The sequence below is a fragment of the Ctenocephalides felis genome, unplaced genomic scaffold, assembly GCF_003426905.1.
Source record: "Ctenocephalides felis isolate EL2017-DRISC unplaced genomic scaffold, ASM342690v1 CF-g0.4_SCAFFOLD_01886, whole genome shotgun sequence".
NCBI lineage: Eukaryota > Metazoa > Arthropoda > Insecta > Siphonaptera > Pulicidae > Ctenocephalides > Ctenocephalides felis.
Window position 1 is genome coordinate 69,428,139 of NW_020538040.1, and position 144,179 is coordinate 69,572,317.

Consider the following 144,179-nt stretch of genomic DNA (forward strand, 5'->3'; position numbering starts at 1 on the left):
ATACATATATGCATATGTATATAAATATAACTCAACTGCATTCTAGTTTATAAAAGTAATTTATTTTTGCAAGACCAAGTACTGTCTTTACCAGGTTGGAAATATTGTCAAATGGAATATCTATAAGAATTGTTTTTTTATATATTATTAGAAGTGTGATCAGATCATAAGAGTCCCATAAGCTGTTGTGATGATTTGACTAACTACGTCGGTTTATAGATAACTAATGAAACCACTAATAAACACAGTTTTTCCATAAATATTTTTCAATTTATATTTATTGCAAAGATGCAGTTTTTGTTTTAGTTTATAGGTAATCGAAACTGTTGACATATCTCTATGTGATGAATTTTATTTTTACAATTTATGCAATAGCAATGAATTATTTTTATTGATGCACTAATGCCGGGCAAGAGTTATTTTTACTTGGAAATGAAATCTCTATCTATATTTTCAAGTGAAAATCTATGTTTGACATCAGACAGTCCGAGAGACCTCTGATTGAAACCCATAGCTCTAACCACTAATCTACGGGGAGTCTAAGTGTGTATGAGAATATTTGCACAAATACGCTTGTTTCGTGCTTCAATTATATTTAAGAAATTTGAATGCGATTTGTTTTTGAAGATCCATATAAGTAAGGTGACCATAGTTTTTTAAGTCAAAACCGGGACGACTATTTTACAAGAAGGAGAGGGGGGGGGTGTATACCCTTATACTATTTAAGGATATAATAAAAACAGTTTCTTCAAAAATAAATCAATTTTTTTAATTAGATTTGCGGACTTTTAGTAAGAACTTTATTTTTTGATGAACTTTTACTTATGATACTTATGATGTTAGATCTTATATTTTTTCATCCTTATCTTTTATTCGTTTTTGAGCCTTGTATAATTTTTTCTCATAATTATCTTAAAACAATTGTTCGTCCCTTTTCATAATTTTTGTTAATTTTTATGATACTGAAAATATAAGTTAGATTTTATTATAGTAAGAAGATTTCCCGCCTTTGGAATTTTGTATTCGGAAATTTTCTCATTCATTACGTATTCATTAATATAAGCATACCCGTTGTCTTGTAGCATAAAATATATTATTTTCAGATATTTGATGAGTAAATGTAAATTGTAATTTTATTATCAAGTACTTTTCGAAAATTTGGGACAATTTCGAAGAAAAGATCTAAATCCGGGATATATATTGCATTTGGAAAACTCGGGACACAAGGTGGGGACTATCCCAGCCAAAACGGGACGTATGGTCATCTTAGTATCACAAGCCCTGTTTGACCACACCACTTAATTTGTTAATTATTATCAGATTGTGAGAAAGAAACAAAGTTTACTGTTCAATCACAGATTTAGTCTGTTTAACCTTTTTGTCTAAGGTCCGATCAAAATGAGTTAATACAAAAATTCTGCCCCGGACTGACTAATCTGTGCCCGGATTGACTAACGACATCTACGAATGGCTGCAAAGAGACGTTGTTTGGTTATTTTTATGTATGACATGCATGTAAGTAGCTTCCCGACGGCATGGCGGTCGGATGACCTCGTATATTACAACAAATCAACAAAGCTCAACACAAAAACCAAATGCTTCGTGATACTACTCGGTTGTTCACGTAGAACAAACATTTGTAAAATATTACGGAAAGTCCGACACAAAAAATGTACACACTGTTTGTGGACTGTACAGTCGGCGCAGTGTGCTGGCCTCTACTTGAGCTAATATGTAGGAGGAACGTCTAGAAAGTGGCTTAGCTGACTGTACACAACGAAGTCTAAATAGAAATAGTGGCGACCTTAATTGCATGTATCAATAATACTGAAATATGAAATATGATGTAGTAACATCAAATATTAAACGCTGACTGATTTTAAACTTGCCAGCGAGATTTGTTCGCAACTAATCATTTATTATGGATCTTTTCGATGACTTTGTCAAATTTGCAGTTCCAATAGAGTGTCCGCAAGTGCAAATTTGTGGAAGCAAACGTCGTAGATTTTAGAAACGGCTGCAACAAATTGTCTATTCGAACCTATTTGTTTTGACCGGCAAAGACAAGAGATAATATATAAAGCATATTTTATTTGATATTAGAGCAGATTTTGATCAATTTGAGAAAATTATTAATGAAGTGCAAAATTAGTTTTTTTTAATTAACACTAAACCTACCGACAATTTTGAATACCTATTCCTATCGCGTTCGGCCAAATTGACCAATTAAATTAAAAAGTTATCTATATTTTTATACAGAATATCATATGCATACACATTATACTTTATTCGGCTTTCTCATATTGTGTACAAATTATTTTAGTCTGAAATATTTATTTTACAGCAAACAAATTTGGTGTTTTATAACTTTTGAAAAATTTTATTTAACAAGTATTTCGTATGCCCAAATTTTGGTGAAAACTTGGTTTCACTGAGATTTTGTATATGCATCGCCAAGCTCTTCAGAACTTTAGCTTCAGCTAACTAGAACAAAAATTCTTTTCTGTAAATAATTTGACTTGTCGTTTCTTTATACAAAATTTACACATTCATCCAGGTCCAAATTGTTGAAAAATACGTAAAACGGCCATCTACAACTTCTCGATTCCAAGTTACACTTATTTTATCATCTGGTCTGCAATATCTACATCAAATTTTGTACTAATTCAAAATCGAATAGATTCTTTGTTTGATGCTTTCTCTTATTTCTATCGAGTTATTATAATTAGAACAAGCATATTTTTCAGTTTACGATTATGAAATTTGATTTATACAATTTGCTTCAAAATCTGTGAAAAGATTCATCAGTTTTAGAACAACGAACTTCCCAAGTGGAATAGTATAATCAATTTTTTTTATCATTTTCCAAATAGGAACGTCCATTTATTATGTATTTACTATTGACTTCACACGCCAACCACAACTTTATTATAAATTTAGATGGTTTATTTAGTATACATATATTGTTAAATATATATTATACCTAGTCTTTGTTCGAAACAACGCCCCATATAACTTTATTTTCTTTCAATCATACTGACCACTTTTTTCGGAAAGTAGCAAAATAACTAGAAGCAGAGTGAAGAAAATATTATTAATATATTCTACGAAAGTTTGATAATTTACGTTTTACAAAATGTTTAAAACGGTCAATTTGATTGGCGTTGGTAGATTTAGTGTTAAAGAAGCTAGTGTATATTAGAGAAAGTAGTTAAAAATATACTAAAAATTTAGGTGACACTAATATATGTCAAAGTATGTTAACATTTTTTTGAAGAAAATATTAATGCTAAAAAAATACTGCAATTGCCACTAATGAAAACAGTTACTCCATAAATATTTTTCAATTTATATTCATTGCAAAGATGCAGTTTTTGTGGTAGCGAGCCAAAACAGCCATTCGTATGATATTGTTTGCTATGTCGATAATTAAATAGAAGTACTAAGCTGTTTTATTTGATCATCTCGTGCAATTAACGTTTTTATTCGCAATTCTTTACGAATTCATGAAATAGTTTGAATAGTTGCTCAGCTTTTTAAATGAAATTATTTTTCATTATTAACCGGAAGGATTGCAGTTCTAAAATGAAAACGAAATTTAAGAAAATATTCAGTAGTTTATTTATAGCATTTACAAAATAAATGTTTTTCGTGTATGCTGTATATACATGAAAATATTACATTTTTAGTAATATAATTCCTTAAGTTACCTAAATATTGAACTTCGATTCAACAAATATGTTTGTACCGATATTATAGACAAAAGCGATTCAACGACAAAAGCGTTAATTGATGTAAGGCTTCTATATTATTTCTGTTGACTTGTACATTGTGTTCAGTTTTTCTCTGCTCAAAATTATTGTTTTGGAGTTAACTCAACAAGTTTGAGGCATTATGAATTGTAAAGAAAATACAGAATTATAGATTTTTAGATGAACTTCATAAATCGTTTAACGGAAAGACATTTAAGTAATATGTCATGAACATGCTACACTCTGTTTTCCGCTAAATTTACAAACGTTTCGAGAATATGATTTGTATCATTGTCTGCAAGTTGAACTTAATAATTTTAGTTTATAGATATGGCAATGAAGTCTATGCATATGTAGATATACAAATATGCACACATATACATAGGCATTTAATAATAATACATATAATAAGAATTTTTAATAAATATTTATTTAATATTTGAGTGCATGTCTTAGCGAGACACTAATTTATTATAAAGATCAATAATCTTTGGCGGTTATTTTTAAAAACGAGTATTTTAGTTTATTATACGTCAATATTATAATCTAACATAAGGTAATTTTAATTTTCAGTAAAATCATTCTACATGCGTGCGCCGGCTATGGCAGCGTCGCACATTCTGCCAGCGACGGAACCAACCACCAACCTGAATCAAACGCAGACGCCAAGCAATCTTGCGAATTCCATGAGCCTTGCGTCCGCTGACTGCAGTGTGTCGGCATCAGAGACAAATTACACAATAAATAGTCCGACACATACATCGCCGTCATCTTCAAAGCATGGTCGCAATCAGTCGACGATAAAAAGGACGACCGATTCGCAAAATTATAATCATTCATACCTGCCTGATAGCCACACAGAATTTTCTAGTCAACAAGCGCAAAAGTCTTCACCTGAACGCCAAACACCTTCAGTGCTCTGTTCTACATCTACATATTATTCATCAAATTGTTATAAAAATTCTGTTCAAATAACAAATTCAAATTGTGATACGGCACCTCAATATCAAACATTATCATCGAATTCTCCAAAATACCGTTCAAGTCCTGCAGATTATCTGGTGTCTTCAAATTACCCCCACACGCCGCCAGATACCTCACCCAAGACAGAGGATTGTAATGAGATTTTGTCCGGATATCAGGCACAATCAGGCGAATGTCACAATTATATTAGCAATGATCGTTTGCGTTATTGTTCTGACTATCAGAATTTAGCAAGTAGCAATAATTACTCAGAGAGGACATCGTCTGAATCTTCTCCAACGTCGCCGGATTACAAAAGAAATTCACATTTACAAGTCGGTACGTCGAACTGCTTGCCATCGAAGTCGGCCAATACGGCATCAAGTAATTGTCAAAAGGTTCCCGTGGTGTGTTGCTCCACGACGTCCGACAGCGCGGCCACGCTGACCGCGATGGGCTGCCCGGTCATTGCCCAACATGGAGTCAGCTCGAGCGAGGCGCTTCAGAGCGATTCCAACAGAAAAGTCACCATCTCGCTGGACGAGAGGGATCTGTGGATCCGCTTTCAAGCGCTCACCAATGAGATGATAGTCACAAAAAATGGCAGGTATGTTATATACAATTCAATATTTTTATTTTATTAGTTAATTTACAAATAGGCTCAATCTTAATTTTGAGTAAGGTCGATACTGATATAATATTACTTACTGGCTTAGAACACAATGGGCTTCTATTAATTTTTATAGTAATGAGAATTCTCTGTATTAACATTTGGTTATATTAGAAGAGTTTTAGCCAAAATTCTAGAAGCTATTACTTATACTTGGATAAATGTATTTCAGTTTAACTTATATGTATTCTGTTTATAAAAATGTTTCAAAAACGAAATTTGTTAGAGTTACATTTTATCTAAATTTATTTACTGTTATCAGAAACTCTAAAAAATGCTAGTTCGATAATTTACTTTGTTTATTTTACTTATTTATTGATCTTTCATTTTATGGATTAATATATTATAACATTAGTTGACTTTTGAAATTACAAAATGGATGTTTTTTATGTTTTGATAGTTAAATCAATTCTATAGAAGATGCTTCATTAATTACACAGTTGCAATATATATCATGCATCTAGAACACATGTTTCAAATTTATTGTTTTTTTTCTATTAAATCAAACCAATTATTTTAAACAGAATTAGGATTTTATGACAACAATAATTTGTGTTTAACTCTCGAAAACTTTTTCATGTTTGCACAAAAACTTAAGTTTGTTGTACATGAAAAAAATTTAAATTTCATTCCATGGCGTATAATTTGAAAAAAAAAAACAAATTAATAGCTGAACCATGTAATGTGTGTTTTTTAATAAGCTGTAATATAAGCTATTTAATTTATTCTTTCTATATCTTTATGTTTATAGACGAATCTTTTTATTTTGATCATTCTGAAATCCCGTAGTAAAAATAAATGTATGTGTGTTAGTTATTGATGTATGTAGAACTATTTTTATTTATTATGTATTTGCACTATTTTTATTTTTTGCAAGAAAGCAATCCTTGAATTGAACCAAAATCGTAGATTTTTTTCAAATGGCAACGATAATTCTTTAAAATTATAAAATTATTATCAAATTATTGTCCATTATTGTAGCATAATATTTAACCGTAATATTATTTGAAACCTGATAAAAAAGTTGTCACCTTTAAAAATATATAAAAAATTAAATATCTATAATAATTTTAGAGCTTTTACTTACTTATTTTTTTCTAATATTGTAACTGTTTAATATTATAAAATTAGTTTTTGAAACGAGAAGTTCTAGCAATATGATCTTATACAAGACTACTTTGGTTTTTCTTTGCGAAATAGTTCTATATGAAACACGCTTAGCAAATAGTTAATAAACAATGATTATAGATGTGAATTGTGATGTTCTTTTGACCGTCGCATTAATTTCAGTCGTACAACATCTAGCAGTTTATAATCACAGGCTACTATAATAATTAAACAAACTTTATTATCTAGTGATAATAGAACCTAATGTTCTTTTTAATGAAGAAGTATATTGTCTTAATATATGGTGCGAATAATTATTTTAATTTTAATTTTATTTTCATAAAAAAAATGCTTAATAATATTAAAAATATAATATGTCTTGATTTTGGGATATAACCGTCATAATAACATAAAGTTAATAAACTATCCTGCAGGTTTTCTATTATTTTTTGCAAACTAAATAAATACTGTAGTGAATCCAGCAATAACTTTACTTTTAGCTGCATTTGTAATTCATAATCAGGTTTTCCTTTTCGAGCGTACGTACATAAATTTGTTTTTTTTTTTTTGTTTAGGTGCTTCTTTTTGTATTCTGCTTTATTTAAATGGTAATAAACGATTTTTTATGCAATCATAAGGTCCTGAGCAATCAAAATCGACTTGACATGATGATTTTGTCGACATTTTTGACAATTGTCCTTTCAGTACGGTTGCGTTTCTGACATCGAAATTACCGAAATGGAATCGACGAAACTCAAATTGCGCGTAATTGGCTGTTACAGTATCATGACCATAAATACTATCACATTTTCACTGGGTTGAATTGCGTTTTCGTCTTTATCAAACAAGAATTGCAAAATATAGCGTATTTTTTCTTTGCTAGTGTTTATTTTTGACGTGCGCTTAAACAATCAATTACAAAACTGCCAAAAAAGTTTTTTTAGTACGTAATCTCATCTTTCTAACGCCGTCTAGTAGAATTGACTCATACAACTATCGGACTTATACAATTCGAGATAGAGATAATTAATTAGCCAACTAATGCAAATATAATGGAATTATCTTTAATTCGCCTAGTATATAACTTAATAATGATGATACAATTTGCTATTGCGCCACAGAAAAGTTACATGCATTCTTACCAAACTCTTTCCTTGTTCACAGGCGAATGTTTCCGGTTGTGAAGGTTTCAGCATTTGGTTTGGATCCTGCGGCGATGTATACAGTGCTTTTAGAATTTGTACAAGTAGACCAACATCGGTGGAAATATGTCAATGGTGAATGGGTAAGTAATGAAATTACAGATAACTTCCGCATAACACGGTACTTCTATAACACGTATTCGCTCTAACACGGTTTAAGAATCGATACCAGCCCCCTCATAACACGGTACTTTTAAAGCCCGGGTTTGCTATAACACAGCTTGGTAATTGAGCAAAACTCTAATAAAATAAAAAAATATAGTAAAACCTATGAAAATCAAAATTTATCTAATCTAAAAGTAGTAAAAGCACCGTGAAATAGCCCAATAAATGTGATGAAACTAGTGCAGTAGATAACTAATTTGATATTTATTATTCGAGCGCGTACGTTCTATCGAAAAAAATCTAGGGTTATCCGAACAATGTATTTCATATTTCTTAAACAAAGATCCTTTAAATAAAACAAGCATAATTTAATAAAGATAACTTTGCACGTCCTAAATATATACATACCATTTTGCTAAAAGCAATTAATAGCAAATATTTTTTTTTTGCAAAAAATAATACACGAATCTGAAGGTAGTACAAAAAATTGAGTACAAAAAACGATTGGGTTGGATAGCACTTACTTGTTAGTTATGACAAAAAAATTTTAATTCATGTAATGTATATTAAAAAATTAATAAATATAACAATATGTATTATAAAATCATGATATGTAGCACGTTTTTATTTTAATTCTTGTAACGTAACCCCCCTTTTTGTAGTAGTTCTTGGTCCCGTATGAAACGGATTCGCATAACACGCTTTACCTGTTGGTTACCTATATATTATATCTACATATTGAAACTCTTCCCTTAACAATCATTTCACTACAAAAATTTAGTGGTTACTTATGATCTTTATGAGTAAAAAATTAATTTTTAGTGTTTTTTAGTAATGTAATATTACTTTCATTTTTTTTGTTTTTAGTAAAATATTTTTTTAAGTTTTTCGAGGAAATATTTGCGATAAAATTAAAAATATATAAATTGGCAACGTGTAAGAGTTTTCATACAGTTTTCTTGAGAATTTTTCTTCATTTCGAAAGAACTGTAAGTTTTACGCGCCCGCATCGTAGTCATTGGTCTAAAGAGTATTAAAAGCTTCCACACCAAGCGAATCGAATAATATATTACTTTTAATTATTAATAAGCATATGCAATTCGATAAATAGAAACAGATAAATTGAAAACTCGTGTTTTAAAAAATAGCTATTTAGGAATAAATAACGAATGATAAGAGATATCTAGTAGTTGCCCTTTACAGATTTATGAAATTTATATTTAAATACGAATCTTTTCCTATATAAATCATTTAAGCAGCACACCTTTTTTATATTCTTTTCGACATAATTTTTGCTGCAGTAATAGCGTAATTCCAGTAGCTCTTATAACGGCAATTTGCAAAAATGGCAAGACATCAATAAGAAAACTCTATCTGTGTATATAATTATTTTTAATAGCGTATAGTCGTCTTACAAGTTCTTAATCTAATTATGCTAGTGAAGCGAGGTTTCATAGTCATTTAGTTGAACAAGATGTGCATTTTTATTAGTTATGCGAGTTTGTGTACTTTTATTATTTATTTTAGCTTTTTCTTGGCTAGAGCGTTTCAAATTTCCCAGAACCATTTAATCTTTCACGTTCAAATATTTTTATCAATCAGCCCATGTAATAACTTACTTTGTATAATCATTAATTGACGACGTATTTAATATAAGAATTTTGAATATATTTCATTATTTCTATTTGCGCTTACTACTGCTTCTAGGTCTACATGTCCTAGCGGGGCCCTTAAATGTAAATTTTAGGAAATTTTGCAGAATAAACTCAAATCTTAAATATTGTATAAAAAGATCAATAATTTAGGAATAAATATTGTTGTACTACCTTTATATTTATGAATACTACTTCAATACTTTTTAGTGCTATGTACTGATATTACTAAAATAGTTCGTAGTATAATTTTGATACAATTTGTCTAGTCTATGAGTTTAATTTCGTGTTTGATTTTTTTATTTGAAAAGCTTATTCACAAATAGTGTTCATTAATCTTCTGTAGTGTATAATATTATACAATGAAGAAATTTTTTAACAAATGTGTAAAGTCATTGTAAATTTTGCATGCCAAAAGGTATTGCGTAACCCAAATGATGTCTTTTTGTTACGCATCTGCTTCCCTCTCCATCAGTCATAGCTGTATCATTGGATCTACCGCATTTTTTATTTATTTTTTACATTATACAAAAAGAATATATATATGTATATATATATATATATATGTATATATTATAATAGATTGGCAATATGTAGTAACATACCATACTGCTTACAAATAGTTTAATGACATTAAATCAGATTTTTTGTCAAATATAACAAATATAATACTATGTATAATACAGTTTATAGAGTATATTCGGAAATTATTTTTTTTTGATCCGTCATATTTTTGAATACCGTAACACAGTGGATTACAACTGTGGATTTTTTGCACTGCGATTCCTGTTGTAATAAAAAAAAATGTTGCGCTTCCCCTTAGTTTTTTCAACAATTTAATTTTATAAATACTCAACTGATATTATCAGACTACAAATCAATATATTGCATGTTGATATTATGCAAAAATTTGCATAAAAACTAAGTTTGATGATACGAATTATTTTGAACATAATGATATATGGCCAGAGGAAACAAGTTTTGATCACGTCTAAATTAAAATTTCTTAAATTAGTAAAAAAATAGTAATTGAGTGATGTTGTTGGTAATCGACAGAAAGATTGCATTTTGAGTTAGAAATTATGAGATGTCTTTGTTCCTTTATTCAAGATATATACTAGTATACTATACTAGTCATTTATAATTCAAGCAATCTATAATTTAAGAATCTTATTTGAATAGATATGAATAAATTAGTAAGTATGTAATTCGTAAATTCAGAGTGTGGTCTGATGATTGATAAACGCATATAGGACAATCAACTGGCCAAATGTGAATATCGTTTTAACTCTCTGATTTATGAAATATATACCAAAACTGCACTTTTAATTTTTCTTATGTGTTTTTCGATTTTTCTACTATATTACGAAGTTTTCATCTGCCGCCTTTTTGCTCTTCATATTTGTGTATGACTAAGTGTATTAAATAAAGTGCAGTAGGGTGTATGGCATCGTGCCTTAATGCAAATTGCTGGAACTTCCCGTACTGTAACGAAATGTTTTCAAATAGATTATTATAAATATTGTAACGAAATTGTTCAGAAACCTTCAAAACGTCGAGAAATGTAATAATTTTCAATTTCGATTTTCAGCCCATTACAATAACTTACCCTACGGGAAGTTAATAATAGTACTAAAACCACGATAATAAGAGTATTAACTAGTAAAAGCGTGATTTAAAACATTATTATTTTTGTTATGAAGCATTCGTTAATTTTTTTATTGATTTTTTTATATATTTGGCGAATTTCTATAATAAACTAATGATGTGTGATAATGATATTAATAGATGTAATAATTGTCTGAAAAAGAAATGAGATGATGATGATCACCAACGTAGTTCAGTGGTTACTCGTATAATAAGTTTAACATTGAATTATTACAATTAATATGTTACATATAATTTTTTATTTTTATTCATAAGATCTGTTCATCTAACGCAGGGCGTGAGTTTGAATATTTCATCCATTCTAAGAATAATCAATATTATTCCTAATTCATTCAACACGATTCTTTTAATAACGGACAGATTAACTTGTGTAAGATAGTACACGTTTATATTTGAGCACTTTATCTTTACGATATGAAATCTGTCTCAACTTTAAATGTATCATATAGTATGCGTATTGAAAGCATATAAATTCATTATTGCCAAAAAAGTTTACTGTATTTCACTACTGTATAAATTATATGTGCAATTCAAAGAAAAATTAATTGATGCCTTTAATTCTCGGCACCGACAAAGCTGGACTGTGTTTCACTCTGCTTTTTGCGAATCATGGCCGCCTATTAGTTTTTGTTAAATTTATTCTTGCTGCTTTATGATTACAATATAATAAATGTATTTTTATTATATCAATTTTATTGAGGGGTGTTGTAAAACTCAAATGATTATCTGCGCCAACAAGTAGGAAAGGGTCATGTGAATATGTCGAACTTTGCGAGTTAATTGCATATTGCTATTATTTAATTGCAATGCAATAACACATCTATTGCATTAATATTTCCAAATAGACATTGATAGGTTTAGGTTTGCTTTAAGAAATGTACTTTGTATAATATTTACGTCCGGTATGTTGAATGCGCGAAAAGCGATGAATGGATATAAATAATGATGATATATTCTTAGATGGATTGATTATTGACGTCGTATTTACATATTGAAAATTAGTTATACTAAATGCTTCCTGATAATTTGCACAAATCGGGAGCATTTCTACATTTGCGACGAACATTAAGAAATCTTTGGATCGTTTGATTTATTAACTTCTCGTAGGGTTTTATTATATTTTTTAACTTCCCGTAGGGTAAGTTATAGTAATCGCAAAAAAATCGAAAATGAAAATTTCAATATATCTTTGCGTTTCAAAGGTTTTTGAACATTTTGGCATACCTTAGAAATGATGGATGTGTGTGTGGATGTGGGTGTGTGTGTGGATGCAAATTTTCGTCGACGATTTCGGGAACACCGATGAACCGATTTGAATAATTCAAAAAACACTCGATTTGTATTGATAAGGAGACGTGCTGATTAGTGTTTGCAAAGACAAGTCTAGCCGTTTCGAATATTCAGGGCAAAAAAAGTAAAAAATGGAAATTCAGTTTTTGAGAGAACTGAGCGTTCGATTTGAATAATTCAAAAAACACTTTATTGGTATTGAGAAATTAAAGTACCGTTTAATTTTTTTTAAAAGGCATGTCTAGCGGTTTCAAAGATCGGGTGAAAAAAGTAAAAAATGCTATTTGGCGGTAAAAAATGATCATTAGGCATATGCATGTCAAATTATCAGAGGTTTTATAGAGATTTTAATAATAAGTACGAATTTTGCTTACACTTCTATGGGCTCCGTACCAATGTTTATCCGTTAGACTGCGATGCGGCTCTTACCCGCTTGAATATTTCTTCGAAAAATAGTTAAAATTTTACAGATTTTTTTTTGTCTTTAGGCACGATGCCATGCACCTCTAGTTATATTTATTTATTCATTAGATTTTATATTTACCTATACCAAAAAAACTACCATATTCATAATTCAGTCATAATAAATAGCCTGCTTATTGTTAACAAAGATGGTTGCAATATATTCTGAAATGATCTTTATGTATTATAAATCAAATCTATTTACCTGAGTTTGCAACATTGCCAAAAAGTATTTACGTTGGTCAAATTATATTTTTCACGTTAAAGTCTCAGAAAGCTATATTTATTAGTTGAGAAAGATAGGTGCAAATGTTCAAACTAATCGACAGGGAAAAAACTTTTAGTGGCACGGATTTCTATCATTTATTCTTCCGCTATGAATCAGAATTATAGAGATAGGTTGTTCTTGGAATTTTTGTAGAAACTGAAATTTACATTTTTATTATTGATTGACATTGAATATTTTGTAAATTCACTTTATTAAATTAACTTTATTATGTTTTGTGTATTACTTATATGACTGTATATTTATGGTATACCTAATATAATATTGATATTGCTTGAATGCTGATATATTTTCGTATTTATTTAAATAGATGTATTGACACTGTGTGCTATGTTAAATATTATTGTACATACATATATATATATATACACATATATATATATACCAAGAGTATTGAATGTATCTGAAATGAAACTCTGAACATAACGATTTGATATTTATTAATTATTTGAATAAAACTTATAAATGAAAGAATATTTATTATTATTCAAATAATATTTATAAACGAAGGTACAGTCAATTTTTTAACTTTTAACATTAATATGTAGGTACCAGGTGGTAAGGCAGAAGCGCCGCCGGCAAATCCAATCTACATTCATCCTGAGTCTCCAAATTTTGGAGCGCATTGGACAAAAGAACCAATAAGTTTTGCGAAAGTTAAACTTACAAATAAATCTTCGAATAGTAATGGTCAAATAATGCTAAATTCACTTCACAAGTACGAGCCTCGGGTGCATCTGGTTCGAGTCGGGGCGGATCCCCGTACGGTGGAGACAAGGCCGTTTCCAGAGACGCGATTCATCGCCGTCACCGCCTATCAAAACGAAGAGGTCACGGGACTGAAAATCAAATATAATCCATTTGCCAAAGCTTTTCTGGATGCTAAAGAACGTCCAGATGGAGGTGAATATGAATCAAATTAATAATATTAATTGGCATTATGTTTTTCATAAAATAGATTTTTTATATTGTTGTGTTCGAATTTAACTGATTGAATTTTGCATTTTAAATGGTTTTTATGTAAAATACACTAAAGTTCTTAATATGGTTTTTCTGTTAAATACACTAAAGTTCTTAATATGAACATTTTCAAATTTACTTACTCCCAAGGGTTCAAATGGTTCCAAATTGATAAAAAACAATTCTCTGAAATTATTATTTTTCATAAAATAGATTTTTTATATGGTATGTTCGAATTTAACTGATTGAATTTTGCATTTTAAATGGTTTTTCTGTAAAATACACTAAAGTTTTGAAAAAATTAATTGCTTGCATTAGTTTTTCAAAAATGCTAAAAACAAATTAAACTGATTTTTTCCATCAAAAAATTATTCTCCATATTCCATTAATGACATAATGTAATAGGAAAAAAATTTCAAACTGAAAAGATCGTATTTATTTCTGTTTAAAATTTGGGACGACACGATTCAAGTGTCGAAATGTATAAATGAAGAATTGCTAATATTAATTATTTTTTTAATTCTACGAGTAGTCTTATATATATATATTATATATATATATATATATATATATATTAGGGTGGTTCTTAATATGAACATTTTCAAATTTACTTACTCCCAAGAGCTCAAATGGTTCCAAATTGATAAAAAACAATTCTCTGAAAGTTTTAGCTCTTAATATTAACTTTTAGATAGTGCGCAATTCAATCAAACTTCGTATGGAAATAGCATGGAAAAAAATTGAAAATTCAAAAAAAAAATTTTTAGGTATAACTTAGCGACAAATGAATTAAAGGTAAAAATTTGTGTCATTTTTTATTGAAAATTCGACGCCTTGCAGACTTTTTGAAATTTTTTCATGCTATTTCCATACAAAACTTTGATTGAATTGCGCTCTATCTAAAAGACAATATTAAGAGCTAAAACTTGGAACCATTTGAGCCCTTGGGAGCAAGGAAATTCGAAAATTCCCATATTAAGGACCACCCTAATATATATATATATATATATATATATATATATATATATATATATATATATATATCTGTGTATGTATTAAATATGGACGCATTTATTTATTTATTTTTAGATACATTTTTGTCATATTTTTTACAGAACTAATCAAATTACTTATTCATAAATATTAAAGTACTGACGTTATAGGAGTACATTTTTTACACGAATCGTTTCGCATAAACTGAGAAAACATTATAGAGAATTTAACAATAAGCAATAATTTGTTTATTCAATTTTGTAAATTTCTAAATTTACTAAATTACTTTAATTGAGGTTTCTTTCCAATATAAATTACATATAACATACACAATAAACGATTTTACTTATCGCATAAAACATAGTTTACAAGTTTAAAACATAGTTTACAATAACATTTTTGTATACACTTAAGGTTCCGCCCCGTTATAAAATAGTTTTTAAATTTAGAATATTGTTTATTCTTTTCGTAAAATTATGAAACGTTTTTTATTATTTTCTTAACGTTATTTGAAACTTGATAAACAAAATTGAAGTAGAAATAATTGAAGATTATAAACTTTAAAATACATATTTCAATTTTTTTAAGCAATTTTTAAAATTTTATGACAGATACAAACAATCATTCTTTAAATAATGTTTGTTATAGCACTTTGCTATAAGGTAGGGTAGGGCGGGGCTAGTTGAGCATAGAGGCAAGTTGAGCAATCGAAATATCTCGAAAACTATTCACCGTTCGTTTAGGCATTATATGGCGAAAAGATAGAAGTTTGGGAGAAATAAACATCCCGCGATCGCTAGTGGCCGCTTGACAAATGAGTGAGGCTTACGGCCGTTTTGTTTATTTTGAGACCAAAAAGTAAAAAAGTCATTCATCGCGAGTTTTTGTCTAGTTTAGTCAAATGTTATTTATTTTTAATCAGGTAAATTTTATTTTTCCATATAATTATAGTACTTTTAATATGCACAGAGATTCTGGGTATAATTCTCACGGTTTTTTTATAAACTCACTTTTATTTTAAAATTCCGAGTTGGGGTTAGTTGAGTTCTGTCACTAAGACAATTACCATTGACTTCCAGAAATTAATTATTATTTTTAAGATTTAAGCTAAGTCTATGAGAAATAATATAAAGAAATAATGATTTTAAACTAAAATACTGAATATAATGGTAAAATAATTCCTAAGATACGATATTGTTTTGTTGATTCTACTTTTGGTTAATTATTCAAAGAAAATTAAGTTTTGTTTTCTCTGTCAATATAGAATATAAATATAGAACTGGTTATTAAAAACTTATTTTATTTCATCACTAACCGACATTGAACCTATGATTTCATTATACTTTCTTAGTGCTCAACTTGCCCCACCTATGGGGTACATTGAGCATACTTGACTTTTTGCATTTAAATAGCTGTAGCTTTTAAATTTTAAATTTTAAATTTAAAAAATAGTATTAACACTTTTGTTAAGCGATAAACAACAAAACAACAAATCCATTAACAATTTATTGAGGAGCTACATCCGTTTAAGTAAAAATTTGCTCAACTAGCCCCGCCCTACCCTGCAATGCCACACTTAAGCGTTTACGATTCGCTAATATTCTCTATAAACAGTTTGTATGTATGTTTAATACAAAAATTCCAGTCCCAAGCATGTATCATCATCAACGTGATATATCTTCATCAGCGTCCTCGTCGGCTGGCTACGGCTGGTTCTTGCCGCCCACGTCCACGCAGCAGTTGTCTCCTGGTAGTCCCAGGTCGATAAGCAGCGTCGGCATGATCGGCCCTGACAGGTACCAGAGTCACAGCTCCGGGAGGAGTTCGTCGCGCAGCCTACCTTATTCTACGACTTCGGCGGCTCATGGACGATCGTGCAAAAATCTTTCGCCGCAGTCTTCGCGTGAGTCACAATTATCTAATTATGAACTTTAAGGGCACAAATCATAAGTAGATTTTGTCACTAAAATGTAATTATATATTTTAACTGTATTTGAGAGAATGTTCAATATTGGTATCTCGTTGTAATGACGGACTTTTTGTTCGTAAGGCCGACTCACATTCAACTTACAGCTATATAACAGGCTATTGCAAATTTATCCTGATTACTTTTTTATACTATATATATATATATAGGGTTCGCCGTAGCCAAGATCGTTAACGCGTTGACTTTGTATGGACAGGGTTCGATTCCCCGCTCTGGCAACCTGACATCGGGCAGCGCGATGTCCATTTTCAATTGAAAATATAGATCAAAATATGTTTCCAATTGAAAATAACCCGTCTCGGGCACTGCGGTGTGAAATGGAAATGGGAAAAACTCTTACACTACTTCTTCCCTGAATCGAGTTGGAGTTTAACTCAGCTCACGGACCTGCCCTAGGGCAGCACTACCCTTTATTATATATATATATATATATATATATATAATTTAATTCATAATAAATTAATTTAAGTCATAAGGAACAAAGTAATATATTAGGTTGTCAAATATCTCCCTTCCGCTTTTTTGCTCTTGGTTTATAATACAAAAAGGCGGAAGGGAGATATTTGACAACCTTATATAAAGAGCAATGCAACAATTTATTTATTTATGACATTTATTTTTCGTATTTTTGCGAAAGCTATTTAGTTAAATTATTTACTGAAATATAATTATTGTCCCTAATAGGTCACTAGCTTTTTCGTAGCTGGCCTAGGTAAATATGCAAAATCTCTTTTCATAAAAAATGAGTTATTATTTTAACCACTTTCAAGATTTTCCTACCAATTATGCCCATCGAAAATATTATATTTTTTTTAATAAAGATTGGTTTGATCGTTGTCACGTCCCAGGTGACTTACGACCCTATCGCCGAAGTCCGACCGATAAGGGTTAAATACAATTTATATTTCAACGCGATCAAAATAACCGTACTTTTGTGGGTTTACTTCCAAATTATATAAGATATTATCTTATTAATTGCATTCTAAGAAGCAATTAGATTTAACTGCATTTTTGATATTTTGAGAATGACTTTCGAAAAATGGTCTTTAGCTAAGATTAAATTACAACAACATTAAAATAGGCGGTGGGCTAGCACCAACTAGGGGGCGTCCATTAATCACATGAGGTTTTTATTGGGAGGGGGGGTTTGACAAACAATCACGAAATATCACGTGGGGGAGGCAGGGGTATAGTAAGATATTACGTGTATATATTTTTAACTGTTTTTTTTAAATCAAACATTTTCAAAAAAAAATTACTTCATCGAAAATTTTACAGTTTTTTCACATAACTAAAAATACACGTGATGTTTGGTGGGGGAGGGGGGTTAATTTTGAATATCACCATGTATCACCAAGGGGGAGGGGGGGTCCAAAAATCCTTAAAAACTCGCTCACGTGATTAATGGACGCCCCCCTAGTCCTGGTTTTGTTGATCGTTCTCGCCACCGCCAAAGCCCTACATCAGGCTATGATGTCAAATTTCCACCCGATTTTATATATCTCAATATGATATGGAATATCATTATAAGTGGAAATTGACTTTCGTGAACATTGCTAAAACATTCAATCATATGATAACTATTAGCCGTAAAGCTAATATAAAACCTTCACATAGGAGAATGGTAAATCGATGGGTTGCCTGTCAAGAAATATTAGGTTTTAACAAAACAGCTTATGGGACATGTTAAATTAAGTAGTGTTGATTGCTGTTGAAACAATAAAAACTTGACATTTTTGCATGATATGCAAATTTCACTTTTTTGAGAGAAATATGTATATTTGAAGTTATTGCTAAATTAAAAGAACCTTTCAATGAATGACTTACAATTAGCTTTATTTCAAATATATTTCAACTTATCTATTTTTATTTACTTTTGCGGCTTATGGACAATCACGGAAGTTCTTGCCGATTTTTTGTAAGTAGCAATGATTTTTGTAGTTTGTATATTGTCATATACGTATATGATCATTCAAGTGGAGGTACTAAACTAATCAATTAATTAGTTGAAATTTATGCAGATATTAGTTTTTTTGTGTATTTCAAAAGTGAGTAATGAACCCAATGTAAGATAATATATAATTGTCCAAGTTATGAAGCTTTTGCTTTGTTATAAATTATTATTATTTAAGGGGCTCAAAGGTCCAATTTGACTTTGAGCAATTATATCGTGAAAACCAACGAAAATTTATTTAATAATATGAAATATTTATGGTGCTAATCATTAAGTTAAAAGTAGGATGCTATAAGTTAATAATGATACTTTTCATTATTTGGAGTAAATATAGTTTTGTTAGTATTTTAATTCTATGAAAATGATTGAGGTAAATTTTAATTATGAAATACTTATATTATAATTATAATTAGAAATATGATTATAATTATTGAGAATAAAAAGCGGAGTTATGTTATAATTTTGCGAAAATAATGAGTTAAAAAATACTGTTAAGTCTAGTTAAAATTATTTAAGGCATTGCCTATTTGACCAAAGAGTACATGATAAACGAAATAGTAAAAACTTATTAACCCCTTATTATTGTATTATTTTATTCAATGTTTGATTTTAACATGAATGTATCTAATTCTAGCATATTTGGCGGCTGATACAATTTTTACATACCCGTCATGGACCGTGTCACCAGCTTCTCCCAGCACAAGTGTTCATCACGTGGCTGCTCAGTCTTCATCCGGGTTAGGAGCAAGTTCGTTAGTGGCGCCTCAATATTGGACGCCGGTAACCAGCACGCCCCCTCCACAAGGCTCAGCAGGAACATCTTCCAGCAGTGGCGCAGGATTAAACTGCTCAGCTGATACTACTAATCTGGGCAGTAGATCAGTTACGCCCTGCGATGGAAGACATAGTCCTGGAACAGCTGGATATCAGGTAAATTTGATAATATGGAGATTAAATTGTATAATATGATTTTGTCATATTTTAAAATGAATAATTAAATATATTGTATCAATGCTTGGTTGTTCTGCATAAATGTTTATTGCACATACGACGTATATGATCATTCAGATAAAGGTACTAAACTAATCAATTAATTAGTTGAAATTTATGCAGATATTAGTTTTTTTTGTGTATTTCAAAAGTGAGTAATGAACCCAATGTAAGATAATATATATTTGTCGAAGTTATATCTTTTGCTTTGTTATAGGTTATTATTATTTAATAGGGTAGGGCGGGGATCAAAGGTCCAATTTGACATTGAGCAATTATATCGTGAAAACCAAACCAATTATATCACCACAAATAACTATCTAACCATCTTCAGTAATAGTACGAGCTACTTCATCATCATAGAAATGTGTTTTTTTGCTATTTTTCCAAAATTTATCTGGAAATTTTTACCCCATGGGCAATAGTTATTCCAACTTTGCTAGGCAGAATGGGACGGACAAGGACGAAGAAAACACAGTATATGACCTTGATCTAGTATTTTGTCAGAAATATTAATCAGCAAAGTTGAAATAACTATTAATTTAAATTATATTCTGTAAAATTACTTTTTTAAACCTAAATTACTTTTTTATTAACTTCCCGTAGGGTAAGTTATTGTAATGGGCCGAAAATCGAAATTAAAAATTTCTACATTTCTCGACGTTTTGAAGGTTTCTGAACGTTTTGGCATACTTCAGAAAAAATGGATGTGTGTGTGTGTGTGTATGTATGTATGGATACAAATTTCCAGTCACATTTTCGGGCGCACGGATCAACCGATTTGAATGGTTCAAAAAACATTCGATTCCTATTGATAGGGAAAAGAGCTGATTAGTTTTTAGCGAAAGCAGGTCCAGCCGTTTCGGAGATACGGAGCAAAGAGTGCAGAAAATAGAAATCGACTTTTTGAGAGAACGGAGTATCCGATTTGAATGATCTAAAAAACATTCAATTAGTAATGATTGGGAGAAGTGTTTATTAGTTTTTGGCAAAGGCAGGCCCAGCCATTTCGAAGATATGGAGCTAAATATGTAAAAAATGGCAGTTTTTGAGAGAACTAAGCGTATTTTTAATTCTGACTAAAGTTCTAATATACTTTAAACAAATAATTTTAACTTTGCACTTCAGTTTATATAATTCTTATAAATATTAGACAATGTTACAATATTTATAATGATCTATTTGAAAACATTCAGTATTCCTCGAACATTTCGTTACGGTACGGGACGTTTCAGCAATTTGCTTTAAGGCACGATGCCATACACCCCACTAGTTTACTATTTTTATTGTTTACACCTTGGCCAGGGTAAAGGTTTAGCTGGTCCTTTTTACCCCACCAATGTGTAAGCTTTTATAGGAGTTATATAAAAAAATGGTTAAATCTAATGTAAAATTAACAATACATCTTATAAAACAATTAAGTGGCGAATACTTAATAATTATATTAAGGTTTCGTAAACTAAACAACAGTGCGCACAACCGAAAAACCTAACAACGAAACAAAATACTTTTGTTATGGATTTTCAAACATTGCCGTTTATCTCCCGATAGAAACTTTGTAAAAATCAAGGTGATGGCTGGTTATACATTTTGTTTCCTCTACTTTCAAATATTATTGTTAAAAAATTCTAAACTTTACTTGTTTTCGAAATATCGGTTGTGGACCTTTTTACCCACGGTCCTTTGAGCCCTGCTCTGCCCTGTGTAATATATTTGTATTAATAATATTTAAAAATTATATATAATAATTATTAATACTATATTGCATTATAATGGAGTTCATTATAATATAACATACAACATAAATTTCGAATTGAATACAGGATAGCTTACATTACACTGTTTTTTTTTTGTTTTTTTCGTGGGATGAAAAATTTGAAAGTAGAACAAGATACTTGAGAACCATTTATAATGAATTTTTACAAAAATCTTGCAATAAATTAATTCTTGCAATTGGCATCGTATACTCAATTAATAACTTTTCATGGGTGAAAGTTGTAATTTATAGTCAATCTACAGTTATAAAGAATTTGTAAATCTTTGATATTATAAAAAAATCAATTTCTTTTAAATGTATGAAGAAGTCTGATACAGTTTAATTTTTCAGTAGTTTCAAAGTTAATTGACTACTAATTAGAAGAATGTCTTTCCTACTTAGAGTATATTTAAAAACTGTACCATAATTTTATATTTCAGCTCGGATATCAGCATTCGGGAATTGATCCTTACCACTTGCAAACGGCCTCTCCAGTCGATGTCCATGGCCAACACAGTCACCAGCAAGCGGCCGCTATAAGCAGCTATCAAGCGCTCGCTGGCGGATATGCTGGTTGGCAGACGGTCAATGATTACACGCTCATTCAAAACGGATATCATTACCAGGTTATATGAACATTACAATATTTTGTTAATAGAACTCAGAACTTCCTATGTCGTTAATATAAAGATTTAAAAGAGCGGCATCTTTGGGCTATACAGTATTGATGAAAATTTTTAATTTTTATTAAAATTTAACATTTGATTGAAAAGTTTTCTGCAGATTTATTAGTATTCTATGTAAATATATTTACATGCTAAATTATTTAATACTTTATTGATATATGTGTAACAAAAAGTTCAAGTGTTTGAAGTGTTACACATGCACAGTCATGAAACGTTGATAAGTTAATGCTGATAGATCATGAAAGGTGTAAAACTTGAAGTAGGTACTACCAGGACATCCAAATCACTATTTAAATGAACTAAGCCAAAAATTGCCGACATGTAGACTGAAAAAAATAGCTATATGATTTTAAGTAAAAATGTTAAGAAGTATTTCATTGGAGATAGACTCCTCAAAGCCATAAAGACTAGCACATAGTTTAAAGGTGTAATGTTTATTCTGATTGACTATAAAAATATATGTATATCGCAAAAAAACTCAATGATGAAATATCTTCCAACGGATGTGATATACTTTTAAAAATAGGTGTAAAGGATTTTTTTATGAATGAATTTAAAACAAATCGCTCACCTACATTACATTAGTCAATTCAATGTTCGAGCTGAATCGACTATACTTTTTGATTTTATAGAAGTTTTTTTACATCCTTCTTCAGAAATGTGTTCTGATTTTACAATCAGAATACTTAAACTAACTTTCTATTCAAATATTATATATATTAATGCCTAAATATTACAGAACTCTCCACCTACTACTAATAATCACTGATCTACTTAGGGGGCGTCTATTAATCACGTGAGCCATTTCTAAGGATTTTTGAAACTCCTTTTTTCTTAGTGATACTTGGTGATATTTAAATATTCCACCCTTCCTTATCAAACATTACGTGTATTTTTAGTAAGGTGCGGTGGACACGTTTTTATTTTTGGTTGTAAAATGGTTACTGTAAGTGGCCCTTCTTGTAAACTTTTGCTGGTACTTGCGATTTTTGACGCTGTGCTGCTTCTCTTGCGATCTCTGTTTTTAGGGGATGCAATGATGCATTGAAAAGACTATTTGTTAACATTGGTAACAGCAGAAGCAACACGCACCGATATTTTATTTATTTTTACTTCATCCATAGCAATAATCAATTTTTCATAATTCACCACTTTTTTGGGAGTTTCCTGTTTTATAGGACGAACAATGACTGAAGTGATAAAATAAGTAAATTAGACGAGGCCCACTTCTGTCTACAAACGCCTTTTTGCATATGCATCCCACAAAAACACAATGTAAACAATTGGCAAAAATCATTTTTTATTTCAAAGATTATATGTCTATATAATATATTGCATATTTACTTGAATTTTTTTCGTGAAAATTTGATGAGAAATCACGTAAGAGCGTACGAGGGTAAAAACTCGACGAAATTCTTATAGCCCAGTCATTTGGTGCAAAAAAATGCTGTTGCCTAAAGAGTTTTCCGGATGTTTTGAAAATTGGTGATTTTATAGATTTTGATGTGATCTTTACGAATTTCAACTTTGCCACCTCGAATTTTTGCCGCTGCCGCCGCAATATTGGAAAATTGGCGTCAAAAATCAGTTTTTCAACGATATCTCTTTTCTGACTCATGTTACATTAAAATAACTAAATACAAAATTAAACTAGACAAAATTTTCTATAATTTATTCAATAACGTTTTTTTCTGTAACATCAATAGTTTTAGCGTACGTGAGCCGCAAAGTTTCTGCTGCTCGCGCCACCATCGGATATTTGGCCGCTCTTTGCACTTGAACGCATTCTCTCTAATAAATAAATAATTTCAATAATGAATTAAGCTTTTCTGCTCAGATCTGGTCCAAAAATAACATAAATTAATTATTTTTGTTTTTCATTTTTATTTTTGATGATGATTGAACATTTTAAACCATTAAATGTGTAATTTAATGCAAATATGAAATTGTTTGTAAGAATAGTTTTGACTATTGATTTGATTGATTCATTTGACTATTGACCTCAGTCCTTCTAAAAGTTTACCTTTATTTTCCTTTCTTTGAGCACTTGATCTACGAAAAGTCTCCAATCTTCTTTCTTTCACTTCAATCACTTCAGTTTCTCGCAATGGAGTTTCACAAATAAAACAAATCACGTTATTAGTAATCATGGCTTCAAAAATGCAAATAACACTATAACACGATAAAAATATACTGACGTCTAGAAAAAATACTTCTATTGATTCTGAACTAGGGTTTGTCGGTTTTCAAAAACCGTTTTTTTTAGTGAAAAAGTCGGTTTTTACTGAATAAATGGAAAATGACAAATATAGCCAAATATAAGAGATAGATGAAAGCATTTTGATTCTTGAAATCATATCATTTCTATAGCATTTGATATCTTATCAGTCTGCAATGGTTCCCAGAAATGGTATATATTAATTTCGATTTTTATACCAGTGTATATATTAATTTAAATCAGTGTGACTTCTTCTTGAAGAAGTAACTTCCTCTACTCAAACTTAAAAAAAGAGTTTTAAACCCTAGAAGCCACAAATTAAAGAACAAAAAACTTGGAATTATCATATCAGGCTTTAAAAACAATTAAGCATAATTTGGTCGCAAGTATGATAGTATTTTCTATTTCAGGAAATTTTGATTCGTAAACAAAGGACACGTCTATGTAGAAAATCGATAGATGTTTGTTTGAAATTGTATTTTATTAAACAAAAAAAAACAATTAGAATGTTTAAAATTAGTTAATTAAAATTCCTCGCAACAGACAATACCCGAGTTTAGCTTAATTATTTTTAAAACTAAAACTGATATTAATAAGTAGGAATCTAATATTTTTTTATTTTTTTTTTTTTTAATTTAATGATTAAATTAAATTGAATTAAATTTTTATTTATTCGAAAACTTTCCTTTCATAAAAATCCACTATCATAAAAATATTTTCATTCTTATATGTGAAAATGGTGAATACGATTAATTATTTTCAAATTTATTTAATCAAGATAAACTATAATTTTTTAGTTCTACTAATTAAAATTAAAATAATTTTGTTTACTATCTATAAAATTGAACAATAAATAAATTCAGTCAAATACTATTCTAAATTACACTAAATTCGCGGTTAAATTACAGAATGTTTGATCAAAAATTTATTTTTTATATAAAATTATCGAACGATTATCGCCAAAGATTATTCCTATATACAGTTCCAATTTGAGTTCATTAAATATTTCATAGTTTTATAACCCCAAATTTACATAAATATTGCCAAAAAAAAAGAAAAAAATGCATTAAATTGTATGATTTAAAATGTTCAATCATCATCAAAAATAAGAATGAAAAACAAAAATAATTAATTTATGTTATTTCTGGACCAGATCTGAGTAGAAAAGCTTAATTCATTATTGAAATTATTTATTTATTAGAGAGAATGCGTTCAAGTGCAAAGAGCGGCCAAATATCCGATGGTGGCGCGAGCAGCAGAAACTTTGCGGCTCACGTACGCTAAAACTATTGATGTTACAGAAAAAAACGTTATTGAATAAATTATAGAAAATTTTGTCTAGTTTAATTTTGTATTTAGTTATTTTAATGTAACATGAGTCAGAAAAGAGATATCGTTGAAAAACTGATTTTTGACGCCAATTTTCCAATATTGCGGCGGCAGCGGCAAAAATTCGAGGTGGCAAAGTTGAAATTCGTAAAGATCACATCAAAATCTATAAAATCACTAATTTTCAAAACATCCGGAAAACTCTTAAGGTAAAACTACTAAATGACTGAACTATTAGCGCATTACGCTGTACAGTGCGAGAGTACCTCCAAAATATGAACCTCCAAAATATGATAAATATGTGCGCGGTTCAACATATATGTCACTAGTCTTATAGTTATTCTGGTGGCCCACTTCAACCTGTGGCCAACGTCTGTCCACCGCACCCTACCTAGAAAAAAATCGTGAAATGTTTGTTTGTTTTCTTAATTTTGGATTTTTTTAATTGAGGTAAAAAATAAAGACACGTGATATCTTTCTAGACTCTCCCCTTTCTCACTTGATATTTTGTAATTATTGGCAAACTCTCCCTTTAAGGCCCACTTATTGATTAATGAACGCTCCTTACTACGTCAATTAACTTTTTAGAATTGACAAAATATGTAAAGGGTTTTTTTTAAATATAATATTGCTTTGCTGACACTTTATAAAAAGATAAATGTTCACTGATACATAACAAGCTACTACAATTTTTGAAACTGGAAATGTAGACGAAGAGTTAAATTGGATCATTCCATGGCCTTAAAAAATCACATAGGTCTCAAATATTCCATTTTTGCCTTAAAATAATTTGTATTTTGATGTACTTACAGACTGGCGACTATTTACCATCTCTTGCAACCAGTGGTGAACACTACGCTTCGCCTGGCGAGGGCGTAGGAAACGACTCGGCACGGATTGCTGCTTCTCTATATCATTCATCGGCTTTGTGCAGTTCTGCAGGAGCAGTGTCTCAAGAACATGTCCAACCTCAGCAGGAACAGCACGTCGCCGAAAATTCTCCTACTCAATCTGCCAAGCAAGAGCAAACGGATTGGTCGCCTCTCACACCACCCCAAACGCAATTATAATCATAAAGGCTGTGTTGGCATTAAGCTGTTTTGGAGAAGTGGCCATTAACGGTCATGTAGAGCTGTTGAGATTAATACATTGTGAGATTTTGTTGAGGTATTTTGAAATTTATTTTTAAACACATCAACGTAAAGATTAAATATCAACAATATGTGTTGGTGTTAATTTTTCGTTCCAAAGTGCAAGTTCCAAAGGTGCCATTTTTTATTATTAAATGATAATTTCACACACTACATTCTCGGTGAAAAGTTGAAAGACCTTCAAATTACGTTGTATTACGTTTATTTATTATATATTTTAGTAATAATAGTTCTAATTCACTTTTACATTATATATTTATATACTGTAATATTTTTAGAACTTGCTATTTAATGTAAGAAAATATTTTTTTGTGTTGGTTATTCATGGTTTTCAAAGTGCATTCCCATCTTCTGATTTATGTTTGAATTTATTAATTGCTTTGTGGCAGCGTAATTAGTCTACACAAAATCATCGAAGTTTGAAGTTGCGAATAATTTAACATTTTTCTTTTAGTGTATTTCATAAATCCTGGTACTCGTAGTAATTCATGGAAATAAGTCAGTATATGTTGTTCAAATTTGTGTGTTATTATTTTACTACATTTTACTCGTTTAAATTAAGACTTTCAAATTCAAATCCAGGAAATTTTCTTGGTACAAGTTACGACACTCTCCTTATTTGTGATTTGGATTTTTAATCATCATCAAATATACTTTTTTTGAAATCAATTATTTTAAATCCTAATATTGTGAAGCAATTCACAATTAAAATAGGTAATAAGCATGTGTACAGAAAGTATTATTTAAAGTTATGCATATTTACCATACATAATTTAATATGTAATTATATCGATAATATTTTATATCAATTGACGAATTTTCTGTTATTAGCAATAAACAATTTTTTTAGGTTTAATATGAGCTTGTTAACGACGTCTGATGTTTTGTAGTAAATTATTAGATTGAAAAAGAATTTCCTATAGAATAATTTAAATTTACTTCATGTTAGCATTAATAACTTCTAGATTATGGGTATGGTAGTTTCGAGGTGTAAATTCGATAGCTCAATTTTACTAATTTGTAACATTACTCGAAAATACACAATATTATTGATAATTTAATAATGATGTTGAAGTCTAATTATAATTTTAATAAATTTATTAGTAATTTTATTATAATAGATAGTAGATTATGCTATTGCTATGTAACGTTTTTCTATTGTACATAGATAAGTGATTGTAATACTTATTAATTGAAGCAAAAGTGCTTTATAAATAGAATAAATGCTAATGACAGTATATTTCTTAATATAATATGACTTTTTATATAAAATATTATTGAACATACAGGCACAGGTATATATGTACATACTATATGAGTATATTATGTGTATAATATATTATACACATAGTTCTTGTTAACAAAACTGATAACTGATTCATAAAAATTTTCATATTTTAGGTACAAAATTATACATATGTATATTATTATTATTTTGAATTCAACATTTATTCTGCGAATATTTTTATGTTCTATATTTTTATATAAACTTGTAGAACAGTTTATATGAGAAAGGACTACGACAGACATCTTTCGAAACATGATTATGAAACCGAAAAAAAACTCGATTGTAGGTACTCATAATTTGAAAACAATTGATGCATGAATCATCAACAAAAAAATTAATGAATAGATTCGAACAAGGAACAATGAACTGGAAACCGAAACAAGTCTATTTTCAGACGGAGCATTTATTAATTTTTAAATGAGCATTTACAGGAATATTCACTAATTATTTAGATTCTTATTTATTCCTTTATGATTTTATCAGTTTAAATCAAATTAAAATTAAAAATCTACATAAATCTAAATCTTACATCAAATAAGCTAAAGCAAACCATACTAATAGTGTTCGGGCGGTCACCATATATGCTGCAAATGGAACTACATATTTCAAAATAGAGATGTTTGCCATAAGTGATTACTTTCAGGCGCAATATCGTCTATTAAATACAATTACCTCTCTCTTTCAACACCTTTATTTTATAGCTATTAAAAAAATATTTGGCAATTGTATATTATTTATAGTAAAAAAATTTGTGCACATAGTATTAGAAATGTTTACAAAGTTTAGCTCAACAAACCAGTTTTCATGTTTAGTTCAGAAAGCAAGATTTTCCACTTTTTCAATCCCAACTGTTTTTATTATAAATTCATTTTTTTTTGCAAATTATTGCATATATATTGCCATTTTTACAGAAAGAGAATTAAATCGGTATCTATATCAATCAAAAATGGAATAATGTTTTCAGACAAATTTCGCTTACTTTTGAAATATAGCTTCAATATCATAAATTTCCGTATTACATATTTTGTACTGTTTCCTTAATAGGCTGAAATTATCATTCTCCGAGATGATTATTCAGTCAGAGTTATCTATTTATTCCTCACCAAATTTGCACATTTTGCGCATTCCAATATTTGTTTATAAGGCATAATAACAACTTTATATTTTGGTCAGAAAGTATTAGCTAATTTCATGTTTGATTTTCAGTAAGTGTCTTTCACAATTGTATTATATTAAAATTGAAAAAAAAAGTATGTTTGGTTATGTAAACCAAAATTTCTCTTTTTGTCGACGTTTTCTTCAAAATTATAAAAGCCCTTCGATGGAACTCGATGAAGACTGAGGTATTTTGTTTGCAAAAAGTTGCCGAGCAGTTCTTTTACTTTCTTTAAGTGTGTGTACCAAAAATCCTGAACCGAATTTAAGAACTCAATCACAGTTCCAAAATATTAGGAATTGTCCTGATAAGATCGGCCAGATCATTGTCTCGAAATTATTTGACGTGGATAATTTTTACGATATTATAAAACTTATTTTTATCATCATTTTATTTCTATTGATATCATGATGGTATTCATAGCGGTTAACGAACAATATTATGACCAATAAGGCTGGGTCGAAATTTCACAATTCTATCGTGCAAATTTGAAAAGTTGCAACATGCAAATTTTTATTCATTATGCCAATTATTTACACATGTCGAGAATTTTTTTTTATTTTCCGTAGGTTAAGTTATAGTAATCGCAAAAAAATAGAAAATGAAATTTCTTGCACATCTTTACGTTTCAGAGGTTTCTGAACATTTTGACATACCTTAGAAAAAATTTGTGTGTGTGCGGGTACAAATTCGACGACGACTTGAACATGGATCAACCGATTTCAATAATTCAAAAAGCATTCAATTTGTATTATTGGGGAGACGTGCTGATTAATTTCCGGCAAAGGCAAGTGAAAGTTCCAAAAATGGTAATTCAATTTTTGAGAGAACGGAGCGTCCGATTTTAATGATTCAAAATTTGCATTGATAAACGAAGAACTGATTAAATTTTTGGAAAGGCAGGTTCATCGGTTTCGGAGATCTAATAAAAAAATGATAAAAAATGCCATTTGGCGGTCAAAAATGATCATTAGACATATGCACATCAAATTATCAGATAATAGTATAAATTGCATTTATAGTAAATAGTGTAAATTTACATTTCTATGAGTTTTGTACTAATGTTTATTCGATAGACTGCGACGCGGCGCTTACGCGCTTTGATATTTTTTCACTAAAACACCTACGCAGCATGATTGCTTTGAAACAAGAGTTTAACATTCTTGAAATATAAAAAAATCAAATTTTGCAAATAAGCCATTTGTTTGAATTTAAAAATTATTAAAAATCTCATTTTTTCAGTTGTCAAAAAATTTTAAGGTTTTTTTTAGAAATTTTAATTTTCTGTACGGAAAGTTCCAGCAATTTGCCTTAAGGCACGATGTCACAAGTTGCAATTGTTTGGGCGAAATGATACTTATAACTAGTTTATTTGATTGCGGAAATATGTTATATTAGTCGCATAGGTATTTTTCAATATTTTAGATTTTTGCACTTCGATGACTACTATGAATTTATTGTAAATAGTTTATGCAAAATCGGCGAAGTTAGTACGGAACTTACGATATAGACGTTTAAATTGTTCTTAACTGTACTATTGTATGCATTTAATATTGCTATCTATAACGTTATCTGTCTGTGGATATGTTTCATGTTTACGGACTGATAAAATTATAGGTGGAACACGATTTAGTAGTTTATGGATTTCAAAAGATATACCCAGTTCTGATTCAGGTGATCATTGACAAATGTGTCGCGAAAATGTATAAACTACTATTTATATTTATTTTATATTGGAATAATAATGGTGCAATCGGTGAGTTAAAGACTTATTTAAAATGTTGGAATTTCTTTTTTGTACTGTTAATAAAACATGTTTTGTAAATTAATGAAATGATTATAAAGGATAAAGGTAAAGAGAATAATGTACCGTAATATGTTTTGCAATGAAACAATATTTAATACTACTATCAAATGCATAAAATTACTAGTACCTAGTATTGTAGATACTATGTTGCTTTAGATGTTCAATTCAATTTTGTTTATATACAAGCATATCTGTATATACTATATATAAGTATATAGTATACAATACAAAGCTTATAGCTAACCTGGATACAATTTATATATATATATAAATATGGTGTGTTTGTATATACATGAAAGTTTCCCGATTCGATACCCACTTAGGACAGTTGAAGTCGAGCAGTAGCGTTATCAGAATTTCCTGAAAATATTGATATAATTTGTTTCCAAGTATTTTGCATCAAATAATAAATCATCAATATTAGAAAAAATCTGATAAAATATATCAAATAGAGATATGTCAACCGTTGGGTTGCTTTTTTAAAAGCCACGTTGTTAAGAAGTGTCATCACATTAGCACAAAAAACTCTTAAATTTTTATTTGTGTTCAGAAATTTAAAATATATATGCAAAAAATGATTATGGTCAAAACGGCTTTCAACTGAATCTCGACTCAAGGAAGAAACTGATAAAAGACAAAATTTGCATGACCGTATAAGGATTCAAACCAAGACTTTAAGGAAGACCAAAAATATAGCTGGACAATACGAAATAGAGACATTGATTGACTTCACAATCCATTATCACCGCGATTTATCAATATTTACATGAATGAAATAAATAAACCTACAGATGTGGTGCTGGAAATGGATGATTCCGCAAGATATCAAATAATCAACTGCTACAGAAAGTGCAAGAAAAAAGAAATTTACTGGACAGGGACAAAAGAAATTTACTGGACACTTATATTGGGAAAAAGTGACTTCTGCACGTCGTCAGCAGAGGTAAAATAGTAGGGAAGTGAGAAAAGAATTGCTATGAGGATGATTGCAGTTGATCAAGTTGTTGGAGAGAAAGTTCACAGAATTGAATTTCAAAACGCAGGAGTTTGAGATGTGTTTTATAGTGCATTAATAATAATAAAAATAATGATAATAATAATTATTGTATATGAGGTAGGGCGGTGCACAAAGGTCTAATTTGAGCAATTGTATTGTGAAAACCAAACTAATTATATCACAGTAAACAAGACATATGAAACAAAATTTTAAAAATATGTTATTTCTGCTGTTTTGACTAATTGTTCAAACAACGCAAAATATAAATTCCACGGCCACATTTTTTTCAGAGATAATACTATATATTAACCTTGATGTGGTATTTTAAAAATGATTTTTAACTTAATTTACTTTTTTGTTTACTATTTTTTATTATTTACACCTTTGCCAGGATTAAGGTTCAATTGCGCTTTCCTTCCCTACCCACGTATAAGTTTTCATAAAGGCTGTGTAAAAAACTGTTGAATCTAACTTAAATTTAACAATGCCTTCTATAAAACAAGAATAACGTATATTTAAAAATTATATTAAGATCTCGTACTAAACAACAGGGATCACAACCAAAAAAACTAACAACGAAAGAAAATACTTTTGTTATGGATTTTCAAACATTGCCGATAACACCATCGTTAAAATTAACATGATGGCTGGTTACACATTAAAAAATTCCTAACTTTACTTATTCTTGAGATATTGGTGGTGGACCTTCTTATCCGCGGACCTTCAAGCCCCATTACCCTTTTGGAATTTTGTATTTAGTAGAATATTTTTGAAATTTCGAAAGAAATTAATATTATGTTATGAAACAAATATAAAGCAATGAATAATCAAAAATCAATGCATTTAAAATATTATTTAAAGAATTGTGTTAATAAATACGCAAATTGTACGCGTAATTTTTTTCAACATTTTTATATGCATGCATAATTCTTATTTAAAATATTTTTTGTCAAATGCAAGTTATTTTATTTCAGGTTCGTGCATTTACTATTCAAAATGTTCGGAATGTGTAGAATCTGGACCAGAATGCGCATGGTGTGCAGATGAGGTAAATTCGTCAAAAGTGAATTGGTTTTCACTTAATTGTTTTGCTAAATGCGAAATTGCCAATTAAATGTTATGCTAATGCGATGATACCTAGTGTAGAATAAAATCTACTAAGAAGTACTATTATGATTACAAGTACCAATTTACACGCATATTAATAACCAACTATTAAAGAAATTTACAATTTACGAGAAAACCGTGCCATTTTTGTAAAACCTATTGTGAAAAATAATATAAATTGGAACATGCCATGAAATTATTTGAATTACGTTAAATGTTAATGCAAAATATTTACGAATAACGTTGAATAAGTTATCTATGGAAAACTGCAAAAGATAAAATTGAAAGTTTGTTTATTTTCCAAAAGTAGATTTAATTTCTACATGTTTCATTTAACTTAAAAAAAAACTAGTATAGCTATGATATTATTATTTTGACTATTATTACATAATGGTTTTCTATTCAACAGCCATTTATAAATGAAGTAGGAATTGTATATGCAAGATGCAATACTTTGGAAGGTTTGAAACAAGCAAATTGCTCCAACATCAATCAGTATGAACCAAAACAAAGTATTAATTAAATATACTTTTCTGGAACACCATATTGTAAATATATTTAATTTTCTAGATTAGCATCGAGTACAGTAACTATTCTAAAGAATGATGATTTCAAAGATGTTGTGGAACATGATAATATTTTTGAAGCAGTGCAGATTAAACCACAAAGATTAGAACTGAAATTACGACCAAGTAAGCCCATTTTTCACAAAGTACTAGTAATACACACATTATATGAAAACATAAAAATTGGCAAAGAATGCTCATATATATATATATATATATATATATATATATATATATATATATATATATATATATATATATATATTAGGGTGGTCCTTAAAATGGTCATTTTTGAATGTCCTTGCTCCCAGGGGCTCAAATGGTTTCAAATTGATAAAAAAACAAATCTCTGAAAGTTTTAGCTCTTAATATTAACGTTTAGATAGAGCGCAATTTAATCAAACTTCGTATGGAAAGAGCATGGAAAAAATTTTGAAAATTTAAAAAAAATGTTTTATATGTATATATATATATATATATATATATATATATATATATTAGGGCGGATAGATTTAAAGGTCACGTAGGCACATATAATTTTCGGATTCTAGGGATCAAAATAAGATACAACCATACCTCTAAAACGAATTCTGAAGTCCCGTGCATTGACCCAAAAATGAGGGTTAAATTTTGAAAAACCTCTCAGGGGGGTCCCAAGGGTTAAACCAGGGGTCTCGTGAAAAAATTTTTGAATTTTTTTTGTGTTTTACAGATAATTTTCTAATAGATCAAATAATCATTTAATATACCTTGATAAATCGAGAAAGTCTAGCATCATTTTTCTGCGTTAAGGCACAATACTCTACACAACTAGCTTAAATTCATATTTAAAAAATGGTTTCAGATGAAAAGACAAGTTTTAAATGATATATAGACCAGCAAAAAATTATCCACTAGATTTATATTATCTTATGGATTTATCATATTCTATGAGAGATGACAAGGAAATTAGCTAATTTGAAAGATAGTCTTCCAAAAACACTGAAACAACTAACTGAACATCCAAGGTATGCAATATTTTTGATTTTTGGTTAAATCAAAGTTGATCATTTATATATTTATATGTATTGTGTGTGCTACCATATACAGATATTTCGTTACGAAACTTTTACATGATCAGGTTTATTTATTAACTTCCCGTAGGGCAAGTTATAGTAATCGCAAAAAAATCGAAAATGAAAATTTTTATATATCTTTACGTTTCAGAGGTTCTGAACATTTTGGCATACCTTAAAAAAATGGATGTATGTGTGTGTGTGTGTGTGTGTATGTGTGGTGTGTGTGTGTATGTATGTATGTATGTGTGTGTATGTATGTGCGGATACAAATTTTCGTCGACGATTTCGGGAACACGGATCAACCGATTTGAATAATTCAAAACGCGGCGCTTACGCGCTTTATATTTTGTCCCTATGTAGTTAAAGCAGTACGATTGCTTTGAAAAAAAAGTTCAGATCATCCACAATATGTCAAAATAAAGAAAAAAAAAATTTTTTTCAAAAAAAATTTAAAAAAAAAAATTTTTTTTTTTCAAAAAAACTAATTTTTTGTCCAATTTATAGTTTCTCAAAAATCTTATTTTTTCAAAGTAATTTTTTTTCAAAAATGTTAATCGTTTTAAAAAAAAATAATAATTTTTGGTACGGGAAGTTCCAGCAATTTGCCTTAAGGCACGATGCCCTAATTGCCTTAAGACAGAATTCCACTTACAGCTAGTTTACTCTTTAATGCACAGGATTGCTTTTGGCAGTTTTGCCGACAAGACAGTGTTGCCGTATACTTCAATTGCAAAAGTACCACTGCAAAATCCTTGCATAAAAATTGGCAAAGAATGCTCACCTTCATATGAATTCAAGCACCATTTGAAATTAACGACAAATTTTACAGAATTTTCAGACAAGGTAATTAATCATTTTTACTCTTTTTTATATATTTATAATGGCCATATATGGGTCATTCTTTTACAAACCGAACACCAATTAACCTTGACACTTTAGAATTAAAAGTTTTAAATTATATATTCATATTTTTTTCTGGTTTTAATTTTCAAAATGTTTTTTTTTTTAATTTGGTTTTATGTAAATTATATAGTATAACACCTTCTTGGAAACCTCTTTCCACCTCGTGGAAAATCTTCAATTATGTCATAAAATTTGTTATTATTTACCATCCAAATTTAAGTATGAAATTAAATAATCATTTTATTATTATAAAAAGGTGATGTTAATCTTTTGCTACGGTCTGACACTGCTTTACAGGCCTGCAAGCCGTCCAAATATTTGTAACATACCATATTATACAATTTTTTGATCAATATTTGTTTTAATGATATACGTATTATTAAAATGTATTTAAAAATTAAAAATTAAACTACTAACAATTACAGTAACAAATTAGAATTTACAATCTTAACTTATAATTAGACTAATAAATTTAGAGGTCAGAGCAATGTTCGACACAATGAATGTCGTCTAAAGGCAAAACTGGTAGCGAATAGGGTTAAGTACATAATTTTCCCTGTTTATATCTAATTATTTACGACTTAGGTGAAAGATGCTGAAGTGACAGGAAATCTTGATGACCTCGAAGGCGGTCTATCGGCACTAACTCAAGCGATTGTCTGTAAGGGCAATGTCGGCTGGCGAGAAAACTCGACGAAAATCGTCATTTACGCTTCCAATGGATTAATGCACATTGCAGGCGAAGGACTGCTGGGTAAAATTGTAATCATTTTCTAAATGTCTAAAATGAGGAAATTTGTGAAATTGTATTATATTTTCAATGATAGGGTGTTTGCGCTTTGCGACACCGTGGTAAAACCTTGATTTTGCAATTTGCAAGTAGTATAAGGTTTTGAGTTCAAATTCCGCGTTGCTTGCAATGTTATGTTAAGCAGTATTGATATCAATATTCACTTGAAAATATAGATAATAAAAATGATTTCATGTGAAAATGGATCTTGCGGGAATGTAAAAAACTTCAGTCAAAAAAACTGAGTTGATTTAAAAATTATAATCACAGAAATCAAGGACATCAATTAGATTGCTTTCTAAGAGCCCTCTGTCAGAATCTAACCAAACAATTACGAAATCAATAAAAGTTTTCAAGAAATAGACAAATTGTAATTTATATCTATAAAATATTTCTAAAAAATCTGTTTATGCTACCTAAAATTGTGTTTAACTTTCCGAAGGAGAAGTTCATGTATTCATCAAAAAATCCGATTCGCTAATTTTATGTTTTCTCGACGTTTCAGGTCATTCTGAATCGAATGAGACCAAATTTGGAAAAAAGTATGTGTGTGTACGTGTGTGCGTGTATGTGAACAGATTTTTTGCCGTAGATCGACGTTTTCTGAAAAACGGCTGGACCGATTTCAAAAATTTAAAAGCCATTCGATGTATCTCGATGAGGACTATCCTTTGTCAGTGTTGCGCGACGATCGGCCAAGCCGTCTCTTTGTAAATCGCAGAAAATTGAAAAATATTTCGTCCACATTTTAGCCGAAATTCTGAATCGATTTTGAAAATGAATGAATCAAAAACTGTTCGAAAGATATTGGTTGGGAATCGTGCTGATTAGTTTTTGTAAAGATCGGCCGGGCCGTTTTCTTGTAATAAAGTGTTAATTTTTTTTGACGATTTTTATTATTTTTTTGGCAGTAGATACCATAGTCTTATAGATCATATTAAAATATTATGGCCCTACGGCAAGTCGTTCGTCTAAGTTTGCAAAAATTAGTATCGTTTTTTGGCATTTGTCAAAATTAGAACTTTCATTGACGTTTGCTCAAAAATGCCTGAACCGATATCAAAAATTTAAAAGCCAATCGATGCATTTTGAGGTGGATTATCTGTTCTCAGGTTTGTGCAGCGATCGACCATGTCGTTTCTTTGTAATTTGGAAAAAGTGTTAAACGTTTCGTCTACATTTAAGCTCATACTATCGAATCGATTTTAAAAAATCAAAACCTCTTCGAAAAATATTAGTTAGGAATGATACTGATTAGTTTTAGGTGAAAATCTACCGAGCTGTTTTCTTGTAATTAACTGTTGAAAAAAAATAGAAGCCGATTTTTATGAAAATTTTTGGCGATATATATCATGGTCTTATAGAACTTACTGAAGTATTACGACGTATTATTTAGTTTAATTTTAAAAATTCATCAAAATTTGAAAAAATGAGTAGTTTTTTTGACGTTTGTTAAAATTAAAATTAGACGATTCACTTGGTATAACGATAGAGTATTCGTTCGTTTTCAATTAGGTGTAATAAATCCACTCGGAGTACATTTAATCAATCATAAATTAATTTATATTTTATTGATTAAGTTGATTATTTACATATATCGGGAAGTTCATGTAACTTGCCTCAAAGCAAAATACGAATACCAACTAGTTTTATATATTTTTCTTATATATATTTTAATAAAAAGTTCAGTTTTTCTGTACCATCTCCAGAATCAATTTCAGAGTTTATATAATTATTATAAAACTAAATTTGCCAGAAGCAATAAAAGCATTTAAGTTAATAAAACCATGTGTCTCATATAACTATTTCTATTCTCAGGTGGAGCAGTACGTAAAAACGATTGCGCATCTTGTTATTTGGATAAAGGGACATATCACAAAGTGGACACAGATTATCCATCCTTGGCATGCGTTCACCGGGCTCTAATTAAAGACAAGGTTTTTGTCATTTTTGCTGTAACCGCACACATATATGATACTTATTTGATGCCTCATAAACTGATGCCTCAACATACGTCTGTGGCACTTCTAAAAAATGATAGTTCAAACATTTTGGATCTGGTCGAGGATGGTAAATATTTTTTTGCATGGATAGTGATAGTTATAGGTAGATTCTCAAACAATATACGCCATGACAATAATTAATTTTTCTAGTTTGTTAAACTATGTATTTATATGCGAATGGGCAGCGAGGTTTTATCATTTGAACTTATGTTTTTTCTTCCAAATATTAACTTTACTTAATACAGCATAAAAATTAATAATACGATACTATATAATTCTTTTCTATAGGTACATTAATTCAAAAGCTATTAATATTTTAAAGACAAATTATAAATATGGGGTGTTGTGGAGCAAGGTTTCGAGTTGTGCAACCTGACATCAAGAAGTAGTAATATCCATTTTTATTTGAAAATATATATCAAATTTATGTTTCCATAAAGTAAAAGTAACATTTCTGGCGAAAAAAGTTAATTGAATGATACTAATCTGCAGAATGTGAAAATATAATCACAACTTCAAAAGATAACCATTAAGTTGCCTTCTACTAGTTATTTAGTAACTAAAAACTACTAGCATAGTAACTAAAAAGTGAAACAAGATCTTGAAAACTAAAAATGTTCTGCCCCTTGATAATTTATCTTCATTTATGTTATAGGTTATAAAAAGGCTATCTCTTCGGCTACATTTATTGATGATGCCAACTCTTTCTTGAGTGTCAGATATTTTACAAATTGCGGAGACGATAGTGCGCCTATGCGAGAAATAAATAGCTGTCAAGGAACAGAAGTTGGAAAAAATTACGCATTTTCAGTGGAAGTTACTTTATTAAAATGTCCCAGCGAAAAAAAACAATGGGTGGGTATATACACACATTAATTTATATATTATTATATATATATATATATATATATATACTAGCAAACCCGACAAATTCCGTTTCGCCACCAGATGGTTCCGTGAGAAATATGAAGTAATTTTTTGTTTGTTTTATATTTGAAAAGGTAAAATTTGATTTTATTACACAACAGTACTGAATTTATTTCGATTACAAAATTTAAGTGTTCTTTAGTTGAACTTTTCTAAGTAAATGAAAGTGAATCCGCAAATTATCCGTTTCATTGAAGTGCTCTTTAGTAAACCACATTTTTTGTTTTTTGGTCTGACGTTAAAACAAATAAAGCGGATGGTTTTCCAACTTGTGAACAGGCAACGTATAACTGCCCATGTAAAAAACAATGATTTTCTAAATAATCTATTTGAAATTTATCCCGCAAACACTAAGAGATTGGTCTTGCGACTTGTTATTGCAGACGCAAGGCAAACTGGAAATTGCAATCGTTTGAAGTCAAAGGGATGACCATTCGGAATCATTGGTATGTCACCAAATCGCCAGCAATTTCTGATTGAATGGTGAAATTCAGTGCGTGTACATCATTATTCTTTGCGGCAAGAATTGCTCGTTGACTTAACCAAACATAATTCTGATAATTCTCACTAATGTTATTACTCGAATTTTTAATTACGGTGCGTGAAGTTCCAGCAATTTGCATTAAGGCACGGTGCCATGCACCACTAATTATATATTATATATATATATATATATATATATATTTATATATATATATATATATATATATATATATAATAATATATATATATATATATATATATAATAAAATCTATTTATGCATATATAATTCAAATTTTACAGAAAAATAGCTTAAAAATTGAAGAGCAACTGACAAACACAAAGCTTAGAATAGATCTGGAATTTATGTGTGGATGTCAGTGTGAAGATTCAGTTCAAGAAAATCAACCTTCAGCTAACTGTAATTCCCAGGGAAATTTAACATGCGGTCAATGCGAATGCAACCCTGGATGGTATAATGTTTTTTATATTACTTTTGAATATTTTTTGCAGCATTAGAATTTTAAGTAATTTGTGAATATATATAATATTGGCCGATTGATTGATTTTTTGCGTATAGTATTGCAGAAAAAAAATGGTTACAGGATTTCTACTTAAATGTTATAGATGATCTCGTTGAAGGAGTTATTTATTAGAAACTTCTTTTTCTGTTGCTATTTTTACATGTGCAATTTTACATGGAACTTTGGCGCAAAATTAGAAAAATTGTCTAATTTTATTTTAATAATATAGGTGATCATTTATTTTGCACATAAATAACATCGACAGAAATAACTATTTTTTACTAATATTTTTAATATCATTTTCTAAGAACGACAAACTAATTATGTTCATATCTGAACTAAACTATAAATAGAAAATCATTAGTTTGCGAAATATTAACATACAAGCTTATCGTATAAGGATTTGACCATGTAGTCCCAAAATTGTATTTTAAATTTGAAGATTTTATTTATGTACAATTATTATCGAAATTATTTATTTATCATGATATACTTCGTTTCATTCATTAACGTATAAAAATGTGAAATCTGAAATGCCGTTTGCATTTTATTTCCACAGGGCAGGCAAATCTTGCAGCTGCGATCTGAAGGATGCTGAAAGCACGATTAAGCTAAATGACCAATGTTTACCGCCAACTAAAATACCTTCGAAAGAAGATGTAGAAGATTCAGATTGGGCAATTGTGGATTATTACAGCCTGGACAAACACACTGTATCTGCCGATGGTAAATTATTTATATATTAGTTATGTGATAATGGGATATGTTTATAGTGATTCTTATTTGGGAAATAGCATCTTAATACGTGAATTTTATCAGGAATGATGTATCGTCTGCTGTTTTTTTTTTTGAAATTTTAATTCATTTCGAACATTTAATTTTTCTCGTAATTCGCGTAGCAACAAACGCAGTTCAATTTTTTAAATATTGCTTGACCATAGCATTCAAATCAATAGTTCCAGGTTCGATATCCTCGGACAACATGTTGTCGAGTTTATAGTTTGTAGTTAATTATACAATTTCATTAGTCATAACAATATTTTAGGTTCCAAGAATATTTTGAGAAATTAATTATTGGCGTGGAAAGTTAATTATTTTTTTGAATGATAAACACTATTCATTTTCTAATAAACTCTATTTAATGTTTTTTCAGTTTTTTTCATCTCATTTGTATAATGAACTATTTTTATCTCCGACAATCTGCAATGCTTTCTCACTTAGATCGTTTTAAGAATATTATACGTATCATGATCTTGTATGTGCTCAAATTTGTTTTTCCCGAAGAAACGTAGTTTAATGCCTATGTTGATTTTTCACTTAGTTGGAATTAAATTAAGTTAATCTAAAATTATACAATTACACATGTTTCTGCTTCCAAATTTGATTCTATGAATTAAATTAATTTATTTTGTTTGGATTTTATATAGATGAGAAAACACTTATAGTTGGGCCAAAATTGTGTTCTGGTAAAGGCGATTGTGAGTGTGGCGAATGTAAGTGTATTCCAGGATTTATTGGACGTTACTGCGAATGTGCAGAATGTCAGAGGTGGGTTAATCCGCAAATCTAATTTTAATCTATTGAATGGATGATTTTAATTTTGAAAATAATAAAGATAAAGTAAAATAAATTATGAGTGATGCAATTATGAGTATTAATAACTCAATACAAATTAATTTATGCGCTAACAAATCACAATAACAAATTAATCTATATGTGACAATAATATTTTTGTTAATTTATTTTTTTGAGAAAATTGACATGGTTGCTAAATAATTATTTTCATAAATCAACGTAAACTATAATTAATACACATAAAAATTTGGTAATACTAAAGCAAAGTGAACTGCAATTAATACAAATAAAAAATATAGTGTCTCCTGTAACATAATTTACATGTGCTCATAGCCTACAAACTATGCATTTCACCGAATTATCTTCACTTGAATCTGTATATAATTCTTGTGTGTTTCAATTAACCCAGGTGGGATTTTTTACTTTTGAAAATCACAAAAATTATTGCACTTTCTCAATGATAGATAAATTTGAAGCAAATTCAGATATATAAAATTTAAAATTGGTCGATAATAATAACGCAAACGAAAATTTCATGATAGTACAATTTTATATTAACTGTCAAAATAGACGGACCTGCATAGTTCTGTATATTGCGTCAGCCTGCGGGACAGTAGCTATGACAATATTATGCAGGACGGTTTACATGTCCAATGGAGACTAAAAACTATTTTAATATCGTTAAAGAACCTATTGAAAAACACTTATTACTAGTTGCCCCTGTTACAGATAGCCCCTGGTTCCCCTAGAAGAATAGCGGGGGCACTCTTACGACATAGACAATGTTATTAAAATATTAGGCAATGTGGTTCAAATATGCGTGCATTAAATATTTGAATAGTCTTATTTCGGTCGACTTTATATTTTTAGGAGATTCATTTATATTTGAAAAATATTAGTGTATTTAATAATATTATATTTCTTGAAACACTATCATTAGAAGGCCAAATTCCGAACCATGCGGCGGTCCGACGCGCGGCACTTGCGACTGCGGCACTTGCAAGTGTTTGCCCAATTGGAGCGGCGACGACTGCAGCTGCTGGACTGATACCGATAGGTGCAGGGCACGCGACTCGGAAAATGTGTGCTCTGGAAATGGAGAATGCAAATGCGGTAAGTGATTATGATTTCCCGATTTATAAACAAATGTTAAAACACGTCAAGCTCATTAATGGATCGTTCACTAAATAGAACTATTGTAACAACGTTGTTGTGCGTTGGGTACGGTTGTGACATATGGTTGTGGGTCTTGTTTTTTTCGGGTGAAGATTGCACAGATAAAGAAACATCTAACTTAACTAAAACCTGGTGCACACGACGTCAGTATTTCTTGTAACATATTTTCAGTCACGTTCGCCTTACGATAAAAGTAAAATTTGACTGTAGCATTTTATTTTTTTTATTATTATTATTTTATTTAATTCCGATAAATTTAAGATAACATAATCACATGGATTTATCCTATTACATACATATTTGTTTTATGTTTACATTCTAATAAAATAGTTACTTTGTACATGCTCACTTTACGATAAAAACTTAACAGAAAATATGTCACAAGAAATACTAGCGTCGTGTGCACCGGGCTTAAGACATAATACAAAAGAGATAGGGAATGGAAAATTTAATACAAGAAAAAAAAGATTTCACATAGATTTCTTGTTAACTTTGATTATAAAATATGTTTTGTTATATTATATTCATAAGCTTTATTTAAATGAATATGTTATGTTGTGGCAGTAAAAGTCATTATAAACTATTTTGGTGTTTATACCTATTCCTTTTTTAAACTATTTCTATGCCTGTCACAACCGTCCTGGGGTGTGGATGGTTGAGCCACTCGCCCTTTTCTCTATGATTTGAAGTTATGACTAATTCATAGCATTTCACGTATTACTGACTATTTCAGTATTTTCACGAAGACAGATGTTCAAATTGCTATTTAATTTATTTTTCTTCCAGCTGACTGGTAGATTAACATAAATATTGCTAATCAAGAAAACGTGGTACAATCTCGCACAGTCTTCCCTACTTATGCCGTCAATGTTTAAAGTTTTCAAAATTCAAAATATTGGTCGAACACACATACATTTTTCTATCAAAATCAAAATTGATTTGGAAGTCATGATCTGGAGATTTCCCAATTTTTATTATTATGAGTTTCAAACAGACAAACTTTATGAAATATTTTTAGTTTAATTTAAGAGTTGATTTGGAAGTCATGATCCTAAGATTTCACAATTTTTATAACTATGAGCTTCAAACAGGCAAACTTTATGAAATATTTTTAGTTTAATTTAAGAGTTTATTTTATTTTAATTGACCACGAAATTAGATGAAACAGCAGTGCTGATTATAAAATAATAAATATTTTAATTCTTGGCGTGAAACAATGTGCGGTAGTGTTTATCCCAAAATTGTGCACCAGAATACGAAGACAGAAAAAATTCCGTTCAATTACTATATTTAGGTCATATACATATATTACCATATCTAAAAGAAATTATGAAAATACACTATATTACGTTCACTTTTTATGGAAACGTTTACAGATTATTCTATTATACTTTAGTACACTTTAATAAGTTAGTAATTATATTTAAGAAAAAGACAAATATTCTCAATGTTTGTAAATTGTTATAACATTTGTACAATGTTTTTTTTTTAAAAAAAATCTAATAATATGATCTGCGTGATAAACTTTTGCCCATGTATTTATCTATTCGCCTGTTACAGTTAAAAATTATAAAGTAAGAAATATATAGTCCTAAAATTTAAATATTTTAAATATAAATTAATCACGAGTAAAGTATCAATATGAATCATATTGAATCCTTTATATATGATTTTAGGTAAGTGCAAATGCCATGCAAATGCGGAAGGAAACGTGTGCCGTGGTGAATTTTGCGAGATTTGTGGTTTGACAAATTCTTTTTGCAATGTATTTACATCCTGCGCCCAGTGTTACGTGGAGTCGACCAGAAAACGACGCCGAGACGACGATAACTGTGATAAGTTCTGCGGTAAAGGATTGAGCAATGAGACTGAAGCCAAAATAGTCGATACACTTGGAGGTAATTAAATAGACGTCTTAAAAAGTTGGCTTAAAAAAAAACTAATATTATTTTTTCCAGCAATACAATAATTAATCATAATCCATATTAAGCCTATTAAATAATATAGTTAACTAGTTCTTAATTATTGCTAATAAATTTTCTATTCTATATCGAACATAAATGCATGTAAATAATATAGTTAACTAGTTCTTAATTATTGCTAATAAATTTTCTATTCTATATCGAACATAAATGCATGTAAATGAATAATCAATTCTTATTTTGTTCTATGCATACATTTCAAATGCACAAATAATAAGTACAAGTTCAAACTAGTGGTGCATGGCATCGTGCCTTAAGGCAAATTGCTGGAGCTTTTCGTACCGTAACAAAACATTTGAGAAATGAAAATAATCAATTATCAATGAAAATTATTCAATAATTAATAACAATTGTTTTAAATATTTTCAAATAGACTATTTATTGTAAATACTATAAATTTATAAGTGTGTAAATTTATAAATTGGGCGACGAGCGTATTCTACAAATAACTTATGTGTATGGTTACAAGAAATATTGATTTTTTGAAAATTCTGAAAAGTTTCAAAAATTATATTTTTTTATCATTTAGTTTTTTTTTAATTTTGACAATGTTTTAAATGTTTAAAATTTTTGAAAAAAAACTATTTTTTTACTGTTGTGAGAACAATTTTAAAAATGTCAAAATATTATGAAATTTTGTAAACAATCAATTTTTTAAAAAAAGTTTGATATTTTTTGAAAATTTTGATTTTTTTTTTAATTTTTAAAATTACGAAATTTTTTGTACAAGCATTTTTCACACCGTCTACACTACACAAACAAAATGTTTCTTGAGCTATTCTAATCGAATAATTTGTTCTCTGAAAAACTGCATGACCACTTTTACACTCTTTGCAATCCATATCTCCAAAATATCTAGACGTGCCTTTCACAAAAAGATCTGGCGGTCAGTACGAACTGAATGTTTTATTAATCATTCAAATCGGAAAATGTTTCGAAAGTCATTTTTTTTTATTTAAAAATTCTCAAAAATTATAAAGTTTCTTTAAAAAGTCTAGTTTTCAGTAGGGGAAGTTTCAGCAATTTGCCTTAAGGGACGATGTCATGCAGCTGTATTTTAATTAGAAATATGCATGAGTTTGGTATGCAAAATTTATAAAAAGTCATTGAGTCATTGAGAAAATTTAAAAGAAATCATTGAGATTATAAGTTCTGTTACTCTATTTTTGTTTGTCTTTTTACATATGTATGTTATTCAATTCTATAAAATATGAAACAAATTCATATTTTTTCAGATGTTGAACCAGGACAAATATGCTCATTTCAAACGGAACATAGAGGCAAAGCATGTCACCATCAGTATATCTATAAGACAGTAGACGACGATAAAATCAAATTTCAAGTATTATTAACATCCGTTTGCCGAGATACAATTAGTGCAATCGCTCTTTCTGGTTACATCATGCTGGGAACATTTTTGGCTGGGCTCGCAGTAATGCTTCTGGTTTGGTATAATATTAAGAGGAAGTGAGTATAAAATTCTTATTGACAGAATAAGTAGAAATGATCTGAGGGTAAATCTCTGAATGCATTTGAATCCAAGGCTTTGAGGTTTTAAAAACAATATCCGTTCAGGGTTATAAGGTCGACAAAAATCTTTTATATACGACTAGGATGAAAAATCATCATAAACATTATTTTTATTTAATTTTAAATGTGTTTTTTTAATATATTTTAAGGGGGAGGTATGGAATATCACGTCTTCAGAAACTGTTTAAAATAAACAATAGTATAACAAAAAGGAACGTTAATCGTCTGTATCTGTATCTGTATGTAAACGTTGATATTTTTCTTTGATAATCTACAAGCTTTGTAAATTTATCGAACAAGATTTACTTTTACACACAGATAAAGACATGCTCCTATACCCTGGCAAAAGCGTAAACAATATAAAATAGCAAATAAAAATGTAAATTCGATTTAAAGAAGCTATATTACGAGAAATAAATTAAATAAATAGTTATTACAATACAGTGTCATCTTTGTGAAATGTGATCAAACATATTTATTTTATTAATAAATTATATTAACTTTAATTATATGAACACAATAGGGATGCAATAGAAGCAAAACTTTTTGCCGTCGAAGAAGAAAAGAATAAACTACTTCTTTCAAACACCATGCAGAACCCCTTATACAATTCGCCAATTACCCGTGTCGATCTGGATGAATTTAAGAAGGATAAACCTTGTGCAAAATGTAGAACATCCAGATCATCATTTAGGTAACAATTTTGAATGTAACTTTAACTTTAATGTGAGGCCGCTGTAGCGTAAATGTTTCTAGAAAAGTAAAAAAATTTAAATAAAAAAAAGAAAGAAAAAACAAAAAAAATAATAAAAATAGAAAATAAAAAAATAAAAAATAAGAAAAAAAAATAATAAAAAATAAAAAAAAACAACATATAAATAAAAAAAATATAGAAAAAATAAAAAAATATAAAAGAAATAAATAAAAAAAGAAAAAAAAACGTATGGCCTATTTTGTAAAATTATGAGTTTTTAATTAAAGATTTACTTAATCATTTTAAAAAACTGGACTGAAAATTATAACTTTGCACTAAATAGAATTTGTAGAATATCAAAAAATCTCTGAGTTGATATTTTAATTTGAAATAACTAAATTAGAAATAGAAATATAAATAAATTATGCAAATGCAAAGTTGCACAATTGATCATCATTATTTATAAAATAAATAGTTAAAGAATTCAGATGTCAGCAAATTACATTTACTGATATTCAAAAAAATATAAAATAGTACATCTAATATTAAGTAATATTTTATTAACTAATATCGTTCTGTAACATGTTTTTCTCATTCCAGATCATCTAGAAGTAGCTTTGAAATAAGTGCACCATCTACTCCTATGATTCCGAAACCCGATCACGATGAATATTAATTTATGCATTAGTTTTGTATATAGTAATAATTTATATTATATAATAATTGATTTTGTACTTTTTTGAAAAGAACCAGAGGTAATAATACAACAATATGTTTTGTTTGCCAAAATATATTATTCACATTTATAAATTTATTCCCAAAAAACTAAATAACAATAATATTGTTATAATGAACTTTATTCAAAAAGTAACAGACTTTGATACATTTTTTTTCCTATGTACCCATACCCAAGAACTCCACCTGTCTGGTTCGGTATTTATCACGAATGAAAGAATTTCTTTGGCTTAATTTAAACAATTAGTCAATTATTGTCAAAAGTAAGTATTGGTGTTGTGTCATGAGTAAAAAAAAAAATATATATGAAAAGATATATGTATAGGGAAAAGCGGCGCTTAAAGATCCACGGGTAATAGGTTCACTACCGCTATCTCCAAAACAAGTAAAGTTGAGAATTTTTAACAACAATATTTGAAAGGAGAAGAAACATGTAGATGTATAACCAGCCATCACCCTGATTCCTATGTCGCTATCAGGAAATAAACGGCAATGTTGAAAATCCATAACAAAAGTATTTTTTTTCATTGTTAGTTTTTTTGGTTGTAGCCCCGTTGCTTAGTTTAAGTTTAGTAAATAAAAAAGTAAATTGAGTTAACAAACGCAATTTTACAAGAGTTAAGTTAAATAACTAGTTATTCCAACTACGCTATGATTATTTCCGAAGAAATACCAGATTAAAGTTCCATATGTTCAGGGTTATCCACAAAATATATCCATTAAATATATATTTCATGGGTATATTTCTAGGTTAAATAATGTAGCTTGTTTGATATGTGTTATTTGTTGTGATATAATTGCTCAAAGTGAAATTGGACCTTTGTGCTCCGCCCTACCCTGTATATATAATATATAAGGAACGAGAAAAAATGACCAGGGAGAAGGAGGTTTTATCAAGATATCACGTGCATTTATTTTTTATCTGTATTAAAAAAATCCATTTTTTTTCAAAACCAATATAATTTTTTTCTAGAAAATTAACGATTTTTTGTAGATGTTAATGTTTAGTAGGGTAGGAGAGGTTAATTTAAATAATACCACGTATTATGAAGAGAGAAGGGAGTTTAAAAGTGCTTAAAAATAAAAAAGATCACGTGATTAATGTAATGCCCTTAATCTGTTGAGTTTATTCCGATTTTGCAAAGACCTAAGTAGTGTGTACTGAGAGAGGGAGTATTACGGAATGAGCAAAAGTCGAAAATTCTTCTGGTGCTAGTGAACGTGAAGCTTAATGGACGACCATTAATCACGAAAACCTTTAAGGTGGGGGGGGGGGGTATTAGACAAAAAATAACAAAATATCATGTGGGGGTAAGGAGGATCTAGAGAGATATCACGTGCATTTATTAACTTCCCGTAGGGTAAGTTATAGTAATCGCAAAAAAATCGAAAATGAAAACTTTTATATATCTTTACGTTTCAAAGGTTTCTGAACATTTTGGCATACCTTAGAAAAAATCGGAGATCTAATGAAAAAAGTAAAAAAAAGGGCGGTCAAAAATGATCATTAGACATATGCACATCAAATTATCAGATATTTTATGGAGATTTTAACAATAAGTATAAATTTTGTTTGCATTCCTATGGGTTCCGTACCAATGTTTATCCGTTAGACGGCGACGCGGCGCTTACGCCCTTTGACATTTCGTCTCTATGCAGTTAAAGCAGTACGATTGATTTGAAAAAAAATTCAGAATTTCCAAAATATGTCAAAATAAAAAAATATTATAGTTTTTCAAAAATTTAATGTTTTTGAAGTAATTTTTTTTCAAAAATGTGAATCGTTTTTAAAAAAATAATAATTTTTGGTACGGAAAGTTCCAGCAATTTGCCTTAAGGCATGATGCCATGCATCCCACTAGTTTTTTACCACAATTTAAAAAAAAAACAAAATTATTAAAAAAAAAAAATGCTATTATTTTTTCGAGATACTAAAAATACACGTGATGTTTGGTGAAAGAGGTGGTCGAAAAATCCTCAGATATCGTTCACGTGATTATTGGACGTCCCCTTAGCATCACATTCAGGAGAATTTATCAAAAGCTAGTGTTTGTCGAAACCAGAATATATCGTTAGCCCGACTCTTGTCCAGGTGCTCTAGCTGGTAATTGTACCGAGTCGATAAAGCAGCCGCTGCCGTGAATGAAGAGTTCCTGTCGGAAACTACGATGGCGCTGCTCTCTGGGCGCTAGAAGAGTTAGAAGTCATTCACTCGACGCCGATGGTGCGGTGCCGGTGCAACGATTCAACTACTTTGCTTTGCTTTTAGTAGAAGAGCCAGTGAACTATTTGATTAACCTGTTTTCACAAAGCCAGAAATTTTTTTAATGATATTTTATTATCGGCCCATTAAGAAAGTACCATTCTGGCAGTCATTCCGCGGTTGCGTCATCATCCCTTCAATTTGTGAAAATGTGAAAAAAAAATTTTTATAACTTGCTCGCACAAGGCTCAAATTTTGAGGGTGTCTTCTTTTAGCTGTTCAGAAAGCATATGTAAAAAGCCAGCCCATTCTGACGGTTGCAAGGGTCTGCCAGACGAGTACATAATAGTTACGACGCGCAAGGGTGTGGGCGCATTGCCATACATAATTGACTAATACCCTTGTATTTGAATAATTTGTACGCCATTTTGAAGGTCATTTTGAAAACATCCGTTATACCAAACTTCAACTTTGTATCTCATCTTATGGTCGAAATATCATTGAAAATATACCAAAGTGGCCCCTTTTTCAAACTCAATTTTTGGCGTAACCATAAAAGATATCGAAAAAAAATTACGTGATTCTACTCATATTGACTTAAACCACATAATGTATAGTAATATATGCTAAATAATCCTTTATTATTAGCTAAAAAGGATAAAATAATTTTTCAATTAATGTTTTCGGATAGTGCGTTTTGTTTAATTACTGTATTATTAGCGTTATTTAAAAGCTTATTGTTTTCTCTTTTAGTACTGCAAATATGGTTTAAATCAAATTTGTGGAACACATTGAAAAACTGAAGAAACCAGAAACAGTACACCCGCGCGTAACGCATCGCACATCCGACCGAACGAATTCTATGCGGGCTACGATTAGCGTTACGCGCGGTGTACTGGTTCTGGTTTCTTCAATTTTCAATGTGTTCCACAAATTTGATTTAAATCATATTTGCAGTACTAAAAAGAAAACAATAAGCTTTTAAATAACGCTAATAATACAGTAATTAAACAAAACGCACTATCCGAAAACATTAATTGAAAAATTATTTTATCCTTTTTAGCTAATAATAAAGGATATTTAGCATATATTACTATACATTATGTGGTTTAAGTCAATATGAGTAGAATCATTTTTTTTTCGATATCTTTTATGGTTACGCCAAAAATTGAGTTTGAAAAAGGGGCCACTTTGGTATATTTTCAATGATATCTCGACCATAAGATGAGATACAAAGTTGAAGTTTGGTATAACGGATGTTTTCAAAATGACCTTCAAAATGGCGTATAAATTATTCAAATACAAGGGTATAATATTCAAATATTAGTCAATTATGTATGGAAATGCGCCCACACCCTTGCGCGTCGTGACTATTATATACTCGTCTGGCAGACCCTTGCAACCGTCAGAATGGGCTGGCTTTTTACATATGCTTTCTGAACAGTTAAAAGAAGACACCCTCAAAATTTGAGCCTTGTGCGAGCAAGTTATAAAAAATTTTTTTTTTACATTTTCACAAATTGAAGGGATGATGACGCAACCGCGGAATGGCTGCCAGAATGGTACTTTCTTAATGGGCCGATAATAAAATATCATTAAAAAATTTCTGGCTTTGTGAAAACAGGTTAGTCAAATAGTTCACTGGCCCTTAGACTATTTGCTTTGCTAGCAGAATAGAACTCTTAACTCGGAAGACGTCTAGTTCGGTTGAGTCGGTTCGCCAGTTGTGGATTAGTGACCGCGGCGCGCGTTAGGCCGTTCGTTCTCTCGGCGATAATGCTGGAACGGTCAGAGCCGGTGAATTCGCATTCGGCATGTGTGTGTAGAAATATATAATATATAACAACATATACGATAGTGCCTGTGAGAACCACGACCGTGACTGAAACTGGAAACAAACGGTATTTAAGATCTTTGTGGTTATTATATTTTCGACCAAGTGCTAATTAATTGTTGACAATATATATGATGATGAGCTTTTCTCTCTGCTGGTTTAGTGCATCTTCACAATAATATGCCCTAAATAGTTTAATTTAATTAATATCACATTTTATACACGTTTTTATACTGAATTTTAACTTGCATAATATTATATCTAATTTATCATATATTGTTACTTTTATTTATTAAATTTTGAAATATAACGGTATCAATACTAGATATACTGAGATGCTATTATCGTTAATTAATTTGTTTCTATTTATAAAGGTAGAATAAAAACAATGATACTAAATATTATTACATTACATTACAATAATAAATATTAATTAAATATCCTTAAATTATTTTAAATTTATTTAAAAACCAAAAATAGTTTTGCATACGTTCATTTTATAGTGATTTTATGTAAATATAAATAATTATAAATGAAATGAATAAATATAAATGGAAAAATTAGAAATATTTTATGCACACAATTCAAATGCTATTGCAAAAAAGGGTTGATAATTTTTACTTTCTAAAAAGCTAAATTTATTAATCTATTACCTTTTTTTGCAATAGCATTTGAATTGTGTGCATAAAATATTTCTAATTTTTTCAATTGAGTTATTATATAAACTTGCAAAATTCATTTACAAATTTACTATTACTGTAAGCGTATTTTGGATACACATATACGACGAGCAAATTATTGAAATGCATTAAGAATTATGATGCTTATTATATGCATGAATTAAAATGTTATGGTTTGGATGTCTATAATGTATAAATATAGTTAATATCTTATTATTGCTTCAAGTAATTTTCAAACATAGACGTGCACACACACAAATACATATATATATATATATATATATATATATATATATATATATATATATATATATATATATATATAACCTCGCTCTGGACAACCTGACATCGTGCAGCAGCGATATATATATATATATATATATATATATATATATATATATAACCCCTCTCTGGACAACCTGACATCGTGCGGTAGCGATGTCCATTTTCACTTGAAAATATAAATTAAAACAAACATTTCCAATTGAAAATAGCCCGGGCGGTGCAGTATGAAATGGCAATGCAAAATCCCTCACACTATTCTTCCCTGAATCGAGTTCGAGTTTAACTCGGCTCAAGGGCTTGCCCTAGAGTAGTACTGACCATTATATAAATTATTTTCATATGTATAAGAATATATTGAAAAATTTATAAAAATTTATGTATGTATGTATTTATTTGTCAGTTGGTTTATATGTTTTTTAGCTTTTTGTATATTTACACATAATATGGACACATTAGATGTAGATTTAATTTATATGTAAGAAATATATTTATATATATATATATATATATATATATATATATATATATATATATTTAACAATTCATGACCATGTGCATTCTTTGTATATATTTTCAAATTATGTATATATGTTTATGTATATATATATATATATATATATATATATATATTATAATCAACGTATTCTCATTATATTCAACTTATTTCGATTTTCCGTTCCCTGTAGAAAATGAAAATGATCTTTGTGAGAAATATCACAACGTGGTATTTAAACTATGTTACGTAAACTAACTACATAATTTTTATTGTATTGCATATCGCAATATTTCGATTAGTGCGTTACCGATAATTATGACAGTGGTTTTCAATCTCTGTTGAAAAATCTTAATTTTTTTTAAATTATTTGTGTTTAAAATTACACCATTGCCTTGAGGAATGTGGAGATTTTTAGGAATTGCAATATTTTCATATAAGTTGAGTGAAGTAATTTAATTGCTATGTTCGAAGTATTCACAATGAAATGCATGACAGTGTATTTCGCTGACAATTGTTAATACGTTTTATGAATGCATGTACTGTTTTTGTCGGATGTTGCCATAGCTTCCTTCCTGCAAAGGTGCGCGTATCCATGTTTGAAAATCGCTGGGTTACTGTACAGTTACATGTGAGCATTGGACTATGAACACAGAGTAATGTAAGTCTTCAAGTCTTAGACCTTTATTGCAACTAAAGTAGCAATGAAAAGTTTAATTTTTAAATTATCTGATTATATTTTTTTTTAACTTTATTCTGCTTTTATTCAAAACATTGAGCAGAGACTGCTAACAATATATATGAGAAAATAAAATTCATTAGAAATTAGTAGATACACCCAGTTTCTGAAGAATCTGGTGATACTTGGTCTAATTATCTAATTAGTCAAATTTATCAGAATTGAACGTATACAAACTATTTATGTTTGTAACTATTGATCCCAGTTTCAATCATCAGATTCAAATTTTACATTGCACTGCTGCATCGTCAACAAAGGGTCAAATTGTAACTTTTTTCAAAGTCATGGTACCATGGTACCAAAAACTATGAAATATTACTTTTGTTTTTTATCCGTATTCATTGTGTTATTATCAGTAATTGCCGAAAATATTGACGCCGGACCATTTTTCATCCAATATTATTTTTAATTTCCATCAATAATGTTAAATCTAACTACAGTTATTTGATGTAATATAGAATAGCGTTGTACGTTTCGCCATCGTGCTGCGCGCGAGATTTGCAAAGGGTATTGCACCTAAAGTTAGGTCTTACTATAAATATACTATTTTTGTTGCAAAATTCATTGTGTACAATTTGCATTATCAATGTAAAAATTTAAAAAAAATATTTTGTTACAATGTAATTATAGTAATAATTAACAAAAAAAACTGTTACCCCAAATGGGGTAAAAATGGACATTTTGGGCGTAAACAGTATGTATTTTCAATTGCTATTTACTGTATTTGCTACGCAGTTGTTCGTATGGGGGAAAATCTATCTTTGGGGGTAATATCAACTTTGACAAAAATATTTTGGTGTAATGATTCAAAACATTATTTTGACCCCAGGTATATAGTATTGATCACTTTCATGGAGATCATAGTATTTTAAGTTTCACAATCGGTTTTTCTTTAAAATTGAACACACGCAATTTTAGTTTAGTGTTGTCATCAAGTTCAAACTTCTATATTATCTTGTTTTTATTACTAACTCTTCTTCATATTTTTAATTTTATTACTATAGTTTTTTGATTCGAGAAATCGTTTCAGTTGTTATTTCTCTTTGATTTTGTATGACTAGAACCAATTTTTTATTCTACTTATTTTTATCTATTATATTGCATTAAATTAAAAATATATCATCTATATTAAAACATATATAATGTAAAATATAGCATTTAAATAGGGCAATTTTCAAAAATAGGTAGTTGCCTTTTAAAAAGTCTCATATTTAAGGAGTAGTATCTGCATAACTGCTCAAAGGAACCTCAAGCTTTGATTGCTGTTCAAAAACAATATTATGTACATATAATAATAATAATAGGTATTGCTGGTAACTGCTCTAGAGCAGAATCGGTGAGCTGAGTTAAAATTTAACTCCAACTCGGTTCAGGAAAGAATAGTGTGAAAGATTTTCCATTGCCATTTCACACCGCCCGACGTGGGCTATTTTTATTTGGAAACATATTTTTGATCTATATTTTTTAATGAAAATAGACACCACTGCTGCACGATATCAGGTTGCCAGAGCGGGGGCTTGAACTCGCGGCTCCGTCCACGCGGGGTTATGGAAAACCCTAATTATATATATGTATATATAAAAAAAAATGTTTTTAAATTTTTATAATTAATTAAAAAGAATGAAGTATGAATTATATGATGAAGTATGATTTATACTTCATCCATTGGGGCATGATGATCAAATTCATTATTTTCGTTTATTATTTCATTGAAGTAGATATTTCATTTCGTTCAATAATCAGTTTGTTACGAATAATCGTCCTATTGCATCGAGAGAATAATACTTTTTGTCTCACATAACAAACTCAAAAAAGACATAATTTAAAAAAAATTTAAATTCCGAAATTTGTTTCTTCGTCTGAAAAAAAATGTATAAAATCATTTTTTTGATAAATTTTTTTTAGTGAAAAAATGTTACTATATAATCATATATGTATTTAATTCTGTTTTCTCAGTAACCTTTTCTTAAAACTTTTTAAAATTTTCTAATTTTTCACCATTTTTTATATTTTGTTATATAATCCACTCATTTATTATATATGATTTTGTTCATCTTCTGCTTTTCTTAAACATATTATTTGCCTAAATCTTATCAAGATCATGTTGACAGATGTCTTGAAGATGGAACGTACCTAGTTCCGAAACGTCGACAGTAAATAAAGAAATGGTTTATTAAAAAACTTTTTTGTTTTTTATTACTTTTTGAATTCTTTGTTCGAAGCTCTATAAAATATTTACAAATCCAAGACTCTACCATCTACCATAATATAGGAGATGTTTTAGACATAACATTTACATAATAACGTAATATTTATTATTATTGATCGTGGCTCGCTTATTTTCAATATATATATATATATATATATATATATATAATATATATGCGGATATATTGCATTTAAAAATATGGCATGACCAAATGTTAATTGCAAATTCAGAATTAATTTTCATATATTAAGTTTCATATTCATTGTCATTTGTACATGGAAGATTCTCTACATATAAATGTTGTACATGTGTGTGTGTGCATTTATTTGTGTATGTATGTATGTATATTCTGTGCTGCTGCTAATTGCATAATACATTATATGTACCTCTACTTGCGCACGTATAGATGAGTCTTGCGGATGTACTTAAGTATCAGTGCGATTGTGTATGGCTGGACATGGACATAGTCGTACGTGCATTATACATCCGTCCTAGGAGGATGCAGAGATGAATTTACTTAAAAAGGATTAATGTTTATGTCAGATGAATTAAGAAACTAGTGGTGCATGGCATCGTGCCTTAACGATAATTGTTGGATAAGAATTGAAAATTTTAAAAAAGTTTTAAATTTTTTCGAGAACTTTGAAAGTCATTTTTGGCCATTTTGGAATTTTTGAAAAAATTGATTTTATTTAAAAATTGGAAATATTTTTTTAAAATTTAACTTATTTCAAAATTTTCAGAGAAATATCGAAACGCGTAAGCGCCGCTTCACAGTATAACAGTGTATTGGTACCCATAGAAATGTAAACAAAATTTGTACTTATTATTAAAATCTCTATAAAACATCTGGAAATTTGATATGCATTTTTTGTTACTTTTTTCATTGGATCATTGAAAGTGAATACAAACTAAATATTTTTTTGAATCATTTAAACCGATCGCTCGTTATCTCAAAAGGTGAATTACAATTTTTGGCACTTTTTGCCCCGTATCTTTGAAACGGCTATACTTACCTTTGCCAAAAACTAATCAGCATATTTTTAATAGAAATCGAAAGCTTTTTGAATAGTTCAAATTCGGGTTGATCCATGTTTACAAAATCATAGACAAAAATTTGTATCCGCACACACACACATACATCAATTTTTTAAAGGTATGCCAATATCGTCAGAAACCTTTGAAACGTGAAGATATATAAAAAAATATTTTCGATTGTTTTGCGATTACTTTAACTTACTCTACGGGAAGTTAATTAAATTTGATAGGCCCTAAACCAAATTTCTTCTTTTTTCAGAAATGCCATTTTTTTTATTTGTCCATATATAATAATTTTAATTGTCAATGTATATTAACTATTTTTTAACACAATATCCGGGTTCGATGCCAGTACCGTTTATATGCGACTTTAGCATTTAATCCTCGCTGCAAAAATGCTTTATTTTTTAAAATTTTGAACAGTACTCAGAAATTAGAATTATCTTGTTATGAATACTTTTTCTATTAACTATTTCTTAATTACCTACTAAGTTATTCCAATTTCAAGACATATTGTAGCTACGTATATAAAATTGTTCCAAACGCGGATTTGTGGTTCAAAAAATGCTCTACCACTTGCGCTATTCATTCCTCATGCTTGAAAAATATTAAATTACAAACTTTATTTAAAATATTTAATACAAAACTTTTATTTTGAAGTAATAATTAAAAGTTCAAAAATTAAAGAAAAAATCTAAGGAACAATTTCAAATAAAGTTACAAATCTAGTGCAAAAATATTATTAACCTATACTTATATTGTTTAACAAGTCAAATCCACGCTATTGAACTAGTCGTTGACAAATTATAATCTTTAATCATAAAACCATGCAGTTGTTGTTCTCGGTTTTCAAACTCTTAACTACATATTCCGTAACTATATTTTTTTTTCAATTTTAGCCCTTCAACGTTCAGATCTTTGCAGTTCATGCATCACATCAGTAATGTCAGTAGCTGTAGAATCTATGTCAATATAATGAAACATTTACATTCAAAACTTTATTTCTAAAATTAGCATAAACTTGTTAATTGTAGAAATATTAGTGCATGACTTCTTGATATATACTGTACAGAATTTTTGCTTAAAATATTGGTGCATGACCTCACTCTGAAATTGTACAATATCTTAATACTAACGGGCTCGTTTTATATATTTATTAATCAAGTTACTCACTTAATAAGAATATTTTTGACTTTTTAATAACAATATTTGAAAGTAATGGGAAAAGGATGGAAAAAGTAGCTATCGCCTTGATTCTTACGACGCCGCTATCGGGAGATAAACGGTAATGTTTGAAAATCCACAACAAAAGAATTTTCTTTCGTGGTTTGTGTTCTTTGTTGTGAGCACTGTTATTTAGTTTACGAAACCTTAATATATATTTTAAGTATACGTTACTTAATTGTTTTATAAGATGTATTATTAATTTCAAGTTAGATTCAACCGTTTTTTGTATAACCTCTATAAAGGCTTACACCTGGGCGGGGTAAAATGGACCAAGTAAACATTTACCTTGGCTAAGGTGTAAAAATTAAAAAAAAACAAATATAAAAGTAAATTAAGTTAAATAATTTTACAGGAGATAAATTAAATATTTGATGAAATACCAGATCGAGGTTATTTACAGTGTTATCTCTGTAAAAAATGCATCCTATTTAACTTTCCGTAGGGTAAGTTATAGTAATTACAAAAAAATCGAAAATGAAATTTTTTATATATTTTTACATTTCAAAGGTTTCTGAATATTTTGGCATACCTAAGAAAAAATGGATGTGTGTGTGTGTGTGCGGATACAAATTTTTGTCTAGCCGTTCCGAAGATACGGGGCAAAAAGTGCCAAAAACGGTAACTCAGTTTTTAAGAGAATGGAGCGTCCGATTTTAGTAATTCAAAAAAACATTTTACTTGTATTGACAAGATAAAGAACTGATTAAAATTTTGGGAAGGCAGGTTCAGCGGTTATAGACTCTCAATAAAAATAAGTTTAAAAAAATGACATTTGGCAGTCAAAAATGTTTATTAGACATATGTACATCAAATTATCAGATATTTTATAGAGATTTTAATAATGTGTACATATTTTATGTCAATTTTTTTGGAATTCGTACTAAGATTTTTAGTTACGGTACGACGGGAAGTTCCAGCAATTTGCCTTAAGGCACGATGTCATGCACTCCACTAGTTTAAGGTTTAAATTGACCGGGCTATGTAGTCAAAATAAATAATTTAGAAACACTACAAAAAATTCTTTATAAACAGCTGTTGCTAACTATTCTTATTTGTATTACTTTCATGAGCGTAACATAACTGCACTGAATCTCATCGACGTCGTAAACATCGTTTTAAAGATTTTATAACAATTCCGGCTGTAGTGCGTTCAACTCGTTCTTATTAAATGCATAATATTTCAATTGTCTAAATTTCTATGTTAAAATGTTCATATGTTGGTGTTGTTTTAGGTGTGGAACTACACAATGTTGCATGTTGGAGTTTGTTGATAATCGGCGATTTGACCGGATCTTGTTATGTTATTTCTTCGCAACTACAAGCAGCTAAAGCACAAGGTGAAATGTCGCAAATTCACCACTACAACGGATATGCAAGTAAGCTGACATATTACATTATTATTCAAGGCTGATTTAAATAAAATTATACTTATGAGAAGAACTCAATTTATTGTACTTGAAATAGTATTTTTATATTGTTTCATTTCAAGTGAACTCATTATATTAACATTACAGTTTTACTTTTTGTAATATTTAAAAAAAATTTTTTTTTACTCTAAGTAGCTAATGCAATACTCTAATTCAGACTAATCTATATTACTTGATTGATTTTGCTTTTTATCTGTTGATTTGGATTAGGATTTCGAATCCTAGTTTCTTCTGGAAACTGGTTTCAAATTTTGTATATAAAAAAATTTTTGCTCGAATATTCTGCAAGTTTGTGGTAGGATTAGCTCATGAGTAGCTAATGTTAAAAATAGTTTGAAAAGTTATTAAAAATAGTTTAATCGTGTTTAAAAGATTTGGGATTTAGAATTAAAATGAAGCGAAGTAAGAATAGAAGAAATGAAGACGTAAGAAGAAGGTAGAAGATACAATAGAAAGAAGAATAGGATTTATATAAGGGAAATAGTACGAACCTGAAGATTGTATTGAAATTGAAATTTTGTATTGAAATTGAAATATTTTGTAGGTGGCTAAATGCTCGAGTAAGCGAGGCCAATAAAAATAAATAAAAAATAAAATAAAATTCTGCAAGTCGAACAAAAAAATTAACAAAAAATTTAGAACGATTAAAGCAGTTTTTGACAGAAATTATTTACTGTTCAATTTTATTGGTAATTTTTTTATTCAAATTATTAGAACAGAAAAATAATAATCGATCAGGATTTAAGAAAAATTAAACATTTATTTGTTTGAATGCATAATTTTCACAAATAAGGATGTAAATCATCTTAATATTGAAACGAGTTATTTAGCAGAAAGTTTAAACAAAAAATAATAAAACTTCAAAGTAAAAAATAAAAGTAATAATAAAATAAAAAAATGCATTTATTAGATACCCATAGATACATACTTATTGAAGTCAATTTTAGTATTAAAAACAATTAATTTAATACACGTATAAATTCATATAAATATTTTAAAACACGTTTATTTATAGTCAATTTACTTTTATGTCTAATGACATATGATTTTTCATATTTATAATGAACATATAAACTAAACATTGAAATTTGTTAATTTATACAATACCCAATGCAAAACGTTTATTGAAATCGGAATCGGAAACTTATATGATTCCGAGAACCAAAGCGCTTGTATCCATCTGGAACCATTTGGCTCGTCTTGATCCTATTCTTATACATATTAAAAACCGATTTTTCTGATAAAAAGCCAGCATTTTTTGGTAAAGCTCTTAAACTAAGTCGGAAGAAAATAGAACTGAACTCAAATAACACTACGGATGCATAGCTTTTTTCAATTTTTGTCTTTTTAAGCTATAGTAATTCTGGTTTGTTATTATTATTATTTTCCAAAATAAAAGTTTAGAAGCCAAAAAACAGACCAGAAAATACCTATACCCGAAAGATAGTGTTCAAGCCTCACAAATTTTATTTATCCATCTCCCTCTACCTATATACTGAACTCCCTCTAATCTGTAATAAAATAATTTTCTACCCTACTCTAGGTACTAAGATAGTTATAAGAAATTATCCATTCTGTACGCATAACTTGAACCGTGAACATCGAACAAATAAATACTATTAATAACTAACTAACTTATTTAACTTACATATTTTTAAAAGTCTGATATAGCCATTCTAATGATAAATTATATTTGGTCCTTCGAGGTAATAAAGTGTCTTTTAATTGACTTTTTTTAATAAACATTGCGCCGGGCGCTTACAGATAGTTTCCATAAAAAACCCTAGTAACTCGAAAAATTCACTTTTATATGGAAAAACCGTGCTTAACGAAAATCTCTATAAAAACTGTGTCACCTTTTGGCAGTTTTTATTATGATGAATAATGAACAAATTGAACGAAAATAAATATTAATATATTTAATACCAAACGCTAAAAAAATTTACGCTATCAATTACGTATAAACACTAATTAAAAACAAAGATTAAAAACAATGAAGCGTTTTGTTTTGGTATTTTAAACAAACTAGCTTATACGTACATTCAATTTAGTTTTGATCATAAAACGGGAAGTTCCCATCCTATTCACATATTTCCATCATAGACTTGGGCTAATACGAATTCGTAACTGTAACATACATTTTGTAATATTGTATTCTGATAGTAAATTATTTTGACAGTAAAACAATGGAAATGTTATTGTATTTTATATTAAACAAAATTAAAGTTTAGTGTTTATAATTTTGTGTAGTTACAAAATTAAAGAATCTTAGTAAAAAAATTTTTTTTCGAAAACCGTATAAAACGAGCACAACGGGAGATAGGTGTATGAATCTACAAAATTAATTTTAAGCTTATGTATACAAATCACCTATATTTATATAAAACCTCTATTTATTTTTTGCGAAAGAGTTTAGAATTTAAAAATTATTATTAAAATTTCTTGTAGATGAATGCTACATTTACTTACCAAATTTTGGTTATCAGCAGCTTCACTAAAATTTTCGTTATTTCATATACAAGGAAAAAGTATAGGCTAATTAAAAATTAATCCAACATCCACTGTTACAGTGAATACAAAAAAAAATCATTTTACATTTTTCATGACAAATAATTATCATTGTAGTAAATAGTTTATAAACCACCGTAAAAACAACTATGTTTTTTTATGACAAAAAGTGATTTTGACAAAAGGAAACAAATTAAATTATTAGTTATTCTTACTATTATGATGAACTTTTGGCAAAGTTCCATCTACATGTTGTATACAGTGTACTATTTGCAAAAAATGTGCTTATCAAATATGTAATTCAAACAGCAGCTGTATTTATTCTATTTGTAATAATTGTATTTCAAGAAACGTTGAATCTCATTATGATAAATTGAACATATTCAGGATTTATACAAATAGTAATAGTTGTTTATTATATTTAACAATATTTAGATTGTAATTTTTAATTTTGTTGTTCACATTCGTCCAAATCATAAGTTATGTAATTGAATATTTGTATTTCGTTTTTTTTCCTAAAAATACTTTCAAAATGGAATATAATTTTTTTCCTGGGCCCTGGGTTCGATCCAGGCTTCGAGTAGCCTGATGTCAAGCAAAGTGACATTGGTTTTTACTTCAAAATGTAGATAGCAATATATATCAAGATAGCAAAAAATTATAATTAAAGAAATGTAATAATAAAAATTTATCACATATACAATGAACAGCTGTTTGGATTGCCATCTATAAGAAACAAACTTAGTTTGTAATAATAATAATTTGGAAATCATGACAACAGCTCATAGGACCCTTAACTTCTGATCGCTATTTAAATCAATAATAAACTAGTGGTGCATGGCATCGTTGCTTAAGGTAAATTGCTGGAACTTTACGTACCAAAAATTATTTTTTTTTTAAATCTTTAAAATTTTTTGAGAATTTTGAAACATTAGAATTTTTGGTACGTAAAGATATAACAAAAATCACTCTCTATTTTTTGCGATTACTATAGCTTACCCTTCGGGAAGTTATAAAAAAAATATCAGAGCGGGGTCAATTTTGTATGGAAAGGACCCATACTTACCCTTTATAATCTTACATGATACAGTAATAAATCAAAGAAAAGAAAATATAAGTATAAATTTTACAAATCTTAGCTACTTTCAAAATAACTATTGTTTATCATTTATTTATTAATATAATGATGCTTGCTTGAATGAAATCATAGATGAAAATGAATTTCATTTCAAGATCAAGTCGGTTGGAAGTGAATTGGAAAACAAATAGATTAATTCACTGAACTCGTCCACTTATTAAAGTTATTCATTCATTAAAAAACGCAATGCCGTGACACGTATGAGAAATAAGCCGTGATGAGTCTCTATGATTTGCTTTTATTTTCTTTAAGTTCCCTTTCCGTCTTACTCGATCTCGCTTAACCGATTACGATGAATTTTTCTTAACTTAACTAGATATTCCTTATGAATAGCCGGTGCTACGACTTAAATAATCCATTGTAAAATAAATAAGATTATTAAAATTAATGAATGAATTAATTAAATTGAATTCTAAAATTTTGAAAATAAAAAAATATGAAATAATTACATTTTTTTTTACCATATAATTTTCAAATATACTTAGTGGACATCTAGCAAATATAATATAGAAAATATATTAAATCGACAACATTAAGTAGATTCTACTTTAGATGTAAAAATACATTTGAGTGAAATTAAGAGTATAATATGCTTGTAGAGTAAACAAAGTTGTTTGTTCAGAACCCACAACTTAAAAATAGTAGTAATGATTTTAAATTTTTGCTTTAGAGTTCAATCCTTCTGTAAAGTAGAAATGTAACATAGCATGGTTATGGCAATGGCCATGGCTCTAAGGCAAATTGCTGGAATTTCCTATACTCTAATTAAACATTCAAGAAATAAAAATAATTAATAATCAACAACAAATGACCAAAGATTAAAAACAATTTTCAAAATATTTTCAAATAGATCATTATAAATACTGTAAGTCAAAGAGCATATTCTACGAACAACTTATGTGTATACTTACAAGAAGTGTAAACCAAACCAAGATAAAATGAAGGCATTTGAGGAACTTATCCCATGAAAAAGATCGTGATGACATTTTATTTCACTGAAAACAAAAATGTTTTTAAAATTTAAAGAAATTCGAGAAAAATTCTGAATTTGATTTTAAAAAACCATTGTTTTTTTGCAATTATTTGAGTTGGAAGTTTAAAATTTTGAGATTTTTTAAAATGTTTGAAAATATCTATTTTTTGAAAACTCTTTTTATTTTTTCAAAATTTTGTAATTTTGATACTTTTTTTAAGTGTTAAAACCGTCGAAACTGACTTGCTAAAAAATTAATCAAGACAGACGGTTGTTAATGGAATCGTTCTTATCGGATAATCGGTTCTCTCAAAAACTGCAGGATCTTTTTTGAATCCTTTACGCTCAGTACGAAACGAATGGTTTTTCTTTTTTATTCATGTAGAAGACATTTGTTTGAACCATATAAATAAACAAGCATTCGATAAAGTATGGCACGATGGGTTGATAACCAAAATTAAAAGATGCTTGCCAGATCAATTATACAAAATACTGAAGTCATTCCTGACCGATACATACTTCAGGACTAGAATAAAAAATGCTGTATCAGATTTTTACTCAATAAAATCGGGAGTACCACAGGGTAGCGTACTCGGGTCAGTTTTATACGCAATATGTACGTACGACCTGCCAACAAATATCAACACAATCACGGGTACATTCGCGGATGATACAATGATTATGGCTATACATCAAGATCCAGTAGTCGCATTTTTAAACTTACAAGAACATTTATTCGTACTCGAAGAATGGCTAAAAGAATGGAAAATTAATATTAACGAAAAAAAAACAAAACATATCACGTTTACAACTAGAACTCAAAATTGAGCTGCTGTATTTATAAATGACATCGAAATTTTCACTAGTGTCAGCATTAATTTTTTAGGACTACATCTGGACCGTAGGCTCACGTGGAATCTCCATATCAAACAAAAGAGCAAACAAACGATGAAAAGCAACTGTACTGGCTCATTACAGGAAATCAAAAATCTGTTTAGAATATGCGATAATTTGATATGGATATGTTCAAATGGCATTTTTTTAGCTTTTTTTCTGGATCTCCGAAAACGCTAGACCTTCCAAAAAATAATGCTTTCCCAAAAATATAGTAAATTATCCATTCGGTCCATGCAAGTGAAATGTTTTTCGAATCATTCAAATGGACGCTTCGTTCTCTCAAAAACTGAATTACCATTTTTGGCCCGTATCTTTGGAACAGCTGGATTTGCCATAAACAAAAACTAATTAGCACGTCTCCCCATCAATAGGAATCGCATGTATTTTAAATCACTCAAATTGGTTGATCCGCTTTTTCGAAATCGGCGACAAAAATTGTATCCGCACAAATACATCAATTTTTTATTCAGAGGGCTTTGGGACGTTAAATTATACAAAACTTTTATTTTCGATTTTATGCGATTACTATAACTTACCTAAATAAAACTTACCGAAAAATACATTAATTTTCATCAACTAATATTATTTTTGAGTGAAGGAATACAACATCCATTTTTATTTATATTAATTTAGTAATATGTATTTTGATGAAAAGTGAGTGGAGTTTTTATCAGTGTGATGAATAATTCATCACCTGCTTCGTTTTCTGTTACTTCTCAGTAGAACGTAATGTAGTTTCGAGTTAGACAAAGAAGTATAAATATTGTAAGAGCACCGGATGTCTATTGTAACCTTGTATGTAACTAACTAGTACTATCATTAACCCAGATCTGCGTATGGTGAATTTTCTTGCATTTTATAAAATGTTCGGTGATCCAACCCAACTCTACATATTATTATTCTTATTTTATTTCTTCAACAGCAAGATACTGCTGTTGTCCCAATCTCGGCCAGCTCCATATCAAGCAACATAACAACGAATTTTCACTTGAGGTTATAGATCTCAAATATTATCTCAAGTGAAAATGGCCTTTAGTGGGCATTGTTGCATATGAAAAGTATGTACGTCGTCAAAATGAGTGGTTGATCGCTGGGCCCTCTCAAGGAAATATTTAGGTTGAGATGTACGTCATCGAATAGCACATTATTGAACACGTAGTTTTGATCGCTGTTAAAAAATAATTACTACTAAAAACAACTTGTCTTATAATTATCATGCTATTCAGTGTAACACTTCTTCAAAACGGATAGACCGATTTTTATAAAATTTTGTAATCGCGTACAGTATGAGGATCGGACAACATCTATTTTTCATACCCTTAAGCGGTATGTGTTTTACTTCAAAAACAATTAATTACCATCAAGGGTAGTCCAATTCTAACACTTTTTTTCAAAATTTTGGGTCAATTTTCTTCAATTTAAAATTTGGCGTGAACTTTTTAATACGGAATTGAATAATACATACAATTCTTTTTAATTCAAAATACTATATTTTCATAAAAAGTGTTAGAGGCCGACAACCCCAACATAATTTTAAAATTTTGGGACTAATTTTCTTCATTTCAATTTTCTATAATTTGATAATGAAAATCTATAAAATACATAGAAGACTTTTTACTTCAAAAAACGATTTATTTCTATCAAGGATTGCCTACCCCTATTTTTTAAAAAATTTTGGAACTATTTTTTCTAATTTTAATTTTTATAACGCGAAATTAAAAAATGTACACAACTCCAACTTTTGACCCTACATCCTAAAATCTCTATTTTATAATAATCATTTTAATAATCGAATAATTTTTTACCACGCTTTTAGTCAGTACGTGTTTTTTACTGAATTTTAATTCATATTTTCCTGAGCTTATAGAAAAACATAAATTTTACTTATATATATATATATATATATATATATATATATATATTTTTTCGAATTTCTTTGCTCCCAAGGGCCCAAATGCTTTCAAATTATTAAAGAAAAAATCTCTGAAAGTTTTAGCTCTTAATATTGTCTTTTAGATAGTGCGCAATCCAATCAAAGTTTTGTATGGAAATAGCATGGGGAAACTTTCAAAAATTTTAAAAGTGTTTTGTAGATATAACTTAGCGATCAAATGAATGAGTTTTATTCAAAATTCGACGCTCTACAAAGCAAATTATAAAAAAAAACTGTCTTGCAGAGCGTCTAATTTTCAATAAAAGATGACACAAATTGTCACTTTTAATTTATTTATTGCTAAGTTGTACCCAAAAAACTGTTTTAAAATTTTCGAAATTTTCTTCATGCAATTTCCGTACGAAGCTTTGATTGAATTGCGCACTATCTAAATGTTAATTTTAAGAGCTAAAACTTTTGAAGAATTTTTGTTATCAACTTGGAAGCATTTAAGCCCCTAGGAGGAATAAAATTCAAAAATGTCCATATTAAGGATCACCCTAATATATATTATTGGAGAAAATAATATGATATATATCGTATTAATTTCTCTCAACATATTTTCAGGCATTGATTACAGCTTGATTACACATGTTATATATTCCATGTTCTTACTTCATAATTTTTCCGCACTTTGCACGTCTATGGCGCCACTGGTAGCCCTCTCTGTCTCACTCTTTCAACCAATGACAAAACAGCTTCACAATTTTTCAACTATGCGTACTCACTCATTTTACTAGTTAAACAAACTCTAAATGGAAAACATCTCGCGATGAGAAGAGCTTTGTAAAGCTTTTTATTTATTTTGTTTTTATTAATTTAATATTTATTAGACAAGTTGTGATATTAATTGATGTGACATATTTTTTGTGTTTTTTTGTGTTTTTTAAAATTATTTGTATGGTAAGTTATTCCATATTAATTATTTATTTTTAGTTTTGTAGTCTGCCTTTATATATGTTAACAATATATTTATGTTATATAATAAATTTATTATCAAATTGTTTAGATTTACGCTACTTCACATGTTTATAATTATATTTTTATAAATATGTAACTTCTTTATACATATTTCTATCTCCTAACCGTTTGACAGTAAAGGCATTTATCTTCACTAAAATTGTTTTAATTATTGGATGGATGCTTAAGAACAACTTTATCATATATATATATAATAGATTTTTTTTGCCTTTGAGACAAAAGACATATACATGTATATATATATATATATATATCTATATATATATATATATATATATATATATATATATATATATCGTATATATATATATATATATATATATATATATATATATATATTAGATAAAATAAAAACTTCTTTTGTATCTGGTGTACATATGTATTTATATCGTAATTTATAATATAAATAATGCTTCTTAAATAAGCTTAAAAATGTCACCAATTATCTTCTTTTCAATCTGGTGCACACATTTATTTATATCGTAATTCATAATATTAAAAATATTTCTTAAATAAGCTTGAAAATGTCACAAATTATCTTCTTTTTTATTTGGTGCACACATGTATTTATATCATAATTTTTAATATAAATAATGCTTCTTAAATAAGCATAGAAATGTCACCAATTATCTTCTTTTCTATCTGGTGCACACAAGCATTTATATCGTATTTATAATATAAACATATAAGCTTCTTAAATAATCTTAAAAATGTCACCAATTATCTTCTTTTCTACCTGGTGCACACTTGTATTTATATCGTAATTCATAATTATCTTAAAAAAGCTTAAAAATGTTACCAATTATCTCATAGTGCACATCGGTTTAGTCATCAAAGTCAAAAGTTAGTTCTACACACATCTTGACCTGTTTGTTATACTCCTCACGATCTTCTTTGTAAATCTTTGCCGCCACTGTATTTGCAGGTGAATTGGGGTTAGGTTCACTTAGTAAAAATCGAATGGATGTTAAGACTGCGAATACATCATATGTTTCATTCCACTTATGAAACAAAATGTCGAGACACACAAGACCATCCCCGTATATATTCGGATGGAACATTTTGGATTCGAATTTTACTAGTGGTGGCCGCTTAGGGTAGAATTCACAAAACATTAATTTCAACTTGAATATTCCGTCTTCAAAAGGTGTGTCGAGAGGCCCAAATATAACGGCGTTCCATATCAACATATTGTCATCTGTAGGAGCTCCCGACACTCCAGTTGGTGGTTCATCAAGCAATCTTTTAAAATCATTCATTAGCCGTTGTCTTGCTGGAGTTGACATTTTTCGAATTAACTTTAACGTTCGTCGTAAAACAACAATAGTCACTTAATTTTACAAATGAATACCTGAATCTCATTAACAAAGTGATCCAGAACTATTTAATGCACTTGATTTAGCTAACAGAAACGAAACTAGTAGCCAGTAGCATACTAGTAGGCCATAGATAAAAGAAGAGTATAAGCAGGGATCTATCCAAACATAGAGAACAAATTTACATATACGTTTGCCTCAGTGGCGCTGTTAGCGTTTATCGCTTGGCAACCCCACGCTCATCAATGCAATCAAACCTGAACCCAAATTCCAAAAATATACAAAATAATAATCTATTATAATAGATACACAATTAAATCGTAATATATAAACAAACACACTGCCGGTTTGAATATAAATCACACATAATCTACTGAAAAAACTTCTAATCTATTTTAACTTATTACTACAAATATTTAATGAAATTCTGTGTACTATACAATAAAGTGTTAGATTATTACATAGTTTGGTGTCATTTTTAACTCTTATTAATGAATAATCATCTCGTGCAAAATTTGGCATTTTTATGCAAATTATTTTCTTCCAAATATATTCAAAACCTTTAAAAGTGGTAAGAATCAACTTGGGCGGTTGGCAATACTAAAAATCTCAATTTAGAGCCGACATAATACATTATTGGTAATTTCAATAATTTTTGACTGTTATGAATTTGGGAAATCGTTTTGAATTGAACAATTTGAATGCAAGAGTTTTCAATGCTTTGAAGACGGTTGGTAACAGTTAAAGATTATGGACTATTATTTATTAAAAAAATAACTAAATAAATATTATGTATTTTTAAGTTGCCAATTGTGAAATGATGTGCAGATAAATTTTGTTATATTATTAATGGTAGAAAGTGTAGTTAGAAATGTTTTTGTAACAATATTAAATTTATTTTATTAATAGTATAGTTTATGAAAATAAATATATTTGATTGAAGATCATCCTGATAGATATGTTCATATATTGATACACGTTATATTACATGATATAAATTTATAACAAAATTTTTTAAAATGAACATATTTCGAATAAACAAAATGCAAAAATATATTTAAGAAATTAATATTAAGGTATAGAAATATAAAAATACAGTTATTTGTGATAATAGTTAATTAAGTTCATTACGTTGATTGTGCTTGAGTACAATTTAAAAATAAATCATGTAAGTATCATGACACAGTACTATTAGTAAATTCACTAAGCATCAAATATCATTGAATGGGAGATGTTAATAATACAATTTTAGAGTTAGTAGTTACAGTAAAATGCCACAAAAAATCAAATATCAATAACAAGCAGATCAGATATTCAAAACGTAAATGTCGAGCGTTAGTAATCAGTTGCCAGAACAAATCGCATCTCGAAAGCTCATCGTCGGGAAAACGGAAGTTTCTGCAAATAAATCTAAAAAAGTTACAGTTAATTAATATTAGAAATGGAAAAATATGACTGCAACTAAATACAGGATGCATAAAACTGCCAAAAAACTTTGCACTGTCTTGCAGAAAAAAATAAATTGATCAATAGTATTTTTCCGAATATACGAAGAAATTAATGATCATAACTGGCTTATTGTTAGTGGGCGGGCTAAATTAGCAGATAAGAACATGGACGTTGACAAAATTAATTTTAAGATGCAACAGTTATTACCAGGCAATACGATGTTTTTTAAAGTAAAAGATACTGTTCTTAATAAAAAATAATTTGTGAGTTATCCAACAGAGTTTTTAGATATATCTCGAATGCCACCACAAAATCTGCATTTGAAGATTGGTTTACCAATTATTCTTATGCGTAATTTGAATCCTCCGAAATTATGCAATGGTATCCCTTAGGTCAACTGGATGATAACAGGAAATTAATTGAAGCAACGATTTTAACTGGGAGTTTTAAAGAAGTGGTTCTTCTCCCGCGGATTCCAATGACACCGTCAGATTATACTACACCATTTAAGAAAAATACATATCTCAGGGTCATACAATATCTATTTGTGGGGACTGGGTTAAGAAAATCAAGTGGCGAGCATAACTCATTTGGTAGCGTGTTCGATTCACACGATAGGGATCTTTGGATCGAATCCTGTCATTGACTAGAATTTATAAAAAAAGTAGTTAATTTGAAATTAAATGAAAATTGTATTTATTAAGTAGAAATTGAATAAAAATTAAGAAAAATAGGAATTACAGAATTCGAAAAGCTGAATTGTATTAGGAGTAAAAAGAAAAAATATCAGAATTTGCTGAGATTAAAAAGAAGAATAAAGAAGAAAATTTGAATGAAATTGAAATGAAGATAGAAGCAAAAATTGAAGAAATTAAGAAGAAGAAGAATATAGAATAGGATATATATACATATATAGATTGAATATGATATAAAAATTGGTATAGAATGTAAATAAATAAAAATGTTGTAGGTGGCTAAATGCTCAGAATAAGCGAGGTCTTGTATCAGTGTATTTGCACACTTACTGTGCCAGAGTAAATGTGTGTATGTGTGGACACAATTTTTTCTGGACGGTTCGGGCGTACGGAACAACCGATTTGAATGATTCAATATTCGATTTCATTGATAGGAGTTGTGCTGATTAGTTTTTGGCAAAAGTTGGTCCATCATTGAAATGATAATAATATTTTAAAACTAGGAATAAACAATAATATATAACTTTTAAATATTTACAGTTTTGCGCACGTTACCAATTTTTGAAAAACTACACCACATTTCCTGCATTTTTATTCTGTTATTATATGCATAGTTAGTTGAAAAATGAAAATTGACGACTTGACCGCGAACCATAAAGATGTTTTCGATTTAATAGTTGCAGTTATGGTATGAAATGAAAATGTTTAAAAAAAAGTTTCAAGTTTAAACCACTACAAACCGCTATTCCTAACCTAACGCTATTCGATTTTACAGTAAATTCTCTGAGATTGTTAACTTCAACAAAGAAGTAACAAGTACCATCCGCAAACGAAATAAAGTCACGTAGTTTTGTACAATAGGCACTACAATGCTCAACAATTACATCTTGAGAAACATCACTCATATTTATGTTTGATTTGAAATATTTGTGAAATAAAACAAAGTTTATTGGACACATCTATGCATTATACATTTCGGTGCATTCGAATTACAAATCCGATCTAAATGTTGTCTAAATTTTGGAACGCCATGAAAATTGATGGAAACATCTGGTATGTATCTGGTCGTCAATACTGTATTTGGGAAATTAATTATGCTCATTCTATTTCATAATCTCGAATATTTTTGTTGTTTATTCAGAACAAATTGCTTGCAATATTTTTTGAAAATGTAGCAATTAGTAAAGAAAATTGATTGAAAATATTGGAAAAGATGTTACTTATTTAAAAGGCTTTGCCTTTTTATATTGACTAATTTTGCTCGGAATGATTAAGTTTCTAAGAATTATTGAAAACTCTAGAAACACATTATTCAATGTAATTTAACCAACTGTGGGGCTAATTTACCTGTGGGGCACTCATTGAAGAGCACACAGTTTTGTGTCGTCCCATGATGAGTAAAATTTACATATTGAAAAATGTTATTACTACATTTTGCTTCTTTGTTAACGTAAGCATATTTCACATATGTATTAAAACTAGGCTTGCACCGAATATACGGTGACTATTCGGTATTCGGCATATTCGGCTCTTTTTTTAATATTCGGCCGAATACTGAATAATTAAAATAAAAGGCGCCGCCGCCGCTCAGCCACAGCATTGTTGGTGTTTTATCTTTTATGGGATAAAAAGCTTGGGATGAATCTGTATTTGGAAGTGTTTAGTTTACATAATATGATATGAAGAAATGCTTTCGTTATTGTATATATAATAATTTATTCTTTATTTACTTTTGGCATTATCAACGGACACGCAAAGAACTTTTTTCTGAATATTCATAAGCCACTTTATTATCACATTTATATTATTTAATATGAATCATTCAATGGTTTCTCGCATGTGTTGTATAAATACAATAAAGTCATTCATTATTTCAATCTAAGTATTTCCAGATAAAGAATTATTATTGGTTCTTTATCGCAAAATATACAAACAATATTTTTGATCATTTTTAATTATTTTTGATCATTTAATAACAAAGAGTAGCTGAATAGCAGTTGCAAGTCAAGTCATAAAACTTGAATAAACATGCATTGTGTTAGTAATATAACAATTACTGATAGTAATTACATTAATACAAACGAGCTTAGGCGCTAAAAACCTGCCGAATAGTTGGCGAATATTTGGTATTTGGTATTTTGCCGAATGTACTCTTTGTTGCAAGCTTAATTAAATTAAAAACGAGTTTAATTCAATGAAATATTATACATGTAAATGTAAGAAAGTAGGAATACCTTTAGATGAAAAGCAAAAACTATTCTTAAAATAAGCAGTATAGAATGCTTCACGCATTTTGGGATAAGTTTCCATAAAATGTGAATATTAGTTGTGAGTGGCATTGTCCATAAAATGGTAAAATGCCACTTACAACTATTGTTAACTTCCCGAAGAAGAAGTTTGTTTTCGCAAGAAAATCTGATTTGCTAATTTTATGTTTTCTCTATTCTGAATCGAATGAAATCAAATTTGGAAAAAGTATGTGCATGTGTGTGTATGTGAGTCGATTTTTGAAGTTTTCTCAAAAATGGCTGAACCAATTAAAAAAAAAGCAAAAATAAAATTCAAAATACATGATAGTCATATGTCAAAAATCAAATTTGTGATGTAAGTCAAAATTTGAATTTTGTCAACGTTTTCTCATAAACGGCTGAACCGATTTCTTAAATTTAAAATTTTAATTTAAAAACTTAAAAATAAAAAAGTACCGGGATTTGGTTTGCAAGACGATCGGCCAAGCAAATTCTCGGAATGCAATAAGCAATATAGTGCTTTTTGTTAACAATTTTCACAAAGACCTTGCTATATGAAGTTTGTGGAATTTGTGCATTGTTTACATAAATTAATAATTACATCAATTGATTATTTATATCCGTGTCACCTATTGAGCAGCCTAAAAAATTTCTCTATTTATGTTAAAAATGTTACCATTATTTTAAGCAATTCAATAATATCTAGGATTACGTGCATGACATACGTAATCATGCCAGTATTTTTATAGCAAATGCTTAATATTTCACAAAATAATTTATTATGTTTTTTTTTAAAAAATGTTTCGACGTTCTTAATGAAACTTAACAGTCATACGAAAATTGGTTAAATTATACAAATTAATTAAAATATTAAATAATATACGCTGCAATTTTAAGACATACAAGCACACGTATGTCAATTATTAAATCTATTTTAAAGTTTTTCCAACTTGCCTGAAGGCATAATGCCATTTGCAACTAGTTAAATATTTGATTGTAATTTGAAGGGGGAGCCTGATTTAGAGGCTTAAATAATCGTATATTTTTTGCAAAATTTTCTTCCAAAATTAGCCAAAAATATTTCTATAATGTCAGAAACAAATCTCTTCTAGTTGAACCTAAATTCTTAAATAAGTTATAATTAACCCACTTTTTAAAGGGAAATTTTATATAAAAAAACATGATTTTTTTAAGTTGTGAAAAATTAATGAGTTTCTCACTTTTTTCAGAATTTTTTCAGGTTTAACTAGAATATATACTATTGAACATATATATTTTTGTTTTTTTGTGTTTTGGATGAAAATTGTGACCTGCATCTTTTCCCCCAAATGACACCTGCACGCTCGTGGCGCATCGGCAAATTGCTTGTACCCGTCATAAATTTTAATGAAAATTTTTGAGAAGAATGTTGAAATATATAGCAATAAAACGTGCAAAAAAATTTTTTTTTCTCCAAAAATGCCTCAAAAAGGCGATTTTTTGAAGTCTCTAAAGCAGGCACCTTCCATAAGCATCTTTAATACTATTAGTTTGTGTCCTGTAGCAATACTTAAAATTTGCTTGTAAATTTGTTTATTTGTATCTGATTATAAATGTTATAAAAATATATTCAATCAATTCTTCCACAGAGTACAAAAATGCTAGATTTATAGAAAAGCTACGCAACTATAGCTAATCCAAATTCTTTATTACCAGTTATATCATTTTTACTAATTTTGAAATATATGCATATTTATTTTGTATTTCGTAAATAAATTGAGATTACATATATGTGGTAATATACACATTTTTCATAAATAATTAACAATTAAATAGCTTTGTAATGTGAGTTATGTGGTGTTAAGATATCACATATTGTTAGTACTGTGGGAAAAAATATTAACAACAAATGAACATCATTTACCCAAACAACAAATATACACAAACTATTTACAATAACAAGTTGAAAATATTTACATAATACGCGAACATTCTCACACAAAGTATTCTTGTTCTATATTATAATTGCTAATTTGTTACTTAAAAATTATTTTACATTGTACTATTCCTAAACATGTAAATTTTCAACTTAGTTTTGAAAATAAGTTTACAAAGTTTCAAGTGATTAATAGGTAATTAAATATTGTTTGTACGTTTAAGAATGAATAAACCTTTTTTGATTATTATTGTTTTTCTCTTAAAATTGTATCTACTAGATTTTTTTATTATACTTGTATTCAGTAGAAACTTATACTTGGTCTCACCATCTTCTAGCACCAATTATGAATTAAAAGCAAATTCGGAAACATCCATATTTACATACATAATTTAATATTATTATTGTATTTTAATTTATTTGAACAGCGATCTGAACTTTACGGTCCTATGAGCTGCTGTTATAAATTGCCTACAAAATACGTCGGTGTTTTTATAAAATCCACATAGCTGTGATAAATTTTATTTTATATTATTACAATTTCTATAATAGGGTTTTTTTTATTGACGCGGCAATGCCAGCTATTTTCACTTTTCATCACTGCTTGACATCAAGCTGCTCGGAATCTCTCATTCAGTAACCGTCGCTTTAAGCTTTACCTACGAGTGAACTCAATTTATTAATAATTTTGATTTTTATCGATTATTTAAATAAATTTACATAAAGCTAACATTAAAAAAACTGGAAATTATAATTTACAAGACTAACGATAATACGTGTAACGAAACTTTTAGAAAAAAATCGAATTTACAATTTTATTTATATAATGTGATTATAACTTTTTTTTATATATAATATTACATATAATTTAAAATTTTAGTTTTTGTATTCAGCTAACTGCACTTACATATTTTTCAAATTTCGTTAATTCATTCATCAATTCAATTGTCTAATTATTATGATTAATAATTATTTATTATCATGGCATTAGAGCTTATGTATGTTATTTAGTGCAAATCTCCCATGGCAAATACTAATTTTCATTATGTACATTGCTTTTTATTTCATTAAAAATTTAAATTAATTAGATAAAAAATTGTTGTTTGTAAATGTGTCGGTCAGTCTGAATGTCTGTTCGATGTAGACCAGAACGTATGGATCAATAAAATTTTAATCACAAGTTTATTACATGGAGTTATGTAAAATTATATATAGAGCTGGGTTTAAAGGTCCGCGGGTAAACATATTCATCACAGATATCACAAACCAGTGAACCTAAGAATTTTTCTTTTTTTTATTTGATTTATTGTTCATAGCAAACTATATACAGTACATTCAGCAAGAATTTTTTCTCAACCATATTTGAGAGTAGAGGGAAAAGTTGTATAATCAGCCATCACTTCGATGCTTAAGCCATCGGTATTGGGAGATAAATGGCTATGTTCAAAAAGCCCTAATAAATGTATTTTCTTTAAATGTTAGTACTATTGTTTAGTTTACGAGACCTTGATATAACTTTTAAGTATACGTTATTTATTTGTTTTATAAAATGCATTGTAATTTTTAAGTTAGATTCAACAGTTTTTTTCATGTAGTCTCTATAAGAGCTTACATCTGGATGGGGTAAAAAGGACGAACTGAATCATTACCCTGGCAAAGGTTTAAACAATAATAAAAATAAAAAAATAGTAAAAAATACTTTAAAAAATAATATGCTCGGACGTATTTTCGTTTTATTATATTGGCCATAAAGGTGACAATCTTCATGGCATTAATCTTTTACACGGAATGGTTGCTACCTCTCGTAGAGGGGGTAGCGGAGAGTTTTTGGGACTAATTGTTCACTTCCAAAAGAAAAGTCCGCTTAGCAACATGTTCAATAAATAATAAATTAATATATTTTCTTTCTATATATCTTAGTGACAAATTAGTGAAATACATACAAATACATACAAATACAAAACAAATCAGTGTTTAATACAGTCCACAGCTACAAGGGTTAAATTATAATCCAACAACCTGAGTTATCGAAGGAGAGTTTTAATAAAAAACATAGCTACGTGGTAGAGACAAGCAAATAAAACAGTAAATTAAGCTAAAAAAATTATAAAAAACAAGTAAAATAATTACTTATTTTTCTTATGCTAATGATTATTTCTGATAAACCAGATCAAGGTTGTATACAATGTTAACTCTGTACAAAATGTACTAATGAATTATTTGGTAAAATCTTTTCAAAATTAAACAATGCATCTTTATTTATGTATTGATAATATTACGGAATTTATGATTTTTGAAAAAGAATAGGGTCATTTCGTTCGTCCAGATGACTCCAACATTTTTTTCTATGATATTGCGAAAGAGCAAATACTCCCGCAAAACCTTCATCAATGAAACGCAGACGAATTATATTACATAACAATAGCAACTTGAACTAAACATATATGAACTCTTGAAAACAAAAGTGGCATGTGCTCGGTGTGTATAATTTATTATGAATCATACTTATTTATTGTCAATCACGTTCTGTCATTGCCATTTATGCAGGTGCAATATTGTAAACAAGCGATAAAAATACTGTATGTATATAATGTATACACATCATACATACCTATATTATTACCTATGGTATAGAATTTGCGATTATCTTAATTTCTTGATTTAAATTCTTCAAAAGATTAAAATTTGATAGTAATATAGTAAATAATTTTAATAATAATAAACATAATAAAATTCTAATAATACTGTCTATCTGTTTTAAGAGCATGATAATTATTTTTTCTTATTCAACGCGTTTTTTTATTCAATAGGTATGATGAGATGCTTTGCAATTTTTATTTGTCATTGTCTATTTTACATATATATAAATTTACATAAAAGTTCGAAATACGTAAATAAATTTCAATTAATATATACAATTTTTAGATGATCGATTTTGAGGGAGGAGAAATGTTTCAGATTTTGTTACTGTGATTGACAAAGATATGGTAAATTAATGGCGAAAAAAGTTAAGGAAAGTTGAGAGTTGGTGAGTTTTTATCGAGTTAGGCTCTTAATACTCGATAATATTCGAAAGCTTATTTAGAATGGTTCATATATAATTAAATACAGATTTTTTATGCCAATTATGTAGTAATTTTGTGTATTAATAGAATTTAATTAAATATAAATATTTGCTCGACTAAAAAATAATATGGGTCAGCGGTGACGATATCGGTTAGAACGTGGGATAGCACCAACTCGTTCCGGGTTTGCTGGTTCGATTCCCGCTACCACTGTAGCCCAACATCAGGCAACTTTGATGTCAAATTTCCACTTGGGGTTATAGATCACAACATAATTTCAAGTGGAAATCGTCCTTCGTGAACATAGCTGCATCATTCAATCATATGATAACTATTAGACGTAAGAACTAATGTAAACCGATGGGTTGCCTCTCATAAAAATACGTTAGGTCATAAGTCTTCACCAAACAGTTTATAGAACATGTAGTATAAGAGTTCTGATTGCTGTTGATACAATTAAAAAAAATGATAAAAATTAGTATGATTATTTAATTTTTGTTCGATTTACAGATGGCGGAGTCAGACTTCAAAATCACTCGGAAAGAGACTTGTCAACATTATCCATGTAAGTAAAAAGCTACATTATTTGCAAAGTATCTTCTGTAAATATAACTCATCCTTACTAGTTTATATCAGCTCATAGGGACATAAATTTTTAGATAAATGCTAAAATTATATCATCTCGTGCTAAATGGCATAATACACTAGAATAAAAGTCTGTGTTATTTTTACTATCGCCGCGGTAATTTTAAGATTAAGCAATACTGATAATATAATATATTTTGGAGTGGAAAAAGCTTTTCTGGTATTGCTGCAGTAAGTTGTCAATTATCACTATAATAATAATAAGAAATAATAAATGGTAGTCAGCCCGAAGGCAGATCCATGGTGTAATAGCCATCACAAATAAATGATTTCCTTACCATTCATCCCATTACCACTACACCCGCTCCCCATTTTTTTATTTTATGATTTTCCTTTCCAAACTTCTGCTTCCATGCTTCTTGATTCTGTTCTCCGGCTTTCAGTTCTCTGTATTTTTTCTTCTTGCGTAAGTCATCAATCGTCTGCATTCTTCTTCTTCTCATTCTTTGTGTTTCTCAAATTTTACCCCCGACGACGTCGTGCAGGAGGCACTTTTTTGCAAAGGAGGTCTGATCTAGTTTCCTTTTTTTAGAATTGTGCTCGGTAGAGTGCTTTCTTCACCCACTCTTTTCAGGACTTCTTCATTTGTAATTTTGTCTGTCCACTTTATCTTCTCCATTCGCCTCCAGCACCACATTTATATTGCTTATTATATACCTTTTATATCACTACATGAAAAAAAACTATTGGGTGGTTGCTTTCTAAAAAAATAGACAGAAAAATCATAAGATTGCTAGGTCAAGATTCAACATGACAACTCATACAACTCCTAGTTTTAAGTACTGTTTAAAAGCAATGTAATATAGGAAGTCTTACCTCGCCATTCGGATTTGTCCATTTTTACTTGAAAATATAGATCCCAATATATTTCTGATTATGAGTAAAAATATTTCTTCCTGGTATAGCTGCAGTATCTTAACAAATATCATAACTATTAGAAAAAGAATAATTATTGGGTTGCTTGGAAATGACTCCACATGACAACTCATACCACTCCTAGTTCCAATTACAGTTCAAAAGCCATATAATATAGGAAGTCTAAGACCCTCCATTCGGACTAGTCTATTTGTACTTAAAAATATCATATGATATTTTTGAATACAACTTTTTGGTATTGCTGTAGTAAGTTAACAAATGTCATCACTATTAGAAAAATGACAACCACTAGGAAGCTTTCTAAAATCAGACAGGAAAATCATTCGGTTGCTTGGAGAAGACTCAACATGACAACTCATACCACTTCTAGTTCTAAGTACTGTTCAAAATTAATATGATATAGGAAGTCTTAGACTTGTCGACCGGAATTATCCATTTTCACTTAAAAATATAAATTTTAATATATTTCCGAATGAAAATAGCTCTTTCTGTTATAGTTGCAGTAAGTTAACAAACATAATCATCATTATAAGAAAGAGGATAACCAGTGGGCTTTCTAAAAGAATCAGGCAGGAAAATCATTGAACTGCTCGGAGAAGACTCAAAATGACAACTCATACAACTCCTTCTTCTAATTACTTTTTCGGCCTTAGAAACAGAACTTGATTTCATTTTTATTGTATCACTTTTAATGCATTGAATTACTGAAATATAAATATCAATAATATATAAATATGAGAAATGCATGACGATCATAAAGGTTGTCATGATACATATGTACGAAAAGTTGGTACTTAATATTAAACCATATGAATTTTTGTCTAACTAAGATGAAAGAGTGTGAAAATAATCTGCTCTTTCAGGTATAGATTTTGTCAGAGTCGGCTATTTTATATGGAACATTTGCATGAGGGGATAGACACTATTAAATCACTCAACCGCTCTAATGTACCTATATATATCTTATAGCTTATGCATGGCTATACGTGATTATTTTATAATTCACAAGCGAACATTCCTATACCGCGTACGCAAACAAATACCGCTTTATATGTAGAAGACAGGGGATGGCAACTAATCCCATCCTGAGCTCTCTGGAAATAAGAGCACAACGTTAAAATCTGGCTAGTATTGCTGGAACTTTCCATACGGTGAAATTTTGAATTTTGAAACTTTTGACCGCCAAATGCCATTTGTTTTTAACTTTTTTTATTGGATGTCCAAAACCGCTGGATCTGCTTTCCTTAAAATTTGATCAGTTTTTAATCCCATGAATACTGATAAAATCTTTTCTGAATCATTTAAATCGGACCTTCCGTTCTCTCAAAAGCTGAATTACCATTTTTTGCATTTTTTGCACCGTATCTTCGAAACTCCTGGGGCTGCTTCTGCTAAAAACTAATCGGCATCTTTCCATCAATAGGAATCGAATGCCTTTTGAATGATTCACATCGGTTAATCGTTGCTTCCAAAACGTCGAGAAAAAATTGTATACATTCACACATACTACACACACACACATGCACACAGATGAACACACACACACACATACATATATCCATTTTTTCTAAGGTATGTCAAAATGTTCAGAAACCTTTGAAACGTAAAGATAAATAAAAATTTTCATTTAGATTTTTTTGCGGTTACTAAAACTTTCCCTATGGAAAGTTCTAGGCGATCTTATTTATATAATGTGTAATATTACAAAATCTGCCTTATACATCACAAATTTTTTGGACAGTGTTATATTTAGTTAAAACAGTTGTCTATTTTAGTTCTATAAAAATAATAGAGTACTTCAAGAAAATAGTATGTTGGGAAATGATGAAAGGCGACTTACAATAGAGAGTGTATTTATGAACGCAACTTTAAGTTGAGTAATGTTGTGATTCTATTGATTTTCTGAAAAACAGTTGATATTTGATCTATATGAATTGCATATAAGAATTGAGAGAAGACCTTGACATATGAGACTAGTATCTAAGGCGCTTGATTTTATGCAGTAATATTATAAATGAATTTCAATGCAAATGATAATTATTCAATATAATGTGTTTTTTATCAATGCTTACAATTTCAAATTGTTCTCTACTCTTTTAATAAAATTTTATTATTAAAAGTAAATATTAAACTGAAAAGTTTCAAAGAATAATTGAATCCTCAAATACAGATTTTTTTTTTGAAATTACTTTTCATTCATTTTTAATGCAAATTTATATTTGTTTATTAATTATGGCATATTTTCTTTGTAACATATGCTTAGCGGGAAGTTCTAATAAACTGGTTGCAGGCATGCTACCACACATATTATTAATACTAATAGATTAAATTAAAAGAAAACATAATTATCGATCATGAAACAAATAAATAATTAATTACAAAATGGCAACGCAACCAATCTTTATAAAAAATTAATCAACACGATTTTGAAATGATATCTTTCCAACGGTTTTTAAATTCTCCAAAACGTGTATTTTGAAGTTTTTGCGAAAACATCTCGCAAAACGAACATCGAGAGTCCTTAACGAATTTTATCAAACACACTTTGGTTTGAGTAGGATTTGAAACGTCAAGAAAATAAAAATAGCAGATACTGGAAGTTCTTCATAAAACATGATAAAATATTTGAAATGAAAATACGATACTGATTAGAAACCAGAGTAACCAAGTCGAAAATGATCAGATCGTGTATGTATTTAATATTAATTATTTGAATTCAATTTAATGTATATAAATTTATAATAGTTTCATTATAAGTTTTAGTTTAGAATAGTTTCCAAAGTCTGGATTATGTTTTGATATTAAGCCGAGCACGCCTCGAGCGATGTTGAGGTATTACATATTTTGTTGTACTCCTTTATGAATGTCAGGTATTAGTCTCAACAGATAGATCTCATCAAAATAGTGGCGATATTATTCAGCTTGACATTAAAATTACTATTTTTATTATTATTGGTTAATATATTTTTACAAAGGTTCATTATTACCTTTAGTAATTACTCGTATACTGTGAAAACCAAACCAACTATATCACAAAAAAAAACATATCAAACGAATAACTATCGAATTTTCTTCAGTAAAATGGTCAGAATCATTGTAGAAATATATTATGCTATTTTTATAAAATTTATCATCTGATACTTTTTTCTCCTATTGGCGTCGGGGTAAAAAGATACAGCCAGAAGCCAAAAAAAATCACTATTAACTTCCAGTAGGATAGTTATAGTAATGGGCCGAAAATCGAAAATGAAAATTTTTGCATTTCTCGACGTTTCTGAATATTTTGGCATACCCAGAAAAAATGGATGTGTGTCCACGTTTTCGGGCGTACGGATCAACCGATTTGAATCGTTCAACCGATTTGAATGATTTCTATTGATAGGGAGATGTGCTGATAAGTTTTTGGCAAAGGCAGGTTCTAGACAAACAAATGGCAGTTTTTGAGAGAACTAAGCGTCCGATTTGAATTATTCAAAGAACTTTCTGATTGTTTCAAGAAAATAATTGCTTCAAATATTTCTTCAAAGTTTCAAATATTTTAAAATTTTTTTTTCAAAAAAATTTTTTTTGTATATTGAAAATAATTCATATTTTAGTTTTAATGCTGTTCTAATATACTTTAAACAAATAATTTCAACTTTGCAATTCAGTTTATATAATTCTTATAAATAATAAACAATGTTACAATATTTATAAAAATCTATTTGAAAACACTTAATATTTCTCGATCATTTCGTTGCGGTACGGTAAGTTCCAGCAATTTGCCTTGAGGCGCGATGCCATATACCACTAGTTTTAATTTTAGTTTCAAATAGGTTTTACGGAATAATATCTATATTATTCAATCAACATGATGCAGTTTATTAGGTCGAATAATAAATAAAATTTATCGGTTTTTACTACTATCATAAAAGCTTTGGTTTGGATTGGTTTCTTGAAATAAAATCATTACATATAGAGCAAACATATTTACTGTTTGAAATACATAACACATCGGCTGTAAAGTCTCGAGGCTAACTAATCAACATAACACATTTTCTTGTCATTTTTTTTATTCAATATAGTTTTCTTTGAGGACGATATATATATATATATATATATATATATATATATATATATATTATATCGATTATATTGAACTTCGAACTTTTCGAAACCATTTTTGTAGTACGATTTGTACTTTGGCACAAAATTCGGCATTTTGCAAAACTTTTTTTACAGCGAGCATTCTTTTGAGATCTGAGAACATGATATTGTCGCTAGGGAACAGATTTAGAGTACTCTAATTAATGTTTTTTGCCACTGTTTTCATGGATTTGTGACTTGATGAATGGTTTGGAAAGATAATTCTTTGAGAATCCCAAAAAACTGACGCTATAATCTTGCCAGCTGATCGTTTGCATTTTTTTCCTCATCGTTTATAGTCTCCTCGGCTGATTGTCTATTCGACTCCGGCTGTAATGGTGAATCCAAGTCACATCCATGGTAACATTGATGCAAAAACTCATAATCGTGTTATTTCGATATCCTTACTAATCATCCTTAACACTCCAAATTTCCTTACTAATCATCAACTCGTTATGCTTTTGGTCAAATGTGAGTTCGCGGCACAGAGCTTTTTCCTATTCAAATATTCGCGGAACGATATGTTCACTACATTGTATTGATATCTTTAGGCTGTTAGCTAAAAGCCATTTTACTTTTCGGTTTTCGAAAATGAATGGCAGGACTATTTCGATGTTTACCGGTATAACCACCACAATAGACCTTCCAGAGCGTTCAGCATCGCCAGTGTCTGTATGGCACGATTAAAATGGGCGAACCACTTCTCCACCGTTTGCCTTCATTTGGCAGAGTCCAGATAACTGAACTTTAATAATAAGTGAACACACACAATTGCTTTGAACGCATAGTTTTTAAAATCCCAAAAGTAGCGTCACTTAAACCTCAGTAACTTGTAAACTAATATTCGGATTGTTATGAAAATTTGACAGGTATCGTTTGAAGCTTGGTACGTCCTAAAAATCATATGGATTTTTGTTAGTAGAGCCAAATAGCAGTTGTTGAAGCGGGGGTCACCAAAATTGGTAGCGACCATGTCCACGTTTGCTACTCTCTTAGTAATCAAAATGAATAAAGAATATTAATCTTAAAAAAAAAACTTTAAATGATGTCGCGATATTAGTATTATCCCCAAATTTTAATTTTTACTGTTTTTGGAAAATTTGAGAAGCTCAAAAAAGTAGTTACAAAATGGTCTTTTTAACTTAATCCTAGTGGTAATTCTTAATCCATTTTTTCTAAGGTATGCCAAAATAATCATAAATCTTTGAAACGTAAAAATATGTAAAAAAAAATTATTTTCGAGTTTTTTAAAAGTTATTTAAAAAAGCAAGTATTTTTTTAAATTTCTACACTAGAATACCTTCTTAAGCAAAAATGTAGTTTTGTGACTTCAGCTTTAATTTATATAAAAATTGTTAAAAAAAAGTTATTTTAACAGATCGCCTCTAAGAAGTTTTAGTTATTCAGATTCAGATATTTGGTTTTTGTGTCATCATTCTAATAAGTTAAAAATGTCGTTTTTTAAATAGATTCTATTATATCTGATATATTCCGCAGGACTCGCTCAAGTACCTTGTATCGAAACAGCAATGGGCTTGCTGCGCTTGCGACACCTGTCTCATTGCACGAAGACGCCCAGTTCCAAATATCAGGCAACAATCGGGCGACGCTGGCGATGAGAAAGGCCACTGTGTGGATGCGCCCTCATGTGAGTTGTACAATATTATAAGTTATTAATTACATCTTTTAAATTTACCTTCAATATTGACCATTTATCGTTTATTCAAAAATGTGTATGTATGTTTAAATTGTTTGTAGCCAAGATCGTTAACGCGTTGACTTTGTATGGACAGGGTCGCGCGTTCGATCCCCGCTCTGGCAACCTGACATCGGGCAGAGCGATGTCCATTTTCAATTGAAAATATAGATCAAAATATGTTTCCAATTGAAAATAAGCCCATCTCGGGCACTGTGGTGTGAAATGGAAATGGGAAAAACTCTCACACTACTTCTTCCCTGAATCGAGTTGGAGTTTAACTCAGCTCACGGACCTGCCCTAGGGCAGAGCACTCATTATTATTATTATGTTTAAATTAATTTTTTGGTTTCGGATAGAATGAATTGACTTCGGTTCCAATAATTTGCAAAGCGTTCTATTCATTCCATATGGAGATGTGGAGAATAATAGCAAAATACATTAGTGGAGACTGGGTACAGCTGTGCCACTTTTTTATCAACAATAATTTTGTTAAATTACCAGTTAGCTGGGAGAAAGTAAATTAAATGGTATTTTTTAACATTTGTCTACATGAAAATACTGAAATACTGTCCTTAATTAAATACGATCGATTCATTAGAAAATCAGATCATACAAGAAAAGGGTGAGTGTCACAACAGTCCCATGGATTAAAAATAAGTTTAAAAACAATAGCTATAAACACCGAAATGGTTTATTGTGAACCGAACAGTTCAAATATTATAGGTCTATGAAAATCGCTTTAATTATAAAAATTAATTAAAATTTATTTCATTCAATACGAGAACTATTTTTCAGAACTTTGATTAAATTTTATTATTAAACTGCTTTTTATATGTGTATGAGATTTTAAACTGTTTGATGTGACCAACAACTCTATTTCCTTACGAAGTTTGACTAAAATCCTAGAAGAGTAAACCTGAGATTTTCCTCGTTAGTTTCTCTAACATATAGGTAACTGAACTCCGTAATAATCTAAAATATTATAGTTTTAAAATGCAAAAAAATTAATAAATTAATTACAAGTTATCTTGTTACAAGTTGAAAGATTTTTATTATTATAATTTATAGTATCAAGCATTATGAGAAAATCTAACTTATGCATTGATATTCTTTTATGTTCACTATTTATTTAAATTATTTGTTTCAACATTTTTTTTGCTTTTTTCTATTTACATTTTTGATATTTTTTTATATTAATTAGACGAATTTTATAATTTCAATTTTATTGAAACTCGGTATAATTCTAAAAATATATTAATATATTTTGCAGACATCATACTTTTATTATCATTTATTTCCTTTTTCATACAACTTTGTACGAATATTTAAAAAGAATCGTTTATGATCATATATATATATATATATATATATATATATATATATATATATATATATATATATATCGAAATCTTTGAATTTGCAAAAACTTTGTAAGACAATATCGTTCATTTTTTAAATATAATTTTGAGCAGGTCACATAGACACATAGATTTTAAGTTTTCTGCTTAGATGACTTATATTGCCATATTGTGTAACAATCTCACTGTTTTCAATAATAATACTTTTGTCAGGAATTCTAGAGTATGTGACCTGTAATTTAATTAAACGTTAACTAAGCACATGTGCATTCTTTTGTGCGTGTTTAACGATTGCTTGGTAAATATAATGCACTGATTTGTCTTTTGAAAATAATTAAATAAAACAAATATTATACAAAAAATTAATTGAATTCAAAAAAAATAATAAATGCATAATTTCGAATATGATCCGTCTCTTTACAATATGATACTTGATTTAGTAAGGTATTGATTGAAGCAGTGTATTTGTCAAATCGCAGGAATTGTGTGCTCGTCCGATATTTCGCACACCTGTTCCACCCGGTATGGTGCCGCCTGCACGAGAACTGCCTGATCCTGGTGGGACAGGGGATCCGAATTTACTCGGGGCGATTGGTGTCCTGGCTCAGTTACCTCGCCTACTGGACAGAGTCATCCCGCCTGGGCAAAGCTTTGATCCTGCACAAGGCTATTGTGGAATGTTTAGGTGAGTAATGAAATTAGCACAATCTTCACTAACAGGAATTGACACTGGTAAAAACAAATTAAGTATAGGGGAATTTGGCAAAAGGGTAAACTTATCGGCGGTTTCACTAATCAGTGTTCTAAACAAACCTTTTCGGATTCGGTGAAAAATGCTTGCTTTAGTATATAATATGCATTAATTTCTAGTGCAAATCATGGGTGTGTTATTTATTATCCATCGTGAAAGCAACTTCACATGTTTTTCAATGCAAATAGTCCTTCACGGGTATTGCTGCATCGAATTGAATAATAAAATAATCAAACTAGTGGAGCTCATGGCATCGTGCCTTAAAGCAAATTGCTGGAACTTCCCGAACATTTTTGAAAAAAAATTACTTTGAAAAAATTAGATTTTTGAGAAACTATAAATTTTTGACAAAAATTTACTTTTTTTTGAAAAAAAAAGACCGAAGAAAAATTTATTTTGAAATATTTTAGAAACTCTGAACTTTTTTTTAAAGCAATCGTACTGCATCGCATAGAGACAAAATGTCGAAGCGCGTAAGCGCCACGTCGCCGTATAACGGATAATCATTGGTACGGAACCCATAGGAATGTAAACAAAATTTATACTTATTGTTAAAATCTGTATAAAATATCTGATAATTTGATGTACATATGTCTAATGATCATTTTTGACCGCCAAATGGCTTTTTTTTACTTTTTTTACTAGATCTCCGAAACCGCTAGACCTGCCTTCATGAAAATTTGATCAGTTCTTTATCTTGTTAATACAAGTAAAATGTTTTTTTTGCCCCACATCTTCGAAACGGCTAGACCTGCCTTCGCCAAAAACTAATCAGCACGTCTCCTTATCAGTATGATTCGAGTGTTTTTTGAATTATTCAAATCGCTTCATCCGTGTTCCCGAAATCGTCGACGAAAATTTGTATCCGCACACACACACACGCACACACACACGCACACTCACACATACATCTATTTTTTCTAAGGTATGCCAAAATGTTCAGAAGGTTTTGAAATGTAAAGATATATAAAAAGTTTCATTTTCGATTTTTTGGGATTACTATAACTTGCCCTACGGAAAGTTAATATGGATTGATTGTTATCCCTTGGTCACCATCTTAAAAATACGACGTAAGGAGAAGTTCGAGCAAAATATCTCATAGACTGGAAGTTGTGATCGCTATTAAATATGAGTATTAATGAAAAAGCTTTGCATGCATGATCTGATTTCAATTTTTATACAAATGTTTAAATTAAAAATATATTTTCAATGAAACGCGCTTGAAAATTAAGACGTATTTGAAATGCTACCCGATAAAAGTTATAATTATATAATATAAGTATATATCAAAATATTAAATATATATAAAATAAGTTATAACAAAAAACACTAATTAAAGCTGATGGTATTATTTTTTTGTAATTGAAATTTAAATTACTTAAACAATATATAATAAAAATTATTAGAAGTATAAATTTGAAATATAATATAATACCGATTCTAATTTCTAACAATTAGATCGAACTGTGATGGAATTTTATACCTACGCTAGAAGTGTATTATCTGATTTTCCAATCGTTCGAACGATATTAATTGAAGCAATCAAATAATTTCGATTAAGGTTTGCAACACATGACATTTTAAAGCGATATGTAGTAGATAGCGACAAGCAGGTTATAAAGGATAGAAACACTATTGCTAGATTTAAGTTCTAGGCATGTTTTGATCAAACATATAGAAAGCGTAGAAGCAGATATATATATATCGTACACTTTGCTGCATTTTTAATATTTTTAATATTTATCATAATACCGAGACAGTTCCGGATTGCCACCTTGTGTCCCGGGTTTTTCTAAAAGCACGATTTGTTCCGTATTTTGATCTTTTGTCCCGGATTGATTCGGGGTTTCGAACTACTACTAAAACTACAACTACTCAAAAATTTCAAATATGATATATAAAATATGCTTAAATGAAACTATATACGTTAAGAATGAGAGAATTGGCGAATGCAAAATTTAAAGCTGGGTAAAATAGTCTCTCACGCTAAAAGTTTCGAACTTTTATTTGAAATTTTACGGAAACTACAAAAATTATAAAAACAAACTAATTGGCTGCGTGGCGCAAGTGTTAATTATTACTTATTATAAGTTTATTATGAAGAAAATTGAACAGGATTTTATATAAAGCCTAAAAGCGAAAAAACACATATAATATAACATCATAGATAAAAGAAGACTATAACATATAATCGAGTAATAGTTTTTAACAAATTAAGAAAAATTTATTCATTTAAAGAAACTGTTTTTTATTGTGTCCTTATATAGTATTTGTTATTTTAAATCATATTAAAGTCATTTAACATAAAGCCCCCCGTTTCTTCATCTCGGATTAGAATACCTATAAGTTGTTTTCCTGGTTTTAACATAAAAAATATGGTCATATTACTATTACGAATATTAAGTTGTCACAATACATTTCCAAGAATGTATAATTACATCTTGAAAATTCAGAAATAGCTCATTTTAATAATTTCAAATATTTTGAAACACCATATGTATGATATGAAAGAGAAAGCTAACTGCATTCAGAAACATTTTACATTGTACATGAGTTTTTAGATTTTGAATTTGAAAATTCTTTCACACAATATAACATATTTGCATTTTTTATTCATTTTTTTAAAGATCAAACACAAAAATAAATTCGTTTGCAGCAAATAAGTACAATTTTAGGACCGCTAAAAATAATATCTAAATCTTATCTTCAATATTGAAATAATGAATTAATTATTGCGGTTTTAACAAGATTCCGTTTCTGGCAATGGGGTTCGTGGGTGGAGATATGTGTGGACGATCGTCTGGCATGCAGATCAGGAAAACCAGCTAGAATGCACTCAGCTCAACCCGATGTCTTCTGGGCGGCATTGCTGGAAAAAGCTTACGCCAAGTAAGTTTTATAAATCACAAGTAAGAGAATAAAATTAAAAATATTTTTACTTAAATTTGAACCAATTACAAACTATCAATGCAAATCGGAACTGCTAATGTTTGATATTAGAAATATCTATCATAAAACTGTGTATTTTACCAAAGAGTTTACTGAATATAAATGTATTAAATTTAAATCATAATTTTAAAATACTGATTTTTTTGTAATAAATATCTGTTTTTTGATGTCTTTATCTGTGATCTATTTATACAAAACAATGAGCAAAGATTATACATTAAAAGCGTTTTGATCAGCGAAGAATTTACTAGGTGTATAAAACAAAAATATAATAAAGATTCTCAAATATCTCTGAGCTTCATACTCGTAATCAAACATCAAATGACTACATGTTTTAGTTTTGATATTAATAGTTTAATTAAGATTTATGGATTTTAAAGGCTTTATGGTGGTTATTCTGCTCTCCGAGCTGGTTCGCTGGGTCGTGCATTGCAAGATCTGACGGGATGTGTTGTGCAGTGTGTTCAACCAGGAGGACCATTGCTGGCAGGTGCTCTTCCTAGATCAACACTGCTAGTAGCAACTATTAACACGGTACACCAAATATACAATGATCAACTTTATTAACTAACGGTATACACCAAATTTAATCTGAATTCATTGATATCATATTCAACAATAAAAGTTTCAGTAAGAATATAATAAATTTTGCCAGTTCAGAGGCAGTACTATATGCAATTCAACAATACATTATTTAATTTGAGCAATTATTTAATATCGAGATTAATGATTTTGTTCAAACTATATAAGCAATTTTTTAAAATAACAGGATTATAATTTTTATTATTCGTGAAATTCGTAAGTGCATTTGATGCTTATATATCGAAGCTGATATGTCAATCTTATTGTTAGTTAATTAATTCTTTGTTCTGGTAATGCAAGTGAAATGTTTTTTGAATAATTCATTGGCTCAAAAACTGTATCCGCACATATACACATGCACATGTGCACACACACGTACATATATGTACATACATACATGTACATCTATGTTTTTCAAAATATTCACGGTCACTGTAATTTTAAATGTCTCGAATTATTACAGCTTTGTATGGGTCACGGGTAATATATATTATAATATATATATCACGGGTATATAATTTTCTAAACATTATAAGTCAGTGTTTGTCATACTGGTTATTGGTAGATTTTTATTATTATATTGAGTGTGACATAGGATCCTGCATCTTGAAATTGTCTCTTGGGCTTTGCGTAGTACCTTGCTTTCAAATATACCATACACAATTAAAACGTTAATATTTTTTGAAGAAATTAGTTAAAATAAATTAAATAATGATAATAAGAGTCTGCCAAAGGCGGGCCTGTGATATGAGAGCAATGATTTCTTTCTCCTCCCTTGTTTATTATTTCTATGACTATTTTATTACCATTAATCTCTTTTGTGAATTTTTTTTCACTGCCTACATCCTTCCTTCTGGTGCTTCTGGTTCTTTCCACTGGTCTGGTGCTTTGGCTTTCAGTTCTCTGTATTTTCTCTTCTCGCGCAAGTCATCAATCATCTGCATTCTTCTTTTTTCCAATCCTTTCAGTCTTTCCATTTTCTATATATTTCTATATATATGTCCGATCCAGTTTTCTTTTCTTTTCAGAATTGTTCTCAGTAGAGTCCTTGTTTGCCCACTCTTTTCAGGACTTCTTCATTTATTACCTTGTCCGTCCATTTTATCTTCCCAATTTGTTTTCAGCACCACTCTACTTTGCCGCGCTTTTCTACCTATTTCAACGCTGTTTGTATCTTCCTGGTTCACTCTTCACTATCTGTCCGATATACAGATTCTGGAACAGCCTGCGCTCTCTTCAGTCGATATGAAAAGATTTTAAAATTTACATATGTGTATTTCAGTAAAAGCTTTTTACCAATCTATGAAGTAGAAGCAAATGTCGCGGTTAACGTCGAGACATCTGTCTGCCTATTCTCAATATTCCAATGGCATCTTTGATGCCTATTCTTTTTCTGAAGCCAAACTGGTCTTCGTTTATGAGCTGCTCTATCTTATTTTCGAGTCGTCTCATAAGGCTATTAGAAGGAAACTTTCCTGAAGCCAAACTGATCGTTCTGTGGCCGCTGCACTTGCTTGTTTTTTTGTGAAGAGCTATCATCGCGACATTCAGGAAGTCCTTTCGCCAATCGCCCGTTCGGTATAGATAGTTTAACAATTCAGTCAGTTCTTATTAATCCATTGTTGCCCAGTTATTTCAGCAGTTTTGCCGGTATGTAGTCATTCCCTGTCGTCTTTCTTCTTTTCATGTCCTTTATTGAGTCCTCTCTAGACTTCTCTAGACAAAATTGAAAAAAAAAAATAAATAACAATTTTTATTGTGCTAGAAGATATCTTAAGTACGTTTAATTAGTTTTAAAACATGCATTTCTAACTGTGAATTTTTGTATATATTTTTGAACATTTTCATTGTGTTCCACAGGAACGCGACTGCATTGGTACAACAAGTAGGAATCGAACGCGTCAGTCGGCTGCACGCTGTGGCTTGTTGACCGATCATCCTTACTGTGTATCAGGACTGGCGCGAGTTCGTGCTGCTGAACCTCCTTCTGCTACGAATGGCGGTCATAACAATGGATTAAATGGCAGTTCCACAGCCAGCGCTGCAGCAGCCGCCGGCAATTACACTGGTTTTCATCAGCCTGGTCTTTATGTTTTGGATGGCGAGCGATCGGCAACATTAAGATCGAACAGCGTAGGTAAGAATCATAAGAAAATTTCTTTACTTGGCACAATAAAAAAATACGATAAATCTTCTGAAACAAGATTGTTTAATTATTTTTTTAACTAATACTATAAACAATTTTGTTGGTATAATTTACAAAATTAATTACTATAATTCGATGACTACCAAACCTTATCAAAGCCGGAACAGAGCATTTTGAATAAGATTTTTTACTTTTGAGTATCTTTATCAGATTAGTTGTTTGTTTGTTCTGATAATTAACAAAAACATTGAGTTGCAGCTGAGCATGACACAGCGTTAGTACGATTGCAATCACCTTGGGGCCGAGGTAGTTGGTTGGGAGCTTGGGCTGAGCGTAGTTGGGAATGGTCAGCACTGCCACAACGTGATAAGGAATTATTGGCACCGAGACCACAACATGACGGCGAATTTTGGTAATTATTTTTCAAATGTGTACAATAAACACAAATCGTAATTTATATCGTAAAGTATATAAATAATTTTTTTACTGAATACCAAATACATCGCTTATAATTTGCTGCATGAAGTTATATGAATTACAGTTTTGTTATGTTATAAAAGCTGCCTTTTTAAACGGCAAATTTGAAGGAGAAATTGTTTTTTCACCGCATAATTTAATGATCTCTCCTGATCTGATTATTCCATTCAAACGTTTGGTATTACAAATTTGTTTATCTTTGTCGTTTGTGTCAAAGGGTAAACAATACCAAATAAAAATTAGGAAGTCTAAATTTTATGAATCAACACACGGAAACAAGCAAAACTTTAGGACTACATTTAGCTTTATTATATCATTTTCAAACTTCATTAAATCATTTTATATTAGTATCAAAATTTCCATATGTTGTGTGCTTTTTGGGAAGTGGAGGATAAAAATTATCTCTTTAATATGTATTATGTACTATAATTAAATATTCTACGAATATTTTACAATAATTGATTTCTAGGATGTCTGTGACCGATTTTTGTGCGCGTTTCACGTCTGTATGGTTAGCACACGTTGGTCCTGATGATTGGGCTTTGGAAGCAGCCTTGCATGCTCGCGCTCCTTGGAGGGCTGCGCTTGCACTGCGCCAGTGGCGGGCGGGATTCAATGCGGGCGGTGGCCCTAAATACATTGGTACGATTGAAATACATATTGTCAACCTGCCTTAACGGGATAATAAAAATCTACATCAAACTAGTGGGGCGCATGGCTTCGTGTCTTAAGGCAAATTGCTGGAACTTCCCGTACCAAATTTTTTTTTTAAAGATTAACATTTTTGAAAAAAATTTACTCTGAAAAAATTAGATTTTTGAGAAACTATAAATTTTTGACAAAAATTTACTTTTTTTTGAAAAAAAAGACTTTTTGGAGAAAAATTTATTTTGAAATATTTTGGAAATTCTGAACTTTTTTCAAAGCAATCGTACTGCTTTAATTGCATAGAGACGAAATATCTAATAATATAAATAACTAATAATTTGATGTGCATATGTCTAATGATCATTTTTGACTGCTTGATGGCATTTTTTTTAATTTTTTTACTAGATCTCCGAAACCGCTAGACCTGTCTTCATGAAAATTTGATCAGTTTTTCATCTTGTTAATACAAGTAAAATGTTTTTTGAATTATTCAAACCGAACGCTCCGTTTTCTTAACTGAGTTATCCTTGTTGGCACTTTTTGCCCCATATTTGTAACGGCTAGACCTGCCTTCGCCAAAAACTAATCAGCACGTCTCCTTATCAATACGAATCGAATTATTTAAATCCCTTCATCCGTGTTCCCTATATAGCATTAAAAGCTGTCGAGCAAAAACTTATCATAATAATAACCAGTTAAGAGCCTTAAGGCAAATTACTGGAATTTCCTGTACCAAGAATTAATGTTTTTAAAACTTTGGAAAAAATTCGATTTTTGAAAACTTTGAAATATTTGAATAAATTTTTTTTTTTAATTTTTTATTTTTTTATAATTTGGACATTTTAAACTTTTTTTTTCAAACAAATCGCGCTGCGTTAGCTGTAAGGAGACGAAAAGCAGACGCGCGTAAGTGCCGCCTAACGGATAAACATTGATACGGAACCCATAAAAAATTAAACAATTTATACGTATTATTTAAATCTCTAAGAAATATCTGATAATTTGATGTGCATATGTCTAATGATGATTTTTGACCGCCAAACGGCGATTTTATATTTTTTTCATTTGATTCTGAAACTGCTAGACTTGCCTTTTGAAAAAAATTATCAGTTCTTCATTTCGTTAATACAAATAAAAAGTTTTTTGAATCATTCAAATCGGACGCTTCGTTATCTCAAAAACTGAATTACCATTTTCGGCACGTTTTGCCCCATATCTTCGAAACCTGCCTTTGCCAAAAACAAATCAGAAAGTATCCCCGTCAATACGAATCGAATTTTATTTGAAATATAAAATTTGGTTGATCTGTGTTCACGAAATCGTTGTCGAATTCGAATGCGAACACACGAAGAAACCTTGAAAGAAAGATATATACAAATTTTTATTTTCGATTTTTTTGCGATTACTATACCTACCCTACAAGATGTTAAATAACTTTGCAAAAAATTGTTGAAATTTGTTATAATTATAGCTAAAAAAAACTTTTATGATTTATATATAATATAATACATCCTATAAAACTTTATTATTATTATTAGTTTCATTACTTCAATATGTTGCATAATTTTGTCATTAAACAAAATTGTAATAAATATAATACTAAATATCTAATGTCAAACAAAACAAAAGATACGTTCAAATTACATTGCTAGTTTCAATAAAATTTCCGTACGTGATATTTTCACAAGTCAAGTAAATATATTTAAAATGAAAATGATTTCATTTCTGAACAGTTTGTTTCACTTAATTGTGTACTTTTATAAAAATTTTATGCTCGCCAATTCGACAAAGCACAGAAGCGAACTTTATTTACCGATGTTCATAATTTGTTTGACACTTCTAAAATTCATTAACCACCTACATATTTGGCCCAAAAGGATCCAAAAACACTACTGGCCGCTTACGAGTATATTTGATATACTTTGTAAACAATTCCTATTGGAGGTGGCAATGGCTAAACTATGGAATGTAAGTGAATTATATACGGATTGTCGCAATCTCGAGGAATATGGAAAGCATCCAAACATGATACAAGGCTTTCTGTCATTTTCTTATGCAGACCAGTCAAATGATATTAATGTTAATGAGACATGTACCATACCCACACTTCCATTGCTATTGATTAACATGTTAGCAATTGGTAGCTTTTTTATTATTGAATACATAACAAGCAGATACCTTAACATCACTAGATATCATGTAAATAAGAGCACTCAGTGTGTACATAGTGACATTTTAAAAGATTTGAGAAATTTATAAAATTAAAACCACCTTGGTGAAAATTGATTGTGTAAAGTTTGAATAGAATCGAAATAACCATGAAAATCCATTAAAGATTGAAGATAAATAGACAAAACTGGAAAGAAGTATTATTTTGAAAAAGCCAAATCCTATAAGATAACAGCATCTACACAAGAAGTTTCAACGTTTCAATGACAGAGAATTGTCATTGAAATTCAAAAATTCGATATTTCCAATGAAGACAAAATACCAAACAGCCAAGAAAAATCTACTACGCTTCTGAAAAAATTTTAATTAATTTGTATTTGGTTTTAGATATGTATACATAATATGTTTGTTTAAAAATTATTATAATATGATATTTTTCATGAAATTGAGTTAATATTATGCAGGTTAATAACGATACATCTTTCCGTTTAAATAAAAATCAATATATTCACAAAATAAAGATTTATTATTTAGTTAATAATCTTCTTCCCTAAGGGGAAATAATATCAACTTGCAATTGATTTAATTACTAAAACTAAGTATTATTAATTATTATTAATGGTTACAATGTCATTTTGACTATTTGTTTTGTACTGAGCATGGCGATTCGTTCTATTTTATTGATAGATTTGTGTGTCCGATACCTGTATGCAATCTTATTCTGCACACTCTATTATGGAGTTGATTTACATTGTGAGTACTTGCTTTGGAATCTATCTTGGTCAAATCAATTTATTGCCATTGAACACAAAAGAAAAACGACCATAACAGCAGAATCCACCAAGATTCAATAGAAAAACGTTTAGTTCATTCGAACGAACTTAGTTATAAAAAATTTAACTATTTAACGATTTCATATATAAGCTCGAGGACAACTCACGTCCTTTTATGAGATCTTATCATTAGATTTATTTATAATTTATATTCATAAATCAATTTTAACCATTTTTGAAAAGCTTGATACTTTAATGAATTTTGTGGACTTCAAAAGTTCACAGACCGTTTATCAGGATATAATATAACGAATCAAATATATTTTTTTGAGATACTATAACTAGTTTATCAAAGCCTGCCATAAATAGGAAAACTTATGTTCGCATATTCATCAATATAATATTATAATAAACTAGTGAGGCGCATGGCATCGTGCTTTAAGGCAAATTGCTGGAACTTCCCGTATCAAAAATTATTACTTTTTTAAAAACGATTTTGAAACATTTTTGAAAAAATTTACTTCGAGAAAATTAGATTTTTGAATTTGAAATTTGACAAAAAATTACTTTTTTTTCGAAATTTTTTTTTTTTTTTTTGAGAAAAATGTTTTCTTTATTTTGACATATTTTGGAAATTCTGAACTTTTTTCCAAAGCAATCGTACTGCTTTAACTGCATAGAGACGGAATATCAAAGCTCGTAAGCGCCGCTATCTAACGGATAAACATTGGTACGGTACCCATAGGAATGTAAACAAAATTTATACTTATTGTTAAAATCTGTATAAAATATCTGATAATTTGATGTGCATGTGTCTAATGATCATTTTTGACCACCAAATGGCATTTTTTTTTTACTTTTTTTGATAGATCTCCGAAACCGCTAGGCCTGCTTTCATGAAAATTTGATCAATTCTTCATCTTGTCAATACAAGTAAAATGTTTTTTGAATTATTAAAATCGGACGCTCCGTTTTCTTAAAAGCTGAGTTACCGTTTTTGGCACTTTTTGCCCCGTATCTTCGGAACGGCTAGACCTGCCTTCGCCAAAAACTAATCAGCACGTCTCTCAATACGAATCGAATGTTTTTTGAATTATGCAAATCGGTTGATTCGTGTTCCCGAAATCGTCGACGAAAATTTGTATCCGCACACACACACACACAAACACACACACATACACATACATCCATTTTTTTAAGGCGTGCCAAAATATTCAGAAACCTTTGAAACGTAAAGATATATGAAAGTTTTCATTTTCGATTTTTTTGCGATTACTATAACTTGCCGTACGGAAAGTTAATAAATTAATTCAAAACATTAGAAAATGTACTTTAATATTCTTTATAAAACAGAAACTACTGCAACGAACCCGCAATTTCGAGTGCGTGTGCCAGCTGGAGCTCCTTGTGGAAAAGCCCATGTAGTAGTGGCTGTAGCACAACGCTATGAATGCTCAAATCTGGGATCCCAAGGTTCTAGATCATTGCAGAATATTGGCTTTGCATTGTACGAAGCTCCGCCGGCAATTACAAGACTCACTCCACAATATATTTGTGAACAGGTAATATAAATACCCATGAAAATTTTAAGTCACTTTATGTGCGCTCTATCAATAAAATATATACAAAAGTTTTCAACCTTCAATCAATCCATTTACTTGCGTCACTCATTTTTATTACTTTTATTATTTGATCTTTTTATATTTTGAAGATGTATGTTTTCCTGTTTTATTAATCTAATAAGAGAAACTTGCTCTCAGGCTCCATTAGATTATGCTCCTGCTCAACCGTTGCGTGAGGTCGCGTCATTCTTCGCACTGCCACCGGGAGACTTCGTAGTTTTGCCCCATTGTGGAGCACCACATCGCGAAGCTTCTTTTTTGTTACGAATATTTGCTGATCAACACGCTGATGTTTGGGAAGTCAATGAGGATAATTTAGTCATACACAATGTGGCAGCTGAATTTAGCGATGAACGGCTTCAAGACGCTGTAAGATAGTTGATTCCCAAAATAATTATATAATTTGCAGATTATTTTTGCATGTGTCTTCTATCTTCAATATCAATATTAATTTGCTCGATATTTTAACATACCGTATTAAAAACGGAACAATAGGGGGCCGACTGTGCCGACCAATGTTATAGTAAAGCTATATTAGGTAGCGTTTTGCATATAAAATGGTACTAAAACTATCAAAATGCAATGTACTTGCTGTGCAGTCTGGAGTTTAACATATAAAATGTAACTTCATTCATTCATTCAAAAATTATGCCACATCACATACATGCACTTATGAAAGGATTGTGAGCTGGTCGTTTGTTTGCTAAAACATCTGACTGTACAGCAACCACATAGCCTTTTGACAGTTTTTTATATGAAAAATGCTGCGTAACATATCCATCCTTGCCACAACATTGATATATTTTACGGCAGAATCGGCCCATAAGTTTTATATGGAAACTAAATTGAATCAAAATTAGTAATACCAAGCCCAAAGATCAATAGTTATTGAAATTTAAAACTCACAAGAGTACAAAATTTCAAACAATATAATTAAATGGGTGACTCCAAATTTCTAAGTAGTACAATTTTATAAATGATTTTTCATTTTAGATATCAAGCTAGTAATATCTTTATTACGAAACCTTTATATATTGAAGTAACCTTTATATCTTAATCAAAATTTTATAAATAAAAAAATTGAAATCGGTAACAGTGTTCTATGTTTATTAAATTCTGTATAATTTATTAGGTGCATCAATATATTCATCGTCGTTTATTTTGCAGCGCCTTTTAGCTCGTTTACGAATGCGGTATCCACCTGAAGTAACAGCTCTACAGTTGCGCGACATCCTGCGATCAGGCGGATGCTGCGCCAGTTTCGTTGTAGGCGGCTCTCAAGTGTGGCCCCGTGCTGCACTCGGAGTAGGTGTTGGTCCGGGGCCTTCTATAGAGCTCTGCCGCGGACTTCTCGCTCTACGCGACCCGGCACTAGCCGGACTGCTACCACTTCAGGATGTGCCGACCTTAGTAGCACTTCTTAGGTTTTGGAAGGTAACTCATAACTATGTAACTATATGTTATGTCGGCTCGCCCGTAGGCAAGCGGTTAAGAGCGGCGGGACTTGTTTCAGAGGCCCCGGGTTCGATACCCACTTCGAGCAGCCTGTTGTCAGGCAACATTGACAACGATTTTCACTTGGAAATATAGATAGCAATATGTTTCCAAGTGAGAATAGCCCTCACCCGGCATTGTTGCACCATACTGGCCCTATTACAGAGATTGTAATAAAAATTTATCATACAGAGATATGACAACTGTTTGGGTTGCCATCTGTAATAAAACAAACGTAGTTTGTAAGATATTGATCACAACAGCTCATAGAACCCATCAGTTCTGATCGCTGTTCAAATAAAAAAAAAAAATGAAATGTAACACTATGCATTTAATTACATTTTCCTAGCATGGTATTTACGAATTTATAGAGATAATGTTTATTTCTATTCATAATAACTATTTTCATAAGAGTAACGACTAACTAAATAAAACATGTAATAGATGTCGTGAAATCTACGGGCCAATTCTGCCGTGAGACAGACAAATGTTATGGCAAGGCTACGTTCAGCTGCGTTTTTTATATAAATGGTACTAAAAACTGTCAAAATGTTATGTATTTACTGTGCGATCAGACGTTTCATTCATAAAATCTTACTTCTCGCATGTATTATTATGACACACAAGACCGATGCACTTATGATAAGATTCTTTTTGATATTTTTGCGTCTTTTTCTTTCGAAAGATTCTTTTTGACCGCACAGCAACAACATAGCATTTTGACAATTTTTAGTATCATTTTATATGAAAAACGCAGCGTAACATAGCCTTCTCATAACATTGGTCTATTTTACGGTAGAATTGGCCTACAAGACTCCCCAAAATAGTATCCGTATAAGTTTATAAGCGATAGGCATCAAGAGTCGTACAGCCAGGTCTACCAAAAAATGACCATATGAAATATTTGTTTTCGTCTATAACTGGTAATATTAGACGACGTTCTGTACGTAAAAAGTACCAATGAATAAAATTAAATATTATTTCGGGTTTCTGCAATTAATATAGATTTTAAAACGGCATAGTAGGGGAGATTGGGTACAGTTGCGCCTCTTTTTTATATCAACAATAATTTTGTTAATATACCAGTTAGCTGGGAAAAAAGTAAATTAAAGGGTAATTTGAACATTTGTCTACGTAAATACTGTCCGTAAATGCGATAGATTTATCATAAAATCAAATCATACAAGAAAAGAACGAGTGTCATAACCGCCCACAAGCAATAAGGAATAGTTGTGACAGCCATTAAAATAAACTAAGACTATAGCATAAATACGAAAATGGTTCATAATGATTGTTTTTAACAGCAATAATATGTAACACAACATAACAACATTTAAACAAATTTTGTGAATAAAATATAACAATATATAATAAAACATATTTTTTAAACTTCGTTTTAAACAGATTTTTTGAAATATTTTTTTTCTTGTATTAAATTTTCCTTTTCCTTTCCTTTTTCTCGCATTTTGTCTTAGTTAAGTTAGATTTTTTTACTCATTTAATCTTTACCCGAAAAGAACAAGAAATATATGCAACACACAACCGTATCTAAGAAAATTTTCACAATCGTACCCAACGCACACTTTTGAAAAAAAATCATCATTATGACTGAGCAAATTATCTATGCTAAAACTAATTGCTGGTAAATAACTACTAATGTTCTACTTACTGCAAATTAACAAAGAAAGCGATGTATCTGTATACAATTAACTACTATTATTAAAATAAGTTGAACGAAAAAACTTACTTCTGACTATTTAGAAGCGATGTGTCTACAGATCGTTGTAATGTAGGGCGCAGACTGAATGCAATAACGGGAACTTGATCAAACAATCATACTTCATCTTTCTCCCTTTGGACCTTATGTTAAAATTAGTATAGTTTAGCTGTAATGACGACTGTCACTACCGTACACTGGCCCAACTGTACCCAGTCACCCCTATATCGCTGAATAAATATCATTACTACTCAAGGAATTTTATATTATTTTTATAAGATTTGTTCTTATATTTTGAATTCATGCAACTCGTATGATTTCAATTTACTTTTCTTTACTTCTTCTTTAGCGAGCTATAGGCGTCATATTGTTTATGCATTTTTATTCAAATAAAATAATCTATCACTTCAAATTCTAAACTTTTAAACAAACAGTTATATATAAAGCGAATAACAGTCTGAGCCAGGTAATGAAATGTGGTGTGCCCAAATTAATATTTTATTATGTTTTATATGATGATATGAACTATATATAATTATATATATATATATATATATATATATATATATATACTGAGATATACTGAGTCGAGTCTGGAGGCTCGGTATGGGCGTGTTTCTCGCTTCACAATTATGCATTTCATAACTTTTAGTCAAATTAGTTTTCAAATCTTTTAGTTATACATAATTTTTTCTAAAAAAATGTTTTTCTCTAATATGTTATTAAGTTTAATTTTTTAAAAATAAATTTTTGTTGAGTGTTTTTGTCCTGTGTTGCTGAATGATGACACGCATCTTGTGTCGAAACGTATAAATAAAAGTTTTTATACTTTATACCTTTTTTATTTCGACGAATGGGCTGCTAGTTACTTTGAAAATATATATATATATATATATATATATATATATATATATTAGGGTGGTCCTTAAAATGGTCATTTTTGAATTTCCTTGCTCCCAGGGGCTCAAATGGTTCCAAATTGATAAAAAAACAATTTTCTGAAAGTTTTAGCTCTTTGTATGGAAAGAGCATGGAAAAATTTTTGAAAATTTAAAAAAATGTTTTGGGTCGCTAAATTACATCTAAAAAACATTTTTAAAATTTTTGAAAATTTTTCAATGCTATTTTCATACAAAACTTTGATTGAATTGAGCTTTATCTAAAAGTTAATATTAAGAGCTAAAACTTTCAGAGAATTATTTTTTATCTATTTAGAACCATTTGAGCCCCTGGGAGCAAGGAAATCGAAAATGACCATAGTATATATATATATATATATATATATATATATATATATATATATACTATATTCTTACTGAGCATATTTTTTAAATACGTAGGCGGCATTTAGGCGCTACGCCTCGTCTTCATACGCGACTTCGTTTTGGAAGCAGTCGCGCGCATGCAGCTACGATCTCCGGGCGCTTCTGTGGGCGGGAGGCGCAACGGCTAGTAACAAAGTACTAGAGGCACTGTCCTGCAGGTTCTCTAGGAATAATACGATTACATTAGAAGGATACTTAATGGCCATGACTAGGTTACACTTAGCACACGGTACAGTATTTCATTTCTTACGATTATGATTTATATTCTATTATAATAATGATGAGAGTAATGGCGATAAGTATTATTGGCTCTTCAGCAGAAGTTTTTTTTTAATTGAAACATGTACATGTTACATATTTTATTGAGTTTTGAAAACTAATATTTTATAGTTTCTAAATATCAATATATTTTCATGACAGACGTTTATGGACATACATAAGAAATAAACCATTTACTCTAGCCAAAATTAAAATTATCAATGAATAATATTTTCTAACACAAAACTCTAGATTATATTTACCAATTTAATAAATTCGATATTAAGCTGCTATTATTTATTTATTTAAATAAGTAAATAAACTAGTTGGTATTGGTATTTAGCCTTGAGCCAAGTTACATGAACTTTCCGATATGTGTAAATAATCGAATTTATGAGTGGATTTATTACACATAATTGAAAACGAACGAACACGTTAACTCGGAGTATTTTCAAAAAGCAACTTTTCAAAAATCAACAATTATTATATTTGAACCAGTTTCCGTAGGATTTTAATGGCTTAGTATGTTTATTAAGACCAAGGACTATATATTTATTTTAGTTATACCAAGTAAATCGTCTAATTTTAATTTTAGCTAACGTCAAAAAAACTACTCATTTTCTCAAACTTTGATGAATTTTTAAACTTAAACTACTTGTCGTAAGACCGTAAATTTTTAGCAAGTTCTATAAGACCATGATATATATCGCTACAAAAATCCGGGCCGTAATATTTTAGTATGATCTAGACGACTATAGTATCTACCGTCAAAAAAATAATAATAAAAATCGTCAAAAAAAAAATTTTAACACTTTATTGCAAGAAAACGGCCCGGCCGATCTTTACCAAAAACTAATCAGCACGATTCCCAATCAATTTCTTTCGAACGGTTTTTGAATTCTCATAATCGGTTCAGAATTGCGGGCTAAAACGTAGACGAATTTTTTTTTACTTTTCTGTTATTTATAAAGAAACATCCCGGCCGATCGTCCCACAAAACTGACAAACGATAGTCCTCGTCGAGATACATCGAATGGCTTTTAAATTTTTGAAATTGGCCCAGCCGTTTTCGAGAAAACGTCGATTTACGGCAAAAAATTTGTTCACATACACACACACACATACTTTTTTCCAAATTTGGTCTCATTCGATTCAAAATGGCTTGAAACGTCGAGAAATCATAAAATTAGCGAATCGGATTTTTTGATGAAAACATAAACTTCTCCTTCGGGAAGTTAATAAATAATAGCAACTAAGAGTGCACTGAGAAAAATATTATATTTAATTTTAATTTTTGAAATATTTTTTTTACTAAATTTTAATTAAAAAAGCAAATAATAATTCTATTCATACAGATTTGTTATAAACATTTTGAAGTCTTTTTATTTTAGATTTGATTAGATTATAGTTGACGATTTATATTTATATTTATATTTATATTTACGGATACAGGAATAAATTTAATAATTACAGAAAATAAATCATCTTAATTGAATTAATTACAGTAAAATACAACTATTAAACAATATTAAGCCTAACATTAGTAATATCTAATACAATAACTTGAAGAAAAAAAATATAATAAGATTCAAATAGTTTAATTGTTGTAGATCTTGAGAGTCTTCTTATGGTAAAAAAAATCCTTTAAATATCCGTTATGCAATTTTTATTTGAGTCTCATATCTGGAAAATAAAAATTAAGAGCAGTATCAAAAAAGAATATATAATATGAAAATAATTGTAATGATAAAATACTTAAAGTAGAAAAATGTTAAAATATTTTAGAATAAAAATTAGAAAAAGTATTGAAAAGGGGAAAAAAATTGTAAATGTTGGGAAAAAAAGTATCAATTATCATTTCATTATCAAAATAACGTTTGATATCGAAATTGGCAAACTCAGATGTATCGTAGAAACTTTGAGCTTTTAAAAGTTTAACAATAGTATCACAAATTTGACGATCATTGCGATGACAATGATCTAACCATGATTTTCTGATTATAATATCAAGAAGGAAACTAGTTTTTGACTGTTTATATACTCTAGACATTTGTTTTACAATCTGAATTGTTATCGATACTAAAATTATCTTTTTACACTGTTTATCTAATCATAAATAAAATAATGTCTTTTTGCATTAAGATTACACAGGTCCAAAATAGTTGTCTGTATTGGGTGTGCGGCATATGTTTTCGAATGTAGTTTTTACCCTTGAACCCGAATCTAAAGTCAAAATTGGTGGTTAGAAGGCAACAAAATTGAAAAAAAATTAAAGTACGAGAAGATCTCCGTTTTAGTAATTCTTCTGCATGATACTTAACCTTATAATTTCTGTTGCAACCTTACACTGTCTGTCTTAAACGGCTATTGAATATTCACTCAAATGATCTATTAAATTTTTTTATAGCATACAGTAATAATTTGTAAACATATTTTCAAATATTCAAATGTAAGTATGTTTGTAAATTACCCAGGAGCAATCGAGAGTAAATATGTTTGTGACTACTCAATAGTCATTTAAAAGGGCCAGGAAACGACAGATCTTATAAAAATTTAAGCATCATGCAAAAGAATTACTTGATCAGATATTTTGTCGTTTTAATAATTTTTTGCCATTTGACCCCAAATTTGACTTTAGATTTATGTTCAGCAGTAAAAACTACATTAAAAAACATTGCCGCAACTAATATAAGTAATTTTCTGTGTGGACCTGTGTTATTTCTTGAAATTTAAATCATAATACTTTTTAAATTTGTTTTACTATTTATTTGTACTCTTTTGCAGAACGATATCATAGTTTAGACGCTAAAGCAAAAGCAAATCCTTTATCATTAGAAGAGGTGAGTATTTTGAAATTATATTTATGTTTGTATATAAACCTAATTGAGTTATTAATTATAAATTACAGTTTTAAAAAATAAAGTTAATCATTTTACATATATTTGAAAGTTGAGAATTTTTATCGAATTCGATTTAGTTATTTTTTAGATTTTAATTGTGAGTTCTCAGTATTGAACTTGAATTTTATATTTTATAAAGTACGCCCAAATTTTAGAATTTTGAATATTGATAAAAACTTAGAACTAAATCAGAATTTGTTTTAAAAAATAACTGTTAAGGATAATGTAATGAGTATTATAAATAATTATAAAATTAATATACATTTTGAAGAAACAGTTTTGAAACTGCGTTAATCATCTGGAAATTAATAAATAGATATATTTATAATTTTTTTAGCAGTTGTGATTAGATTGGGCGTTTCAAACATTCAAAATTTTGACCTAAATCAGGAAGTTTCGTAGAAATTTATTGATTAGTTTCTCATTAAAATGTTTGCACGATTTTGTTAAAAAATAAGTTTTCTGTATATAAAAACTCAAATTTAAAAAATACCAATACAAAAAAATATGAAATATAAGTTAGATTCTTCTTATTCAAAATACTATTGATATAAAATAGGAATCAAACATGTGGTTCATCGAACTCATGATTCATTCTATGCAGAAAAAAAATACAACTGGTGCTTTAGCATAATCATTTGTATAAATATCTAATATTTCAACTTGAATTTTTAACAGATTTTAATTTTAATTTACAGATGATACTTATGACAATATATTCCTGACAAGTGCAAATGGAAATTTATCTAGCTCGTGATTGACCTAAACTTTTAAAATTTGTCAAATTTAGACATAAGCCAAAGACAATTAAGTTTAATTAAAAGTTAAACAATAACTTATACTGAATAATATTTGATAGTCTGATTGAAACAAATTGCAATAATTATAATAAAATATATAGTTTAATATATTTATTTAATTACTTTATTTAAAACATAAATGCAATAACGAGACCAAAACTATACTAAACTATAAAAATAAAATATTAAGAGTGATATTCTGATTTTAGTTATGTGTTTTGAAATTTATTTCAATATTTTTAATATATGACAGTATTTTCAAATAATATATATGTGCGTTTCGGTTTATTTGAGAATCAGAATTGATCTAATGATATATCGATATATTGCAATAAATACCTGGTTTATACCAATAATTTAATATATTATTTATATTTATACAAGATTAATATATTATGATATTTATTAATAAATTATTAAGTTATTATAGAGACTATTAGATATATTATGTTTATTTTATAAAAAGATGTATGTTCTGTATAAAATACAACGCTTATGTAATATATAATTTGTTCTATTCATTGGCTTAATGATAACTTCAAATGTTTAAATTTATATTTTTATTTTAAAATAGAAATGCTAAGCAATTCGATATTTGTCTTTGTTTTTAATATTTTCAAATTATGGCAGAAGATTTTTCATATTTAATGTTGTTATCGTGACAAAATATATGTAAAAAAGCTGTAATTGAATATTGTAACTAGATACCGTAATTATTATGCCTATTGAATAATTCATTGCAAATTTATGGATATAAGAAGATGCTGTAATATTTTTTTTGTATTGACGTGATGAAAAAAATTGATTGTTTGGAAATATCTAGCAATTAGTATACAACTAATCTATTAGAAAAATAATATTAATAAATATATAAAACTTAATGATTAATTAAAGATCTTCATTCAATTTCAGATCAATCGGCTGTTACCAAGGAAAGTATTTAAGTTCAGACGGCTTGGATCTACTACCTCATATTATTCACGAAGAAATTAAATAATTACAGATCAATGTTTTCAAAAAGTGCAATTTAACGATATAATGAATTTTTGATATATAACGTTTCATAAATATTTAATTTTTTCCAAATATTGTTTTTTTATCCGATTTATAAATATAACGTAAATGTAGTTTAATAAATTTCTAAACCATATCAAAATTTACAGTGCACAAATTTGAACAGTTTTGGTTCGATAATTAGAATTGCATATTTAGTATTTTATTAATTACATATGCAAATCATATTTTTGGTTATATTATTATGGAAACTAATAAAAACTTTAAAAAAAGGTCGAGTTTCGGTGGTGAAGTTAAAATTGTTCGTCGGTGAATAGATAGTTAATTTTCATCTAATGCCGCAGAAACAAAATTACATTTTCAAAGTATTAAACTTATTTTTTTTTCTTGAGACTTCAAATTACTATTTTTGAGACGTATGTCTCGGTACGTTTTTTGAGATGTCTTATCGAGCTCTTCAACGGCATTAATACAAATGCAACGTTTTTAATATAATTGAAATCGATTAATTGGTTTTCCAAAAATTCGAAAAGTTATTAATTTCAACGTACTGATTTAAACTGACTGATTCAATTAATATTTTTAGTATTCGTATTATTCGCACGGATATGGCTCGTAAGGGTTTATACAAAAACCGACATTTCAGAAAACCGGTTTTCGAATTTTAATTTTACCAGAAAACTGGTTTTAGCCGGTTTTCAAATTTCATATAGAAAATAAATATTTGCTTGAATAATCTGTGATAACAAAAATTTATTCGCAAATTCAGTGCGATTTAAAGCATTATTTGACTAAATTTATTTATTGTTCAGTTTTTTGGATAGTCAACAAAATTATTTTAATTTTAATTAGTAGAACAAAAAAATAGTTCATCTGGATTAAATAACTTTGAAAATGATTATTCGTGATTATATATTTATATTTTATGTTGGTGGATATATATTTTCATAATAGTGAAAGTAAAGTTTTCGAATAAATAAAAATAATATATTTTAAAATAAAAAAATTTAATAAATTAAAAAAACTAATAATATTAGGTATATATGTTGATGCATACATACTTATTAATATCAATATTAGTTTTAAAAACAATTAAGACTTCAATCGACTTCATATGACTCAAACCGAATCATTGCGACTTCAAGCGATAACACTTCAATCGATTTCATATGACTCAAACCGAATCATTCCGACTTCAAGCGATAAAACTTCAATCGGTTTCATATGACTCAAACCGCATCATTCCGACTTCAAGCGATAAGACTTCAATCGACTTAATATGACTCAAACTCACCTGATTAATTTGGTATATCTTAGAAAAATAAATGCATGTCACGTATGTATGGAATTGCCATTTTTTTTATTTTGAAGGAATCTAACAATCTCATATTTTAAAGGTAAGTCATCCGGTTCCGAGCAAAAAAAAAAGTAAAAAAAGTGAGCGCTAAACATTAACACCGAAATTTCGCAAAAGACATTTTCTAAAATTGGAAGCAATACTCCAACTCATCGGCGCTGTTATTTTCAATCAATTGTAAACTATAAAAAGTAAATGATTTTTTTTTATTTTTATCTGATTGAAAAATGTTTATTTATTATATTTTTCAGATTTCTGCATATAGCAATGCATGTTGATTTTTTTAATTTACATAGAAACTGCAAAGAATAATTTTGAGAAAAATCTTTTGACATTTTAAAAAAAATTAAAATAAAACATAAACAATAAAATTTCAAATTTTGACATTTCTAATTAAAATTTATATATATACATATATATAAACATGCATATATAAATTATTTGTGAATTTAAATATTAAGGCCAGGTTGAGCTTTTGACAGCATCAGTCGGTAAACCAGTAACCACATTGTAGTGAGCAGGGTCTTGTTGTTAGGTTAACGTGCAGTATTTTCAGGAGTTGTGTGGTAAGTCTTATCAATTTCATTTTGGAAAATTTTTAACCAGTATTAAGAATTTTAGAAATTATCAAAAGCATTCAACTAAATCCATTTTTGGGGCTTCCGCGACAATTTACGCTGTTTTTTTTAACTTACTAATGAAAAATTTGTTTTTGACAGAAGATTCGGCTTGATAATTTTGTTTTCTCGGCGATTCAAGTAACTCTAAATTTTTTAAGGCCTAAATTGAAATAAAGTATGTTCTATAGCTAGGATTGTATATGCAATTAAAATTTTCAGTTTTTTACCATATCATATTCTTTGGACTAGTGCAAGATTTGATTTAAATGAAAATGAAACTAGTGTGCGGTTTAGCAACGATTGGTTGATGTCGGCATACTAATTCAGGACGGTGCACTGATTTAAGTAGGTACTTTATATCCATTTTATCAATTTGACAGTAAAAATCGGTAATTTTTGTTTCTCGGTTTTGCTTATGTCAATTAAATGAATGACTTGGTATCTTTTTGATAAATTGATAAAGCCCGATTTAGGGTATGGCTATGCTCATACCAAAGTTAACTTCATTTGTTAGAAAATAAATAAGAGCAATTTATGAAATCAATATTCATCATACATATTAAAAATCAGTTAAAATAAATATGTATGAAGAATATTTATTTTATAAATTGCAAAATAAAAAAATAAGTAAAATTAATTAATGTATAACAAACAGGTAATGCAACACTTACAATGCTTATTTGCTATTTTATTAACCATTTGATGAGAGAAAATAATTTGACAATATTTAATTCCGTTATCATTCTAAAATTGTAATATAGTTTATATAAATCTTATGAAAATGACCTTATAGCAAATTTTAAAAAATTTTGTATATGAAATCTAATAATATTTATAACATTTCTGGTTAACAATATTTATACGTTTGTAGAAGAATGAAGACTATCAACCCCGTTAATCAATCCGCTCTAAAGATTTCAACAGAGTCTCCTGAGTTTTCGGTTCGTTGTGTATTGTGTGGAGAAGGATTGCTGTACAGTCGACCTGATACATGGAATCTTATTTTGCATTTACGAGAGAAACACCCTAATGCAACACTAACTCAATTACCTTGTCAGGTATAATTTAACATTATACTATTTTACATATATAAATGAAGCATTTTAATAAATATAGAAAATTAGTGGTACATGGCATTGTGCCTTAAGGAAAATTGCTGGACCTTCCCGTACCAAAATTAAACATTTTTCAATAATAATTGATTAACACGTTCACGTCGAGGCCGATTTTGGTCACTGGTGGCCCACGCCGGCGTGAACATGTTGATGATTAATAACAATTGTTTTAAATATTTTTAAACAGATTAATATAAATGCTGTAACTATTTATATTTATTAGATGAAATATAACAGTTTATAAATTAGGCGACAAATAATATTGGACACTTATGCATATTTTCTTAATGTAAACATATGAATTAACGCATTATAGGACTTTATTTCTAAGAACTATATATGTAAGGGTAAATAAGTGAGCTTATATAATTTTTAATGTTTGTGTTTGGACGTTTTTTCTTTGTATCAACAAACTAGCTATATAGCTAAATAGCTAGACCTGCCTTCCCAAAATTGTAATCAAGTTTTCATTTCATCAAAATAAGTTAAGTGTTTTTTAATCATTCGAATCGGCTGATCCGTTTTCAAAATCTGACTTGCCATTTTTTGCGCTTTTTGCCCCGTATCTTCGAAACGGCTGGGCCTGCCTTTACCAAAAACTTATATACATATATACACACACATACATCTATTTTTTTCAAGGTATGTCTATATTTATATATATATATATATACTCGTATATATATATATATATATATATATATATATATATATATATATATGGAATCGTTCAAGTATTACGTAAGCAGATTTAGTATAATTATTTACCCCCCAATACCCCTTTGTCAGCAAAACTAAGCAAAGCTGTCACCAAAATGTCAGCCAAAATAAGAAATCAATAACCCCCCCACCCGCCTATAGTGCTAACGTAATACTTGAACGGCCCCTATGATATATTTTGATATAAATATACATAATTATACATTTTTCTTAATACTATTCTTTCATAATTTGCCTGAGAAAATCGATTAGACTTATTTACTGAAAACCTTTATTTTTTCTAGCTAAGTTCTACAGCTACGAAACAAAAAAAGAGCATTATAACTCTCTTCATCAAAAAAGTTGAGTAAAAATAATTATCATAAGTCCTCAAATTGACAAAATAATCAACTATCAAATCCATTCGACTTTCAGAAAGTTTCAAAGTCGACGCAGAATTCTGAGACGCCACCAAAAATATTTATCGAAAAAGAAGTGGACATAAATACTAAGAAAAAACTTTCTCCCGCAACAGGTAAGTTTTACTTTTTCCGTAATATATATATATAAATATATATATATATATATATATATATATATATATATATATATATATATAGATTATAGAAATTGGTATACGTATATATATATATATATATATATATATATATAGATTATAGAAATTGGTATACGTATATATATATATATATATATATATATATATATTAAATTTTTTTATTATAATTTTGATGTTGAAATATGTGATATTCAGTTTTCAGGGCAATACATCAATTAAAAAATTTGTATGACTTTAAAACATTTTTATTTTTTCCATACGTTTCGACACATTGTTTTGTGTCATCTTCAGTGGACTCTAGATTAAAGGAACAGATAGAATTTATTAAATAAAACTAAAATATAAGAAGTGATATGGTATGAACTTACATGTAATTGAATTAATCCTAATTATTTTATATTATAAATGTTCACAATGCACAATCCTAATTATTTCGTATTATAAATGTTCACAATGCAACAAAAAACCAATCTTTGTCATTTTAAATTGAACAATATATAAGTTTTGGAATGAGATTTTTTATGAATTTGTAAAGTACATCACGCCGTACATTTCTGTGTTCCGATGCACGGGTGACGACTGAATGTACGTCAATGTGCGAACCACGTTGAGGGTTAGGTACCAAGCAAACGAACTGACCAAAGAATTTAAGATTTGACAACGCGAGAGGGTACATATAGTGAAATATAAAAACATGACAATTGTGAGGGTGGACATAATTTGTAAAATTGAGATAAAAATTAAAAGAAAAAAAAAATAATAATAATAATAAAAAGAAAAATTGGCATTAAAATTAATATAATTAAACGTCGATCATGATAGGTAACTATTTTAAAGGTATGAATTTCGAGACATTGTTTAAGACTACTTGGTAATTCTCGCACAGTGAGGAAGTATCCAATCTTTTGTTTAAACTATATTTGTAAAGGTGTATCAGACAAGATTCTGAAAAGCGTCTCTGAGATGTATTCGATTCGTGATATAAAATTGTGGCCACATCAAAATTGAAAATATGATTGAAACTTTGTATATGGTCAGTTATCATTGTTTGATTTTGATTTTTATTTTTGGAATTGTTATAATGTTGTCTAAGACGTTTTTTTAGATGTTGTCCAGTTTCGCCAATATAAGTGGCCAATATGAAATAATTAGGATTAATTCAATTACATGTAAGTTCATACCATATCACTTCTTATATTTTAGTTTTATTTAATAAATTCTATCTGTTCCTTTAATCTAGAGTCCACTGAAGATGACACAAAACAATGTGTCGAAACGTATGGAAAAAATAAAAATGTTTTAAAGTCATACAAATTTTTTAATTGATGTATTGCCCTGAAAACTGAATATCATATATATATATATATATATATATATATATATATATATATATATACAGGGCCGGTCCTGCCTTGCATGCGATGCATGCAAAAAATGCGGGCGCACGCCTTAGGGGGCGCCAAAACGAGGTTCGGAAATTAAAATTATAATATGATATTTATATTTTTTATTATTTATATAAAATCTAGAAAACTTATTCTAACTTAACTAGGGATACAGACAAACAAAAAGCATATTTATTTTGCAATGTGATATCAGTAGAAACAATTAACCGATTTGCAAATAACTCTGCAAATTAGTAAACAACAGTTCTGTTTATTGATTAATCTACTTATTCTATTTTTGCTTTAATTGAAGTTAACGTGGAATCAAAAAGAAATTATCTAGTGTTCAATATCATAAGCGCAAACCTGCGAAAGATTAAATTAATTATTGGGCATTATTGAAGAAAAATTGCGAGCTGATTTAGTTGAAACTGAACTTGTTAGAAAATATAAACAAATTATAATAGGGAAAATGAAAAATGGGGAGTCAGTGCTCAGAAAATGGCATGTTTATTCCGAGATATTGAATTGTAACTTTTGCTTTTGTTGCAAATGTTTCGCTTCTGATGAACTGAATTGAATGTTGAAGGCATGCGTGGTTAGGGTTATGGAAATGGAACAAATATGAAAAATGGAAGCAAAATTTACTTTGCAACGAAAATCTTGAGGCTTTTTTTTATATTTAGTGGTGTCCATACTCTAAATTTAATAATTTAACTATGAAGAAATATAGTTCAAGAAATGTGAAATTTCTTTGCCTTTTTTACTGATTTTTGGACATTACTTTTAAAATACGTTAAAAATTTAACTTTAAAACAACAGAATGATACTCTGGGAAAGCAAGGATGAATACAATTCGGCTCTTACGATATCAATAAGGAGAAGTTTGCGACGCAATTTTGGATATTGTAAATAATGAAATATTGAATTAAATTAAAATTAAAAAATCCAACATGAAATACGAGTGTATGAGTTCTAGTTTTTTTTTAGCTCTCTTAGCATGATTTGCTCAATAGAATAAATCGCATAATAAATAAGTAAAATGTTTTAAAACCCAAATATTAATATTATACATACGTTAAAAATAATTGAAAATTCAAAAATATTTGATTATTATCAACCCGCAAATCGCCTCAATTTTCTAATAAATTTAAAATCATTGTATTTTATACGCTTTTAGATTATGTGTAATTTTTTGCGTACTAAATCCAGAATAATTAAAAATTAATTTTAAAAAAATATGTAAATATTTATATAATTTAAATGATAAATTGTTAAAACAGGTAAAATTAATGGGGGGGGAGGGGCGCTAGAAAAAAAGTTGCATGCGGGCGCTAAGGACCCCAGGACCGGCCCTGTATATATATATATATATATAATATATAATAAAAATTAATATACGTATAATATTTGTGTGCCAGAAGTACCCTTCTGTTTAAAACAAACGATTTCTGTATACATTTCTACACTTCTTAATTATTTGAAAATTGAAAGAATTTACTTTGAACCTTTGAAGTATTGAAGTTGAAAATGTTTGAAAATGAATAGTCAAAAAACATTGTTTTTAGTGTACGTAAATACAATTTTTATTTTTTCGATGTACACACACATTTTATTGAAATTCAGCATTAAATGATTTAAAAATTACAAATTTAGTTTCTACGTTATAGTTGAAACTTGGCACCCCGGCCTATCGCAAACAACGTGTCTCGCTTGTAGGATGACAGCGACGCCTGTTGTACGAAAACAGAGATCCAGGGTAAGATTATTTTATTTTGATTTAATCGATTCTTTGCAGTTTTGCCATTCATTTATTTTTCACTTCTCGTGGAAGAAGTTATATTTATCGCAAACAAATGAAAATGAAAATTTTTATATATTCTTACGTTTTAAAGGTTTCAGAACATTTTGGCATACCTTATAAAAAATGCTTTTTGTCAGTATATCGAACTCTATACCGCCTGTGCATAATACCGACGGACTAAAATATCCGCTATTTTCTTGACTCTGGTTCTCATGGAAAACGCCGTTAGGCATTACTTCATAGGGGTATGATCTAGAATGCTATAATTCTTGCTCTGAAATTATACTATTCTTATAATTATATGCAATATATTTGCTATTGGCTTTTTTTCTTTCTGAAGATTGCAAGTCTATTAACACTTTGTATCTATGGCGTACCCCGCAGCATCAGTTAGTAGAATCACTTCTTCAACAGTATCTTTCGGAGTAATTCTTTGGCTCAATGTCTTTTCTACTCCGGCTCGTAGTGCACTATATTAGTAGGCTCGAACAGCCGTGCCTAGATAGCACTTGTGTAATTTAAAAGTTAACTTTTTTATGCTTGCGATTTAGCCAGACTTTGATACTTGAATTGAGACGATGCGTCCATTGCCCTTCACTGCGGCATCCCACTGTTGCTGCCATAGGTCAATGCTGTTCAGCCGTTCTTCTGTTCTCAAATTGTTAGGACCCTCACAATTTTGTTTGTTGGTTTTTTTATTGATAAATTGTCCGTGTTTTCTCTGCTAAGACTATGAGAGACGGAGTTTCTAAAATGTCGCACACTGCTTTCTCTGATGTTGTGCCAAATGCGCAAGCAACTCTGAAGACACTCAGGCAGTATATGGGTCCTGCCGTTCTCCGCGATTTTTGAGTCTTGATAACATCAGTATATGTGGATATGGGTGTGGTTACAAATTTTTGTCGACGGTTTTAAGAACACAGATCAACCAACTTAAATAATTAAAAATACATTTAATACTCTTATTTACGGAGAGACGTGCTGATTAGTTTTTGCCAAAAGCAGATGCAGTCGTTTCGAAGATCGAAAAAAATAAGTCCAAAAACTGAAATTCAGTTTTTGTGAGAAGAACGGAGCGTCCAATCTGAATGATTCAAAAATATTTTATTTGTATTGAAAAAAAAACGAAAAAATATCTGCTTAAATGTTTGGGTCTAGCGGTTTTGGAAATCCAATAATAAAAAGTAAAAAAAAGCATTTGGCGGTCAAAAATGGTCATTAGACATGTGCACATCCAATTATCAGATATTTTTTAGTGATTTTAAAAATAAATAAAAAAATCTATGGGTTCCGTACTGATGATTATCCGTTAGACTGCGAAGCAGCGCTTGCGCGTTTCGATATTTTGTCTCTAGAACAGCTACGTTGACTAATGCTTTAAAAAAATGTTCAAAATATTCAAAAAAATTCAAGATAAAAAAATCTAATTTTATCAAAAACTTATATTCATCATACATATTTAAAATCAGCTTAAATAAAAGCTTGTTCTCTCAAAAACTGAATTGCCATTTCTTACACTTTTTCTCCACATCTTCAATACAGCTGGATTTGTCTTTGCCAAAAATTAATCAGAACGCTTTCTTTAAGAAAGTTTATTGATTAGAAAGTTTCTTATCAATTGGAATCGAACATACATATATACACATACATCATTTTTTTAAGGAATGCCAATATGCTCAGAGGAACTTGAAACGTGAGATATGTACAAATAATTTATTAACCTTTGATGAGAGAAAATAATTTGACTATATTTAATCCCGTCATTATTCTAAAATCGTAATATAGTTTATGATATGAATCCTACGAAAATAAACATATAGCAAATTGTAAGAAATGTTGTATATGAAATCTAATAATATTTATAACATTTCTGGTTAACAATATTAATACGTTTGTAGAAGAATGAAGACCATCAACCCGTTGATCAATCCGATGATTTCAACAGAGCCACCTAAATTTTTGGTACGTTGTGTATTGCGTGGAGAAGAATTGCTGTACAGTCTACACGAGATATGGAATCAAAATTTGCATTCACGAGAAAAACACCCTAAAACCTGTCAGATTGCGTCCAAAATCAGTTCCAACGATATCTTCTTTCCAACTTATATAAAATAACGTTTTTTTTTCTGTAAAATCAATAGTTTTAGCGTACGTGCGCCGCAAAGCCATGGGACATTCCGATATTTGGCCGCTCCTTGCACTTGAACGCATTATCTCTGATAAATAAATAATTTCAATGTTGAATTAAGCTTTTCTGCTTAGATCTGGCCTAGAAATAACATTAACTAACTATATCACTTCAAAATAATTAGTTTAAAACTGAATAGTTTTATTAATTGCACGCGTTTTTTTTTTCAATATTCTGATAATAACTATTTTTTAATTGTAAGACAAACTCTCAGTTTTGAAGAATCAGAATAAAATGTATTATGAAAAATTACAAATTTTATAAATACAAGTTTTATATATGGTACTAAAATTATTTATGTGTTGCAATTATAAAATCATTTATTATTAATATATTTCTACATCGCATCGCGATTGTTTATATATATATATATATATATATATATATATATAAAATCTTTGTAAATATTTTTTAGATACTGTTAACAAATAATTGCTCAATGATGACACAAAATCCGTGTCGAAACGTATATTATAAATAAATATTTTGTATTTATTTCTTTTGTTTCGACGACTGGCTGAAAATCATATCATATATATATATATATATATATATATATATATATATATATATATATAATACATAATTATGAATTTTTCTTAATACTATTTTTACACAATTCTTCCTGAGAAATTATATTAGATTTTAGAAAATCGGTTAGTGGGATGTCTTCTAGTTGTGTAATCTTATCTTTTTGTTCATAAAGATCTGCGTTTGAAGCAATACATGAATTAATCAAAGTGCTGGAAATTTGAGATAAACCGTTTTGATCGTCTAAAATTGTTTCGGCATTTTGCATAAATAAAATAAAAGCATTTCCAATGCTCTCGCGAGGGTATATTCCGGAATATAGCTAGGATTTTCTGACTGTTTCAATATATTAATTTCATCGGAAAGGTGCATGCATTGCTTACGCGCATTCTCAAGAAGGCATAATTTTTTTACGAAATTGTATCTTACTTGAAGAAGAGCTAATCTGTTGAGAAATGTCATAAGTTTTTTGGATGCTTGAAAAATATATTTTCCTCTTAGCTGTTAATCGATCGATCTCTGCACCAACGTCAAGTTCCGGTGCCATCTTGGATTAATATTTCCTCAATAAACTCAATAAATCCTAATTAAAATTAGGATTATTAAACAATATTATATCCGGCTAGCTCTCGTGCTTGAATCGCTGTAGTTAGGCTCGAGAACAGCCGTGCCTAGACAGCATTTGTGTAATTTAAAAGTTAACTTTTTCATGCTTGCGATTTAGCCAGACTTTGATATTTGAATTGAGACGAAGCTGTTGTCTATTTTATTGTTATCAGGTTGCATAAAACAAAATAAAGATATAATATGTCTACAAACAAGCGAGTTCTCTCAAGGTGTTTTGTCGTTTTGTCTGGAAAGTTGCATGAACTTACGTTTAACGATTTAATCAATAACAATTAAGATTTATCTATTTAGATTAAAGTTCAACCGTTTATTTTTAAAATTAAGATTTCAAATTCACTAAAAACTAATCGATGCAATTTCTAATTAATATCTTTCAAACAAACCTATAATATCTATAATCGTATTTATTTCCTTGCACTACCATACACTTATATGTACTAACAACGCGATACATTATTCCACACCTTAATTAAAATTTATAACTTAATAACTTTTGGTTGGTTTATAAAATTTGGGTATTAAGCCTAAACATCGTCATCTTTGGCTTGTTAAGTTTCTTTAAAAACCTTTGGCTAAAGTATGAACAAAACATTTTACACAAATCTGGCAACTTAATCACTGATAGTTCTTATCGATTTCATTGAATGGCTTTTAAATTTAGTGAATAGTTTTCGTCGTTTTTGCAAAACGTCCACGAAAGGTGCAATTTTGGCTCTCATCACACATTTTATTTTTAATATTAATTTAATAGAGGGCCAGCGGTGGCGATATCGGTTAGAGCGTGGGCTAGCAGCAACTAGTTCCAGGTTTGCTGGATAGATTCCCGCTACCGCCGTAGCCCGACATCAGGCAGCTTTGATGTCAAATTTCCACTTATAATTCCAAGTGGAAATCGTCCTTTGTGGACATAGCTGCAACATCCAATCACATGTTAACTATTAGACGTAAGAGCTAATATCAAAAATATCCCACACATGAGAGAATGGTAAATCGATGGATTGCTTCTCATGAAATAAGTAGTCATAAGTCTTGACCAACAGCTTATAGAACAAGCAAGAGTTCTGATTACTGTTCAAACAATTACAATAAAAAAAATTTTAAACTAACGTGTAACAATTGCGTCTGCAACAGATTTATGTGTAAAAGAAACAAAACAACTTAAACTAAAAATAAATTATTTCAATTATTAAGATATCATGAAATAATACAAATACATATCAATGAAAAATGTCAAAGTTTTAGAATTACATTTAAAACAAGTATTTATATTTTTTATTCAGAAAAGGCTAAACGCGAGTGAAATTTATTTAAATATAAACTATTTAATTTTCTAAATAATTGACTTTAATGAAGAAATATTTATTAAAATGATCCCCAAATAAATAATACTAAAGCATTTTAAAATATTAATACGCTCTCGCTAAAAATTAGTAAAAGGTACGCAAAAATGATAAAAATAAAACGTAAACAAAAAAGTAATTATTTGGATATATTTCTGATTTCAATGACTGGTGTCCGAACATTACTAACTAAAATATTAAAAACTAAAACTAAAAAATTATAAATTATGAAAAATGGCTGTAAACATAAAATCTTAACTATAGGCGAACATCAGTTCTTAACAAATCATTTTTCTAAGATCTATTGCATTTTTTTCGGCTTGACTCGCCATCAACCCCTCGTGCAGACAAGAAGGTTCTTTGGCTAGTGAACGCGTACAGAGTTCGGCTGCCTCCAACGATCGCCACAGTAGTTCGTGCCTGCGTTCGGCGTTTTCGCATCTTCGCGCTTTTTCCGCTAAGGCCGAATGCAACTCGAATCGGAGCAATCCCAGTAATCTTTGTTCGCCTGAAAAATTTATAATAAATTCAGTTACGTTTTTATGAACGTTTTTATGAAGAGCTATGGGAAAAATCCAAAAACCCAGAAAAAAAGAGCTATGGGAAAAATCCAAAAACCCGGAAAATGGGTGCCACAGGAATGGAATGAAATGGAGATGGAAAACCAAAGAAACAATTACAAAATTTTGCTTCAAATACATTACTAAAAAATATTTAGATTGATTTGTTACTAGCGTTGAAAAAATCATGGGTTATCCGGGATAACCATGAACATCGACTGCAAAGCCAGATCAATTTGGCAAGAAGAGAATGCTGTATGTTTGATGAAACCAGAGTGGCGTAGTTTATTATGAGTTGTTGAAACCTGGTGAAACTGATAATATTGACCGCTACCGACAACAGGTGATCAAAAACCCTCAGATAACTTAGCATACAGAAAATAAATGAGATTTGAAGATATGGATTATTAACAAACTAGTAACAAATTAATAATTTCCTTTCCTTTAACATGAAAATATTTTTATGGTAAGTTATATATATTTTTATGGTAAGTTATCTGAGAGTTTTTGAAATTTATTATAATATGAGTATACAGGTGAAGAAGTATGAAGTGAGGTTTTTTGCACAAAACACCAAATTTTCAATGGGAAAGGCAAAGGAAAGCAAAGGCTGCTATTGCCAGTCGCACATTTTGTCCATCTTGTGGATATCACGCTAAAAGAATTTTTGGTCTTTTGAAGCAAACCAATCTGACACCCTATTTTCGACTTTCTCGTGGGAATCAAAGCGCTGCTCACCTAATGCGTGGTCCCATCCATAAAAATAAATTGTTGTCAGAAGGAGCTAAGTTTGGTAAGCACGGGGTGGGGTAGCAGCCCCCCAGACAAGGTCTTTGATTACATTCAGAACCGATTTTTTTTGTGTGCAAGCGCATGTGATGGAGCAAAATTAGCTTATCGTATCTTGTGGCCCATTGATCATCTGTTGTCGGTAGCGGTCAGTATTATCAGTTTCAACAGATTTCAACAACTCATAATAAACTATGCACTCTAGTCTCATCAAACATACATCATTCTCTTTTTGCCAAAATGATCTAGCTTTGCAGTCGATGTTCATGGTTTCCCGGATTAATCCATGATTTTTTTAATGCTAGTAACAACTTGATCTAAATATTTTTAGTTAGGTCTCTGAAGCAAAATTTTGTAAATTTTTTCGGTTTTCGATCTCCATTTTATTCCATTCCTGTGACACCCATTTTCCGGGCTTTTAGATTTTTCCTATAGCTCTTAAACGGTAAGTTATTGTTTGTGCTACATTTAATATTTTGCCATTTGCAATTGTCATCTTTATCTAATAAAGCTCAAAATTCGGCATCTTCAAACTTTGTTGGTGACCTTCCACATTTGTCATTTCTTACGACATAATCATTTTTTCAGAGCCATTGAAACCATCTTTTGCATGTTATTCTTGATAGAGCATGATAACCGTATGCTTCGACAAGTATTAGATGTGACTCTGCAGCACTTTTCTTTAAATGAAAGCAAAAAACTAATGCTTTCCGCAAAGTTCGACATTTTAACAAGATAAAAAAGTATGATATTGTTTATTCAAGGACTTGATGTTATTATCACATCAATAAATTATAAAAAAATTAAGGCTCGGTCACAACAAATCTTCCCTATCAAGACATTTGTATCTAAACGCTCACTTCATTCTTTTGCACCTGGTAGATCAACGTGATCGATTATAAAAGGTTAATACCGTAATTATCAATAACTAAAACATTAATCAAAATTGTCAATTATTTCAGTTATAACTAATATTCCGGTTATGATAATTACAATAGCTATCAGAGCTCTCAATTATCATACATTAGAGGTTATGGTTATGGGTAAAACATATCTATACCTCCCATGTTCAATATAAAATAGTTCAATATAAAATACTATGGATACTATACATACATAGTGCAATAGTGCTTAACTTCTCAATCAATTTTTCGCATAAATCTGTTTTGAAATTAAGATCCTCTGGAGTCAAATGTTTAATACTATCGTACCCTCCCGAACCCAACTGATTAGCCAAAGCAACTTCGATGCCCAACATTGCATAATGACTAATTGGTAGTCGCGAAGCATTTCGTGACAGAAAACTATAAATAAAAAAAAACACCAGTAAGGCATAATTTCTAAAATTTAATAATAATGTTTCATTACCTTGTGTTAATAAAATACATATAATTTACCTTTTACAAGAATCAATATTATCCCGATCTAACAAAAGAAGCTCTTCGTGTACAGCTTCTAATATTTTTTGCACTTCACTATTGGGTATGCTTTTTCTACAATTATTACATTGCCAATCTGAGTTCCAATTAATAGCATTTGCGATAACTGCGTTATTACTGTTTTGTATACAGTCATCACTTTTAGTAGATCCATTTTGCCTTACAGAGTCATTTATATCTTCATTGTGGTTCTCGTTTAATTTTGTATAACCGTTTGTTAACGCTGAAATGAAATAAAATTTATTTATAAGAAATAAGATTGAGTTGTAAATTGTATCTGATATTTTAAAAAAAGTTTTGGTATTTCTTCAGTTTTCAATTACTTTCAACATAAAAATGATAAATTTTACTTTATATTTTACGCCTATTCGAAATAAAAAAAGCTTAAATTTTTATAATTTAAGTACAACTTTTGTTTAATAAAAACCACATAAAATAAATTATTTCAAGTATAACAAAATTTGCACTAAAACTAATAATAATTTTTTAATACTAATTATGTACCAACACACGTATGGGTAGAAACATATGAAATTTTGTTTGAAGAAATATTTTAGGCAATTTTTATTTTTTTTATTAAATTAACTTTAGAATATTAGTTTTTTATCTTTATTACACGGAAAAAAATGTATAATAAATAATACTTAAATAAGTACATATTTAATTTAAAATATGTATATGGAAAAAGCTCCACATTTGACAATATGATACAAAATGAATCACGTGTTTATAGGGCAAATAATTTAATATTTTATATTTGAATATTTAAAATAAAAATAAATGTATATGTTTCTTTATAATTACTAATAGATTTCTGTCGAGTTAAAGGTGATACAAAAACATAGGTATCGTAGTTTCATATACATAGATATCATACGTAGTTTTTCCAGTGAGCCATGTAATTTATGAATGTAACAATTGATATTTTATGTATTTATTATTATAACTATTTATTGTATTTTATTAAATTATATGTTACCTTCTGATGCCGTTTTGGATTTTGTAGGTAACACATAGCCTCCGCATTTGATATTAGAGCAGTAAAGAGCACTTGTATATGATCCAAGTTCGGTGGGATCCATACATCGTTGGCAAGAACATTGGAAGAACTTATTTTCAAGAAGATCTTGTTGTCTGTTGAATTTAATAGATTAAAATCATCACTTATTCTTATTAGAAGTTTTAAAAACGGCGCATCGGTATATCGCCGTAGAATGGTCTATGTAGGGGATGCAATAGCTGTGCGATCAGGCGTTTTACACATAAAATGCAACTTCGCTCGTATTATTATGTGACATCGCAAAGATGCAGTTATGATAGCATTGTTTTTTTATATTTGGTTGTTTTTTAGAACGCCTGACTGCGCAACAACTACATAGATTTTTTGCAGTATTTAGTACCATTATGTATTAGAACATAACATTAGTCTATTCTACGGCAGAATCGACCACTATGTCTCTAATTACAAGATGGAAGTGATTTATCCCATTACCTGTCTTTTGTTCCCCATATTGAATCTGTATAGCAGATGCTTAAATGTTCTCCCGGCGCAATATCTCGTGCTGCCCAAATTGTAACTTCACTTGTCTTTTCGTCAGTAAAGCTTTTTGTGCAATTCGCCACGCAGCTATGTTCAAATAACGAACCAGCACCGGCATAAACGGCTACATGAGGAGGTTGCGACAGGGGCACTTCATGTCCATTAACCTGAAAAGAAATTAATTTAAATATTATTTAAAATAAATTATGCATATAGATATTTATGCATTCGGTTAGGGGTACAAAGGTCCATCTTAGCGTTTAGTGGTTTTACTATCTAAACTCTAAGCCACTTAAACTTTTGCCTTTTGTGACCCCATTTACGATTGGGAGTTTTTTGACGACCCCACACATCATAAAAACATTAATGAATATTTTTAAATATGAAACTATATAGTTTAAGAATTCGTACAAGAAACATACAAAAATGATATAAATATTTGACATTAAAATCTCTTGAGACACCAGAATTTTTCCACGCGGCCCTGTTTGAGGTCGCAACCCATAGGTTAAGATGCCCTGCTCTAATCCAAATTAACTACATCCCAATACATGACAAATGCCAGACAAACAACTATCAATCTACGTTTAGTAAAATTACGAGTTAAATTCTAATTATATAAACATGTTTTTTTACTATTTTTCAAAAATTTGTCATTTGTCCCTTTTTTCTTTATAGGCTGGGTAAAAAGAGATAGCCAGGGGGCAAACAGTTTCAATATCTCATTTTTTATTTTAGAGAAAATAATAGCTACAAAGCAAAGTTATAATTATTGGTTGATTAGTTTTGGTTGGTTGAAATTAAAGGTAATCACGTATCCAAAAAAATGAATATTACTTAATGTGATAGATTGGACCAAAAATTTGTCAACTTTGGCAAGTGTTTTTGCTATTTTTAAACTTGGATGACTATTTATAACAAGTGCTAAATTAAAGATTTTATCACATATCACCGATATTTAATTCATTTCCTATACCTATAAAAAATCGTGGAATTTTGAAATATTTTTGAAAAATTTTGGATTTTTCAAAAATTTACGTAAAAAATATATGCACGTGATATCTTACTAGACCCTCTCTTCCCAACGTGTTATTTTGTGATTTTTATTTGTTAAACTCCTCCCTTACGTGATTAATGGACGCAATAATATCAATGAATATAGCAGAAAAATATCAATGAATATTGCAGTTCACAAACAAATAAAAAAATGTATTCGACTGCACTTTTAGTTAGTTGCGCTTAGGCTAACAATGTTATTGAAATTATTACTTGTAATATTCCACAGGCTCTCAATATTTCTTCATCTTTGAACGGATGATTGGGAAACAATCTCCTCATAGCCTGTACTACATATATGTTATCATCTGCCCACTGCCTTGTATTTTTCCTTAATTCGCAATGCGATTCTAGTGCATTTAATTTTTCCGAATCATTTTCCAACAGTAGCACTCGAAGTGGTGTTACCAATCGGAACAAGGGATGCGGCGTCACCCAATTCGACACATTTACCTGGAAAATATTAACAATCATTTGTTGAACATATATTTTTATATCAAATTCGATGATATTAACGTTTTATGAATGCAATAGTTAGTGTTTTTTCAATTTAATAATTGATTTATAAAGTCAAGAAATTATTGGTGACTCTCACACATTATATCATTAAATTGTTTAGTATATTATCCAATTCATATAGGGTAGGACAAGACACAAAGATCCAATATGATTTGAGCAATTATATTGTGAAAATCAAACCAATTATATTACAACAAATGAAACATATCAAACAAACAACTATCAGACTATGTTCAGTAAAACTCGCAGCTAATTCATCTTTCTAAAAATGTTTTTTACTATTTTTTTTAATTTGTTACCCGGTCCTTTTTGCCTCATAGGCGGGTTAAAATGGGACGGCTGGAAGGCAAACAGGTTTATTGTTTAATTTTAATTTTAAAAGGCTTTTACAATACAATAGCTACATTGTTCAACCAATGCAAAATATAAATTTCATGGGTACATTTTTACAAAGATAACACTGACATTTCGTCATAAATGTTCATCAGCAGAGTTGGAATAATTTATTTAATTTATCCGTTCTAAAATTGCATTTTTCAACCTAATTTACTTTTTTATTTTTTATTTTTCATTGTTTACACCTTTTCCAGGGTAATGGTTTAGTTGGTCATTTTTATCCCACCTACGTATAAGCTTTTATAGAGGTTATATAGAAAAAATGTTAAATCTAACTTAAAATTAACAATACATCTTATAAAACAATTAAATAACATATACTTAAGAATTATATTAAGGTCTGGTAAACTAAACAACAGTGCTCACAACCAAAAGAACTATCAATAAAACAAAATTATTTTGTTATGGATTTTCAAACATTGCTGTTTATCTCTCGATAGCGACGTCGTAGGAATCTAGGTGATGGCGGGTTATTAATTATTTTTCCTCTTCTTTTAAATATTGTTGTTAAAAAATTCTTAACTTTACTTGTTTTTGAAATATCGGTGTTGGACCTTTTTACCCACGGACCTTTAACCCCCGTTTTCCCCTATACTCAATCCTAAAGACAATAAAACAAAGTTTCTCGACGTTATTTTTTTTTCAACCTTTTATCACGAAATGCCGTTTAGCAGCAAATGTGTATTGTGGCCGCTAATGATAAATTGAATTAAAAGAAAATTCACCATAGAGATTATACTTACTTTTCCACGATATTTGACGGTAAATTCACATTCAGCCTTATGCTTAGAAGTCTTCTGACACTCTATATCACAAAATGGCCAGCCGCAGAATTCGCATGGTATAGAGTTCGATTCGTTAACATTCTACAAAATGAATTTAAGAGTTAGTTATAATAATAATAACTAGTTAATATTGTTAGTTCTTGCTGAAAATATAATAAATAAGCCAAAAGCACTCAATAAAGTATGGATTTGAAAAGGAATAATTGAAATTTTTTATAGACTTAAATAGACTTAATAGACTTGAATAAACATCAAAATTTCAATAAAATATTTTTGATACTAAAACAATTACTATTGCCAAAAATCAATTAAATAAATATTAGAATACCTCGAGGCATCCCATGCAAACTGGTCCAGTATTCTGCGCGGGACCTTTTACAGCAGGTTTTTCTTTTAAAATAATTTCGCCTGATTTTATTGTTCTACTTGCAACTAAGTATCTGCCTAAGGTATCGCTTTTTTCAACCTGCAAGTATAGTTAACATTGCGATATTTATATATTTATTGATGTATAACAAATTCCAAAAAAAAATTAAAAAAGTTAAAAGTTTACTAGAAGATATGCATTATTTCATAAAAAACAATAAAATAAAATGATAAACTAAAAGTGACGCAATAAAAAATTGCTTACTACATAATTTTATTGTGTAAATTTCAGTTTATTATTTTATTTTTTTTATGAATCAATGTCTTAAAAATTGTGATTGAAGAAATGATTAAGGCAATCTATAAGAAGGTCTATTTGCATCTGAAAAGCGACAAAATACCCAAAAATCTATTATTATGCAAATATCTCGTTAGATAAGTAATTATTTGGATTACTTATGAATAACTGGTCTTTTATCTCATAGACGTGGGACAAACTGGACAAATGTTTTATTTCAATTTTACAGAATAATTTAATAGATTATTCAACCTATGCAAAATATAAACATCATGGGTGCATTTTTTACAGAAATAACACTGTAAATAACCTTTATCTGGTATTTCGTCAGAAATATTTATCAGCCGAGGAATAACTTTTTATTTAATTTATTTGTTGTAAAATTGCTTTATTTAACAAAATTTACTTTTTTATTTGCTATTTTTTATATTTACCTTTGCCAGGGTAAAGGTTCAGCTGGTCCTTTTCACCCCGCCAAGGCGTAAGTTTTTATAGAGGTTATGTAAAAACAGTTGAATCTAACTTACAATTATCAATACAGCTTATAAAACAATTAAATAACGTGTACTTAAAAATTATATTAAAATCTTGTAAACTAAGTAACGATGCCCGCACCCAAAAAACTAACTGTAATGAAAATACATTTGTTATGTATTTTCAAACATGGTCGTTTATCTCCTGATTGTGACGTTGCTTGATTCAAGACATTGGAAGATTAAGACAATTAAGACTTATTACACATTTTTTGCTATCTACTTTCAAATATTGTTAAAAAATTATAACTTGTTTTTGAGATATTCATGGTGGATCTTTTTTCTTTCGGAGCTTCAAGCTCCGCTCTACCTTATAAATATTATATAAAATTACATAATTATTTATGCAATGTTTCATAAAAAAATGATACTTGCTCTCATCTAAATTTGTCTGATTTATATAATATAATTCATAAAAGAATTGACACGAAAATATAAAAATATATAATATTTAAATATTTTCTGTCCCTAAATTATATCTGTCCAGAGATTCTAAGGCTTCAAATTTTATTGCTGTTTCCGACAGTTTAGAGAAGCACTATGTTGTAAAAATAAAACCCAACTAGTATCGAATATACTTACTTCTATTATTAACTTTAGTTTGGTTAGATGATCATGTTGTTTCGGTCTGTCTTCATAGTTCCGACATTGTGTAAGACAAATATTTATGAAGTCTAGCAACTTCATGATATATGAGACCGTGAGTTGTTATAGGAAATAATTGATTTAAAATAAATTAATGATCTTAGAAATTAATAAATGCTTTAAAACGACATGAATATTTACGTTTTTTGTGTAGTATTTGAAATATTATTTTAAAACTAATAAATAATCATCAGTTGTATATATTTCTTTAAAAATTATATTGACACAAAACATGCTATTGTTCCCGTAGAGATTTAGAGCTATTTAAATGAAAAAATATAATTCGAACAAAAAATAAAATCCAAATCTACCTCGAAAAATAAACATTGATGTTTGTGAATGCAATTCAAATAATTGAATATTTAGAATTTGGTGGATTAAACATTTATTATTACATTCCACTTGTGGAGCTAAGCAAAGCAAAAATTTAAAAAAAGAATGCAATTTTTGATACTGTTTTATTTATCGTAGATGAAGAAACTAGTGCTGACTGGCTCAAAAATTTAATCAGTTATTTATTTCGTCAATGCAAATAAAATGTTTTATAAATCATTCAAATTAGACTCTCCGTTATCTCAAAAACTGAATCACCATTTTTGGCACATTTTGCCGCGTATCTTTGAAACGACCTGCCTTTGTCCAAAACTAATCAACGTCTTTCCTTCAATTTCAAAACTATTCAAATCGGTTGATACATGTTCCCGAAATCGTCGACGAACATTATAGCATCTACACACACACACGTACACACACTCACATATCGATTTTTTCTAATTGTAAGACAGACCAAAATGTTCAGAAACCTTTGAAACGTAAAGATATATAATAAATTTTCATTTTCGATTTTTGTACGAATACTATAACTTGCCTTATATATAGTTAGAAAATATGTGCAAATACACACTGATATTACCTATAATTATAAGTGCGCAGTACAACAATTACAGATATGTATATGTAGTGATATAACTACTTCAATTAAACGTTACGCATTTTTTTATCATTAAGAATATCTCTAAATAATATTAATTAGTGTTTTGTCATTATTTATTTTTACCTTGTAAGGTCGGCATAGTTTCTTATGCGTTTTCCAATGCTGAATTTGATGTTCCTTATTGCAATAATAAACCAGCGAGCAGCCGGCGCATCTTTGGCTGGCTTTGCATTTGCATACTTCGCAACTCGGCCAAAATTCGCACATGGCGATCTATAGGGTTGTCACTACTTGCACTATTAAATATTCGGTCGATTTAATAAATCTAACAATAAAAAATAATTAAAATCGAATCCTTCTAATTATGGTTATAAATACACCTATCGATCTTCTAGGTGTTACACTGTTTGTGAAAATATTTTTTTTACCAAATTTATTAATTTTGCATTTACACCATATTATGAACCCTAAACTAAAATTGCTTATATCTACAATATTTTTTTTATTATTTTACTTTCAAAATACAATGCTACAAAAGGTATGTTACAGTTTAGAATTTTTATTGTTAGTATTTTATGTCTATGAGGGAAATATGTAGATGAGATGGAAACTTCCCGTTTTATGATCAAAACTAAATTTTTTGTGTGTATAAGCTAGTTTGTTTATTTAATACCAATACAAAAAACATCATTGCTTTTAAACATTGTTTTTAGTTAGTGAGGAAAATGGGCTTTTTAATAGTGATTTTTGTTTAGCACGGTTATTCCATATAAAAATGAATTTTTTGAGTTACACGTTTTTTATATAACCTATCTTCCGTGTGAAACGGGGGATAGATATAATAATATTTACGAACCATGTCGTTTTCTGCTTTATTTGATATTTTTAATATGATATGTAATAATATGTAAATAGAGATTACTAAGAAATTAGTTGAATGTCTTAAAATTTAACACACCAAAACTATGTTTTTCCCGTCATTCTAATATTGAACCAAGTACTTTTACAAATTCTTCTCATGTATTTTCGGAGGTAGTATGCAACATCATAAAAGATAAATGAATACTGCTTGTAAAGTCAGCATCCTGTATACAAGTTATTATAATAAATTACTTATTATGCTATGATGAATTTTATTTATTCAATAAATGCTAAGTTTTCAATTCAATATTCAATAATAAAGCTAACATAAAAGTAATACTAATGTTCTTCAATATATTTAATTGACGAAATGAAATTTGCTATATTTATACCTTTGAAGTCATCGTTAATGATACATATTCACGTCATGTTCAAAACTAATTTCCAATTTATCATTCAAATAATTAAATTATCTTTTGGCATTCAACCAATCGTTTATCCTCTTTCTGCAAATCGAAAACTTATCGAAGCTATTCCTTTCTAATAAAACAACTAACTGGTGAAAGACGCAAAAATTGTGATTGGATCTACTTTATATTTTTTGTAATATAAAGTACGCTATTTCAATATTTGTCGTACGTAAACTAGTATTAGTAATTTATATTTTTAATAAACTCTATAATTGAAACTACAATGCTACAATAACAAATTATATGCGGTTGCATATAATATTTTTAAGAACTAGAATAACTTTTTGTTCTTACAAATTTTCTAACGTATAAAAATAATTTAATTCTAACAAAATTTTCGAAAATATTTAATAAAGCTTTATAGATACTCACATTTAATTTTTTTTAAATGTAACGACAATGTTAATGTTATTATAACAACAAAGTTAATGCATAAACAATTCTTTATGAACTACCAAACATATTTTTAACACTATATATTATTACACCATGCACTGATAGAAGTCTTTTAAATTTTACTTTAAATTTAGCACAATTCACTGCAATTTTTAATTTTTGCTGGTTTTAACTATTAACTACACTGTAATATTAAATATAAAAATTTATTAATGTCAATACAATTGTTTTAAGACTTATGTCGGGTTCGAAAATTTTCGAACCAGAACACTAATCGACTATTGCTTGTTCTTAGAGTAAGAATAGAATAGAAAATAATTGGTAGCAAGTCGTCGTGACCGGCAACGGTTTTATAGAGATCGCCTGGTGGTCAAATCGCGCGCTATACTATTATCTAAAATATCTTCTTTTACTTATTCATATGAAAACTTCAAATTTATCCATTACAAAATAATCATTTATTCATAAACAAACATCCATTTTCTCTAATAAAATCTACCTGTGCTTTTATATTATCAGAAGCGCAATATTCATTATTTAGACTTGTGTATTCATACATATATTTCTCTTATTTATTGTATTTAATAATTTGCTCTATTACATTAAATTTTTTGAAATTAACTAACATATACAAGGTGTATAACCAGATGAGATTTTAAAAAAATAAAATATAATTTTACATCAAACTGCATCGCACCGCAGTTTTGTTATTAAAGTTTCAAGTAAAAAATTAATTTATTTGTATGCAATTTGAAAAAAATTGAGTACAAATTAGCGTGAACCAAAGAAATTTAAAGAGCAATAAAAAAACAAAATTGAAGATTAGAATAATTAGATATTGGTGTATATTCCATATTACATAAATTAAAAAAATGCGTCTAACCTTGCTATTATGTTTCTTTTACAACACTTTTATTTAAATAAAATAGTCAACCTTGAGGTATGAATAAAATAAAACAGAATTTAAACTTAAGGGGGTATTCTACTGTAGAATTTTGAAAAAATCGAAAAAATTTTTTTTCCATATTTTCAAAGTTTAGTTATTCAAAAATATGTCATTAAAAGGATTTTTCAAAATTACTATTATTTCCTGAGTTATAGCCGTTTTAGTGACGTGGCCTCGGTTCGGGTCCGACTTGTCTCAAAACTTTGATCGCGTTTTTCTCGGAACTACTTTTTTCGAGCTGGCGGTAAGGATATCTCAAGTTCTAATGAACCGATTTACTTCAAATTTGGAGAGGATCTTCCCTATACATCGCTTTATCGTATGGACCTTGCCCAAAACTATAACTTTTCATTTAATATTTTTAAAAAATACGGAATTGACAAAAAAACATGAAAAAAAGTAATTTTTTTTTCAAACTGCCGCCATTCGAACAAAAATAATTATTTTAACTTATCCAAGGTTCATACGATAGCGGCATCTATAATAATTAAGAATCCATCTATTTTTTATGTTTCAAATCACCAGTAGGGTTGGAATCATGTACGCCAGGACACCCTCTTTTTTTGGGAACCTCCACTTTGACTGCTCATAACTTTGTGAATTTTAATTTTTGTTTTTTAATAATTTTTTGATGTAATAATAAAATATCAATAAATAAATGATAAAAAAATCGATTGTAAAAATATTATTTGTTTCCTTTAAACAGCGCTTCAAAAACCGGGCGAAATTCATGACTCTAAAGTAGAATACCCCCTTAAAGTGGATTCAATAAAAAAGTTGGAATACATAAATTATAAGGTAGAATATATTTTTGTAAGAAAATTATCTGCACATTGTAAAATGCTTATATTTGTTTAATTATACATAAAAAATTTATGTTAATTGCAACTTATTGCAACTAACTTAATTTGATAATAAAAAATGTTCCAAACTTTTGTTAAATAGATTTTAGATACATAAATATTAAATATACATATATATATATATATATATATATATATATGTATATATATTTGGGTGGTCCTTAACATGGACATTTTCGAATTTCCTTGCTCCCAAGGGCTCAAATGGTTCCAAATTGATAAAAAACAATTCTCTGAAAGTTTTAGATTTTGATATTAACTTTTAGATAGTGCGCAATTCAATCAAAATTCGTATGGAAATAGCATGAAAAAAATTTGAAAATTAAAAAAAAAATATTTTTAGGTATAACTTAGCGACAAATGAATTAAAAGTGAAAATTCGTATCATTTTTTATTGAAAATTCGACGCTCTGCAAAATTTTTGAAAATTTTTTCTTGCTATTTCCATATAAATATTTGATTGAATTGCGCTCTATCTAGAAAACTATATTAAGAGCTAAAACTTTTAGAAATTTGTTTTTTATGAATTTGGAAACATTTGAACCTCTGGGAGCAAGGAAATTCGAAAATGTCCATATTAAGGACCACCCTAATATATTTATATATATATATATATATATATATATAATTCTTTGCCATTATCAGTGGACATGAAAAATTAATAATACTCCTCCTTTGCACGATCTTTGTCATCTCAAAGAAATATTGTTTAAGTGTTATTACTGGCTGTTGTACTGCTACGTAAAATTTATATTTTTTACAAATTCGTACTATCATTGTATATTATATTTACTGTGAAATTTTTTATATACTGTAATAATGTCACATAATTTTTTGCCCAAATGTCTGAAATGTGTTAGCCCGCGCTGACCTGAGGACTTGGTAAGCAGGCCGACGAAAGACCAGTGGTCAGGGCTAAAAAATGTGCTTATTACTATCAATTTCTGGAACTACAATGACTCATCTTTTTGAATTATTGAGCATAATATTATGTATATTTTTATAAAAATCAAAGAATAATATTTTCTAATATCAAACATATATGTCTGGACAACTCATTACCCTCATCCTGAAGTGCACTTTTTGTTTGTACCATTCAGTACAATGATGGAATTCACTGTTTTCAGTTGTTACTACATATAACGGATATCATAATAGAATTCGAGCAGCGTTAGTTGCGTATAATATATTTTGTTTCTATTTATAACCATACAAACCTACACCAGGCGTCTAGTGACCAGAGAATCTGACTCTGACTAGATTGAAAGGTGCCAACAATAACCACGCTCCACGCCACGCATGCCACACGACATTAGACATGACAACAATTTCTTGAGACGATATTGCGACGAAATCTATTTGCAGTCGATTATGTACATATTGTACATACACACACGCACACACATATATATATATATATATATATATATATATAAATAAGTCGGGTTTTCCTTCCTGACGAAATAACTCCAGAACGCACGAACCGATTTCGACAATTTTGCATTCGTTGGAAAGGTCTCGGGCTCCGTAAGATTTATAGCTACGAATGGTGCATGGCATCGTGCCTTAATGCAAATTGTTGGAACTTCACACACCGTAATAACAAATTCGAGTAATGACATTAGTGAGAATTATCAGAATTATGCTTGGTTAAGTCAACGAGCAATTCTTGTCGCAAGGAATAATGAAGTACACGCACAGAATTTCACCATTTAATCAAAAATTGTAAGCGATTTGGTGACATACCAATGATTCCGACTGGTGTTCCGTTTGACTTCAAACGATTGCAATTTCCATTTCAATAACAAGTCGCAATAACAAGTCGCAAGGCTAATCGCTTAGTGTTTGCAGGATAAATTTCAAATAGATTATTTACAAAATCATTGTTTTTCACTTGGGCAGTTATACGTTGCCTGTTCACGAGTTGGAAAACCATATGCTTTGTTTGTGTTAATGTCAGACCAAAAGACAAAAAATGTGGTTTAACAAAGAGCACTTCAATGAAACGGATAATTTGCGGATTCACTTTCATTTACTTAGAGAAGTTTAACTAAAAAACACTTCATTTTTGTAATCGAAATAAATTCATTACTGTTGTGTAATAAAATCAAATTTTTCCCTTTCAAATAAAAAACAAACAAAAAATTTTTTCATCTTTCTCACTAAACCATCTGGTGGCGAAACGGAGTTCGTCGGGTTTGCTAGTATAAATATAAATATATATATATATATATAATATATATATATATATATATTATATATATAATATATATATTATATATATATATATATATGCGATGCATGCAAAAAATGCGGGCGCACGCCTTAGGGGGCGCCAAAACGAGTTTCGGAGATTAAATTTATATTATAATATTTATATTTTTTATATAAAATCTAGAATTATTTATATAAAATCAAGTATACATAATAAATTATAATAAACAATCTAACTTAATTAGGGATACGAAGACACAAAAAGCATTTATTCACATTTATTTTGCAATGTGATATCAGTAGAAACAATTAACCGATTAATAAAATAACTGTTAAATAAATAACTCTGCAAATTAGTAAATAACAGTTCTGTTCATTGCTTAATCTACTTATTCAATTTTTTCTTTTTTTGAATTTACCGTTATTTCGAAAAAAAAATTATCTAGTGTTCAATCCCATAGGCTCAAACCTGCAAAATATTAAAATAATTATTGGGCATTATTGACGAAAAATTGCGAGCTGATTTAGTTAAAACGGAACTTGTTAAAAAATATAAACAAATTATAATCGGGAAAATAAAAAATGGGGAGTCAGTGCTTAAAAAATGGCATGTTTATTCCGAGAAATTGAATTGTTGCTTTTATTGCAAATGTTTAGCTTCTGATGAATTTTGAATGTTGAAGACATGCGTGGTTAGGGTTATGGAAATGGAGCAAATATGAAAAATTAAAGCAAAATGTACTTAGGAACAAAAATCTTTAAGCTTTTTTTATACATAATTTAATTATTAACTATGCAGAAATAATACAGATACAAATATAATTTGTTTGTTTCAGTACAGTTAAGGGAATATGTAATTTCTTTGCATCTTTTACTAATTTTGGACAATACTTTACGAAATCCAATCAAACTTTTGTATGGAAAAAACCTCTAAAACGTGAAGAATAGCAAAAATTTTCATTTGCGATTTTTTTGCGATTACTATGACTTACCCTACGGGAAGTTAAAAACTAAAACAATTAATATTGAAAAATTATAGAGAGTAAAAAAGTACTTTATTTATTTATTTTAGTGGTATGGCGATATAGTAATACACTACACTATAATTTAATATAAATATTAAACTTGTAATTATAACAATATTTCACAATTATGCTAACATTAAACTAAAAGAAAAGAATAAGTGTGAAATTAATTAGTTATCTGTAAACTGGTTGGAGACATAACGTTGAAAAGATTTATAAAAAATGTTTTTTTTATAATGAGATTCTAACATGTGTTAGAATAGTATCATATTCTCATACCATAGATTATTGATATTTCTGTTTTTAAAACTAAGATTAACAAATTGTAAGTACTTTTTTACTCTCTATAACTTACTGTCCACATATGATAACGTAAAATATCATGTCAAAACATTTGCAAATTTTATTATATTTTCTTGTGTTACTATACATATGTCAAGAACATATTCATAGTATACTTTGTTCGTTGCGAATAGAAAAGAAGTATAATTGCATTCTTTCGAATTGCTTGATTTTTATTTTACAAAAAATAAATTGCACGAATTTTCTAAGATGTAATATGGAATCGAATGCTTTAAACACTTACAAGATTAACTGTGATTTTGTCAAAAGTGTAAAATGCTTACAAAAAGTACAAACTTTTTCAAGACGATCAATAAGATGTTGATGACGAAAGTTATGCTTTCCAAAAAGTTGCAAAGCATTTTGCAATTTGTTCATAAAATTAGTAATCATCGCATAGGACCACTTTACTTAGCTTTTTTATTATAAATATATATAAATTATTACAAAACTTTTAGTTTTGTCCAATTTAAATTTAAGATGTTAACTAAGATGCTAATATTTCTGTATAGTTTTATATAATATATATTTTAACGTATAATTACATGAATAGAATATATCGCATATTATAAATAATCATGTTAGATGATAGTAAAAGTAAAATGTTTCTAGATTTGCAATCTGCCGAAGACATTTTGTGGCGGATCCAGTTACTATATCTGAAACAAAAAAACGTATTTTTTAATATATTTTATAATAACAGAAAAATTAAAAAATGGTATAGTATTTTTAAATGTCTAAAATGGTTGGATTATGTTAAAAATTTAGAATATTTTTTGGAAAAATTTCGAAAACTTTTAATAGTTTTGGTAACACTAAAATATTAATTTTATTGACAAAAAATTTTGCTATATTTTGCTTTCTTGCATTGCCAATAGTTTTACTATCTATTCGTACATAAATTTAATTATTTCACAAAATCATCGTACGCAATTTTTATTAGTTAAATTCGACGCCAAGAGTTAACTAATATATAATGATAAGTTTAGAATTTGGAATAATAATATAATAAAGTTAATTGTTGATTTTAAGTAAATTAAAATAATTATATATTATGTAAATTTGTGATGCAATTAAGCGAACATACAATATATTTAAACAGCAACTGTAAAAATTAGATGTAATTTTTTAGATGTAAAAATTAACGATTGACGATGATAGAATGTCTTTGTATTTACTAAAATCACTGCAAAAATTAACAATTTTTAAATGTAAAAATTAACGATTGACGATGATAGAATGTCTTTGCATTTACTAAAATCATTTGATATACGTACTCTTTTGCATTTACATTTTCAATATATTAATCTACGTGGACACTCGAAAACACTGGAAACACGATTTTTATTATCGTTAATATCAATAATATGTAACACAATATAACATAAACATTTAAATAAAACTTATAAATAAAATATAACAATATATAACAAAACATATATTTTTTTGAGAAAGTTAACAATTCTTTGTGAAATCTCTTTTTTTTATTAAATTTTTCTTTTCCTTCTTTGTTTCGTATTTTTTATTAGTCAAGTTAGATTTTTTTATCTATTTAATCTTCCCCCAAAAAGGACAAATTATACATGTACCCAACGCACACTTTTGAAAACAAATCAATATTATGACTGAGCTAAATTATTTAAGCAAAAACTAATTGCTGGCAAATACTAATGTTAAACTTACTGCAAAATAAAGTGATCTATCTGTATACAATTAACTGTCTGTTTATATGATCATCAATTTATAACTGTTAATCATAAACAAAAAGACCGCGATATTTATTTATTTTTACAATGCGGTCTACAGATCATGTTAATGCCGCGGTTTCCAACCTGTGGTGCGCGCACCCCCAGAGGGGCGCCTGGCCGTCATAGGGTGAGGCGCGTACGGCGCTGTCTAAAATACTATTATCAAAAATAAACTAAAAATTTTGAAATAATATAAAAAATAATTACTTTTTATGCACTTTTTACATAATATATATATATATATATATATATATATATATATATAAATATATATATATATATATATATTTTGTAGAGTTTCGAACAAGAATCCAAAAATATCTGTTCGAAACTCTACAAAATATACACAAATCCAAGACTCTACCATTCAATATATATATATGTATATATATATATATATATATATATATTTAATTACAATCAATTATTATATGGATTTTTGAATGGACGGCAACCCACTAGTGGTCCAATCCAATTATGACTAACTATCCTCGAATTATTTGCTCACATTTTTATTATACATATGCAACTATACCCACGAGAGGCGGTTTTCACTTGAGGCTATATTTGAGATATATAACCTCAAATGGAAATGATGTCGGACTTTGGCGGTAGCGGGAATTGAACTAGCAAACCTGGGACTAGTTGGTGCTAGCACACGTTCGAACCGATATCGGCACCGCTGGCCCTTTTACATAATATAATATTAATTTGTAGTCTGATAATATCAGTTGAAAATTTATGAAATAAAAGTGTTGAAAAATTAAGGGGGGCGCAACATTTTTTTTATTAGAGCGGGAGCGCGCGGTGCGAAAAAGGTTGGGAACTGAAAGCAATAATGGAAACTTTAAACAATCATATTTCATCTTTCTCCCTTTGGACCCTGTCTCAAAATCGGTATGGTTTAGCTGTTACGACGACTGTCACTATCGTATCCTGGTACATCCGTACCCAGTCTCTCTTCGTTGTATAACATTGATGATTGGATAATTATGTTCATATATTTATTGCATGTTGAACAAAAACCTCTAAATATTCGGCAAAATATTATTCAAATGTGAGCAAAAATGTTAAACTAAATTATAATTGCTAGCAAAAATATGATGAACATAGCTATGATGTTCAAAAAATTCGTTTAATGTGTGATTTTTAATTGTTAAATTTAAGATAACTTTTTAATTTTATATCTTTAAAAATATTACTTATCAATTCTCGTGAACACATATGTTTGTTCTGTAGCTATTTGCGATATTATTCCTTGCAATGTTACAGCGCCCTGGTGCGTACAAATTAAAGCACCCCCGTCAACCGTTCCAACAAAATGATCCTGATTTGAAAGCTCAGTGCAACAGTGTGCTGGCGTAATCTGAAGACCTCCATGGTTGCTCTGAAACATAACAAATTGGTAGTACAATGAGCATTATAATTACATGTTTATATTATTTATTACCATACACTTACACAATTCCATACATTAGTAATATTTATTTAGTAGTAGTTAAGGGTTCTAAAATGAAAAATTGTAAATGAAAATTTTATTATCTTTTTTCAACCATTGTTTACATGCGCATCAATTTATAACTGTTAATCCTAAACAAGAAAACCGCGACATTTATATCTTGATAGAAGTTTAAGAAAAAGACGAAATTGGTTTTTATAACATTTAACAATAAACACGGTGTTCCAGAACTCAACATCAAGCCGAAACGAGGTAATAGTATTGATCATAACTATCGTAGAAAAAAAATAAAAAAGCGATTCAATCGGATTTACATAATCTTAAAAGAAATTAAATATTTATGTTGTCAAGTTTGGCCATTAATAAAGGGTTACTTGATACACAATTTTAGCAGGGAAAGTTTCGGTAACTTGCCTTAAGGCGCAATGCCATGCGTCAAGCGTCACTAGTTTAATTTTTTTAGGGCGCTATAAGCTTGGAAGTGCACAAATTTGTAATCTTAAGGGTGCTCGAGATCTGAAGAACATATTTTTCTTCAACTTTCAGCTCGTTTACAAATTTTTTATTAGCACAATTGCCAAATTTTGCATTGCAATCGTATTATGTTTTGTTAATTATATTTCTTGAATAAAAAATGTCATTAAGAAAATGAGTTAATTATATTGTATATATATTTTTTTACTATCCAAATTTTGCCGCCCCCGAAAATTTGCCGCCCTGGGCAGTAGCACCGACTGCCCCTACTGTAAATCCAGCACTGTATATATATATATATATATATATATATATATATATATATATTAATTTAGAAATATGAACAAGCAACATTCCTTTTTGCACTTATTTATTAAATAATAATTTCACAAACGTTTCGAGACTAGGTTTGTCTCATCATCAGTGTGTTATAATTTAAAATTTTTAAAATATGGAAACTTAAATTAGCATTATATGTGTTATCCTTTACAAGTCATTCAATATACTGTCTTCTGCCCCACCAACGATCGTCGGAGTCCGAATTCTCTATTGAATAGAGTCTCTTCATTCTCAAGTGCCTCGCTCAAGTGGTAAAAGTCACGCGATATCAAATAGGACAGGAAGGATTAGGGCCCATTTAATACCACTAATAATTTTAATTTTACCACTTGAGCGAGACACTTGAGAATGAATAGAGAATTTGGACTCCGATTATTGATATATATTGAGATCCAATGATTAGAAAAAAATAGAGATCAATAGATGCTATAACTATTCCTCTACTAAATCCAATAAAAATGTTAATAACTGTTGTTCATTTTTTTTTTACAATTAATCATTTCTTAGAACAAGTGCGGTGTTACTACTCACTCCGTGTTTGTGGAGCATCTACCGGAGCAAAAAGTAACGACAAAAAGTCGACAATAATATTTCTGATAATTTATTTATTGCTCATTTTTAAGAAAATTGACATGTTGTTTAGTAATTTTATTCATAATTCCACGTGATCTAGTATTATTGCACATAAAACATAAATACGTATATAGTATCTTCTAACCTAAAAATTCTTATTATAAATCAATGTAAACTACAATTAATACAGATAAAAATTATAGTGCACGATTTACATGTGCCCATATCTTACAAACTATTAATTCCTACAATCATCTTTACTAGAATCTGTATGTAATTTTTTATGTTATATTAAGCCCTAAAG

At 29.1% G+C, this 144,179-nt stretch overlaps 5 protein-coding genes across 6 annotated transcripts; 3 read left to right on the forward strand and 2 right to left on the reverse strand.

Annotated features, from left to right (window-relative positions):
- The first annotated feature begins 31,300 nt into the window (after nt 1-31,300).
- On the forward strand, nt 31,301-34,969 carry LOC113375277 (integrin beta-6-like). Its single transcript, XM_026615219.1, has 5 exons — nt 31,301-31,381; nt 33,404-33,477; nt 33,946-34,031; nt 34,107-34,228; nt 34,947-34,969. Exons 1-5 carry the CDS (start codon nt 31,327-31,329, stop codon nt 34,967-34,969), a joined length of 360 nt encoding a protein of 119 aa, XP_026471004.1. The 5' UTR covers nt 31,301-31,326.
- A 69-nt stretch (nt 34,970-35,038) lies between these two features.
- Nucleotides 35,039-48,421, forward strand: LOC113375278 (integrin beta-nu-like). The gene is made up of 13 exons (XM_026615220.1): nt 35,039-35,109; nt 35,838-36,003; nt 36,649-36,817; nt 38,672-38,923; nt 39,512-39,711; nt 40,568-40,737; nt 41,348-41,514; nt 42,216-42,336; nt 43,304-43,476; nt 45,216-45,437; nt 46,757-46,988; nt 47,575-47,745; nt 48,346-48,421. The coding sequence occupies exons 1-13, from the start codon at nt 35,039-35,041 to the stop codon at nt 48,419-48,421; spliced, it is 2,190 nt and encodes a 729-aa protein (XP_026471005.1).
- Nucleotides 48,422-52,410: 3,989 nt separating this feature from the next.
- LOC113376574 (calpain 11-like) lies at nt 52,411-109,062 on the forward strand. 2 transcript variants are annotated; one of them, XM_026616539.1, is made up of 16 exons: nt 52,411-52,584; nt 60,421-60,564; nt 80,245-80,299; nt 86,878-87,028; nt 88,917-89,122; nt 91,937-92,077; nt 92,518-92,671; nt 94,580-94,856; nt 95,124-95,277; nt 95,812-95,984; nt 100,286-100,494; nt 100,693-100,923; nt 101,722-101,988; nt 105,106-105,319; nt 108,133-108,188; nt 108,947-109,062. In XM_026616539.1, the coding sequence occupies exons 2-16, from the start codon at nt 60,531-60,533 to the stop codon at nt 108,971-108,973; spliced, it is 2,349 nt and encodes a 782-aa protein (XP_026472324.1). In that variant the 5' UTR covers nt 52,411-52,584; nt 60,421-60,530; the 3' UTR covers nt 108,974-109,062. The 2 variants fall into 2 exon arrangements, with proteins under 2 accessions (XP_026472324.1, XP_026472325.1); XM_026616540.1 differs by having other exon boundaries at nt 94,580-94,753; nt 95,129-95,277.
- Nucleotides 69,870-70,331, reverse strand: LOC113378212 (ubiquitin-conjugating enzyme E2-17 kDa-like). The gene has a single exon (XM_026618740.1). It carries the CDS (start codon nt 70,329-70,331, stop codon nt 69,870-69,872), a length of 462 nt encoding a protein of 153 aa, XP_026474525.1.
- Nucleotides 109,063-122,481: 13,419 nt separating the features above from the next.
- LOC113378032 (SET and MYND domain-containing protein DDB_G0277331-like) lies at nt 122,482-133,989 on the reverse strand. Its single transcript, XM_026618540.1, has 10 exons — nt 133,869-133,989; nt 132,289-132,490; nt 129,718-129,855; nt 129,348-129,470; nt 127,903-128,142; nt 126,586-126,800; nt 126,073-126,227; nt 125,052-125,316; nt 124,771-124,958; nt 122,482-122,813 (listed from the first exon to the last, which is right to left on the reverse strand). The coding sequence occupies exons 2-10, from the start codon at nt 132,430-132,432 to the stop codon at nt 122,584-122,586; spliced, it is 1,698 nt and encodes a 565-aa protein (XP_026474325.1). The 5' UTR covers nt 132,433-132,490; nt 133,869-133,989; the 3' UTR covers nt 122,482-122,583.
- Nucleotides 133,990-144,179: the final 10,190 nt, after the last annotated feature.

Coding starts and splice junctions, on each gene's coding strand:
- LOC113376574 (XM_026616539.1), top strand. CDS start 60,531: ATGTCGCAAATTCACCACTACAACGGATATGCAA. Junction 89,123..91,936: donor GGCTATTGTGGAATGTTTAG/GTGAGTAATGAA, acceptor GGTTTTAACAAG/ATTCCGTTTCTGGCAATGGG. Junction 92,078..92,517: donor CTGGAAAAAGCTTACGCCAA/GTAAGTTTTATA, acceptor TGGATTTTAAAG/GCTTTATGGTGGTTATTCTG.
- LOC113375278 (XM_026615220.1), top strand. CDS start 35,039: ATGACAAGGAAATTAGCTAATTTGAAAGATAGTCTTCCAAAAACACTG. Junction 38,924..39,511: donor TTTGGATCTGGTCGAGGATG/GTAAATATTTTT, acceptor TTTATGTTATAG/GTTATAAAAAGGCTATCTCT. Junction 39,712..40,567: donor CCAGCGAAAAAAAACAATGG/GTGGGTATATAC, acceptor CAAATTTTACAG/AAAAATAGCTTAAAAATTGA.
- LOC113378032 (XM_026618540.1), bottom strand. CDS start 132,432: ATGTGCGAATTTTGGCCGAGTTGCGAAGTATGCAAATGCAAAGCCAGC. Junction 128,143..129,347: donor CCGTCAAATATCGTGGAAAA/GTAAGTATAATC, acceptor AATATTTTCCAG/GTAAATGTGTCGAATTGGGT. Junction 124,959..125,051: donor AATATTGATTCTTGTAAAAG/GTAAATTATATG, acceptor TTTTATTTATAG/TTTTCTGTCACGAAATGCTT.
- LOC113375277 (XM_026615219.1), top strand. CDS start 31,327: ATGTATAAACTACTATTTATATTTATTTTATATTGGAATAATAATGGT. Junction 31,382..33,403: donor GAATAATAATGGTGCAATCG/GTGAGTTAAAGA, acceptor ATTTTATTTCAG/GTTCGTGCATTTACTATTCA. Junction 34,229..34,946: donor AGAACTGAAATTACGACCAA/GTAAGCCCATTT, acceptor AAATGGTTTCAG/ATGAAAAGACAAGTTTTAAA.
- LOC113378212 (XM_026618740.1), bottom strand. CDS start 70,331: ATGTCAACTCCAGCAAGACAACGGCTAATGAATGATTTTAAAAGATTG.